Below are 125,510 nucleotides of genomic sequence, written 5' to 3' on the forward strand. Positions count from 1 at the left end.
GAAATTCTCTTTTAATAAAAAATTTAATATTAATATAACAATGTTTTTATCAATTTATCATTGGTATATAAAATGCTTAAATAAAACAATTAAACATACAATTCTAAGAATTGAACACGAGCCTAAAAAGATGCTTAATTATAGGCATTTTACAATTTCATCTATAATTTAATTATAAATGTAAATTTAATATTATCCTTTTCTGAGTAATTTTATTAAGGAAATATATTTTAAAAGTAAATAGTTACTAAAACATATTGTTTTTAAAATAGAAGTGATTGAACTCGTATTAAACGAACAAAATATTTTAGTACTAATCATGTATGGTCTATGATCAACTTCCAAAAAGAACAATTTGATTTTAATTTTACAATAGAACTTTTTAAAGTTACTAAAGTGACTTTTATGAAACAAAATACTAAAATGAAATATAACTTGAGTTGAGAGAATATTAAAATTCTAGGCTTTAATTGGTACAAGTGAAAGGTAAACTAAAATCCAAAATTTTAATATTGTGTAAAAATTGTCATTGATTTTATCCAAATTATCCTTTAAAAGAAAATTCCCTTGAACTTTCCATAGTATTCATACATAGAGAAAATAAAAGATCATGAAATAATTGCAATTGGACTGGACCAATCAAATTCAGCCACGGCACCAGATCCACGTTAATTCATCCTCAACCATATAAAAAAAGGACTAATAACATTTTGGGACTTGAACTTGACAAAATTTTCATAGTGGGTCTAATTTTTTTGTCCAATTTAGGTCTTGAACTTGATAAATATTCTTACATTGGGCTTGAAATTATTTTACCCAAGTTAGGCCTTGAATTTAGCAAATATCCCCACATTGAGGCTTGAAATTTTTTGGTCCAAGTTAGGCATTGAACTTAGCAAATATTATCACATTGAGGCTTCAACTTTTTTTTTATCTAAGTTAGTCCTTAAAAACCCTAAAGTTCAAGGCTGAATGTGGGAACAATTCCAAGTTCAGACTCTAATGTGGAAACAATAGCCAAGTTTAGGGCCTAAATTGGACCAAAAAAAATTCAGGCCTCAATGTGGAAAAAATTGCCAAATTAAGGACTGAACTTGAACAGAAAAAAGTTCAGATCCCAATATGAGAAAAATTATCAAGTTCAGGCCCTAAATAGTGATTTAGCCCAATAAAAAATGCTGAGTTGCCGACGCAAAAAAACGCACCGTTGCGGCGTTGACTCTCCTTAGTCCCCCACTCATCTCCCGAGGACAATTTCGGCATTGGCATCCCGTTCACGTTTCTCAAGAAAACACCCCAGCACACCCATCTTCTCTTGCACCCTCACACCACTAGATCCTACCCTTCACTACTCACCAAATCAAATTAAAAAAGAAAATAGAAAACCGGAAACAAAGAACAGGAGCAGTCAGTTCATTTGATCATCGAGCAAATCATGGATCGGATCTTCTTTCACGTCGACGCTCTCCTCTCCGATCTCTGATCCTCGAAGAGTCGCTCTCATTGCTTCAACTGAACTCTCAGATCGCTTTCTATCTTTTGAAAACTCAATTTCTTTAGGGTTTCGTGTCCTCTTTTTCTCCTTCTTATTCTACTTTGTAATGCTATTATGTTCGGACGCTGTTACATTTGCCGTTGCTTCGTATTCTTTTTCTGAATTGGATGATTTGATCGGATTTTCTACGGCTCCGTAGAATTACAATTTTGTCGCTAGAAAAAAAATGGCGGCTTCTCCTGTCAAGTTTCTCTTCGGATTCTTTATGATTTCCATCACATTGTGGATGGTTTTCATGTAAGTCCCCCTGCTTTTCACTTGTTGCGTTTTAAGTTGTTTATCTAATTGTCGGCACGCATGCTTTTATTAGTGTATTATCTGAATTTTGGAATGTTATTTCGATCAGCTTTTTGCTTATGCATTTGATTTTTTCTTCTTTTTAAATTGGTTTCCTTTTGTTAGCCTTTAGTGTTTCTTGATGTTATTTCTAGTTTCTAAGACGAAGCTGTCTCATACGTGGTTAGTTTGTTACAGACTTGTAATTGGCATTGTCAATGTATTTATCCTTCTCTTAAGCAGAATAATTCCAATGACATATTTATGTATCGGAACTGTTTTCATATTACCTTGCTTTTTTATTCCTCAATTTATTGCATCTTTTCTGTTCGAACTTTGGAGCTGATGATCCCCAAGGGATAGTTAAAGCTTCTGTCATATGTTTTATTCTCTTTGCAGATTTGCGTCAAGGTTGCTAGCTTGGATTCTAAGCAGGATAGTTGGAGCATCTGTTGGATTCCGTGTTGGTGGATGGAAATGTTTGAAGGATGTTGTTGTGAAGTTCAATAAGGTTTTTCCTGTACTTCAATTGGTTGTTTTCATATTCAATGTTCTGTTAAATTAGGGTCCATACATGTAATTTAGGTATTAAAGCCTCTGCTAGTCACTAATACGAGAGGAGTCATATTTTTGAACAACTTGACTTTCCTTCTGGTGTTTATCAAATTACTTGCGAGAAAGACAAGTAATTTCCTCCCTGGAAAGGAGAGAAAAGTGGATGCAAAGATAAAATATTTCTCATACTTGCTTGGTAGGATTGAATGACAAGGGGGGAAAAGTGAAAAGTTATTGCACTTACATGAGTTTTTCGTCAGTCCATAATCCAATGTTTTACCAAAACCATTCTATGTTCCTTTCAATCTAAGAGGGGGAAGGGAGATTAAGTACTTAGAATCCTGGCAATTCAGTTAAAATTGGATAGAAAAAACTGTTCATTCACAAATGCTTCCAGTAGATTACCTCTCCTATTTCTCAGAAGTGTCTTTACTTTTCTTGCCAGTTTTCTCTTGCACCTTTCTATCATTCCATTTCTTTTCCAATCAAGCACAAAGTAGATCTAGATTTGTTTAAGAGAATAATACGGAGTAATTTCACCTAAATAGTAGCATGGACCTTTATAAGTTGAAGTTTCCTCTCATTTTGTGTCTTTGGGTAAGTTCTTGGTATTTGTTTCTTATATGATGGGCCATACTAATTGGCAGATTACTGCAACTAAAGGTTTTTTTCTTGCTGTCAACTTTAAGCATTGACTTTGTCATGGATTTGGTTTGTGAGGTGACATTTTACCTCAGTAAAATCATTTTGTGTTTAGTTTGTGGAGAACCTTGCCATCCCAAGTCTTTTTATTTTGTTTTAAGTTGGGGTGAGTCGTGTTTCTTGGAACTAAATCTAAATGGATGTTCAGGAGGCACGTGCAAGAGATAAGTGTGCCATTAAGTTGAACTTCTTTGACTGGAATATTTATATATATAATATAGGGTTAAATAATGTGTAGGATGCTATAGTTATGGCCTGGTATGTAGTTTTACTCTGATTACTGACCTTTCTACTCTTAAGTGGATTAGGAGGTTTGTTTTTGAAGCCAGTCCAACACATTAGAAATAGTTTAAAATCCCCTTTGAAAATCATGAAGGCTATCTGAACAATCTGAATTTATTTCAGTATGTATTAATTTTTTTATAATTTATTGCTTTTTTGTTCCAGTTCCTATTTTGGTACCTATGTGCCTGTTCATGGTGTTGAACATATTTTGTTTCTTGGGAAAATTTTCAGGGTGCTATTGAATCCATATTAGTGGGTGAAATCAAGCTTAGTTTACGCCAATCCCTGGTTAAACTTGGGGCTGGCATTATTTCTAAGGATCCAAAGCTGCAGGTGTTAATATGTGACTTGGAAGTTGTACTAAGGCCTTCAAGTAAAAGTTCACAGAAATCTAGACCCCGGAAACCTCGCAGTTCAGGCAGGGGGAAGTGGATGGTTGTAGCTAACATTGCAAGATATTTTTCAGTGTCTGTCACAGATTTGGTTATGAAGGTAACTGATCTTTGGCCTTTTTTTCTCCTCCCTTTTAAACAGTGATCTGACTTTTGCATAATTCATTTTCAGCACATAATTTTTAAGGTTTGGGGGACATGTCTTTGTCATGTGTGCTCTGGAGTAATGTTGAATGGGGAGCTAAGGGAGTGGTGGGGGATGATGTATATTGTTAATGCTTTTTGATTGCTACCTTTCTTCTGATTGTAAGTTACTGAATAGGAAATCCAGTAATAACTTTTTGTTGGTTCCTATGCTGCTGCATGATTCACACACCTGCACGGTTTGGAAGTCAATTCATCTTAGAGTATGATTCTGATTGACATATTTGTTACTTCATTTGATCTTGTTCATACACCTAATATCATATGTGCCTTATCATCTAGTTAGGGTTCAACAATCTCTGAATGCCCTAGTTCACATAGATCCTAGACAAATGTATGCTTTTATTAATTATGTATTTTTCTGTTGCCCTTTTTCTTTTAAGTTCTTACGCTCAATTGTATCTTGTAACTATGCAGACGCCCAGAGCAACTGCTGAAGTTAAGGAACTCAAAGTAGACATATCTAAGGATGGTGGCTCCAAACACAATCTGTTTGTTAAGCTACACATATTACCCATTTCTGTCTATGCTATTCAGATGCTCTCTGGCTTTATGGAAAAGCCTTCTGCTTCTTTTAGCTGTGAAGAGTTCTCTCTCTCTTGTGAATTTGGCCATGATAGGTATTTCTTTTCTTTCTGGAATTTTCTTTACAGTGGCCAAAACCATTGCAACCCATTATATTTGACATAAGTTTGTTGGTCTGTTAATGATGGTAAGTTTTATGCTCCTTGGGTTGCATTTTTGTCTCATACACATATTATCTGCTTAATCATATATATATTGTTTTGGCTTTTACTTTATGCGCTAAAATGCTCCTCTATTTGTATCATCTTCGTTCAGGGAAGCCGGTGTAGTTGTTCGAAATGTGGACATTAACTGTGGAGAGATTGTTGTGAACCTCAATGAGGAGCTACTCTCAAAGAATAAAAAATTGCCAGATGTTTTTACTCAAACCGATAAAGTTACAGGGCCGACTGCTGATTTTGTAACCACTAAAAAGCCTCAGAAAAAACAATCTGCAATTTTAGCATTGGCAAAGTATACTTCTATGTTTCCAGAAAAGGTTTGTGCTTTTACTCATTGATAGAGATAAGCTTGCTATGTGTTTTCCTGTCTTCTAAGGTTGGTTGCCCTTATCTGTTTAAGTTACTATTGAATTCAAAGATTAGAAGCATCCACTGGCAACTTCATTATTAGTGTGTAAAATATTATTTTTGGGCTTGGTCGTGATTGTTTTACATCCTTAGCTATCATGAAAATTGTTATTTTTAATCTTCCACTGGATTGAGCAATTATAGATGTAATTCCAACCTGCTTGAAATGGCGCTTTTCATTTGTGCTGGCAAGCTTATGGACAGACTGCCAGCATCCTTAGGTAACAATGAAGCTAATGGAAGAAACTAAATAAGCAACAAATTCTGACAAAGAAGTGCATTATAGAGATTCTAAACCCTATAAAAGAGGATGAATGTTTATTTGATGAACCCATATTTTCTTGTGTTGATCAGTGAGAACTAATAATTGGATGTGTAGCTCAGAGACAATTCTCAAGTTATTAGAATGCATGATAATAGTTTGCTAAAATTTAAGAAGATAGGTGGTGGTCCAGTTATTTGCATGCATTGGTGGGAACTTTTATTTTATTTCATTCATTTGTTTTTTTTTTTTGAGACAGATTTGCTTCAACTTGCCAAAACTAGACGTGAAATTTATGCATCTGCAACATGATATTGTTGTTGAGAATAACATCATGGGCATTCAATTGAAATGCATCAAATCAAGATCAACTGAGGATTTGGGGGAGAGTGCGCGTCTTGATGTTCAGTTGGATTTCAGTGAGATACATGTATAGCCATTACTATTTATGTTGCAGCTCTCTGTTTTATAATGTGAATCATAATCTTGCAACTTGGCCTATTATTAACTTTTGTTTTTCTGTTTCAGCTTCTTAGAGAAGCTGGCTCTTCCGTATTGCAGATAATGAAAGTGGATGTTGTCTCTTTTGTCTACATTCCGATACAGGCAAGTCCTGTGCAATCATGGCAGGTTGGTGTCTTTGTCAGGTTGTTACCCTTTACTTTTTCAGTGTGGTACAACAGGTAAAATATGTTTTAATAGCAAATCATCAAGTCAGTGTTGTCATGGGTGCAAGGTGTGTTCTGGGCACTAGAACCCTTATATCGCCTCAGGTGCAAGGCGCAAAAAAAGCTCTATATATTTATATATGAGTTTTTATAGGTCTATGTGTATACTTATAAAGCTTAAGGTATATGATAAACTCTGAAGTGCGGTATAGCTTATCTACAAAGCATGCGGTTCTTTTATTGGTCAATATGCATGATTTTCTTATGGTCAATGTTTTGTGTCAAATGCTCAAATATTGCGAAGTATAGAGTTTGATATTTTCCCTTTCTTACTTGTAAAGGTATATCAAATGAAAAAAGTGAAAAATAAAAGAAATTAAATAGAAATTTAATTAGGCAGCTGTTTCTTTTTTATGCCTATTGCCTTACAGAAGAGTGTGCTTAGGCGCACCAGGCATGCACCTGATCAAATGGGCTTCGCCTGAAACGGTCTGAGATGTTTTTGTCGTATGCTAAGGTGCAAGGCACAGGCACTGGCAGGCGCACAGACATGCCTAGACAACACTGCATCAAGTTTTCATTTTATTCTGTATTACTTGGCTTCCTGCCTTTTACCAAGTGATCTCAGATGAGTATGAATTTAGAAACTATCATATTTATTGTCTATAAGAAATTCATGGATTTGTCCTGGGCCACCTGGCATCAGCATTTTATGTGGTCATATGTCTAGCATTGTAGACCGGTAGAAAATGAATAGTAGTTGATATAGTCTTGTTATGCTCTTTTTGGGTATTGGTGGTTGAATCATTTATATTAGGATGGCTAGGCCTTGTGTGGGTGATTTGGTGCATCTTCCAAAGTTTGTTTGGTTAACCTGAAGGTACTGAACCCAAATAGAAAATGCACAATTTACCTAAACCTGACCCAATTAACCCAACTGTGGTCTTTAGTCTTTACAATTTTTAGCATCTCTCTCATGCTCGCCGAGAAAAGATAAATTTAAATTTGACCCAACTTGACCTGCCTTTAAAAGGTAATGACTTCATAAAAAAAAATAAATAAAAAATAAAAAAACCATATAATTACCCTGCCAGGAAATGTTTTTTTGGAAGTAAAAAAAACTTATCAATTCCTAAATAGGGACTAGTTTTGATCATTTGAGGCCCAATACAGGACAAGGGAGACGAATTTCCTGGATAGCTGAATGGTTCCCCCTATTGAACTGGTTGGACTAACTGGTTTATGGTTCTTTTAGTGATTCCTGGCGATTGGAAAAGAAAATTTGCTAGTAGAGCTACCTTTACTGATTCCAACTTCTCTAGTTTTCTTATTCTATTCATTCCCATTATCTGATACCTTGCCTGGCACACAGACTAACTCTTACCACCACCTTGTTTGGGAAAGAGGAGTTTTGTTTTTTTCAATCTACTTCTAATACCAATTTATCTCACTTTTGTTTGGTGTCTGTATATTTTCGAAAATAGGTGGATTTGGTAAATATATTGTTAGTGTCGTGGTTATAGTTTATCGGGTTGCTTTATTGGCTTATTCTTTTTAGCGCTGTTGCTTTTCAGCCAATCTCACCTATTAGAGCTGAAGTTGATGTTAAACTTGGAGGGACTCAATTTAACATTATAATGAGTAGATTGAAGCCATGGTTGAGGTTGCAGTCCTCCAAAAAGAAGGGAATGGTTCTTCAAGAGGAAACTTCTACTCTGGAGAAGCCACAATCAACTGGATCCAAAGCTATCATGTGGACATGTACTGTCTCAGCCCCTGAGATGACGATTGTGCTTTATAGTATAAGTGGTGTGCCACTGTATCATGTAAGCAACATTCTGTGTCTCATTTATATTGGGTATCTAGGAAATGATTGAGCCTTCATCTTGCTGCTCATGCTGTGCTAGCACATGACTCTATATCTGAAGGTGCATAATTCGCTTGTAATATTTTTCTTCCAATATAGTTGGTATTGTAGTCTTTAGTTCTTTCTTATGATTTAATTTCAGCTCTTCACCAACAGAAAGTTTTTTGCCTGATGATCATGCCATTAGCACATTACTTCTAAAGCATTAGTCAAGTTCCTTTTTCTTCTGGGTGGTTGTGTTGTGGAGCCAATTTTTTGCTACCAGGTGGTGGGAACCATGGTGGCAGTCTATATAATGAACAATCTGTGTTCGCTTGAAATTAGGCCAACTAAAATCAGCATATTGCTAAAAGAAGAATCCCACTTAAACTGTTTATGAAACTCTTAATATGGACAGGTTGTTCTTTATGCTGGTTTTCAGACATAAGAAGTTCTTTATATATGTGGGTGTAGGACATTCTATGGTCACATCTATAATTTATTTGCTATTTTGAGTAGCATGATCTTCTGTTTGGACTATGTTCATTTGTTTCCTTGTTTTTTGTTGTTAATTTGTTTCCTTGTTTTTTGTTGTTATTCACTTAATATGCCTTTGTTGGTTTATGTTTTGACTTTTGGAACGAAGCAACCACTGAGACTCCAATTTTTGACTTTGATTTCTAAATGCAGGGATGCTCACAGTCATCACATCTGTTTGCTAACAACATTTCAAGTATAGGAACCACAGTACACATGGAACTTGGTGAGGTGAATTTGCATATGGCAGATGAATATCAAGAATGCTTGAATGAAAGCCTTTTCACTGTGGAATCCAATTCAGGTTCGTTACTGCATATAGCAAAGGTTAGTCTAGATTGGGGTAAAAAGGACATGGAATCATCTGAAGAAGATGGCCCTAGATGTAAATTAGCTCTTTCTGCTGATGTGACTGGAATGGGCATTTATTTAACCTTTAAGCGTGTTGAATCACTCATAGTAACAGCTTTGTCTTTTCAAGCACTCTTAAAAAATCTTTCTGCTGGTAAGAAAGCAACACAGAGCCGGACAGGACGTTCTTCAAAACCATCAGGGAAGGGCACTCGGCTTTTAAACTTTAATCTTGAACGTTGTTCAGTTAGTTTCTGTGGTGACACTTACTTGGAAAACTCTGTTGTTGCGGACCCCAAGCGTGTAAATTATGGGTCTCAGGGCGGTCGAGTTGTTATTAGTGTTTCAGCTGATGGTACACCACGTAATGCAAATATAATGTCCACAGTTTCTGATCAGAGCAAGAAATTGAGATACTCTGTTTTGCTTGACATCTTTCACTTCAGTTTGTGTGTGAACAAGGAGAAACAATCCACGCAGGTGGAACTTGAAAGGGCCAGATCTATTTATCAGGAACGTCTTGGAGAAGATAAACCAGAGACAAAAGTTTCGTTGTTTGACATGCAGAACGCAAAATTTGTACGACGTTCTGGTGGCCTTAAGGAGATAGCTGTTTGCTCTCTGTTCAGTGCTACTGATATCTCCGTCAGATGGGAGCCTGATGTGCATCTGTCTTTGTTTGAACTTGTTTTGCAACTGAAAGCACTAGTTCACAATCAGAAGCTCGAGGGACTTGGAAATGAACACATGGATAATATCTCTGGTATAAAAGATACTGAGCAGAAGAAAGAAGTCTCTGTGATTGAGGTGGGTAATCTTGATAAAACAAAGAAAAAAGAATCTATATTTGCTGTTGATGTAGAGATGCTGAGTATATCTGCTGAAGTTGGAGATGGAGTTGATGCACTTGTGCAGGTTCAGTCAATTTTCTCTGAGAATGCCCGTATAGGAGTACTTCTTGAAGGGCTGATGCTTAGTTTCAATGGGGCCCGGATACTCAGAAGCAGCCGAATGCAGATTTCTCGTATTCCCTCTACTTCCATCTCATCTGATGCAAAAGTATCAACGGCTGTTTTGTGGGATTGGGTGGTTCAAGCACTTGATGTTCATATTTGCATGCCTTTCAGGCTGGAGTTGCGTGCCATTGATGATGCTGTTGAGGAGATGTTGCGAGCTTTAAAGCTTATAACTAAAGCTAAAACTGAGCTAATTTTTTCCATGAGAAAGGAAAGCTCAAAACCTAAGAAGTCTAGTTCAACAAAATTTGGACGTGTAAAGTTCGGCATACGCAAGTTAACTGCTGATATTGAGGAAGAGCCAATCCAGGGTTGGCTTGATGAGCATTACCATTTAATGAAGAATGAGGCCTTTGAATTAGCTGTTCGGTTGAAATTTCTTGATGATTATGTCCTCGCCAACCCGTGTCCTAAAACAGCAGAAAGTAATGATTCTGCTTCTGAAAGAAGGATTCACCATAATGGAGCTGAAATTGATGTGCAAGATCCTTCAGCAATCCAAAAAATGCAAGAAGAGATCTATAAACAGTCTTTCCGATCCTATTACCTCGCATGTCAGAGGCTAAAACAATCAGAAGGCTCAGGTGCCTGCAGAGAAGGTTTTCAGGCTGGTTTTAAGCCAAGCACTGCAAGAACTTCTCTTCTTGCAGTTTCTGCTACAGAGTTAGATGTGACATTGACAAGGATTGATGGTGGAGATGACGGGATGATAGAGGTCCTAAAGCAGCTTGATCCGGTATGTCGTGAAAGCAATATACCCTTTTCACGTCTATATGGGAGTAATATTCTCTTAAATGCTGGCAGTCTTGTTGTTCAGTTAAGAGATTATACATTTCCTCTTTTTTCTGCAATTTCTGGTAGATGTGAAGGACGTGTTGTGCTAGCACAGCAGGTAAACTCATAAGCTTAATGCCTTCCCCCACAACCCAACCCAATTTTTTTTCTTTACTTGTCCCGTTAAATGCAAAGATAATCATATTTTGAATTTTATCTTTTATATGTCCTTTTTGGAGAAAAAAAAGGAAGGTGGAACGTTGCCGATCTTACTCTGATTGAAATTATTTTCTTTGAAAATTAGGCAACATGTTTTCAGCCCCAAATTTCCCATGATGTCTTCATTGGGAGATGGAGAAAGGTCCGCATGCTTCGTTCGGCTAGTGGTACAACTCCACCGATGAAAACATACTCTGATTTGCCCATACATTTTAAAAAAGCAGAAGTGTCGTTTGGGGTGGGATATGAACCAGTTTTTGCTGACATAAGCTATGCTTTCACCGTTGCACTTCGTAGGGCCAATTTAAGTAAAAGGAGTCCTGGTCTTCCGCAGGTTCCAAAAAAGGAGCGGAGCTTACCGTGGTGGGATGAAATGAGAAATTACATCCATGGAAATATCACCTTATTCTTTTCTGAAAGTAAATGGAACATTCTTGCGACTACTGATCCTTATGAAAAGCTTGACAAGCTTCAAATTGTTTCTGGTTCTATGGAGATCCAGCAATCAGATGGTCGTGTGTATGTTTCTGCTAAGGATTTTAAATTTTTCTTGAGTAGTTTGGAGAGTTTGGTAAATAGTCGAAGCTTAAAACTTCCCACCATTTCATCTGGTGCTTTCCTTGAAGCTCCAGTCTTCAGCCTTGAGGTTACAATGGATTGGGAATGTGAGTCTGGCAATCCCATGAATCATTATTTATATGCAGTTCCTATTGAAGGGAAGCCTAGGGAGAAAGTATTCGATCCTTTCAGATCTACTTCTCTTTCCCTCCGATGGAACTTTTCTCTTAAACCCCTTGTTGCCCCATTAGACAAACAATCCCCATCTGCCTCAGCCTCAGATTGCACTATTCTAGATGGAGCTGTAAATGGGGCACAGTGTAAGGCGGGGAATGTTTCGATTGCTTCACCAACATTCAATGTCGGTGCACATGATCTAGCTTGGATAATTAAGTTCTGGAATATGAACTATATTCCTCCTCATAAATTGCGTTCATTTTCTCGTTGGCCTCGTTTTGGAGTTCCAAGAGTTCCTAGATCAGGAAACTTGTCCTTAGATAGGGTGATGACAGAATTTATGCTCCGTTTAGATGCTACACCTACTTGCATAAAGCATATGACATTAGACGATGATGATCCAGCAAAAGGACTGACATTTAATATGACAAAGCTTAAATATGAAATCTGTTACAGTAGGGGTAAGCAAAAATATACTTTTGAGTGCAAGCGTGATCCTCTTGATCTTGTGTACCAGGGGCTTGACCTTCATGTGCCTAAGGTTTATTTAAACAAAGAAGACTGCACTAGTGTCACGAAAGTAGTTAAAATAATGAGGAAAACTTCTCAGTCTGCATCCATGGAACGAGTTCCTAGTGAAAAAAGTAAATATGTGAATGCTTGCACAGAGAAGCATCGTGATGAAGGATTTTTGTTGTCATCTGATTATTTTACTATCAGGAGGCAGGCCCCAAAGGCTGATCCTGCAAGGTTATTGGCATGGCAGGAGGCTGGAAGAAAAAATCTTGAAATGACATATGTCAGATCTGAATTTGAGAATGGGAGTGAGAGTGATGAGCATGCTCGGTCAGATCCTAGTGATGACGATGGTTACAATGTGGTTATAGCCGATAATTGTCAGCGAATTTTTGTTTACGGCCTAAAACTTTTGTGGACCATAGAAAATAGAGATGCTGTGTGGTCATTTGTTGGTGGAATATCAAAAGCATTTGAACCTCAAAAGCCTTCACCTTCTCGGCAGTATGCACAGAGGAAGTTAGTTGAGGAGAAACAGAAACTTGGTGAACCTGAAATGCCTCAAGAGGATGCTTCAAAGTCCCCTTCTACCAATCAAGGTGTTCCTTCTCAGCACATAGAGACTTCAGGATCACATTCATTTCTATCACATGCGGTTGGATTGGAAAGTTCATCTACTGCTGCAGTTGGTATGTCTCAAGCTTAGTATGAGATTTTGAGATTTTGTTTTTTCACATTAAGTTTGAGATGCTTGCATTCCATTTAATGCTATTGTGGCTTTTGCAATTACAAATTCATTCATCAACCGCCATAAATGTTAGCTGCATTAAAGACATTGTTATAATTATCATCATGTTGCTAAATTACAGTATGTTTTACTGTAGCACTAGCAAAATATGAGGTCAATGATTCGGAAGAGGAAGGGACTCGGCGTTTTATGGTGAATGTTATTGAACCTCAATTCAATCTTCACTCTGAAGAAGCCAATGTAAGTTGTGACATTTTTGCATCTTATAAGCTTGTTCATTCTTTTTGCAAACATTCAGAAGATTTCTTTTACTTATGAATCATTGCCTGAGTTCACTATGCATGATCTTATTTTTGCATCTCGTAGTGATTTGTTGGGGGTTGTCATCTTATGTTAGTCATGTTTTCAGTAAAGTTACTCCTTTCATGCCTATCAGGGGAGATTTCTTCTTGCTGCTGTTTGTGGTCGTGTTTTAGCTCGATCATTTCATTCAGTTCTTCATGTTGGCTCTGAGCTGATTGAGCAAGCACTTGGTACTGGAAATGTTCATATTCCCGAAGGTGGGCATGACATGACATTGAAGCTCATGGAGTTTTCTGTGATGCTGGAGCATGTACAGGCTCATGTTGCACCAACTGATGTGGATCCTGGGGCTGGACTACAGTGGCTTCCAAAAATTCGTAAAAGTTCCCCAAAGGTCAAACGTACTGGCGCTCTACTTGAAAGAGTGTTTATGCCTTGTGATATGTACTTCCGGTACACAAGACATAAAGGTGGAACCCCAGACTTGAAGGTATGTAATATTCTTGAGGTATTTGTTTCTGCAAGGATTTCTATGTCCATCTCCAAGTATTTGAACATAAGTAAAAAGAGATGTAATTTAATTGTGAAGCATTTAAACTAAACATTTCATGAAGAAAGGAAAATGTTGATTTTTAAAACAATACCAAAGATAACGAGGAGAAATAATGGGAGAGTACTGTTTATTTGATGCACAGCATAGAAGTTGCTGTCTTTTATAGTTAATCACTTTACTGGTTGGCAGTTTATTGAATTGTAGACTTCCATTAATTTTCCATGTCTTTCTTTTTAATTCTGTTGCAGGTGAAGCCATTAAAGGAACTGACCTTTAACTCTGACAACATAACAGCTAGCATGACATCTCGCCAGTTTCAGGTTATGCTGGATGTATTAACCAATCTTCTCTTTGCTCGACTTCCCAAGTGAGTACATTCCACAGTATTTTCCTTCTGTTTCTTTGATTTTTTTTTCAGAATAATGTATTTTTTTAATGAAATTAATTGTAGGAGTTTCCACATGTTCATCTGCTTTGGCCTGTTGAATCTATTTGTTGGCAGATACTAGTCTTTAAAAATTATATTTGTTTCTCCATTTTTATCTTTTGAAACAAGTAGTTTGATAAATGGGCATTATTATAATAGTGTTTCTGGATAGATAGCATTTTCTTTTCATTTGCAAATGTGGGGCCTACCTGTGTGCAAACGCCCTTGATGGATCCAAATCCAACAGTTGCATTTGGCTTGATAAGATCAATTTGACCATGGGTTGCCATCTTTTGCTTAAAAAGCATGTGTAAAGCAATTTTTCCTTGTTTAGACGAGCTACTCTACTTCCTTTCTTCTGGTGTTTGTTTTCATGTGCTTAGATAGTGAAATTTTCGTTTTATTTTCCATCTGCAGTTGGGTTTTATTAACCTTGATCATAGTGAAATTTTCTTTTTATTTTCCATCTGCAGTTGGGTTTTATTAACCTTACTGGGCCTCTTTTTCAAACCATATTAAAAGCTATAATTGTACTTATTGTTTTATTATTATTTATTAATATGTCACTCAAAGCTGCTTTACACCTATTACCTAACAGTCTTATATTGATCTTTTTTAAATGTAACCTATTCTTCAACATTCACCATATATTGTATGGAAGCAATGATCGCTTAGTTTATTAATGAAATCAGTTGTGTGATCTTTGCACTGCACCAAAGACTTTTTTGGTATTTAATACTGGTATATTCTTCTAAATTTAATGCAAGTAACATGTTTAATTCAGGCCTCGAAAAAGCAGTCTCTCTTGTCCTGGTGAAGATGATGAAGATGTAGGAGAGGAGGCAGATGAAGTGGTTCCTGATGGTGTTGAAGAGGTGGAACTTGCCAAAATTACCCTTGAACAGAAAGAGCGGGAGCAGAAATTGCTACTGAATGACATTAAGAAGCTGTCTCTTCATTGTGATACTTCAGGAGACCATCTGGAAAAGGAAGGTGATTGTTGGATGGTAAATGGCGAGAGATCTATATTGGTAAGAAAGAGAACCTTATCAACAATCTCTAAATATCAAGTTTCCATGGTTGTGGAGTTACTCTCATGTTGAATTTTTAAAAGATTAATGTTGTTAGTGGGCCTAAATTATAAGCAAATTCATATAAGAAAAGTGGAGAGCTGCAATTTTCTGTGCTTTACTTTATCAACAACATATTAATATGCAATGTGAAAAAAACTGGATTTGGAACTTATGGATCCCATAAATTTCTTTCTGCAGTAAATGCAGTGATTATTGGAAATTATTATCAGTAATACGCGGTTCAAAGAAGATGCACACTATCTTTCTGGTTTAAGACTGAATTTTAAGTTTCCTCTAACATCCCTTTCTTGCCAAATCCAATTTGTATGAAGTTCTCTCAGCTTGTTTATACCTATCACTCAAAGCATGTGTATCTGAAACTATAATGGTACGAACTGAGGATAATTTACTAGAAAGTGAAATTCAATGTGGGCAATCTATTGTCCTTTGGTGGGCTATTTTTTTGTCAGTATAACTTCACGAATGTAGGAAGATACTCCACCTACCCTTACTGTATCATCAAAACTAGAAAAGACCGATTTACATTTACTTAATTCTGTGATCTGGCATTTATTTCAAAAATGCTTTTTGGACATTAAAGAGTGCACTCTGATAAGGCATTTTACAGTAAATGCTGCAGGCTCTCTGTTTATGACTAAATCTCTTCTTATATGCTCCTTTTGTTACATCTTTTATTCATGGTTTCATATTACTCTCTGGGCATAGATTTTGTTTTTGTGTACTTGTCTTCTAAGATTCCATATGCCTATTTGTCTTCTAAGATACCATGTGGATTAGTTGTTATTCACTTGCGCGCAACAAATTTTAAGCAGCATGAACTTTATATGTATAGGTGCAAGGACTGAAGAGAGAACTTATTAATGCAAAAAAATCGAGGAAAGCTGCATCTCTATCCTTACGGGTTGCTTTGCAGAAAGCAGCTCAGCTACGGCTAATGGAGAAAGAAAACAACAAAAGTCCATCCTATGCAATGCGAATTTCTTTGCAAATTAACAAAGTTGTATGGAGTATGCTTGTGGATGGTAAATCATTTGCTGAGGCAGAGATAAATGACATGGTGAGTTCCTGAAGATTTGATATGCTAGTGAAGTATCAATTGATATCTGCTTTTATCTCTTGATGGAGGCCATATTCCCAAATACATTTGTTGCCCTGAACTGACAGTAATCAGGATTATTCAAGCCATGTGCTTAGGCACAAAGCAAACTCCCGCACTCCCAAATGTAATCTAGAGTAAATAAACAGCTCATTGCACCTCCTCCAGGTGCGGTGTCTTTACATAAGAAATGAAGAAATATTAGTTTTAACAAGGCATCAGGATAGAAAGCTGTAATCATAAAAATATGAAATACTAAATTCAAGAAATATATGATCAATTCATTTTGTTATAAAATTTTTCATTGGAAAGATATGCAGACCTCTTTGTATATATCATCTGCAAGAAAAGTTTTTAGAAACTCATTTACAATAGTGAATCAAATCAAGAAAGATTACTAAAACAAGCCAAAATAAATTTGTTTTATTTGAAATGTATACTTTCATTTTTATGCCTAGATGGAGATCTTGGAAGGCAAAAGGCATTGCTTAGAAATTCTGCCTCCTCTTTTTGAATTTTTGTTAGCTGTAATTTTATTTGATGGTGAGATAATACATGTATCGTTTATAGGAATAAGAAAAGGGTGAAATACTATAATTTTGTTGAAGATAGATGTGAAGGGAACTTAGAGCTTTTGATTTTGATGAGGACTCTTGATTAGGTCAGATAGTGCCTGTATTTAGAATTTCATTAGAAATTGATTGGAATCAACTTTTTAACTTGTATAACCAAACTTATATATTTGACATATTAAATATAAAGTTGTTGATTGATTTCTCATTTTAGAAATGCCTTGAATGCCTTGCTTGTCATAGGCATCTGCCTTTTCTGCAGCTTGCACTTTTGAGTGCTAGGAGTCAATATTGGTTTTTCTGTCCATTGCTTTTATTATCATTTTCAGATTTTTTCTTGTTATTTATTTGTTGAATCATGGTTTAATTGAGGTTTAAACTTTTAATTTCCATATGGGTTTGCACTTAAATATTGTTTACTTTTGAGGCTGGTATCTTATTACAGTTTATTTTTTCTCCTGTTCATGCAGATTTATGATTTTGAACGCGATTACAAAGATGTTGGTGTTGCTCAGTTTACAACAAAGTATTTTGTTGTGAGAAACTGCCTGCTCAATGACAAATCTGATATGCTTTTATCAGCATGGAATCCTCCTCCAGAATGGGGAAAGTACAAACTATTTGCTTGACTCTGTTGCTTTAGTTGTTTTATCTAATTATAGTTTTAGTTGCAACATGCCTCATTTCAACCTCCTCAAACCTAATTTGGTGGTTCTCTGCCAACAGAACCTAGTCACATATTCACTTCTATCTTATGGTTGATTGGTTTTGCCACCAATCTGTACTTTACCTTTCTGCTATCAGAAACTTGACTTTTTTTGTGAACATGGTTTCTTTATAAATAAATTTTATTTACTTCACCAATATTTCCTTGTGGTTTTTCATGTGGTTGTGTAATAGGGATTATGTCCTCCGATATATTTTCATTTGGACATTTCAGTGTGAAGAGTTTGGACTACATAGCTCAGCTTATGCTGTAATAATTCTCCACAAAATCTTGATATATCAACTTTCTGTGTTGCAGAAAAGTCATGCTTCGTGTGGATGCAAAGCAGGGTGCTCCGAAAGATGGAAACTCCTCTCTGGATCTTTTTCAGGTAAAGTTCAATTTTCTTATTTTCTTTTTGTCAGCCCTTGATTCCTTGAGCATATATTTCAAATGAGTTTGATTGTTTAATGATTGAGAATCTAGGGTGCGTATTTTTATATTAGATATTAGAAGCATTTGTGACTACTATTATTTATAAAAATTACGATGAGGTATTTCTTTACCCTGTAGGTAGAGATATACCCCCTTAAGATTCATTTGACAGAGACAATGTACAGAATGATGTGGGGGTATTTCTTCCCAGAAGAAGAACAAGATTCGCAAAGACGGCAGGTTAGTTTTGGGCTTCAGATCATCAAGTCCATAAGCAAATTTCTGGTACAATTAGCGAATGTCCTCATGCTTGAATTTTGGAGATGCAGGAAGTTTGGAAGGGCTCCACAACATCTGTTGCAAGACGTCTAAAGAAGGGTGCCTTAAACCATGATGCTTCTGCGTCAGGCATCCACTCAACAAAGGAGTCTGAGGTACCATCCAAGCCAAGTGTGTCTTGTACATCCATTACCAATCAGTCTGCTCCTGCTGGCTCTGCCCAAGTGAGGATCGTTTCCCTACCTTGTAGTATTTTGTCAACTTAGTGATTTATTTAAGTCATATTCTTATATTAAGCTTTGGATCATTATATTTCTCTGTTTTAATTTTCATTTTTGAACCCTGCATGCAGGCATCTAAGATACAAGACCCAAAATCACATGTTTCTGGTTCTGGCCCTGAGTTGAGGAGAACATCTTCTTTTGACAGAACATGGGAAGAGACTGTTGCAGAATCAGTGGCTGATGAACTTGTCCTACAGGCTCATTCTTCCAGCGTTTCTTCCACTAAAAGTGGGCCACTTGTTTCCACTGAGCAACAAGATGAATCCTCTAAAAATAAAATGAAAGACACAAAATCTGTTAAGTCTGGTCGATCATCTCAGGAAGAGAAGAAGGTTGGAAAATCCAATGAAGAGAAAAAATCTAGGCCTCGGAAAATGATGGAATTTCACAATATCAAGATAAGTCAGGTTGGTTTAGTTTTGGTTAATTTTAATTTGGACATCTCTTGTTCTGTATTTCCGTTCTTTGGTTTTTATTCCTGTATATTTCTGTTGTGCATTAGGTTGAACTGCTAGTTACATATGAAGGGTCCAGATTTGTTGTAAATGATCTCAAGTTGCTGATGGATACATTTCACCGTGTGGAGTTCACTGGGACTTGGAGAAGACTGTTCTCTCGAGTTAAGAAGCATATTATATGGGGAGTCCTAAAGTCTGTAACAGGAATGCAGGTAAGGAATATGGATGTGAACCTACCTGCAAATCTCCCTAATCATAAATTTCTCTTACTTTTACGGTAACTGGTCTCCATGTTCCCCCTCCTATTCCCTGGCTTATGACTTGGAAATTGTAATGCTTCATCTCACAATTAAAAGTATCATAATAATTGCAATAACATGGGATGGCAAACATTGTTAGTATCTAGAGTTTATAGTTCTTAACTGCATTTGCAAGTATGGTGAAGCTTAATTTGTTTGTTAAACCACTAGGCTGGCTGAATGCACATCTGCTGACTTCCCTATTAATTATTTGGTTTTTGGTAAGGGTAAAAAATTCAAAGACAAGGCACATACTCAACAGCCAAGTGGAACTGGTGTTCCTGATAGTGACCTCAATCTCAGTGACAATGACCAGGTTGAGAAACCTGGCCCGTACCCGATAACTTTTCTTAAGCGTCCAAGTGATGGAGCAGGTGATGGATTTGTTACTTCCATTAGGGGCCTCTTCAACACTCAACGGCGTAAAGCCAAACAATTCGTGCTACGAACTATGAGAGGTGAAGCGGAGAATGATTTCCATGGAGAGTGGAGTGAGAGTGAAGCTGAATTCTCTCCATTCACTAGGCAGTTGACCATAACCAAAGCTAAGAGACTTATTAGGCGGCACACAAAGAAGTTCCGTTCAAGGGGACAAAAAGGTTTAACTTCACCTTTCTTTTTGTTTTTTTATGGAAAAAAAAAGAAGAAAAAAAGTGGCATTTCCTCATTTTATAGTATTGTTCAAACACTTGAGTAATTTTGGAGGTTTTCCTTATCAGGCATTGAGGGATATAGTTTTAGACCAACTTGACTTTGTTCTGGTTCAGGTTCAGGTTCAGGTTCATCTTCTCAACAGAGAGAATCACTTCCATCATCACCGATGGAGTTGGAGATCACTTCATTTGAAACAGACTCTTCTAGTGGATCCTCACCATATGAGGATTTTCATGAATAGACTCGTCTCTCATCAAATGACAGTATTATTCTTAGGCCTTGAATGGAGCAAACAGTATGCAGTCCGCAAATATGTGCCCAATTACTTCAGAGCGTTGATGACAAGCAACCGCATTTTTTTGCTAAAATGTAACAGTGCTTGAAGACAGACTCGTTTCTGATCTTCAAAAAAAAAAAAGATGGTTGAAGAACACCCAGCTCCAGAAATATGAAGGTATGCCTGCTTGGTTATTGACTGTGCAGGTACTGGTTGATGATGTACCCTTGTATTCTATGGTGATTGATCTTTGAAAGCTGGGTTAGATCATGTTTGTTGTTTTATGACCATCTGCTTCATTTGACCGAGTGATTGAAGCAGGTTCAAATCCATAAATTTTGTAGGTTGGGTAGAAAATATTAACAGATTATACGAGCTACCAAGTACTATAATTTTGTACATACATTTAAATAATATATATTGGAATAGAAATAAATGTGAAAGTTACAATCCTTGTGATGCCATTTGAACATTAAAAATAATCTTAGGAATTGGATCGGATCCTATCTATTCTGCAGTTCACTTTGTTCAAGTAATCATAGGCATTGCTTCTTTTGTGGTGGCAAACATGGTTGTATCTGAATCACTTTTTTTTTTTGGTTCATTCTGGATTTGGCTTAATGCATCAATTTGTAACGTTCTTGTGGGTAGGATAATTGGATTAGATATGGTTAATATGAATAAAAAATGTACTATGTTTTATTTATTTATTTTAATTAGTTTGTTTTATCTCGTGCAACAGTTGATTGTATGTATTAATTAATGTATATTAAATTTATTTATATATATTTTAAAAATTAATACTTTTGACAAATAATATTAAATAATGTATTTTAAATACTATATAAAATATTGTAAAATATGCACTATTTAAATAATATTTTTTAGTACAGTAAAAATACTATATCACCTTGCTTCAGAATTTAATATTTCCAAAAAAACAAGAAATTCTTGTTTTATTATATATATAATATGATATTTATGAGGTTCAATATCTATTCTACTTATTAAAATTGGATTCTCAATTATGAATTCATATTAATTTTGTATTATAAAATTAATTACTTATTTGTCTAACATTAAGGTAGTATTATTTAAAATTTCATTATTTCATTTATTATATCTTATTCTTTTATTTTAGAAAATTCTTTTAATATGGTATTTCTTATTCTAAGGTAATTTTAAAAGATATATAGTATATTCTATAAATATTCTAGGATTATTTTTTATAATTTTATTTGAATATATTTGCATATTATTTTTGAAAATTAGGTCATACATTATTCTTAATTTTAAGTTATAAAGAAATATTAATATAGCAATTATAATAGAATAGTTTTTAAAAAAAACTGAGTAAAACTTAATTGCATTTTGGATATTAATTAAGTTTAAAATAATTTCCTTGTCCTTAGGTAAAGAATAATGAAAAAATGGAAACTTTATATGAAGGTAGATTTTAATGTAATTTTCTGGTGCCAAATGGCAACCATTAAATTATGACAACAAATACAAGTTACCAATTTTGTGTCTTTATAGTAATATATATATGTGTTAGATTAAATTATGGATTACTCAGTTTGATTTAACAAATAAAAAAGAAAACTGCAAAACCAAATAAATCCATTTAAATTACTAAGCAAAACAATTGTTTGATGAAAATAGTCAATACTAACTCGAATAAAACAAATAACATTGATTTTGTCCATTAATAAACCAATCAAAATGTGTGATCTTTATTATACTTTTTTACCGTCTTAATCGGCTTATAGTGGAGTAACATTTTCAGCTCAGGCTCTAATATCTCCATTATCATATATGCTCCTGTTTTTTTTATACAGGAGCATCTATACCAACAATCAATTGTCGTTAGTATGATTCCTTCAGATATTGTAGACAAATTAAAAGTTTCAACTTTGCATATGCTTTGTTTCTTATTTAGAATGTAGCATACTTACAAATAATATCAGTATTTATTTCTTAAGCTAGTAACTTAGGTCTTAAATGCTCTCATCACTGTCTCTAAAAGTATTCACTTCTTGTCGTATTTATACAACTCCTCTATTAGTGGCCTAGCGTCTTGAGCTCATTTCTATTAATTTCTTTTTATTTTTTTGGGTGGATGTGAATCATGATTTAATCTATTCTCGATAAATAAAGTCATTGTCAAAATTTAAAATCAAATTCAGTTTTTAAGGTATAAACCGTGTCATGCAAATATAATATCAAAATTATTTTACATAAATATTTATAAATTTTTTAAAATTTTGTCACTCTCAAGTGTACTTTCATAAATTTAAATTTACATTAAAATAAATACAATATGCAAAATGAATAATTGATATCTTCAAAAGTATCCAAAATTGACTAATGTAAATAATTATTGAAGTGTTTAAATGTAAAATCTCTCATATGAATGTCAATCCAGCTATTCAAAAATCCCAAAAAAATATTTGAAACATTTCTTCAAGAAAAAACATATGGAGAATAAACACTTTTTTGAAATGAATATATATATATTATCATAAGTTTTTCTGAATTTGGAAATAAATAGAGAATTAGAAATGCGAGACCAAGGAGACACTGCATTGATGAGGCCAAAATTTTATATGAACCGGTGTTAGGGCATTCATTCAACACATGTATATTACATAAATTCTACAAAAACAAATTATAATTTTTATAAAATAATTTTGGGATAATACAATATTTGCCCCCTGTACTTTGATAAACTGTTCAGTGTGGTACCTAAAGTTTCTATCTATCCAATGCTTCCTTCCTACTTTGCTTCTGTCTTCCAAAAAGGCCCCTGATTCTGAGGCCGTTAAAATGCGACGTGGCAATACACGTGGACCTATTAATTATAGACACGTGGCAATTTTTACAGTGGAAAAAAGTCTGGCATTAAAACCTAGGGGCTTGCTAACAATTTGACCTTATGAAGGCAAAAAAAGGGGCTGACAGCTCCTAGTTCTATTTACGAATATAGATATTTTCTTCTTTAAAACCCTAAATCAAATTCAATTTTTTCTCTGTTCTCTTCTTCTTCTTAAGAAAATTATACTTCTTTAAATTAGCCATTCTAAACCTAAAATCCTTTGTCAGCCCTTTTTCTGAGAAGGGCTATTTTAAAGAAGAAGTGTAATTTTTTTAAGAAGAAGAAGGGAACAGAGAAAAAATTGAATTTGATTTAGGCTTTTAAAGAAGAAAATATCTACATGCTAAATAGAACTAAGAGTTGTCAGCCTCTTTTTTTTTCTTTTTTTTTTTTTGCCTTCATTAATAAAATGGTCAAATTGTTAGCAAGCCTAATGCCAAACTTTTTTCCTGCGAAAATACCACGTGTCAATAATTAACAGGTCCACATGTACTGTGACGTTGCATTTTAACGGCTTCAGACTCAAGGGCCTTTTTGGAAGATGGAAGCAAAGTATAAAGGCCACATTGGACATTTAAAAATTTTAGTTACTACATTGAACATTTTGCCAAAGTACAGGGGCAAATATGCCATTATCCCAAAAATTTTTTGAATCAATTTTCTTTAATTACTTTATTAAAAAAAATCTTAATCCATTAGATTAGATTAGGTCACGTGAGTGTGCAAAGATGTCATGCATATCTTGTTGAGAAAAGGAAAACTTTACAGATTTCAAAAAATTGTTGTCCTCCACGAAAATGGTAGTATCAGTCCAACCTTTTCTTGCTTTAACAACTCAAAATATCAATCCAAATATAAAACGCTATTATATTATCATTAACAAATGTAAATTTATACTCAAACAATTATAACGTAAAATCAAATCAATAAAAATTGCATTTAATGAAAATCGAATAAAATTTATTTATTTCATAAGCACATATTGAGACTAAAGAATTACGCATCATAATTATATTTGATGAGATTCAAACTTAAATATTTAAAAATTAAAATCTCTACCTTAATCAACTCATTAACAATGCACACAAAATTTTAAATTCTAACTTAAAATGGATAAATTTCATATACTGCAATATTGATAAATACAATGATGTATGACACAATATCTAAATACAATGAATACGATCCACACTTTTAACGAACATATTATATTTACATGTGTGTAAGATTTTAACTAATAATTTGTATAGTGGTATACGGTTAATACAAAAGACGGCAAACAAAAATTTTGGCCACTTAAAAATTAAGAAATTACATTTTTACTTTTTTTTTCAATTAATACTTTAATTTAGATTGTTTTAATAGAAAATATTTTTAATCCTTTAAAAAAGTTATAATTTTACCTTTTATCTTCTAGCACAAATTTTTTGGCATAGTTTCATGTGATGATATTTATATATATAAAAACTGAATTAACTTGTAACTTTTTTTTTTGAGACTAATTTTTCTAACATTGACAAATTATATAAATTAGATTGTGTAACAACCCTTAGGTGGGCGAAAAAAAAGTCTTAAACAAAATATATATGATCAAATTTCTAAGAAAAACAATATTTTTAAAGATAATGTGATTTTAAAAAAATATTTTTTTTTTCTAAGACAGTTCTTGTAAGAGAGTCGATTATTTTTAGAAGAAATATAATATATAAAAATTTAAATGACATAATTATGTCCCACATATGTTTTATTTTGAATTATTTTTTAAAAGTTAAACTTGTTTTCATAAATTAAATAACTGAGTTGGTGTGATAAATTTGTGACATTAAATAAAAAAATTATATGTAATATAGATAAAATAATATGTGAAAAATTTTTGTTTGATCCATAATGCAAATTAGGGGAGGGGATGAGATAACAAATTTTAAACCTCCATATCTTTAGAGTGCTAACAAGGGGTTTACCCATTGCTATTTTCCAAGATAAAGTTAGGAAATTTAGATTGTGGATCAAATTTTGAAAAATTAAAATATTTATAAAAGTCATAAATGTATGCATAATATCAACTCATGATAAATAAAGCTAAATATGGTTAAATGTAAGACTATTATAAAATTGTTGAAGTTATTTATAAAGTTGTGATTGCAAGGTTGATAGTGTAGTTTTTGCAAATACGTTCTTATATTGTATCTATCATTTGAATGATAATTTATAATCTTAGTTCTCAGTGAATGATTGGCTAGAAGGTATTAAAACTAAACTCAATCTGACTCTTTTAGCTGTTTTTCGAATTGGTTTGTATCTCGCTTTGCCTATTCACTCTTTTTTCTTGTTATTCTTTTTTTACTTCACTATGAGACTTTCTTTTAAATTATTTTTCAAAAGGCAACATATAAATAGAAATTTTCATCCATCAAAAAAAAATTACTTTAGTGCTTTTTGAAGTAATAAGAAGGCAATATGTCAAACACAATATGAACACAAACACGATAATCACACTAGTGACAGCGATTTCTAAATAAAACTATTAAATTTTTATTCAATATTCAAGAATTCAAAATTATAAAGGCAATCCACATAATTTTTCAAGGATTTAAATTAATCAACCTCTAAAAATTATTACTCGTTAATATGTTGGAAATTAATCTCATACAAATCAATATTCTAAAACCATTCAATCAATAAAAAATTAAATCTTGGATACAAATTTCATCTATCACAAGAAATGCTATAATCTTAATTTTTTTTAGAAATTAATCAATAAAGCTTGAAAAAAATTGTTATCAAATTAGGGAGATCTACAAAAAAAAGTATTAAAAGATTGATCACTTATCTTGTAAAAATTCTAAAAATAAAACCACGAGGGTTAGGTGAGATAGTAAGGGTTTCTCTTACCTTAACCAATGGTCGAGGATTCGATCCTTTTCTTGGACATAGAACAGCTTTAAAACTTGTGGCCAATTTCTACCCTCTTAATAAGTCTACAGAACGCAAAGAATTAATTACTAGGATTGCTCAAGTGGATACATTAAGAAATAAAAAAAAATCTAGAAATAAAGTAATTTTTTTTTAAAAAATTTGATGATATAATTTTTAAATTTTTTATGAGCTCAATTTACCAATAATATAAATTAAAATATTTTTTATAAATAAATTTTTTCACGTTTTCTTTATGAGGTCAATCTTATACGTGACCCTGTCATTTTTTTTTTCTTTTGTGTTGCCAACATTTTTTCATAATTAAAAACATATTTAGCCAATAAGCTTAAGGAATTGAGACACCAAGTTTCAATCTCGTTATAAATAAAAACGATAATTTTGCTTAATATTTATACTGGTTAATTTATTTAACATTTAATTATATTGACTATATAATGAAAGAAATTGTTAAGAAAACTATATAAGCGATAATGTAAGTTGATGTAATGCTATCGCTTTACAATATCATCGAGGGATTTCTTTGGAGGAGTCATGACTTTAGTTTTACTATAAAAAATATTATTTTCCATTTATTGTAATTGCTTTTTTGTTTTGCCAACAATTTTTTAGTCCAATTATAAGAGTATTATGTTATAGGCATGAAAATTTAAAATTAATCTCAAGTAATCAAAATTACCTATTTATTCTTTTCTTATTCTATAAGAGTTAATATTTGGTAAGCAAAAATACAATAAAATAAATATAATATCATATTTAGTCTTTTACATTTATATTTTTTTGTTAATTTGGTCTCTCTTTTTTTTGAGTTAAATTTGACGCATAATCTTTTTAAAAAAGTCAAATTTGACCATTAACCTTTTGAAAAATAGTTTAAATGATGTTTTCTTAACAAGAAAGCTAACTAAAATGTTAAACTTTTAAACATGACAGCCTAACAGTTCACATGTATTTTATGCTATTTTTTTTTTAATTTCATGAACTTTTTATATATTTTAAATTTTAAATTTCATTTCTTTCATTTTTTGAATTATTTGTAGATGTGACATAAAAAAATGGTGTTATATTAACATGTTATGTATATTAATTGTCATGTGAGTTGCCACATAGTCAACATTAAAAAATGTTTTATTCATCATTTTTTATTTTAATTTTAAAATAAATTAACTCTTTTTAAAAAAATTACTGATTAAATTTAACTGATCAAATTTATAAAAAATATAAACGTAAAGATTAAAATTTTTTATTACGCAAAATAAAAATAAATTTTCGATGCATTTGCCCTTAAAATTATGAAATCTTAGACCATTGATGCATTGACATTATAAATCTCCATGTACTATAAATTTAGCTGACTTTTACTTATATTAGCTCACCGCTTCGCGCCTTGGCCGACAGACTAAATTTAGATCATTATTTTCCTTTATTGGCTACATCTTCTTTTTAGAAATTAAAGTGCTTCTTTTTTTAATAAAACCAATTTGAAACTTTGTGGTTCTTGTTATCTCATATATGCAAGTTGCATTAGAATAATTAATATGTTTGCGCATTATTCCATCACCTTTCAATCTTGTATTAATTAAGCAATATTTCAATATTAAGAACATGAATGATTGGACCTCACCCTCTCCAGCTAGCTACTCCCCCTATATTTTGGGAGCCATCACAACCAAATCTCTATTTGCCCCAATTTGACTTCCATGTCAGGTTGGCGAATAACCCATTTTGTCTGCTAGAAAAAAAAAAGAGAATTTAAAAAAATTAAAAATAAGTGACTTCAAAAAAATGAATTTGAATTATTTTTTTTTTAAAAATACAGTCAATTAAAACTAGGAAAAAAGGATTATTCATAAATAAATGCAAACCTTCCCCTTGCTAAAGGTTATTTTAATCATTTAATCGGTTTTTTTATTATCTTCTCTAGGGATATGTTAAATTTTTCATTTTTTAACATTCTTCAGAAAGTGATGTATATGCTTGATTATTGTCGATTTTGAAGACATTTACTCTAAAATTTGTATAACTTTAATGACATCTAAGTTGTTTGTTTGAATTAATAAATTAATATGATTATTTATTTGAAAGTAAGAAATTACCTTCAAATTATTATTATTATTTTGCATTGAACAATTAATGAAACCATATATTTTCAAAGCTTAATATGTTTGAGCATACAAAGAAACAATTTATATATCAGATAGTAGCGGTTTTTGGCCAAAAGCATGAGCGTAAAAACGTGAGCTTCTCTTCTGTCAAAAAAAAAAACGTGAGCTTCTCATATTATCTTTTTATACAACTTGTCCTTCAATTTATTTTTTAAAAACTTGACGGGACTATCAACTAATGGTACGTACAAATATTGGACCACAAAATCTTTATTTTCCCAAATTTCACCCAAATAATAATGAATATATGATAATATCCAGCAAAATGCACGCACGCAGGTAAGGAAAAAGGGAAGCAAGTCAAGTTGAGATTAATGGGATTTTTATTGAATGTAAGAAATCATAAGTAAAACAATTTTTATTCACGGGTAGTGTGGGAGTGAATCAACAAAATTTGGTTAGGACCGTCCTGCATTAATTTATCAACAAATTTTGGTTAGGTCAACCCGCATTAGACTACGTCGTTTTGTAACTCACCTTATATCCCTCTTTTCACCTGCTCAGTTGGAGGCCTAACATCTTTTTAAGAGATTAATATAATTAAATTAATACTAATTTTAATTTTTCTTACCAAATAAATATTAAAAAACAAGCAAATGGGATGGATAGGAAATAATGCCTATTTTTAAATAATGCCTAGTTTTTTAGTAGATTTGAGATAGATTTTTATTGAAAAATTAGAAAATGATTCCTATTTTTAAATTTAAAAGTCAACAAAAAATTGGATGTTTGTCTTTAAGATAAATATTTTGCTAAAAGGAACTAACTATGTGAATGAAGGGTTGTGCAAATTGTAGTTAATTTATTAAAATGCGAGGACACTTGTGAGGCTGGATATCTGCCACGTGGCTTGTACTCTGCCTTAGATTTCTTAGGTTAATTTCGAATATCTTAATTTAGTTAGGCTCAACAAGATATAACAAACAAAGGTACGTGATCTGGAAGGATAATTTAATAACTAATTTATTTATATGATATTTTGATATAAATAAAACAATTATTTTATAGAGAGTATCTTTCTTATTAAAAAATCATGTAGGTGTAGGCAAATAAAATTTATTTTTAAATATATATATAAGTATTTTAAAACCTAAGTTATAAAACTACGTGTCTATATGCTGTCACTTAAATAATCGTTTTTATTATGAATTTTCATGCTTTTTCCTTTTTCTTTAGGGTGGTGGATCCTGCCTGTTCTCTATTTCTATTACCATTTCTTTAAACGGAAAAACATATTGAATTTGGAACCAACTTTTAGACAGTAATGACACTTTGTTTTGTCTCCAAAAGAAAAGTCACTCAATTCATGTGCGACTTGATGGCCCTTTTCATTAAACTAGGATAAATCAAATCACTATCATATGTAAGTAGGGACGTCACTAGAACTATCCTGATTAACCATCAAATATATTTTTATATATAATCTTGTTTACTGTTTGAAATATTAATTTCATATTAACTTTGAATTTTTAGTAATTTCCCCATACACGCTAAATTATCACATTTCAAATATATATTTAAAGTTTTATTTTTTGTTTATCTTAAAAATGACTATAAGTGTTTATGAATAGTTGTTTACATTTAGTATTGTGCGTTTAGCTTTCTTTTCTTTCACATTACAATATCTAATTTCAATGTCATTATTATTTTTACACTAACAGTAAGTAAACGCACTGCCCATCTAAAGAGACTCTAAATCGTAACCAACATCTCTAAGTTATGGTTTTTAATCAATTTCTAAAATTTAAAATACTATACTTAAAATTTTAAAGTATTAATATTATTTTAATCAGGTCCTTTCATCTGTTTAGTAACCAATTAAGACATTAAATGTCAATATAAATATGATATAAAATATATTTAAAATATGTGAATCAGAATTTAAACAAGTACTGTTGATGCATCAACAATTAGGATACAACTTGTTCAAATTATAAAAGCTATTTTTTTACACGTTCGATCAAGTTGTCTATTCAATAGGTCTACACTCTTGATTAAAATTCGATATATATATATTCTCCCCATCATATTTAAGCTAGCATTTAACATGTAAGTCGACAAGTAGGTCGATAAAAGAACTTTATTATACTATATCAATATTTTGATAATTCAATTAAAACATTTTAAAGTGAAAATTATTTTATAATCTGAAGTATAGTTTAGGGATATTAGGTGCAATTAATCCTTTTAGTGCTAGATTTATTGTTAGATAGAGATTAAAAATCTCTATGCAAATTTAAAAAGCTGTCGTACTTCGTCTTTTAATTAATTTCTATTTTTACTATAGTTATCCTTTTAGTGATTACGTTTGTGGTCTTTAAACTTTATTATAAATATAGGATAGGATAACAATCCATATATATTAATATACTTTATAACAATACAATTATTTTACTCATTACTAGTACTAAAATATTCTAAATTACAGAAATCTAGAAAAGAAGTAATCTTCAGAGTGAACTATAACGTGCACTCTATTTTCTTGAAGTTCATGAAAGTCCATTTGCATTAAAAAAGATTTACTGTTATTATCTCTAAAATTGTACTGATATTATTATGAAAATGATCCTACTTAATATTCTCAAAGTTCTTTCGAAACTTTTTGAATGGAAATTCATTTGATGTTATATCTCACTTGTGATTAAAAAAAAATAGTAATTTGTTATTTTTTAGGATTAATGTAATTTTTTTTTTCAAATTTAGTAATTAGGTCGCTTTTAATATTTGTATTTGCCTGGTTGGTCCATGTTATACTTGAATTTGGCAGTTTTTTTATTTTGATTTTTGAACTTGAATTTCATAAAATTATGATAATGTGACACTTTGAGACTATATCATATCATTATCTAAAACTTAAAAATAATCTTTAAATTTTAAATTATATATTAATTTTTAGATTATGATATGCTATAATTTTAAAGTATCATGTCATCACACTTTTACGAGATCTAAGTTAATTACTAAAGTAAATTTATTTGCCAAATTTAGGGTAAAAATTACATTAACCTTCTTTTTTGTAATATGATTAAGTTAATTTTTTGAAAAAAAAATAGTTTTACATTCTTTCTTTTAAAATGGAATTTAGATGGATAAGAAATTAAGAAAAAATTTTTGTTTATATGACATTTACGCCTCATTGTAAATTTGTAATACGTCTTAAATAAGTTTTATGTTATGTTTAAATTTATAACACATGTATTGAATAAGTTTTATCTGATGTTTTGGTTACTATTGTAATAATATGAGGGAAAAAATTTATATAATACATGTTTAACATTGTTAGACATAAAATAAATAATAATTAATACAAATTTGAAAATAAAAGGATGAATAAAAATTCTTAAAAAAAATAAGCATCTTCAAAATAAACAAAAAATTTTCCTTCTCTTTGTCACAAACAAATTATGTGAGTTGTTAAAAATTATCAATTGTGATTAGTTTATAATTAGCTCCTGACTAAAACATGTAAAAAAAAAACTTCTACCAAACATAACATAAATATTAATATTATTATAATTTTTTTCTCCTACTATTATTACCAAACATAACATGAATAGTTAATTTGGAATTTGAAAATCTTTATATTTATCTTAAAATATTTTTAAAAAAATCAATAATTGGATGCTAAATCATCGTCAAATGTACATGTTGACATAATAAATTCAAATGAAATTGTTGTAATTATCGTTATTCGAAAAAGGCCATGAAATTTATTTCTTTTTATTCACAATAAAAGTTTTGTTCGAAGAAGAAAAACACATCAAGCAAGATTAGTATAAGATCTACACCTTGAAATAGACATAGACCGTGAATTTATCAGTTTGAGGGTGCTTTTAGAACAATAGTGGAGTGGGGTGCGGTACGGTGTATTTAGCTTACTTATTATCTCATGTTATAGTATAGTACAATATTTAATCTCACTGCTACTATTATTTTTACACTAACCACAAATAAATACACCATTCATCTAAGTCCACCATCGAAATCTACCTTGAGTTAAAGAATTTACATTAATAATTGGTGTCAGTTACCAACTTTTCCATTGGTCCAATAGTTATTAAACACCATAATCTAGATTCAAGTCTATAAACAATCCCTAATGGGCTAATCCCCCAAAAGGGAAAGCAACAACATATAAAAATCAAAATGATTAACCGTATTTTAATAGAAAAGCCAATAATTTAGTAGCAACGTGACCATTCAAGTAAGTAAAAAGAAATGTTAAAAAATCATATTCTTAATAAAATATTTCATGTTACTTTTGAGGGTATTTTTTATATATATAAAATATAAAAAACCAGACAGAGTAAGATTTTAACCCTAAATGTTACATCTTAAATATTACTTTATGATGAATTTCTATTTAATAAATTAATATTAAAAACTAAGATTGGATTAAAATGTTGTTAAGAAAAGTTGATCCCGTGATAAAAATATATAATATTAGTTAAGAACCATATAAAAATATATGAAATGTTATTTATAGCCTAATAAATTCAAAATATCAGTTAACCATTACTCAAAATAGCAAAACGATAAATAAAATAAGAGATCGTCAGCCCCTAGACAACAACAAATCAAATCCAACGGTCTAAATATGGAAGTCTTCATTAAAAAATATGAGAGAGATTCAAATAGGTAGTTTCACGTTTTGTAGTTTTTTATTAATTTAATATTTTAATAATTTAATCTTTAAATTTATTAAAATAATTATACTTGCTATGCTTATAAATTTTTATCTCAATCTTATATATATTTTTATCATATTGTATATATTAATATATATTTAACGGTTAAAAAATTTTCACTACAAATTTAATAGTTAAAAATTTTTAATTTATGTGATTAGAATTTCAATTATTAAAATAATAATAGTATAAAAAATTACAAAAGAGTACACTAATAATTTTTTTCCTAAAATATATATAATATAAAATTTTTAATTCTACATTTGATATTAAAAAATAATTATAATTTTAATCGCCCCTCCTTCGTATATGATGATTTTCTAGTGCTAATTGTTAAACTAAAAAACGATTCAGTATATCCAAAAGGAAAACATATTTCACGTGCTTCCGTTACTACCGAAAACCTGCCCAGTCCAATGCCGTCACGGTTCACTGAAAAACAAAAACCAAGGACATTTTCGTCATCTTGAGTTTTCGCATTTCCGATGCCGATATAATCATCCCATTCGGCCATTGCTCCTCCCTTCCCCCCCCCCCCCTCTCCTCTCTCTAAGAGCCAAAGTCAAGATTGTATAACGGAAGCTCCAGTTCCCAGTCAGTGTTTGTTTTTGTGATCACGAAAAACCGCGGCTTCCCCTATACGCCCATAACGCTCTTCTCTATCCTACGCTCAGGTGCGCACCACCTCCTCCTCGTCTCTACGTGTCGCCACCACCTTCCTTCTCCTTCTTACGTGTGACTCTTATAGGAAGCGCGTGCCTCTACGCACCCTTCCGTGCTCGTTAGCCTCAACCCCACTGGCTGTCTTCCTTCTTTTCATCATGTTATAATATTGATATTTCAGTTGTATTCTTTCTCCCTGCAGTCTGCAATCAAAATTACTGAAAACTACTGTCCCCTTCCATTCACTTCCAAAACCGTTTGTTCCCGCGGTTTTGCCTCGACTGAATCAATATATTTCGATACTAAAGCCAAAACGTTACGTTGCTTTCATGTCGATTCATTGATTTCTTCGTGTTTTTTTTCTTCTTTAGAGCTAGTTCTCGGGGTCCTTTGATTGGCAGGAGTTGTACGGAATGAGAAACTAGTTCGGTCCATAGGTACGAACGGGGAAGGAGGGAAGAACCGAGGAAGTAAAAGAGATAAAAAAAAAAGTGTGATATTGTGAGTCCCGTGTGGTGTGAAAATGCCTCATCGAGCGACTTACTTCTTCCCCAGGCAATTTCCCGATCGTGGGTTCGATGCGTCTACGAAGCAACTATTGGATCACGAGAAAAAGCTCGCTAAGGAAACATCAGCCACTACAACAGCAGATGTAACGAGCAACTTTGCTGAAAATGACTGCAATAACACGATCTCAAGGACAGCTCCCAAAGACTTTAAGCCGCCAGCTGTTGCTAAGACCAACGGCAAGGACGACTATTACTCCCCGCTTTCTGATCTTTTCACGGACGAAAAGCTGCACGCAAAAAAGCAGAAGCTCGCCGCTTTCCGCGATTGGTTCGTCGAGAAAAAAACGAGTACCGACCGACCACGTCACGTGAAACGGTCCTCTCGACGTGTCCCTTCGAGTACTACTGATCATGATGAAGATGAAGATCGCCGGTTGTTATTAGCTCCGGAACCAGCTCTGCCGTCGACGCCTTCCCCTCCTTCCCCCCTTCCGGCGCCTGCCACTGAAATCACACCCGTCGTTGACGACCGTAGTGTTGACCAAAACTTTGATCGGCAGGTATCGTTGCCAAGGTTCTCGAGTGGTAGTAGCTATGCTGGGAGTTTGTTTTCCGCTACGACATTGGATGGCAACTTGTCGAGTGATGTTAAAGATACATGGACTAAGGAGACATCATCGACCACCGTGCCGGAGACCGGGGAAGTCGAGGCACAGGAGGTGGAGGAAGCTAAAGATAACTTAGCGCTCAAGTCAAAGGAAAGTTATTATTTACAGGTTATGCTCGCTAGGAGGCTTACTTCTCAAGCAAGTCTACTCGGCGAACCTTTGCTTTTACAATGCAGTGGACCGGGTGTCGTCGATGCAGAAACTGTTTCTTATCGTCTTTGGGTATTCTTCTCGTCGTTTTTCGCTTGAAATATATTTTTGTTTCTCTTCCAAGTTCTTATCCATATTCAAACTTTACAAATCTCTAATGGATTTACATTTGATTTGCAGGTTAGTGGCTGTTTATCATACAACGATAAGATATCAGATGGCTTTTACAATATTCTTGGGATGAATCCATATCTATGGGTAATGTGTAATGAGTTGGAAGAAGGCAGACGCTTGCCACCTTTGATGTCTCTTAAAGAAATTGAACCAAGCGAGACGTCAATGGAGGTTGTACTTGTTGACAGACGCGGTGATTCGCGCCTCAAGGAGCTTGAAGATAAAGCACAGGAATTATATTGTGCTTCAGAAAATACCTTAATGTTGGTCGAGAAGCTTGGAAAGCTTGTTGCTATATACATGGGGTACAATTTATTATTTTATTTTTCAATCTATTTTCCCTGATGATTCATTTCTATCGAATTTTCACTGTGTGAATTGTTTTTTATATATAGAGGATCTTTTCCTGAAGAACAAGGGGATCTTCACAAACACTGGAAATTGGTTAGTAGGAGATTGAGGGATTTGCAGAAGTGTATTGTGCTCCCAATTGGTAGCCTATCAATGGGACTTTGCAGGCATCGTGCAATCCTCTTTAAGGTGCCAAAACATTGGCCTTTTACTTTATGTTCTCACCAACTTCGTTCTACTCTTAGGATCCATCCACTAGCACACACCAGGAAAAAAAATAAAACCGATAGACGTAGTTTAGGGATCTGCTCCTATTGGAACTTGAATGTTAAAATATACGCGACACGATGAAGGAAGGATTTTTTTTATGTGTTTGTTTCTTTATTCCATCTCTTGAGCCAGAAATACTTATATATGGAATGTAAGGCTTTCTGATATAAATATTATATTAATTTGTACATGATTTTGGATTGACATTTTTGTTTTCAGTTCGTTCCTAAGTGTTTCAAAAGTTATTTAAGGTGTAGGAAATGTCCCTCTTATATAAGTTCTTGGTAAAAAAGGACTGCGAGTTCGAAGTACAAGAATCTTTTAAAGCCATCATACAGTGTGATACTTGTATCCTGCAATGGTGAATTGACAGTTTTTTTTATTTTATTTTAAATATGGGATCTCCATGTTCCCCCCCTGAAATCGGTTGTTAAAATAATGAACTTCTAAAGCTTTTGAATATTTTCTCTGTTTCACAATTCAGAAGATGTAAAAGATGTTAATGAATAATGTTCTTGCCAAACATAGCTTATGCTGCTATACCAGCATATCATATGAAGATGAGCGTTTGAGACCACTGATTTCTCTGTAAAATGTTGATGTGTGAAATGTATTTGCATTCTTTAGGACAGATCAGCCTTTGAATTTAGATGTAATATATGATGATCTTACTGAACATAGTGTATTGTTTAAATACACAGAAATTGGCGGACTATATCGGTTTACCATGCAGGATTGCTCGAGGATGCAAATATTGTGCTGCCGATCATCGTTCTTCATGCCTCGTCAAAATCGAAGATGACCGGCAATCACCAAGGTAAGATCCACAACTTTTAGTTCATATATTTGCTAATGAAATGTTGAAAGTTGATAAAATAATTAGGAATAATTTTGTGCCATTGTTTAAAAAATTTCTTGCATTGAGAATATTCATTGTTTAAAAAATTTCTTGCATTGAGAATATTAGCTATTCTTTGATCTTCAAATTTTTCTAGTTCTGTTTTGATACGTTGTTGCTCAGAGACGAATCGGTTGTCTCGCAGGGAATATGTAGTTGATCTAGTTGGGGAGCCAGGAAATATTCACGGTCCGGATTCCTCCATCAATGGAGGATTCCTTTCTTCAATGCCTTCGCCATTTCAAATTTCTTATCTAAAAGAGTTCCAGCAACCTGACATGGATACTGCACCGTGTTGTCAGATAAAAGATTCGAAGAATTCACATTCTCTTTGTAAGAATCCTCTACTTTCCGGTACGTGGTACATTTTGGACACAAATTAGTCACAAAATTGTTAAACCAAATTGAAAACCGTGGAGATCAATCTCCTGCAGGTGGCATTGAGAAATCTCAACAGTTTAAGAGCAACGGCTTGCTTGAAAGTCAAAAGGCACCAATGTTTACACCAATTGATCAAGACTGTCTTGGAAAGTCATTGATGACTTTTGAAGCTACAGCCGTGACAACGGTGCATCAAAGTTCTAAACCCCGTGGAGACGAAGTCGCCGTAGAACAAACTCTTGGAAATGAGATTGTTATATCTGGTACCTCAGTGGTGAAAAGAGTGAAGCAATTGAAAGGTAACTTGCCTAGTCAGTCGGATCTCGAGGAGATCGGTGTTGAACTTGATAGCCGAGGTAGATTCTCTGCTGTGACCATTCCAAGATATGTAAATCTTGAACCTTCTCTTGCAATGGATTGGCTTGAGATTTCATGGGATGAATTGCATATTAAGGAACGCGTCGGTGCTGGTACTTCTCTTTGTTCTTCGTTATATGATATAACTCCTACATGTTTCCTTTTCTCTTTAAGCGTCTTAAATGTTAGATCTGTTAGTACTAACATTGTTTGCTTAAACTCTCCTTCTGCAGGTTCATTCGGAACAGTACATCGTGCTGAGTGGCATGGATCGGTTAGTAACTTTTCTCCCTTTGTGACTGAAAACCATTGGTTTTCTAATTTCTTGGATGATGAATGATTATGATATCAAGATTTGCCTTTAATTGATGAATCCGATATAGAATGTAGTACTCTTGTGCATGCTTTGCAATGTTTAGCAAGCTAAGCTTGATGAATATCTTGATCTCGTCTTATTCATCCTAAGGAATTTAGTTCACATCATGAATTTAAACTCTGTTAAATTGAAGGAGAGGGTGAGAAATATTTGTCTACATTTGATATTGGAATTGAATAATAAATGAACTTACGTGAATTGTACCGAAGGCATCATGTAGGATTCTTAGTTGATATATGACACACTGTTGCAATGGAGAGCAAATTGTTAATTGTAGCTTTGTTTGTTACATGATCAGTTTATTTTTTGGATTTTTTTTTGTCATAATATTTTATCGCCTAAAATAAACTATTGTTGTTCTTATGCAGGATGTTGCAGTCAAAGTTTTGACTGTCCAAGATTTTCATGATGATCAGTTGAAGGAGTTTCTCAGAGAGGTTTGTACTGGAATAAACCTGATAAAGTAGTTAATTGTTATCATCCGTATGTTGTTAACATTACATATTTCATTTGGCCGGTTCCACTTTCATGATGCATCCACCTACCATGTTCTGTAAATGGTTCAATATATGCATCCTATGGCCAAGTTATCGTGCATGTCGTTGATTGAGATGAATATAGTCATTTGATACGACTACAGCTCAAGTTACTGATGCATTTTGTTTAGGTTGCTATAATGAAACGTGTTCGACATCCAAATGTGGTCCTCTTCATGGGTGCTGTCACAAAGCGTCCTCATCTATCAATAGTGACAGAGTATCTGCCAAGGTAAAATCAACTTATTTCATATCATGATAGTGAACTGGTGTTTGCAATAAATGTATATCCTAAGGCTTGGTTTTTGCCAAATAGGGGTAGTTTATACCGCCTCATTCATAGGCCAACTGCTGGGGAAACACTGGATCAGAGGAGGCGATTACGGATGGCACTGGATGTGGTTCGTAACATTCTCTACACACTCATTTTTATCTATTAATGCTTCTTGATGTTGACACAATATTAAAGTTTTGCATTGGAAACAGGCCAAGGGGATCAACTATCTACATTGCCTTCGTCCTCCCATAGTTCACTGGGACCTTAAATCACCGAATCTGTTGGTTGATAAGAACTGGACAGTAAAGGTACTATAGAAAGAGTTTCTCATTTTGCCAATTCTGCACGTAAATGTATATTGTCATTTCAAAAGCGTGAATTTATCTTCTTATGCCATTCCTAGGTGTGTGATTTTGGACTGTCCAGATTCAAAGCGGGCACTTTTATATCATCAAAATCTGTTGCCGGAACAGTAAGTACTCCATTACCTCCTCTTGCATTGAAACAAACTAGCATATTCACACATCAGTAGGTGGTCAATTCCATTTAAGTTGTCAATCTGTTGTGGTTCAAGAATATGTCTTCCTCTTGCAACAACAGCACGTAAATAACTAGTTTGTTTTTTTCAGCCCGAGTGGATGGCTCCGGAATTCCTTCGTGGAGAGCCTTCAAATGAAAAATCCGATGTTTACAGTTTCGGAGTAATCTTATGGGAGCTTGTGACCATGCAACAACCTTGGAGTGGACTCAGTCCTGCTCAGGTGAATGAATAATATATATGCTTTTTTTTTCCTTATTCGCATACTAGTTCCTTCTTGTATGTTTTCTTACAATAGAATTCGGAGTTACAGCGTACAAAAAAGTTATTGTCAAACACAAATTGCTAATTGTGGTGCATGTATAAAATTATAGGTGGTTGGTGCTGTTGCTTTCCAAAACAGAAGGCTGGCCGTTCCTCCGAATACTTCTCCAAAGTTGGCTTCCCTCATGGAATCTTGTTGGGCCGAGTGAGTATGCTTTAGTCACTTTAGTCACTATGATTCATTTCGCTGCACTTAAATTCATATTATGTCCAAATTAGGCTACCATTTATTGTTGATGATGGTTGCTTTTGATTGATTGCAGCGATCCGGCTGAACGGCCGTCATTTGCTAACATAGTAGAAGCACTAAAGAAGTTTCTCAAGTCACCATTGCAGTTGGTGGAAATGGGAACTCAGTGACCGAGTGGCCCTTAAAGGCCATTCCTACTGTGAAATAGTTCGAATAAAGCCGATTCCAGGGATCTATTTTTTAACCTTGCAGCAAAGCAACTCTTGGACTTGGCTGTATAATGTTATTCCACTAACAGAGCTGCAACTGTAGATGCCTATCTTACTAACCCGTTTGGAAGGCAGTTAAAATCCCATCTTAAAAGACAAAAAACCTATAAATAAAAATCACAGCAAACTATTACCTGACTTTGCTGTGCTAAAACTAAAAACAGGTTTTGTTTTTGAAAACCATGGGGGATTGAATGCTTTCCAACATAAAATGGCTATATTCAATGTGTAAATCCGAAGGGGTTTAAAATTTCGGAAATTTACCTTTGATAATATAATAATTTTATTTTGTATTTTCCTTTGTAAAACCATGGGTTGTATTTGGGCTGTAATCAGTCAAAAGAACGAAATTTGAAGGTATGATATATATATGCTTTCTACCATATAGTTTTGTTTGATGAGCCTTGTGTAGGAGAGATGGTTTTGGACCTTATGTTGAAGGCTTTCAAGTTTTGGACCTTGGGTCTATTTTGACTCTTTTTATCTTATCTTTTTCTCCCTCTTGTTTTTTTGTTGAAGAAATTGATATTGATTTTCTTAATTGACTTATAATGAATATATTATGTCCCAAAAAAAATTTATTTAAGATTGATAATCCTTGAATATCTTTTTATAACTACAATTAATTTTTATATTTGTATTGTATATTTAATTTGGGATATTAAGTGTGAATGAGAAATTTGAGTGAGTTTATTAGTTTAGACAATTTGAGTTGAGCTAGTTATTAAGCAATTAAATTTAGTGTTTATAATTATTTGTTGCAATTGGAACAATTGTTATAGATAATTTAATTAATTTGAGTTGAATTAATTATTGAATTATTTAATTTAGTGCTTCTAATGATTGATTGTAATTAGAACTATTCATATAATTGTAATTTTAAAAATAAATAAATAAAACATGAAAATCGATATCTTATATTTTAATTTGATATAATATAAACAAGTATTTACATGAAAATAGAATACATTAGTTCAATAAATATTCTAAACAAGTAACAAATCTAAAATCGAATCATCTTTTATAATACGCTAGTCCAATAAATACGATTACTAATAAATTAACAAAAGAAATACATATTACATACAATTTTATCTTACTCTAGCATTTCACATTTGTTAAGTTATTCTCCCTAACACTAAGAATATACTCTTTGTTATCACCGGTTGGTCTTTAACCAAGTACAAAAAATAAATAGTAAATGCTATGTAACTCGTTTAAATTTAGTATAAATAATTTATAACATATACAATATAATTTAGTTAATTATTTTGTAGGTCAAAATATATAAGAAATTAATAAAATTTTAAATTATTTAAACTAGATCAATAAAATAATATACAATTATATTTAGAAATAAAATATTCTAAAATTAAAATACTAATATTTTATATAAAAATAATATTTATAACTTAAATCACTTACTAACATGTTTGAAAAGTAATAGAGTAATTAAATTTAAATATAATTATTTATAAAAATACCATAAATGTATAATTATAAATAAATACGCTTAAATATGTGACGTTTCAAACTCGTGGCATTCTAAATGCATATTAATACTGTTAGAAATTTATTTAAATTTTTTTCTTTCAAATAATTAGGTTTAAATTTAGCATGACAGTCAAGTTAAAAAAACGTATCAAAAGAAATTTCTTCTAAAATGAAATTTTAATTAACTAATTTAAAAATAATTTTTTATCTAAAAAGGATTCACAAATCATCCCTTCAAATTCAATCTATGGCGTGGACAAATTATTCATTAACCGAAAAAAAATAAAAGATCTGACTAAGAGAACAAACACAATCAAAAATCAAATACAAAAAATTCTAATTATAAAAGACAAGAAAAACGAATTTCTAACTCAAGATATAAATAGTAGTTCTAACAAAATAAGTTATCAGGATAAAATATTAGAATCATCAAAAAAATTTTGGCAAATAGTAAAAAGAAGAAATATTCGATTAATCCGGAAATTCTATTTTTTTATAAACTTTTTCATTGAAAAGATATACATGGATATTTTTCTATATATCATTAATATTCCAAGAACCAATACCCAACTTTTTCTTGAATCAACAAAAAAAATGATTGAGAACTTCATTCACAATAATGAAGCAAATCAAGAAAGAATTAATAAAACTAAAAATACAACTCATTTTATTTCAACTATAAAAACCTCACTTTCTTCGGTTAGGCTGGCTACGTGCTCTGTATTATCAACGATTTCCACAGAAGATGGTAAGATGATGTCTTGAGCAGTTACATATCCGGGACCCTTGGCACAAATAAAGGCGTTACGAGTTCCATACAAATTCCCTCTCAATACAATTTCTTTCAAATTCATTAAAATTTCATGGAGAATAAATTACTTTTAATATAAAAATTTAATCAACTCATTTATTTACTTTTTCTTTGTTTGAGCTCTAATTATATCCGAATGGAACTAAACTCTAATAGAAGGAAACAATCTTGAAACTATTTTTTTGTTTATAAAACTAGTATCCGAAAGTTCATAATGTATATTCAATAGAATCAATACCATTACAAGTAATTCTCTCAAAATTAAACCCCTACTAGAATCTGTTCATATATTTTTTATAGGTAAAATTTTGAAGATAGTACATATGTTTATTGATATTTGTGTGGATTTAATCCCTCTACTGTTATTTATTTAAAACTAATTCTTTTATTTTTCGAATTGTTAATTATCAATCCTTTCAATAACCTTTAGGTTACGTTTTTTGTTTTACATGTGATTATTAGAGTATAATGTGAGTTACATGTTGGATACCACATAATTTAATTAGATAAAAGGTAGAATTCTATTAAAAAATAATTAAAGCAAAGAAAGTTGAAAATGTTTTTGAGTAAACTTCTAGACCCTCCTTTGAAATCAATTGGAACTGCCTAAATTTTATTCGATCTAAAACTTAGAATTTTTTAATAGTTGTCAAGAATTAAATTCATGTAAAAAATCATTTTGAAAGAAAAAAATAATCACGTATATAATAACAATGATTATGTGTTATTATTTATTATCATAAAAGGTTAGCTTAAAAATTAAAAGTAATTTAATTTGATTAAGGTTGATTGAGTTTCAATTATTAAATAAAGTATGAATCAAATATGTGTAGATAATTTAGTAATTAATTTTTAATTTATGATGAGTTGATTAGAAATTAAAATTAATGTGCAACGTTATATATGTATTAAGGCCATGGTCTCCCGAATTACATAGCATCCCATCTTAATAAAAAAAGAGTCACCTTCTTTAAATTACTTGTGTTAATTTAAAAAATCAAAATTATAAATTAATTGTGTTAATTTAAAAAATCAAAATCATAAGCCTTACAATTTTTAAAATATCAATGAACTCAGGGACATTTTTTATTTAATTTTATTATTGATTTGTTCATAATCTTAATTTATTAATATTTATATATGATTTTACGGTTGTAATATGAGTTTCACACTATTGTTATTGAACAAATATTGTTTCCTGCGTATAACAAGAAATCTAGAAATGGAAGGCTCCTTTGATGCTCTGTGAGACAAGAGAAGCTTTTGAAAGTAGAAAGACAGAACTCCCTGTCGTCATTTCTAATTATGTATGTCACACAGTACTCTAATAATTAGATCTAAAAGTTAAAACAAAAAAAATTCGCATCATTATTTTAACAGAGTTAACGAAAAAGTTTATTAAAGATTGAAAAAAGAGCCATTCGAAAAGAGATTATTTTTTAGCAAATAAAAGAAAAGATTAAATTCGTATAAATTTATAAGTTTAGGGACTATCATTAGAATTTTACCATTTTAAATATTTCCATTCACAAATAAAATAACCCTCGATTGCTAGAAAACAGAATTTAAAAAAATTATTATTATTATTATTAAAAAACTTTCAATTTCAAAACCATATTGACGGCTAATTCACAACAATCATAACTGCAACCACCATAGTAGTCTTCTTGAGAAACCCTCCCTTTAATCCGTTCCTTTTTTTTTCCCTCCTCAAATTCTAAAGGGATTAAGTTAAAGATGTGGACGGATCTACTTTTGCAAGCCGCTATAATTCTCGTTACGATCTTTATGTTCCTTGCTATGCACGATATTCCCAAAAAGATCTTCACCAAAATCCGTTACCGGAATCGAGCCGACTTCCAGGCGAAGCGTCACTTCGTCCTCGGAGCCCAGCTCTTGGCTCAAGCCAGATCCTCCAAGTCTCGTTCATCCACCGCCTCTTTAGCCAAACAAGCCGAAGCCGAAGCCGACAAAGCCATTTCTCTAGACCGGAAAGACGCCGCCGCTTACATCCTCAAAGCCCTAGCCCTTGATCTCCAGGGCTTCAAGACCTCCGCTCTCGACTCCCTCGACGTCGCTCTCTCCCCTATTGCTGCCAAGTCGTTGACTGATAAAGAACGAGGCGACGCGCTGTTTAAACGGGCCGAGTTGAAGATGAGCATGAATCGGCGCGGCGGCCGCGTCGACTCAGCTATTGACGATTTGACCAAGGCTCTAGAATTGATCGGAGATAACGCCAAGGCTTTTTGCCTGTTGGGAGAATGTTATGAAATGAAGAAGATGAAATCGGAAGCTAAATCGGCATTCGAGAAAGCTCTTAAGGTCGAGCCTACCTCAATCGTCGCTTGCACCGCCATTGATCGACTCGGCTCGTAGTCAGGTCCTTTATTTTCTTCACCACCTTGTTCTCGACGCCGTCGTTTCAGATTTTCTTTTCCTGTATCATTTTGTTGTGTATTTCACTATTTCGATGTTTTTTAGAACATTCTCAATTCAATGAATTTGCCGCTATTTTAATAAAAATAAATCTGAAATTTATTGAGATTTATATTTCAATTTTGTTACAAGGAATATTTGATAAATTAGAGGAATTAAGGAAAAGTCGTATACGTTGTTGTACTATAGTACGGAGCAATGTATTATTTATTTTATTTTATTTATATAAAATACATTTAAAATCAAGTTTTTATAATACCCTTTTTTCGATATCTAAATTTCAATGTGACGAAAAAAGTAATAAATTTATGACATAAAATTAAAGTGACGAGTTTTTAAAAGTAGAATATAAAAATACATTACTTGCACATATCTTAATTCTAAGCAGAGGCGAAAGTCTACATAGGAATTAAGGTCTTCGTTTTTTCCCATGTTAGTATTGCCAGAAAAATAAGATTAGTTGACTTAAGCTTCGTTTGGGGCGACGGTGTGATGCATTGCGGTACGTTTAATTTATTTTTTGTTTTAGGTTATAGTATCGCTACAGTATTTAATCTTTACCGCTATTACTGTTTTTATACTAATCGCAGGTAAACGCACCGTCCATCCAAATTCACCTTTAGAAAACGGGTGGTGTGGAAATTGGCCAACTTTTCTACTTTGGTGAATGATAAAAGATAAATTTCTCCTCCTTTAATGCAATGAGAGCTTGGCTTGGTGCTTACTTAACTTCCCTTGCGAATCCATTTTAAAAAGAAGCCTGTAAACATAAAAATGGCATCAAAATTGAGAAGGTGGAGCAAGGATATTATATCTCTGCTCTGCTTGGAGTGCTTCTCTATGTTACTTTAACCACTTGTTTCCATGGATTACATAACTATTTGGAGGAACATGCCGAAGTCAACCTTGCCAACAACTCGGGTCAGTAATACAATTTATTAACCTTTTCTCTCAATAAACTCTTTTGAGCAAACGAGGGATGAAAAGAAAATTAATAACCGAGTTGGGTCTTAACACTGTCATTTTCTTTTTATAAACTACGGCAAAATTGATACTTCTTGTTTATTTGCAGTTAAAAGACAAGGCTTGGTGGTAAGAAGCGTAAGAGATGGGTTTACAGCATTGGCAATCCGGTTTCTTCATTTCTTGGTGGCGAAATTGTTACAGTTCGCATGTGCTGGTGCTGCACCAACCGGTTCCTTTCATGCCCATCACGTTTTGGCTAGCCTTTATGCTATCAATCTTCCATCAGTCTTTGTGATAAGAATTTCAAGACATGATTGTATTTTTGGAGAATGAAAATTAAACAAGTTTTTTTTTTTTTTTACAAGTCAACCAATGATTAATTAATTTTATTATACTCTTTCGAGATTGCCGAAACTCAAATATGAAACTAACCAACCAGTTATTTTATATATCAAATTACATAATTAATTATAAACAGTCGTGTTATAATTAATTAAAGGCATAAAAATAAAATTTAGTCTCTAATATTTACTCATTTTATTGCTTTGATGTTTTTTTAATCATTTTTTTATTTTTAATTTTCGAATTTTATTCAGATTATTTTCTTTTGGAAAAAAAACTAATTGAACTCTTTAAATTTTGATAACATTAATGTGTCACCAGCACAACAAGTTACATATATTTCATTATTAACATAGATGATTTTTTTTAAAAGTTTTAGGATTTTTTTAATTTATTAAATTTTCAAATATTTTTATTACTTTATTAATTTTTTATGAATTATACGTAGACGATCACATAAGTAACCATGTCAATGCAGTTAAAATTTTAAAAATCAATTAGTTTTCTCATTAAAAAAGTAATCTTACTAAAATTTAAAAATTAAGAGTTAAAATAATTCAAAAAAAACATAAAAGTCAAAATGGCAAAACAAAACAAAAAAAGCTAAAATTATGTAATAAAAAGTTTTTATAGTCTTTTGTTATATGACAAACCATAAGATGCAGTGGAAGTCAAGAAATATTAAATGAGCAATGAATATCTTTGTTTCTAATTTGGATGCGAATGTACGAATAAGATTAAATTCTTAATAATAAAAAAATCATGTTTTTTTTTCTTGGACAAAACACCTTTGGATGGTTTTGGTTTGACACAACCAAAATTTGCGAAGTAGATGGGAAATGAGGAGATTGAGGTCCAAGGAAATTTCAGATGATAAACGTATCCTGCAAAACAAAACGGAGTGGTTTGACTACGTGCTTTGCAAGTTTAGAATCAATAATTTTGTTTACTATATAACAAAAAAAAACATAATATAAAATTTGCATACTATTAATTATTAATGTATCAAATTTTATATTAATTGGTAACACCTTGAACACAACTAAAACATAATTATAATACCATGTTGACCCCCCATTAGTGTTGACCAAATAAGCTTTCCTACTACCATTTTTTATTTATTGAATGACATTTGTTAATAATAAATGGTTTCTTAAACAATGTATAAGAGGGCTGTGGGATCATGGTAAAGGCACAACTCTTTCCTGTTTCAGAATAAGCCAGAAAGTTAATACAGAAAAAAAAGGTTGAAGAGGGGAATTGAGGTTCTTAGTGTCTTATAATGGCGTCAAAGTTGAAAAGCATGAACCAAGATATAATTTGGGTAGCCTTACTCGGGCTGGTTCTTGGTGTCTTAGCTCGCTCATGTGTTGAGGGGCTGCAAAAGAGTATGGAGGAAGAGAATGTAAGACAACAATTTGGTGAGTTCTTTCTTTTGTAACGTTCATAGTTCCTAAACTAATTCACTCAACATTATTTTGTCTGAAAAATAGAGTCAATTTGGTTGATTTTGTACTAACATTTTTCGTTTTGGTAATTGGGATTTGCAGATAAAGTATGCAGTAGTGCGTTTAGAAGAATTGAGGATGGTTTTGTTACATTAACAGTTAAATTCCTCCATTTCTTCATTTCAAGGTGGTTAAAGTTGAGATATTTACCGGCATTGTTTCCGGCGCCTCAGACCATGTCTATGTTGTTTTGGGTAGTATTTACTCGATTGATCTCATCCATGCCGGATAACCCTCTGCAGTAAATTTTGTTTCATCTCCATTTTTCTCTGATAAAAGGATTAAGTTAGAGAGAGGACTAAGAAAGGAAGCAAAAAGTTGAAGGTTGGATTGGCATTGTGATGATGTGCATGAATTTGGGTTATAAACAAAATTACTGTAACACCATAGCCCCCACTCTCCCAAGTTTCTGAGAATGCAAAGCTAGGCAAAACTATTTCTCATGGTTAAATTTCAATGAAAATCAACAATGAGATCAGCCATTACTTGGTGAATTTTTATATTTTAGTTTCTCTTTTTTGACTTTTAGAAACCCAGTTTTAAAGCATACAACAGTGCAAAAACCTTTAAAGAGAGAGAGAGAGAGAGGGGATAAATAGACACTAACACTTAATGCAACAACATGAAGCTGATTTTCATTCTTTAAAATGTTCAAAACTCACAATACCAACATTCTGATCTGAACCCTGCTAAAAGTTTCCTACTTTACAATGAGTTATTTTAATAATGAAGACAAATTCTAATTTACTAATGGTGCAAAATTCTCAAGATGTCTGTAAAAAATAATAATAATAACTAGAAGAAAGATCTAGTAAGGGACCTGGTTCACCCTATTCCTTCCATTCTTTGTTTTCTCTAACAGCAAAATCAAATCCGGACGACAAAGATACCGCCTACTTTTTCTAGGACCTAGCCTTGGCCTGCGTATGCGCAGATCCTGTCCACTGCTTGGTTTAAACCAGGAATGGTTTTTGAAGCCTATGCCAGACCCAGAGAGGGATCATTAACCATTGAAGCCATCTCATCACCATCAGTCAATTTAACCAAATCAGTTAGATCATCATAAACAATGGAATGTTCCATGTATGGAAACTCGTGATTGCTATAAATAGAATTCAGAGAGGTTAAATGCTCATTTTTAGAATCAAGTCAGTCTCTATCTTTGTATCTTGGGGAGTCCCCATAACTTCAGTACCTAAAGTTTCTGAACTCAATATGTTAAAAGAATCAGTTTGAGCCCATTCTGATTTTAGCAGATCATCCGAACCAGTAACTGAAATACCATTTCTTTTGTCGTGAGAACGATCAGTATTTTTCCCAGAGAGTTTTCTTTTCAACATTTTCTTCTTGAACCGGGCTTTCTTTGCTTTGGGAACTTTCACAGTCTCGTCAGGACTCGTAGCCGTCTCTGATGCTCTCTTTCTGCAAGGAATAACCATAAGCCGAGAGTTGCCAAATGACTGATCAGGTAACTCAGATGCACTTGATTGAATAGCCAGTAAAGCAATTCTGGCAGCTTTGATCTCTGCTTCCTTTTTGGTTTTTGCCGCAGCTCCAATGTACCGAATGCCTCCAATCTCAACAGTACATGAATAGCTAGACAACCGCCCCAATGCTTCATCCTTCTGACACTGATATACTGGCATTGCATAATTCATCTTCTGCGCATACTCCTGTAGGAGATTCTTGCATAAGCCTGTCTCGTGCTGAAGCAGACATCCATAGAAGAAGGTCAACCATGAAAAATACTTTAATGATAAGCCAAAGTCACAAACTACATGAAAATAGTTATTTTACCACAAGAAGGTTTAGCAACTTCAAAACAAAGTTACAGAATTAATTATTACAAGCTACAACTCAATTTCTGAACCGTAAGTAATAGTTGAAAATGCCTAGCACTAAGTGAATATATAAACTAAACCATGGTAAAAACTTACAACGGGTTGAGAGACGCTTTCATTGATTTCACCAGTCTTGAACAACTCCATGAGAGCAACTTCAGCAGCCGAATGCTCTGCTGCCTTGCGATTAAAAAATCCAGGCAAAGAATCATATCTAACATTATTTACTATCACCGTCGATCTAAATGACGGTTCATGGGAAGGACCTTCCTTGATAGTCTCGTATACAGGTGTAGGAAGACCAGCTTTTTGCGCATATTCCTGCAATTGACTCTTGAAAACATAGCAATTGGAAACACCTGGAAGCAATATTGGAGTAAAAAGAAACAAAATGTAAGTTACAATCCCATGCAGTATGAAGAATTCTAAGGAACAATCCCTTAAAACAATCAATCAGAAAAACACAATCCCAGCTTTGAACCTATAATGCCATGCAAGGTCTCAAGCAATATGATCCTTGAAGATACTAAAATGGGTATGAAGAATTCCATGACTACCATAAAGGAACAATCCCTACTAAAACAATCAGCCATGAAAACACAATTCCAACACCGAACCCATATTCTAAAGCTTGAAAAAATAACCTAGAAAATCATCCAATATCAAGGAATGAAATCTTTGAAAATATTTGAACGAATACCAGGAATATAAGCTTCGCAATCCATCATAGCAATTAATCACTCGGATTACCAGAACAAAATCCCTTTTTCACAATCAAAATTCACTCTTTACCATCTCATCAATTATAAACTGAAGCAAATCCAAGCTCCGTTAAACAATGATTTTGATTCAAAAGAATGCTCATTTCATTAAATTTGGAAGATAGATCAACATCAGTGTTATTTAGCAAGGAATTTCCAGCAAGTAAATAAAATAATATATATTACCTGAGAAGTTTACATTGGTGGGCATGGCTTGAAGTGATTCGTGAGCTTTTTTTGCTTAACTGAAACTTTCAAGGAAAAAAAACACGATATGAATGTATTTAGGTGAGAAATTGAAACGAAAGGCGGTGAAACTTTCCTAGCAGTTTGCACTTTGCAGGACACTGGATGAAAGGGTTTATGGAAACTAGAGTCCATGAGAGTGTTAATGAAGGTGAGAGATCAACGCCATCCAACGTATGAGATTGGGGTTAATCGCACGGCTACTGAAAAGTTCTTCTTTTTCTTTAAAAAAGAGAAAAAAAAACAAATAAAATCATAAACTTTTTTTAAAGAAAAGCAAATTGATTAGGTTTAGATTTTTTATCATTCATAATTTATAAATATTAAGATTTAATGTTGTTATTAATTTTAAAAATTATCATTATTAATTTTTTGGTAAGAAAATAAACTTGAATAATTAACTGATCATTTTATATTTTTTTAATTTTTGAGTGATAAAAAAAAATTATCAATAGTTGAATGATTATTTTATAATATCTTTTAGTTGAATGAAAAAAATATACTAATAATTGATTGACTATTATTTTAATTTATCTTTAGTTTATTCGTTTCAACGAGAAATACAAATATAATAATAAGTTCAACCAATTAAATCTTAACTTAATTGATATAAATATTATTATTAATATAGAAATACATAAGTTCAGAAACACTAAAATGATGTTCCCTTCCTATTCAAGAATTGAGGAAAGTTATAACTAAATCTATGTGTTGTATCAAAAATAATAATAATGAGTTGAATATATTCCTTGACAAAATAATGGGTTAATATATGCTTTATCTTTCAACTTGATAACTTATCTAAAGTTTTATGTTTTTTTTTAACTATCCCCGACTTGAAATTTGTTGATTGAAGCGTTGTTTGTTATATTACATCAAATTAAATATAAAATATAATTAAATTGTTTAAAAATTTTAAAATTAAATTAATCTAATAAATTTTATATTACGTGATAAATAGCTTCTTATTTACGTATTGGTTTTTATATATTTTATAGAAAATTTTAATATATATTTATTAATATTAAACTTATTTAAAAAATTATATCACTAACAATTTATGTTGATTTAGTTTTTGATGGATTATTAATCAAAGCTAAGTTAATATTCTTTTGAGCAAGTGACTAATGTCGTTAACTTTTGTATTGATGGTCAACAATTAGTGATACATGTTCTAAAAATTAAAAATTCAATAAAAGAATTGAGTAACTTTTCGAAAATTACTCATAATTTGATTTAATTTAATATACATTATCTCATTTTTATAAAAACTTTTAAAATTCAAAACATCATTTTATAATATGTTATAATTTACATTATTAATATTATTTTTTATATATTTATAAAGAGTAATTATTTGATACATAAGCAATGAAAATTTTTAATTTTACAAGTGAGATTAAGATTTTACTAGTTACCATATGTCATATTTTTTTATTTTGATATTCTTTATATCTATTTTACGGTTTATATTCAAAATTTCGTAATTGTTTCTTCTAAAAATATTGTCTCCCCCACCAATGTACCAAATAGTTATTCATTTACAAAGAAAATGATATACATATTATATATTTTTACATTATTTACTTTTAATATCATTATTATTTTTTTATAATTATTTTTAACCGACTAAATTCAATTAATTTATTTTTTCTAAAAATATTATTTATTCAAACAAAATAATCATAAATACAAATATTTTTAATTTATGTATTTTGAAATAGCATTTTAAAATTTTCCAAAATTTAAAATTTATTATTTAAACCCAAATTATTTTTTAGATAAACTACACTCATGGTCATTAAATTATTAGTAAGTTTATATTTTAGTCGTTCAACTTAAAAAAGTTACAAAATAGTCACTAAACTATTCAAAAATTTTCATTTAAGTCACAAAATTATTTGAAAGTTCTTATTTAAGTTACTAGGTTGTTAGTTTTTATTTTAAGTCCGCTAGAGAGCTCAAAGTGACCATTTGACGATTGGTAGGGTGGATCAGTATCTATCGACCAGTAAAAGAAAATAATTTAGATCCAAGTTGATTTGGTAGTTAATGTCAAAGACCGAAGAAAAAATTTGTTTGGATTTCGATTCACAGATTTGTGATGTTCAAAATTGTTTCATAAAAAAAACTAGACTGTAAAATAGGGGGAATAAGAGCTTTCGATTAATATAGGTAATACGAATAAAGAATGCTATACAACAATAATTTAGCCAACTCAGTGACTTAAATAAAATTTTTTAAATAATAATGGCCATTTTATAACTTTTTAAAATTAAATAACTGACACATAAATTTACTAATTAAATTGATATCTAAATTATTTGTCATTCATCAATGTGGTATCTATGATTTTTCTTTTTCTCCCAATTTACTAATTTAGTACCCGTGGTATTATTTCGTTAACCACTTTATTTCTTTTTTATTTCCTTTCTAATCTCCACGTGGAAAAACGGTTCCCTTAAAAAAAAATATTCCCTTTGAATTTCTAATCCTCTTTCGCTTTCACACAAGATTCTTCTTTCTCTTTCACAGAAACTCCATTGGCGCTGGTTCATCTTGAAGCAAGGTAAGTTGGGTTCAAGGATCTGGCTTCCGTAAGTCGTCGATGCTCTTCGCGCAAGGTATTTTCTGTCGGCGCTTGCCTCGCCGTCAAGGAAACTGAGGATATCTTGAACAGGGCCTTTGCTTGCTGACCTGAAACGTTCTGGGTTGGTTTGGAACTCCAAGCCTTTGTAGCCATCCAGATCCGGGTCCTGACTTATTGTTTCTCGTTATAGATTCTCCATTTTTTAAGAGAAGGGAGATTGGGAGAGGCAACAGCGTTTTGGGTAAAGGTGAATATCCATAAATGGTGAGGAAAATTCAATAGAAAAATCAAAACTGAGTATTAAAAATGAAAAATCGCAATGCCGGAATTTGAGACTTGTTGCCGGAATCTAAAAAATTATGATTTTTTCGGCGAAAACATTAATTCTAATGAAGATAGTTATAGGTTTTCGATCTCTATTGCATTTTTCCCGTTTTATTATGAAAGAATGGAACAATTGGGGGGTTATATATATGACGATGGGTTGTCCAAGAAATTTTGTGCAAGAATGGAAACTATAAAATTGATGCTTGAGAAGTTTAAATTTTAGAATGAAAACTAGAAATTTAGGAGGAGTTTCGTAAATGTTTAAGAGAATATGAACAATTAAAAAGGAAATATAAAACAACTAAAGAAAAAATTGGAAAAAAATATATATAATACCACGTGTCAATCACTGATTTGCCTAATATTAACACGTCATTTTTCGTAACGAATAATATCACAGATACCAAATTAGGAGTAAAAAAACCATAAGTGCCAGATTGATGAATGAAGTATAGCTCAGCTACCAATTTGCATATTAACCCTAAAGGAAATTGGTTACAATAGGCCAGTGGGAGTTAGGCCTCTCCACCTAGTTTGTTCGGCTGGCAAGTTTCATGGCTTTTGCCACCCAACCAACAACAACATCGTAATTGCGTCTACAATGAACAAAAAACGTATCCATGCATAAAGATAAATCTGTCCAAATACTGTGGACGATGGAGACAATTTCCCATGGTATGCTAGTTGTGGCTTCTAATGCATTGATAAATAAACCCAATATCTTTAGAGTATGTTTGGTTGGGTGTATTGGCATAGCCAATACACCCCTAATCGGTGGGCCCACTTAATCCCATGTTTGGTTGGGTGTATTGCCCTAATACGGGCCTATTACGTTACGTACGCAATCCTCATTTTCTCTGCTTCAACGCTGATTTTCAATCCCTTCCAAAAGAAAGGATTAGCTAATCGGTGTCTGTTTTACCCTTCCCAGCAGAAATCGTTCTCTACCCCACCCTCTCCCTCTCCCTCTCCCTCCCAACATCAACAGAAGTTGCCACCGAACCAAACCTCCACCCGCTCAGATCTTTCGCCGACTTTCATCTTGGCATCTTTCACCAACATCAACAGAAGCGGCAAGTGCTTCTTCTCTTTTTTTACTTAATTTGGATTTTTAATTTTCTTCCTCATGATTGTTTTGTTGACAAAAAACAGATTTGTGTTCTTCAACTATGGTGGGTTTTGTCTGTTGAAATTAGGGTTTTTTTGGGGATAAATTATCAATTCTCCTGCATTATCATTCTATCTTGTATCCTTCAGTTGTCTGTTGAAATAAGTCTAGTTTGGAGTAGAAAGTTAAAAATGCGTGGATTAGGCTTCTGTTTTTTTTTCCCTTTATTTCGCCATTCAAACTTCATGTGTGGTGAAGCCGTTATATAATGATAAAGTATGATTGAGTTTATAATGTCGTAATTACATGGTGGATTTTAATTTCTAAGCAAGAAGTTCTGTGGCTGAACTTTCTGTTTTGTCGTGGCCAAGCAGGAGTTTTAATTGTGAAATGGTCTCTGAGGATACTGTCCATGCATTAAAAATGAACAACTGATTAATAATCTTGACAACTGCGGAGAACTTCTGATCTATTGCATTCTCATTTTTTGGAGTTTCTGTTTCATTAGATCAATTCATTTTATACAACTTTTCTTGCTTTTGTTTGAATATTTGTTTTATGCTGTTTCTCTTTTCTTGGATTTTAATTTTGATCTAAAGTCACTTGATTTTTGGATTTTAGTTTTGATCTGAAGTTACTTAAAAAGTAGCATCTATAATCTTCAAGATGTTCGATTTTCAGTATTTCTGGGTCTTATTATGGCTTGTTTGTCGAGAAATTCTAATGTGTGGTTTTGGATATAGGTTTAGTTGAGGCAAAAGTACCATGTAACCTTTTAGTTGAATGTTTTACATGTGGAGTAGTGTATAATCTATCATATGTTTTACACACTGCTGGGAGGTACTTAGTTAAGCGTTTTAGAAAGGCTCAGTGCCCTATTGTTGAGAGGCTTACAAACTCATTGATGATGCATGGCCGAAACAATGGAAAGAAACTTATGGCAGTCAGGATTGTGAAGCATGCTATGGAAATTATTTATCTCCTGACTGATCAGAACCCAATTCAAGTCATTGTTGATGCCATTATCAACAGGTGGCCTATATGACCTTTAAGAATTTCCTTTTTCAAATGTATCACTAGTTGACCTTAATCTTTAAAGTAGCAGATGATGTTAATTAAAACATCTTCCAATTCTGGGTTATCTTTGTTGGATCAATCTTTGATTATCCTTGTTGATTTTTGATTGATATAACAGTGGACCTCGTGAATATGCTACTCGTATTGGTTCTGCTGGTGTTGTGAGGCGTCAGGCTGTTGATATTTCTCCTCTTCGTCGAGTGAATCAAGCCATCTATCTCCTCACCACTGGTAATCGTGAGTCTGCATTCAGAAACATTAAAACTATCGCTGAATGTTTAGCTGATGAGCTTATTAACGCAGCAAAGGGATCATCTAACAGGTAAATAACAGCCTTTGAACTCCCGTGTTTGAACCTTATTTTGCTTTGAAACTAGGAACTGTCCTTGCAATCCCATTTATTTACCACAGCTTGCTTCATCATTCTCGTGTTGTTTGTGCAGCTATGCCATCAAGAAGAAGGACAAAATCGAGAGAGTTGCCAAGGCCAATCGTTGAGGAATTGGTAGGACTTTGCATAAACCATGGCAGTGGACACTTCTGTTTTTATTCAGTACTTTATAAGTTACCTATTTTGTGTTCCGAACATAATATGAATGTTCCGTTATTTAAGTTGAGATGTTATTGAAGAAAGCATATCCTGTTTTGGTTATATATGTTGTACTTATTTTGCCATGGTTTGAAGCTGTTGAGTTCATCTTTGCTGCAAACAAAGAGATGAGAGTGCTTGATGTGGTTGTTTTGACCACATTAAATCGCCCTGCCTGTTGCTGATAATTAGTACTTAAAAAAGAGACAATTAAAGGAAGAAATCAAATTGAGTTTTTCCAATTATTGAGCAGATGAAATTATACAAGTCTTTCAAAAATATTGTTTTGAATTTCTAACCCAGCCAATAGAAGCAAAGAAAAAAATATTAATTGGAGCAATTGTACAAACTTCTATTTGAAGTTAAATACAAAGGCCGTAACACTATTGAAATCAAGCCTTTCAACCTGCATTAACAATGGAAGAGACTGCAGTTCATCAACGTCAAATTTTATAGTTTATGAACATGATTCTCTCTATCTACAGATAAAGAAAATTTTTTTTAGAACTTTATACTACAAAAGTCGATTTAATAATCCCGTTCTAATACTGCTTATGTTGTTTGGCTTGTTTCAGTTGGAAATATAATTTATTAGTTATAATTATTTTAAATTTTATTAAATCATATATTTTAATTAAAATATATTTAATATTAATTATTTCAAATTTTCTTTTATAGTATCATATATTATGATTTGAGTAAATTCATATAAGAATATTAATTATTAAGAATTTTATTAAATTATATATTTTAATTATAATATATTTAATAATAATTATGTTACTTTATATTTTACAGTATCATATATTATGATTTGAGTAAATTCATATAAGAATATTAATTATTAAGAATTTTATTAAATTATATATTTTAATTATAATATATTTAATAATAATTATGTTTAAATATGATTAAATTATTTATTATTGATATTAATAATCTTATTAAAATTTAAATAACAATAACAATAATAATTTACCAAAACAAATTTCTGCTAATTATAAGAATTTTATTAAAATATATATTATTAATTAAAATATATTTAATAATAATTATGTTTAAATATGATTAAAATATTTATTACTGATAATAATAATCTTATTAAAATTTAAATAACAATAACAATAATCATTTACCAAAACAAATTTATGCTAAGGGTATTCTAGTCATTTTAGTTTTTTCCATTATGCTATTACATCTCTATTCCATTCAACCAAACACAAGATTACTATTACGCCTCTATTCCATTACATTCAACCAAACAGTTGATTTGCTATTACACCTCTATTCCAATACACCTCTAATCCATTACACCTCTAATCCAATACACCTTTAATCCAATACAGCGAACCAAACGTGCCCTTAGTTTTATAATTATGTTGGAGTTGGACCATCCATTTCTCTTAGCAAGTGCATCTTCATTGAGATTCGCAGCCAAGTGCTGGGCATAAAAATTTCCATGCTTTCACCATCAACGACTTGTCCTTTATGGTTTTGCACCACCGCAACAATTCTTATCTTTGCTATGGTTATTAAAAGTCGTTGGAAAATTCAGTTTAAAAATATTATTTTTAAATATAGTTAAAATTGACTCTTGTGATATTTATAATAATAAATTTTAAACTAAAATATTATATATGATTTATGTGAAGCGGTTCAATTCGTTTTTTAATCTTTTACTAAACGATTTTCTTCGTTATCTTTAAAATTCCCAAATTACATTGAGTTTCTATTAAATGATCTTCTTTACTATCTTTGAACCCTTCAAATTGCTTTGGGTGTGAGCTCAAAATGCACAAAATAAAAACTTTATTAAATTTAGTAGAAAAGTTAATTTCTCTACGTGGAAACGAAAAACTTTAGGTTTTTCAGAGAATAAAATTTATTATTGTAAGTAAATTACCACTATCTCCTTCCAGAGTAACAACCCTCAATAGTTTTTTGTAATTAGGAGATCTCATAATTTCTATTTATAGAAAAATAGTACAAGAGTTTAACTTTACTAAATAATAATATTTTAATAGAAAAATACAACCCTATTGTGCACTAGGGTTTGCCACCCCTCTCTTATGTAATGAGTTATCAGGCCTATTTCGTTTATTGGGTACAATTATATGTGTTATCTAAACTTTTAACTGACCGGCCCTAGCGTGTGCACCGAAGCTTGTAATTATGCAATTAAATATAAATCTTAAGCACAATATCTGCAAATATACTAGTCAAATTGTAATTTAGTAAAGCGTTACAACGAAACACTGAAAAGTATTCTAAGGATTGTACCCAATAAAGGTTTGCCTAAACTAAATTGCAAATTCATACACTACTAGGTTTAAATACTACTTACATACTAATAATATTACGGCAAAGCAAACAATAAAAAGAGAATTTATAAAATAACATAAAAATAAATACTAAAATAAAATAACTAAATTTCAATCAAATTAAGCAAACTGAAGATTAACACGTATCCGTGTTCGTGATTAACTTTAGGTTCAGGTTTTTACCAGATTAGTTAATAAATAACCTAATTAATACCTTTCGGCCTATAACCAGATTAATTGATCGATTTAATCTACTTATCTTTCGACCTGATAGCTTAAACCAAGCTAGATTAAGTTAGTGCTAACATTTCAGCCTCATCTACCTAAGTTACTTCTTAAGGTCGTCAATCCTATGGTTTAATCTCACATAATCTATTCAAACGAAATTGTGGTAAACCCTGAACCCTTAGTCAATCACTCCCACTTCCACTCGTTAATCTTCCTAGGGTTCTTAGTTCATGGCCACACTAGATGTAATTTTCCCTACTTGAACATTAAACGTTTAAATTAAACATAAAAACAAGAAAAATGAGAAAAGAAATCTAGATTTGAAAATATTTGTTGAAGCTTTAAATCTATGAACCCTTAGATAGATGTTAATCTTGATTCAAATGAAGCATAAACACAAATAAACAAAATGAAATTGCGAAAAAAACTGAAATTGAACTTTAATTGAAATCACAAAGTGTTTAAATGGAAAACTAAATTAAAACCCTAAATTTAAGAAGACAAAAAATTCAAATAATCAAAAGAAGATCCCTTAACAGGTTGTAAAAGCTAATTTTTAGAACATTGTTGTTAGATGACCAAATAAGGTCAATTACAAGCTGCTAAACACGTTAATTATCATTGTGCGGATGAAAAATGCTCTTGGCTGATAAATGGACCTCATCGAACTGGTGCCGCGACATCCCATGGCTATTGTCGCGACATTGAACATCAAATACCCCTTTTTTTGGTTTGAAGTTTGATGTTGCGACATTAAGTAGTTGTTATCATGACATTGAAGGTTGAATGTTCCCCTCTAGGTTTGAAATTCGTTGTCGCAACATTGGATGGCTGTTGTCATGACATTGAAGGCTGGATATTCCCCCTCTAGGTTTAAAATTCATTATCATGACATCCTTTTTTAATGTTGCTACATTCAGAACAATCCATTGACTCATAGGCTTAAATGTCATCCTACATACTTAATTAACATGTCAGTTTTCTCCTTAGGCTTAGATTGACCTAACAAGTCATAAAACAAATTAGAAAGCTCATTTTATTGAATTCAAAGGTAAAAACTACTAAGTCCATAAACTAAATAAAAAATACATCAAATTACTCGAATACAAGCACATTAAGTGTTGAAAAGAGCTTAATTTGCCACAACAAATTATGACAAATCATTAACCGACCTTATAATTTATTCAACCCAATAACTATTTTTCTATTTTCTAAAATATTAATTAATTACTAAAATACTAATTAATTTAATTCTCACTTCTAACTTGAATAAAAAATTTCTCACTTCAAACTTCAGTTATTTAATTACAATCAATTAAACAATAATTCCAAAAAAATTAACTTAATTATTAAGTCATTTTTTGTACTTTGCGAGATAATGTAATCACTCTAGATAATGATACATGTGATATGTTTCTATTAATTGTCGTTTTTATTCTTTTTAAATTATCGATTCTATCTGCAATCTATTTTGGATTTATATCTAGCTAACAGATGGACCAATTGAAATATATAATTAGGGCTAAAATAATTTGTAGTTAAGTTTTGACTCTTCATCTATTAATTATGACATTATTTAATCATGGATTCATTCTATTAAAGCACCACGATTGAGCTTTCCTTATTAAATACCATTATGAAATCAATTTAATAAGTGTTTTTCCAATGACCTTGTCATAAGTATGTTACTCTCGTATAATATCTGTTGAGGATCGACCCGATTAAGTAACAAGTAAAAAAAAAGCGGAATAAATTGAGAAATTGAACACACAAATTTAACATGGAAAAACTCCTCCAAAGAGGATAAAAAGCCACGGGCAAATATAATTTTACTATAATGGAAAAATATCGAAAAGTACAAAAAATGGAGATAAAAACTAAACCTCGAAAACCCGAAAACAAAGAACCCTCAAAACGTAAATACAAAATTCTCTAAATGTGTTATGAGTTCTAATATTTAATGAGTATTTTTTCTAAGGTTGTAAAAGAGCCTATTTATAGGCTAAATTCATAGTTCAAATAATAATAAAATAATATAAACTAATCAGTGTTTGATTGAAACAAGTAAACAGAGTTTAACTGAAAGATTATTTCTTAAATTTGACTAAAAATAGGAGTCATATTTAACAATATCCTTAATCGTTTTAGGTCAAATTTGTTCTATGTTCACCTAATATAATATTATTTTATCTCATGGTATTCATTACATCTTTCTTCATGAAAAAATCAATTACTATCTAATAGTAATTAAATTATTTGTCTTAGACAAATTACTCGTAGCTATGTTATTTTTTCATTTATCATGTAATGCCAATGAGAGGATATCACTTATCCTTTATTGGGCTATGAATTTTGATATAAACGTTTTTGTTTAGTTTTACACCCTTTTGTGATTCAAATTAGCTAAACGTGCCATGGGAAACCTAACAATGTGATTGAGTTGGGGTAGGGAGATGATAAGGGCTCAAACTCAATGAAAACACATTCAGAATGAGTATGCGACACCAATGCCAGGAAGTCTTGATGTCACTGAAGGTGTTGAAGTGAAGAAATTGAGTCATTTTCCAGTGGTATAGCAACACCAAGATCCCAAGACCCTAATTTTGCTGTTGTTTTGGGTATCACGACACCCACCGAAGCTTGGGGTTCGTGATACCGTTACTTGACAGGGAGAAAATTTATTGTAAGGGTAGTTTTTTTCAAACACCAATACCAATCAAAATATAACGTCTAGAGGCATTTTGGTCCAAATTTTGGGTTGTAATAAGATGTTAAAATTCACTTTTGGCCGAGAGAAAAAAAGAAGGTTGTTTACTTTACTTTCTTTTTATCTTTTTAGCTTTCTAGTTAACTTCTTCTTCCTTTCTAGGTTTAAGTTCTAAGTTTTTTCTGGTTTTAATGTTAGTTAGTTTTCACTATAGCTTGGTTTTATTTTCACTTTAGTACTACAACTCTCTTTGTATTTTCAGTTTGATCTATAGTCATTAATATAGCTCAACCCATTTTCTTTTCTTAGATAAAAATCTGAACTTTAGTGTTATTTTTAATCACCATTGTTGTCAAATTCATCTTCTTCAAGCAACTATCAAGAAAACTCTAAGATTTTTTCAACTCTCTTTTTGTGCTTATTTTAATGTATGATTTTAATGTATGTTGGGTTATTGGTTGTATGGAAATGATGATGAGTAGCTAAATTTATGGTGGTTGTTTGATGGAAATGTTGTTTGGTTAGTTTTTGGTACAATGATTAAATTGTAAAAATTGGGCTAAATTGAATAAACTTCAAAACTTATAATTGATGCCTATAAAGGAACACATAAATAGGTGAGACCAAGATGAGATCCTATTGAGCATCAATTCGTTTATCCTGGGTTAGTTTAGGCTTTTCAGATCCCTAATCTAAAGACTAATCATCAACATAACAGTCAACCAACCATTGTCGTTTATTGAATTGTTAATCTCGTAGTTTTATAGGTTTACAATTTGGTCATTGTTAGTGTTAGGTAGTTGCTTAGCTTAATTAACCCCGATCATGAATTATCGTAACATAGAACTTAACAAGTAGTTAGCTAGACTTATTTTTTGCATGCTTGTCAATTAGGAATCACTTACTACCTGAACTTTATTGGGTTCGATCATTGGAATATTCGAGTGGTTTATTGTAATATTAAAAATATTACAACTCGACTTGTCACACTTATAGTACACCACTAGATTATTGATTGTTTTTGTATTGATTCTTAGCCCCAATGTATGTACGTCGAGGTGCAGTCAAATTCCAATATTGTAAATGAAGTTATGCCATGCAGAAGTTGTATACCTAACGTACTAGCTTTAATCTCTTTAGTTATTTGAACTCAAGCTTTTAATACATCAAAGTAAACGAGTCACGCACACATAGTCAGTCACTTATTAGGATTGATGTAAGCCACACTATGAACGTCATACGTGAATTAGTCCATTAATGAATCTAAGATTAATTTAACTTGGGTTTTTATTTTTATTTTTTTATGTATTATCAATCCAGACAACTACACTTATGTCTCTATCTTATGGGAGTAAACCACTTCAATACCTAAGATAATGTATCTCCATATTTGGACTTGATAGACGACGTAATAATCCTATAACTGATTTGCTAAATATGATTTATCAGAATATGAACATTTTATATTACCTATTAATACAATTTGTCTTCTTGCGTTACGATCTAACTACGTAATGCAACTTAGTATTTGTTAAACATTAGGTAATCAATGAGCCTATATTTGCTTACATTATGCTTTGTGTGCAAAACCATTGATAACATATACAAATGATATTAATGTGAATAATGAAATTTTATTTAAATCAATTTGTTCAAAAATTCACAAGTATGAATGACAAATAAACTACATTTAGGGCACTAGATCCTAATAAATATTACATCACAGTTGAATTTCAAAGTGGATGTGGTGGGTTCCAAGATTCAAGAGTGTTGGTTTTGTCTAGATTGCGTTGTGAAGGAGAGTGTTAGATTTTATATTCACAAAATCCTTTTCTTACTTTGAGTCATACCTAAAATGGAACAATCTTACAACCTTTACAACCTTTCTTTGTAGGTTTTCCATGTTTCCTAACATAGAAAGATGATGAAAGCTAGATCATCGAGTTGATTTTGATGAGTATGTGGATGATGCACGTTCAATAGTTAAAGCAAAAGCTAAAGCATAGTGAGGATGGCATGTAACCACACCTAAAGTAACTTCACACAGTTTTAGCAAAATGGCATAGAAACAGATGTGTTCAGTAGATTCCACTACATTATCACATTTGTGTCATTTGTCGTGGAATTGTCATTTCATAAGGTTATCTTTATGTTCAATAACATTCTTCCAACTCCTCCATATAAACACTTGCATTTTCAATGGACAATTGAGTTTCTAGATGGTTGTCCACATGGTTGTTTCAATGGGACTGATTGATTGGACCAGGAATTGGCTGAGAATTGGTCCAAGGAAATGAATCAGATCAATTCATTCATAAATTGATATGAACCAGTCGAATCAAGTTAAAAATCTATTAGACTAATGGTTAAACTGTAACGCCCCATACCCAAGTTTATTAGCGGATTAGTTGGTTGGGAAAGGAAGAACTTAAAACCCTAGAATTGATGACCCTAGACAGTCATGAGGTAGGAATGAGCCCAAAATTGGTATTGCCTGTCGTGAAAACCTTACATTGACTTGGTCTGACTTGTGACATCAAGAAATAAGTAGTTATTACCAACTCATTAGGTTAGTTGGACGCCAAGAGGTGCAACTAGGCTGATGACCAACTGGTTGAATAGAGCCCTACATCAATAATTAATTAGGAAAAGCAATTGGATTTAGGCTAAAGGAACTTGCGTAGTCAAAACAAGGAATAGGAAAAGTTGGTGTATTAACCTAGGATTAGATTTAGACTTAGTTCAATTTAATTAGTTATTATTATCATCTTGCTTCCAGATTAACCTTATTAATTTGTGACTCAAGTAGATTAGCAATTATTTTCAGTAATTGGCTTAATAGTAGTTTTCCTCAAATTGCAATCCTTTAGGTACAACCCTCAGAATACTCTTAGTACTTCGTTTTACTAACAAACTATATTACAATTTGACCGTATACTTGTGAAAACCACCTAATTTCCTATCTTTTGTAGTAATATTCTCACTTCTGATGTTAGTATGTTGGGAGGCAGACAATACCTTATTCGGGGTTTATACAAGCTTACGAAAACTTGTTTATCCTTATCTCTTTTTAAAGCTAATGGAAAGTTGTTTTGTGAATGGCTTTACTCACGTTAAAGGATAATGATACTTTTTTCTAAGGTGATAATCACGTTGAAGGAGAACCTATAAATATGCTGTTAATCAACTTTCTTCTTCAGTAATTTGGGATGGTAAATTGGATTACAATAGAGGTGATTCAGGTAATTGTTGAATAAAATTATTGTCTAAGCAATGTTTCACAGACATAGGATTGGTGAATTCGAACTTCATTAATGAACATCATGTGTTGATTCTATCTTTATTTATTTTTTTAACTCACAATTTTGATTTTGAATTTATTATGCAACCTCTCTAAATTCCATCTTAAATTTTGTTCCAATAGAAGATAGAACAAAACTGATTTCTTAAATGGCTATAAATCAAAATTTGTTGTTTCACAAATAGTTGGAATAAACAAAATGTAGATGGAGACCTTTATATCATTTATCTAGTGATTGAAGCTAGTAACGAGTTGGATCTCAATGTTACAATCCCCTCTTCTTTTTTTGGGATCCAACAATGTAGAAATCCCCCCACACTATCCTAAAGTTTAAGAGGAAATTTTTTTTTTTGAATAGGTAAGATTCAAACAGTTAAATACACGTATTGGAATACGAGGTATATTAAATTGTACTTTAATTAACCCAAAACAGAAACATTAAAACTAAACGGATGATTAACACAATGAAAAAACACTAAAAACGAAAAAGAAAAAGAAAAGAAAAGAAAAGAACAGAAAAAGACAGCCTATTATTTTTGTCCTTTTGGTTTGGGCTGTGTCAACAATTCCGCTGAAATAATTAATTGCAAGAACACGGAAACGAAAAAATAAACTTTCTCACAAGTTTTCCTTTTTTTATCCTTTACCATAAAAAGTGCATCTCCAAAAGGTAAAACAAAAAAATAAAAATAAAAACCCGGACGGACCCCCTTCATTTGCCCTGCCCCTAAATTTTCTGGTCAAGCTCAAGCCTTTCTCTTGGGTCCCTCCCCCAAAACAAACACTCTTTTCAACTCCACCACCATCTTTAACCCTGACCAACCTCATCCCCAAATCTTCCCATTTTTTGTTCCCTATAAAATTTTGATCACTTAAATTGTTTTTTTTCCAAATTTTGGGGGGTTAAAGATGAGTTCGAGTTCCGATTTGGTGGGTTTTGTTGAATCGGTATTGGGAGTGTCGTTAGAGGGTTTGGTAACGGATTCTATGATAGTGATCGCGACGACGTCGTTAGCGGTGATTCTGGGGCTTTTGTTGTTTTTCTGGAAGAAATCGGGTTCCGAACGGAGCCGTGATGTCAAACCGTTGGTGGCACCTAAGCCTGTTTCACTCAAGGACGAGGAAGACGACGACGACGTTATCGCTTCCGGCAAAACTAAAGTTACCATTTTCTACGGCACACAGACGGGAACGGCCGAGGGATTTGCTAAGGTGGATAAAAATAAACTGATTTTTGAAGTTCTGATTTTTTATTACTGAGCGTGGTGATTTGACTAATTTGTTGACTATGTTGGGCTTTGACCTTTTGACTGGTTGAGTGAAATGAAAACGTTTTTGTTGATTGAAAATCGGAAGATAACTGATGTCTGTATTGTTGATAAGCTTATTATTCTAATCGCTGATTCGTTGTGGAAAATTAGGCTGCTGGTATAACTAATTACATGTTCAGATCTGGATTAAGAATTAGCCAAGAGATTAGGGGAATGGTTTCTTTTATAGTTATTTTTATGAAGAAATTTAGGGTTAAAGGCAATATTAGATGTTTGCTGCACCTTTCATTCAATTTCCCTAGAATTCTGGAACTTAATTGTATGTTTAGTTATGGTCGATTTCTAATTTGCTGGCGATTTAGGCAGCATGGAATTGCTAAGTTTTTGTGTCTGTTGATTTTGTCGTCACCCCAAGCTCAAAGAGATTGAGACATGACAATTGATAGAAACGTGGCATCAATAATTTTTGGGCAGTGTCCTTTTTTATCCTGTTACTCTCTGTTACATTGGGCTAAACATTGATGTGTGCTTGGGACGTTGCCCCGCATGATTGAAAGAGATTTCTATTTGTATTTAAATGTTAGATTTTCATGCGAGAATTTCGTATTGCAGGCTTTAGCCGAAGAGATCAAGGCAAGATATGAGAAAGCTGCTGTCAAAGTTGTTGACCTGGTAATTTATAGGGAACTATTTTGTTACTTTGTTTTCTTACTTGAGAATATGTTCTAGTATTTACAAATAGGTCCGCTAAATTGTGTATGTTCTATGTTAGGATGATTATGCCATGGATGATGAACAATACGAAGAGAAGTTCAAAAAGGAGACTTTAGCTTTTTTCATGGTGGCCACGTAAGATAAATTCTTGCTTCTAATGGCGCTAATATTGGTTGTGTATTTGTTCTGGAGTTACATAAAGAATAGGGTTAATATGGTTGAGCATGACATTGCAGTTATGGAGATGGGGAGCCAACCGATAACGCTGCTAGGTTTTACAAATGGTTTACTGAGGTTGGTTGCTACGTCAAAAGAAGATTCAAATTTAGACTTTGAATTATGCTTGCATTTGCCCTTTTTTAAAATTGACACTCATAATTACTCTTTATTCTACTTTAGGGAAATGAAAGGCAGCCGTGGCTTCAACAACTCACATATGGTGTATTTGGTCTGGGTAACCGTCAATACGAACATTTTAATAAGGTAAAATTGACAAACAGACGCTATACCTGTCCACTGAATAAGGCACTTTAAGATTACGCAATTTTGCAAAGCTGCTTACTTGTTTTCCCTCTTTTACAACTGTTAATCTGGTTTGCTGATCTTTTTTGGAAATAGATAGCAAAGGTGCTTGATGAGCAACTTTCCGAACAAGGTACTTTTCCTTCTTGTTTTAAATTCCACCCTTCTGATCTAATTTATGGCATTTTCTTACTAATGACTGTGGTGTCAAAATTTCAAATTCAGGTATGAATTGGAAGTTCAGGATGAAAGCTAATGCTCAAGGGCTTGGGCACTGTACATATAAAACATATTCCTTGCATACTTTCATGAATGTCTTTTAAAGTTGCCTAAAAAATAAGAGTTAGAAAAATATATTTATAACCGATTCATATCCTTTCATTAAAAAGCTTGTCCCATGCTTTTCTTTGAATCTAGCTTTGGCGTTGAGAAATTGGAAGGAATGATTAATAACTGTACTGCTTTTTCTTGTGTGAACAGGTGCTAAACATCTTATTGAAGTTGGTCTTGGAGATGATGATCAATGCATTGAAGATGATTTTACTGCATGGTATGTAATCTACTTGAAGCGGTTCCCTATAGCCATATTAACGATGTGATGATGGAGATTTCTTGGGACTGTGTTTCAATCTTGTGCTCTGTTAGCTTTATTGTAATTCTTTTCTAATTTTACATTTTTATTCCTCCCTTAGGAGAGAACTGCTCTGGCCAGAGTTAGATCAACTGCTTAGAGATGAAGATGATGAAAATGCTACCTCTACCCCGTATACAGCAGCTATTCCTGAATATAGAGTAGTGGTTCATGATCCTGCTGTGATGCACGTAGAGGAGAATTACTCAAATAAGGCAAATGGGAATGCTACATATGACCTCCACCATCCATGCAGGTAATAGGCGCATTATGATGGTTTTCAAACCCCTTCCTTCCTGCTTCTATTTCCCTTTCTGAGGTAACTTTTACATGATTTGCACACAGAGTTAATGTTGCCGTTCAGAGAGAGCTCCACAAGCCTGAATCTGATCGCTCCTGTATACATTTGGAGTTTGACATATCAGGGACTGGTATCACGTAAGTTCATACTTTGTAATGTTTATTACTATAAATTTATAATTGATTTTCTGAGTCAATCTCTGTGACATTAGTGTTAATATTTTGCTGTGTTTAAGTTCTTTTGGCCCCGTGGATTTTGTTTTGCAAAAATAGATAAAATTGGCTTATGATTTATGACCTTGTGCAATAATAAGTTCCACTGTCCCAGATATGAAACCGGAGATCATGTTGGTGTCTATGCGGATAATTGTGTTGAGACTGTTGAGGAAGCTGCAAGATTGTTGGGTCAACCTCTGGATTTGCTATTTTCTATACACACTGACAACGAGGACGGCACATCTGCTGGAAGCTCATTGCCACCTCCTTTTGCCAGTCCATGTACACTGCGAATGGCATTGGCACGATATGCAGATCTTTTAAACCCTCCACGGAAGGTAAAACCACATCTCCCAGCTATTTTCTTTTTCTTGAAAAGGAGGAGAAAGTTTCCATCTGATTTCTGCCATATCTTCTGTTTGCTTCCGTTGCTTAAGTAATTTTTTTCTTTGTTTCAAAACTGTTTTTGTGGTCAGGCTGCTTTGATTGCCATGGCTGCTCATGCCACTGAACCCAGTGAAGCAGAAAAGCTTAAGTTCTTATCGTCACCACAGGGGAAGGTTGATAAGTGCTGCTGTTGTTTTTCTCCTTTTTTCTCTGCTTATGTTTGATATTCTTGTTTTTTATATTCCTCATTGTTTATTTTCTCTTGTTCCTTTTAAATATGTTTTCCTTTTTCCAGGATGAGTACTCACAATGGGTTGTTGCAAGTCAGAGAAGTCTTCTTGAGGTTATGGCTGAGTTCCCATCAGCAAAACCTCCTCTTGGTGTATTTTTTGCTGCAGTAGCTCCTCGTTTACAGCCTCGTTATTATTCTATCTCATCCTCCCCTAGGTTATTGATTTTATCCTAGCTATATTACCCGTATGCAGCATTACCTTATACATGAGATTTGTAAGAAGGTTGGTTACTTTTGAGCAGGTTTGTACCTGCCAGGGTTCATGTAACCTGCGCTTTAGTTTATGGTCCAACTCCAACTGGAAGAATTCACCGGGGTGTGTGCTCAACATGGATGAAGGTAGTGATTGCAATCTTTTCAGTTACTCCATATTTTTCTACTTCATTCTTGTTGGCATTTATGCAAAGCCTGCTGATATCTGTGATGTGCTAGACATTTCTTAGGCTTTAGTGACATCTAACTCCCTACTCTAATGAAAAAATTCAGAATGCAGTTCCTTTAGAGAAAAGCAATGATTGTAGCTGGGCTCCTATTTTTATTCGGCAATCCAATTTTAAGCTACCAGCAGATCCTTCAGTTCCAATCATCATGGTTGGACCTGGGACTGGATTGGCACCTTTCAGAGGTTTTCTACAGGTCTGTTACTTTATGTTTATACACGTTTCTTTTATTTTGCAAAAAGGAAGAAAGTAATTTAAAGTAATAGCTGTTTACAGGAAAGATTGGTCCTCAAAGAAGATGGTGCAGAACTTGGCTCTTCTCTACTCTTTTTTGGATGTAGGAATCGGCGAATGGTTAGGATCTGGTTCTGATGCTAATGATCTTATAATCTTGTATCAGCAATATTGCATGTCTTACTGTAATTAGCTGCCAATGTTGATATTTATATTTAGGATTTCATCTATGGCAACTTTTTGTAGGATTTCATTTATGAGGATGAGCTCAATAACTTTGTGGAACAAGGTGCCCTTTCTGTGCTTGTTCTTGCATTTTCACGAGAAGGTCCGCAGAAGGAATATGTTCAACACAAAATGATGGATAAAGTAAGTAGTAGCATTAGGAAGAACATGGACTGTAGTCAATGATATAAAAGTGCCTCCTTATAACATCCATTGCTTTCGGCTTACAGGCTGCAGATATATGGAACCTAATTTCTAAGGGTGGATATCTTTACGTTTGCGGTGATGCCAAGGGTATGGCAAGAGATGTTCATCGCACTTTGCACACTATTATTCAGGAGCAGGTATTGATCATTGTCTCTTTTGGTTTCCTTCTCTCTCAACTTTAATTGTAATCAACATTTTAACTCAAATCACAACACCCTGAGAGCACTTCTTGATTCGTAGTAACATAAATTTCCAAAAAACTTGTGTACAAAATTCAGGAAAATGTGGATTCATCAAAGGCGGAGTCTATGGTGAAGAAACTCCAGATGGACGGACGATACCTCAGAGATGTGTGGTGATGGGTATAATTTCTTGTAGCGTTCTTTCACCAGTTCATCTCAGAGAAAAAACGGTTGGGTTTGATAGTGATGGCAGAAAGCTAAACTGGTTTTTCATATTGGGAGAAGATCTGCTAGATGTTAGATCTTTTTTTTTTCTATTTAAATTTTCTAAATCTTGAAATAATACTCTAAATAGAAGGATCAATTGTTTTTGGACTTTGCCCCGCCATTGGAAGTTGTAATAAGGAACAGTGTGATATAGCTAGTTTACAAGCATGTGAAAAACATATTTAAAAAACTTCTTGTAGGTTATAATATTTTGGATTGTCAGCATCATTCCACTCTTTGTACTGACATAAATAAATAAATTTGTACAATAAAACTGGATTTAAGTCACTTTTCGAGTCGAAGAGAAAAACTAAAGCAGACCATTTTTGTACTATGAAAACTATGTCGTTTTTGTTTAAACCCTAATATGTTTGTTTCTAAAACATCTACGAATGATCTGTAACACACCCTAATCTTAAATCGTCACTGGAATAGGGTTACAAGACATTACCGAACAATTAGACAATTTACGAATAATATTCAAATAATTATTGAACATATTATAATATGATTATAAATTCATATAATTTTTTACTAATTATCTCTTTTTTTTTCTTTTTTTTTTATAAAAAATTTAATATAACCTCTTTTATAAATATCTAACCTTCCTTGCAATTTCAAATCGGAACCAATCCAAAATCAATATTTCAACCAATGCAATTTCATGTTTAATCGTATTAAAATCATACCTATAACAATAATTTGATAATTTACTCTATGAACATTTATGTTACCATTAAAAATTGAATTAGAATTTCATTCATCCATTCTAAATTTAGCATCAATTATACTATGCATATCATGTAAATTTTCATACTATTTCATTAGTTTAAACACTAAAATACCAAATACCATTCTTTACAATAAAAATTATATAACATTTTAAAGTGACTAAATTAACACCTATGTACATGCCACTTTTACCAAAAGAAGAATATATCACCGAGTTTTGCACTAGAGTCGGGACTGCCTGGATGCTGAACCGAGACTCTGAATACCTACTAACCTGCGCACAGAAACAACCGTACGCTGAGTATTTTATACTCAGTGGTATTACCATAATTCAAATTATAAGCATAATAATCATGTAAATTAAATCATCTAACTTTAATACTTACTAAACCAATTCAAACATAAATTTGCCATTCTCAATATATTCATACAATTTTAATTTAGCTATTTGTCAATTAAAATCATAAACATTCATGTTGAGGCATTGTCTAATTCATGAACCATTAATTCATGCTTTCCATTCTCATACTTACATTTAAAATCATATTTTCAATTCATGTTCCATTTTTACATTTCTTTGAGTGGCTCAACCAATTCATTTTATTCAACTTAACTATTCTTTTAATTACCCCTATTAACAGACTCGTACTTTGACGAATACACGGATCCAACCAAACACACCAATTTGGCACCCAGTGCCTAATCGGATAGTTCGAAGCAAAGTTGACACCCAGTGTCTCATCGGCCTAGCCGAAGTAAAGTGGTATCCAGTAGCTCATCCAATCTATCTGAAGTAACAGTATGACACTCAGTGTCTCATCGACTTGAGGTCGAAGTATCCCTGAACACTTCCAATCCTATGGCATGCCAACTATATCCGACTCAGCCCGACTAGTTAATAGGATTTCCGAATCACATATAAATCTCAATTCAATTCAATCGCAATTTCTCACATTTTCAATTTAATCATTTTCCACTTTTCAATCAATTTTCAATTCACATATTCATAATTTAATACACTTTCTCAATTCAATATGCAATTCAGTTATTCACATATAATCACAATTCAATTTAATTTTATACAATTTAATACTAATACTTACCATGCATATTAATTTAAAATTCAACAATTAATAATAATTAAATTCGAATTATAGTAATACTAACACGTATTTCTCGTTCAATTCAATTTTCTAAATTCAATTCAATAAAATTACTTACCTCAATATTTACTTACTGTAAAATAAATAAATTTAAAATTAATACTTAATAATAAATAACTTGAATTATAGTAATACAAACCCGAATTTCGCGATTACTCCTCGATAACTTTCTCCTTTCCTTTTTGTGCCATTGCCTCGGGTTCTTTGTTAGCTACGAAAATAATAATAATTTACACTATTAATTACAACATTAATTAATAATAATAACTGAATTTATATCAAATTTATACCATAATTCCAATTTAATCCTAATTAACTCATTTACTTTTCTAACTCAATTCATATTTTATTTCTATTCAATTTCCTTCCATATTCTACTTAACTATCTAATGTTCATAATAAAACCCTAATTTAAAACTTCTTTCAATTTATTCCCTACAACACAAAACTTATAGCCTAATTTACAATTTAATCATTTAATCAATTCTAACTTAAAATTCATTCAATTAAATCCCTAATTCATTATTTTGTTCAACATGAGCTATGTTCAAAAACCTAAGAACTTTCAAAACTTCAACTTAATTTCAACAAAACTTTGTTCTAAAGCTTCTAAAACATCAAAATCAAGAGAAAATGACTTAATTAACTTACCTTTTAAAGCTTCAAACCTTAAAACCCTAGTTTGTTCTTTTTCTTTCTTTCCTTCCCCTGTTCGAATGTTCTTTTGTTTCTTTTTTGTTTCTTTTACTTTGTTTCTTTTTATTTTACTTTTTTTATTATTTTATTATATTAACTTAATAAATATTATTATTTCTTAAATAATAAGTAAATAAATAAATATATTACAATTGTATGTATATGATTTATTACACTTGTATTTTACTATCACCTTACATTTTTCAATTTATTAATTTATTCATTAATATAATATAGTATCAATTAATTAAATAATAAATATATTAAATATCTATTTAATACACAAATACATATATTATAAACGTACACTTATAAATATTGTTACATTTGTATATTATCATGACCATCCATTTGTCTTTCTTTTATTTATTTATCATACAAAAATCTTATAATATAATTAATATAAATTATAATTTATTTTAATAACAAGTATAAATACTAAAATTGTACACATATATTTTTGTACATTTTTACAATATCAATACCATACAATTGTCATACTTTCAATTTATTTACTGATAAAAATCTCCTAATATAATTATTTAATTAGTAATTATCTAATTTTCAAGTAAATAAATAAATATAATACAAATGTATATATTCACATTATTACAAATGTCACTATCTAACTTGTTCATTACACAAAAAAAATCTCACAACTTAATTATTTTATCTAATAAATATCTTTTACTAATTAAATAAAATATCACAAATATATATTTTTATTAATACACTTGTATTAAATCATTACCATACATTTGTCTTTATTTAACTTATTTCATAATATAATAATAATTATTATTATTATTTAATATTAAACCTTAATAATTTTTAATTAAATATTATGTAATATCTTCAATTCAATAAACTTATGCCGCCTCATATTTAAGAATTGGCTTAATTCCCATTTTGGCCCTTTATACTTTCTTTTAATCTATAATTAATTTTTATCTCTTATTCATTTAATCCTTTTTATTATTTTCTCTAAATTGAGCTAATTTGACTTAATTAAAGCCTAACTAAACACATTACTAAACTCAAAATTATTTTTAATAATTATTTTCGAACTTATTTCACTAAGACAAAGGCCCTATAACTCACTTTTAATTGTCATTGTCATGGTCTGTTTAGCTTATTGAGAAAATTTAGAGAGAAAAAAGCAATGCTATAAACTTGGACAATTCACCTATTTTATTTTATTGTCATGTTCTGGATGGGGGAGGGATGGTGGTGGGGGGGAGGGGAGTGGGGACGGTGATGTGGGGGGATTTTTATTTTATTTAATATTAATATATTAATATAAAATTTAAATTTATTACTATATTTTTAAAAATCATTTATTTGCATATATAATTTTTAATTTTTTTAGAATTAAGATTAAATTAAGAACATCTGTAATTTTGAGAGTTAATTTTTTAAAATTATGACTAAATCGATATAATATATAAAAATTTGAGGACTAAATTTGTCATTATAAATTTTTTTGAATGTCACACCAGCTTGCTGTTTGTGATTTTAAAGGCAGTAATCAAAATGATCAATTATGTGACGTGGGTACTTAAATTGTAAATTTTTTATTTTAAGTGCCTAAAATGAAAATTTATGAAAATTTAGTGACTATACGTATAATTTACCCTATCCGAGAAGAAGAAATCAATGCGGCCGGTATTTGCTGGCTGTCCAATAGCAACTGTGATGAGTAAATGAGTAGTTAAAAAATATGAATTAAAGTGATGCACAAAGAATATTATAATTAATTTATATTTAAAATGATAAAATAGATAAATCATTATCCCAATAAAAAATGAAGATATTGACCTTGAAAACAAATGTTGATGTAGAGTTGGATGTCGTGCTAAAAATGGAAAAGGAATGGAGGAAAATCGAGCTGAATGATGAAACCTCAGATAACTTTGAGTAGTTTCTTTATTTTACTTTTATTTTAATATGTCAGGAATTTTTACTGTATTTCAAATATATCAAGAATTCTATCTATCAGGAATTTTTACTGTTTTTAAAATTGTAATATGTAATGCTCCAGAGGAAGTTTGTAAATGAAGGGCAGAACAAGTTTGAGAACAAAATATCCAATGTGTTTCTCTCAAGCATGTGAATCTCTAATGAGCTTTGAGTATGCTCTGTGTTTACTATATTCTCATGGATCCTGCACAATAAAACTTAGACCATGAACTTTAGGATTTATAAACTTATGATTAAATTGTTGTAGCTATAAGGTAGTGTCTACTCAGTAGCCTGGCATAACATGCTACAGTAGTTTCAATCCTTATCCTTCAATTTGGTATGGAGCTTTGAACTGAACTTATGATAATCTAACAAATATATTTGTTGAAGTTTTACATAAAAATCAATTGATGTTTTGATATAATGAAAAAGTTAATTGTTTACCATGACGAAGTTTTAAGTTTAAATTTTAATTGATTTATTATATAAGAAGACAAAAGAACATAAAAATATAACTTCATTTACAGAATATTTTAATAATTTTATAATTAAATTAGTATCTAATTGACTCACGACATCAAACACTTAAATAGATTAGATTATGGTGGTATACTAATTATATAAGTGAAAAATCATATAAAAATTTATAATAACTGTTATAGCCAATTTTGGCCTGACCAACAAAATAATAAAACCCAAATTAAAAGTCTAAAATAAATGGCTCATTATAGATTAAAACCAAAAACAAATCAAAACCCTATTAGCCTATTACCTAAACTAACCCTAATAGCCCCCTACCTTTATTTTTTCAGCAGCCACGCGTGCTGCCGAACCCTTGGCCTCCCCTCGAGCCAACCACCAACCTTCCACGCTCTGACACCTGCAGAGGGAAATTAACACAAAGCAATAGTGAAGTAAATAGCAAAAAAAACAAAAGAACAGAAACGAAAAGGTTGATTTTCGGCTATAAGAACGTTTTCGGATCTCTTTGTATTTTTTGGACACACATTAAGCAATAAAAAAGCAGAATAGAAGCAAAGGCAAAGGTGGATTTGATTTCTTTTTTTCTTTTCTTTTTTTCACCTTTCGATTTCCTGTTCCTTCTTTTATTTTTATTTTTATTTTTTTCTGTTTGTAAAAATCTATTTTAAATAACAAATAGTAAAAGGAAAGAGCTTACCGGAGACCTTCGCAGCCGCGTCGTCGGAGCCCTCCTCTCCGTCGCCGTCGCTGAAATCGGGTCCAAGAGGGGCTGAAAATCTCCTCTCTTTCGGCATCTTTTGAGTTTTGGTTTCATGGCTTTCAAGGATGCTCCAAACGGGGGCTAGAAAAGGGCCCCTTTCGACACCTTGCCGGCCGCCAGATGTGGTGGTGGTATGGCAGTCAGATGGCTTTTGATTTTGTAAAAAAAATTGGCTAAAGTGAAGTAAAAAAGAGGTTTTGTTTTTTTTTTAAAAAATCAAATGAAAAAGAACGTGTTTGGTGGGATGTGGACCTCTGCATCCTCAATTATTGGGATATCTGCACATGAAGTCCCTCCATCTGTTAGCGTCCTTCGCTCAAGCCCTATTTTAGCTTCTCTTTTTCTCTTAATTTGGCCATCAGATATTGCTTTTTTTTTTTAAATCAGTCCTCTGTTCTGTGGGGCTTAAAGTGCACATTTGGGCTTGGGATATTGTCCCATTTTGGCCTCACAAATTTAGGCGTGTTTATTTGAGGTCCTTGGCAGCTTTATGTTATGTATGATCTATACCTCAAATTTTGATTTGTTTTCAATCACATCCTAAATTTATTTAAATCATCTACTAATCACTTCTTTTTTAAAAAAAATGTTTTATTATATGGTTTTTAAATATCTTATAGGTTACTTATTTTACATCAACTTTAACTTATTTTAATGTGCTGTTTATTCAAATGTTTATTATCTATTTTATTTTGCTTTATGTGTATATTTTATCCTAATCTATTTTACATGTATTGTTTATTTTATACGCCTTGCCCATTATATGTATATATACCATTTATTTCAAGTTTTTTATATATTTGCTATTCTTTAGAAAAACTGTTGTTGCCTTTTATTTATTTCAAATTATATTGTTTATTTCTTAGTTATTACATGTTACATATTTCAAATAATTCTTTATACATTATATTTAAATCATCATCACAAAAATATATTTACATGGTCAATTTTTAATGCTGTACATATTATACATTTTGAACTTATTAAATATTATTCTAAATTGATTTATACATTACTCATTTTAAAATCATTTTATATACTTATCTCAAACCTTGTTCATTTATTGTAAAATTTTTTTCCTTTCGTTATTACTCATATTAAGTTTGTTATTTATCTTACTATTTTGTAAATTATTTAATTAAATTTTATAGGTATATTATTTCCATTTTTAAATTACTTTATATTTGTTGATTTCGATTTTTTTTTTTGCATCATTCGTTTTCAACTAAGTTGCCATCATTTTTTATAGTCATATTCACTTCAATTGGTTTCATAATATTTTTTAGCTTGCTATATATGATGTTCGTTTCATTGCTTTTAATTATTAATGTTAATATTTAATTGTTAGCGTTAATATTTATACATTGTGTGACTATTGCCATTGTATGTATTTTAATTCATTTATCTCGCATTTTTGCATTATTATTTATTCGTGTAATGTTGTATCCATGTATATTCGTCTCATGCTCATTGTATTTTATTTCATATCATTGCTTCAAATTAGACCCCAATACATTTATCCAACAAATCTTTTGATTTTAACCTAAATAAATAACACTTGTTGTTTTAAATATTACATTCGTTACTATTTAAAAACAAAATTTTCCAAATAAGGCAATGTTATGCATTTTGAAACATCGAGGAATTGTGTTCTAACTTACGGGGTTTCGATTTTTTCGTTATTTCTAAATAGCTAAATATCATTTTCGAGTTTTAAAACACACGAAACTCTCATTTAAATTAAAAGACGACCTTGTGCTCGAGAATTCATGGTATTGTGTCCTAACTTATGGGATGTGATATTCCGATATCTCGAGATAAGGAAATCTTTAAACAAATTGTTTTAAGCTAATTCAAGAATTTTAAAATCAATATTAATAGAAAAGATCGTATTTTAAATCCATTCTTGATTTTTTTTGTTTTCGACATTAAGACACTAACTAATTAATTCGGTACCAATTTTTGGACGTGTCGAGGGTGCTAATCCTTCCTTGCACGTAACCGACTCCCGAACCCATTCTCTCAAGTTTCGTAGACCAAAAATGTCGTTTTAGTGAACTAAAATATTTTATTAAAACAAAGGTGATCCGATCACACCTAATAAAGATCGGTGGCGATTCCCGTTTTAATTTCTATTTTCAAACAAAGTCGATTTTTTTGTTTTAAAAAAAATGGTTTTGACAATAACAATTAAAGATGAGTTAAATTGAAATGATTAATTTGTTATACTGATAGTTTGTATTCAAGTTCATGATTCTCACATTAATTTCAAAATAATATTTATTCATTTTATAAAAGAACTTTTGATAATTTCACAATTAAATTAAAATTCAAGTGGAATATTTTTTATTTAGCATAATATTTAATATAGATACAAGCTGATATTAATACACTAAATCAAATTTGTTAAATGAATGTAGTTGTAAAATTAAAATAACATTAAATTTTAATTAAATAGTTAAATCAGATCTGAAGATTTACATAAAAAAAGGTTTTAACTTTTCGTGCACACAAAGTACGTTTTTTCGCAATCAAGATTTTAACTCATCAGCAATTTCATCTGTCTTTTTTAACTGTGAACAACGTCAAATTAATCAACACATTTCAAGGATTCCAACTTTACACGTTGGATCCTTTCTTGTACACGGACCATAAGAATTGAACCCCAAAATAATAAAAAATTCCAACAAGAAACAAAATAAATGCATTTTCATGGAAATGATATGCATCGCAAATTCACAAAGCCGGTTAATGACAGTGTAGTGGTGAATGCTTTTTTAACGGCGGCAGTTCTCTTTCTCTTCCGAGGTTCTTGTTGGTCTAACAGGACTGGTAGGAACAAGGGCAGGTGGTCCCTTGGTGGTGTTGGTGGATTCATCCTCAGCATTTCTTTCTCTCAGTAATTTGCTGCCATTTGATCGCATTGCTCTTGGTAACTTCAATGGAATGGTATCTGATTCACTTGGACACGAATTGTCTGGTTTTTTGGGAGGTTCAATTTTTTCTGGATTATCAGCTGCTGCAGCATTCTCTGGCTCTGAAGCTGGTGGAGCAACAGGAACCAGCTGAATCATTGATTTCCCCCATTTTTTCCTCCGATTAGGCTTCGGTACATCGGGTTTAGGCTGTCGAGAAAATAAGCAACTAACTAAAATGAGATAATTATACAAAAACAACTATGTTACTTAAGACTCAGGTGTGTTGAGACACTGGTATGTTATGTTCAAGGGTGTTGGATCTGAATACATTTAAGAAATGAAAAATCGAAGTAACATAGCTAAACGATGATGCGTATGTTTTTATCATAGAAGACTAGAAATGATACCATTGTGTTTCCAATATCAGAAAGTGCTTTCCGCTTTGTAGTGAAGTCATCATTTGTTTCATCTGGTTTCTCACTCCCGAATGCATTCTGGAGCAGCATAGCGCCTTGAGAAACGAGGTTGTTCGTTTCGTTAGTTCCAGCATCATTTGCACTGTTTGCTTCTGCTTCTCTATTGGAACATTTGATTGATGTACAACCGCATGACTGTCCACAAGAACTTCCATTTGCTCTACATTGGCATTTCGATGTTTTGCATGAAGACTTGTGGCTGCAAGTGCAGCATATCCCATCAATTTTCCCAGTAACCTCATCAGTACATCCCTTACTGTTTTCTGAGCCATTGGTATTTGGTTGATGAACTCCCAAACTTGAAGTCCTAGATTTAGAAGCTCGTCTCCTTATTTGCTTTTTGTCCGACTGCACCCAGTCGTCATCGTCGTCATCATCAAGTGCATCTATATCTGAATGTTCAGAATCAGATATATCCATGTCCTCTGTGAAGATCATAGAGCTTCGATATTCCTGTAACAATAGTTCTACAGTAAGTATCAAGCAAATGGCAATAGAAAGTTGTAAAGGAGTGGCACCCACCGGCTTACGCAACTCATACTTATGTCTTCCGCCATTGAAGTCAGGGATGCCAGAATAATCCATGCTTACTTTCATGGAATGCTTAGCGGTTACATTCTGCTGCAAGATCACACAAAATAAGAATCAAGATCATAGAAAAGGGAATCGATAATATAAACAAACATGTATCAAATGATACATTCCCCTTGAAGATATAGCTTGAACTCCGATAATAAATTACTAACCATCACTTTCAGTTGATGAACAAGATCGGCTTTTTGTACCTCCAGTTGTCTAGCCAAACTACTAAGTTTCACCACCTTTTCCTTTAGATCTCTTATTTCAGCGTCCTTTTCTCTGCAATTAACTTCCTTATCTCGTAATGAGCACCTTGAAAGAAAGAACATCAAAACCCATGTTAACAATCGTGATAACAAAAGCAAAAAGTTGCAGCAAAATAATTAGTTGAAGAAATGGAAAGATTAGCATGCAAGTGTTCTACTTGGAAAGATGCATTACCTTGAGGTTGATGCTAAATTGAATAGATAATTCATAATATTTTTTGCATCAGCAAGAGAGCGGACATGATTCCAACGCCCTCTTCCACTAAAAACACGTTCACGCTCTTCAGCTTCGGATAGTTGTGAGGCCATAGAGACCAAAGTGCTAGACGTAGCAGCAAGCATGTTTTCTAGAGCGAAAATCCTGGAGTTTCTTGCACCAGGAGACATTGTCTCGGGATGATCTCTGCATTTGGTAGCATAAAGTCAGTATTTGACCATTGGTTTACTTGTATGGAGAAAAACAAGAAAACTATCCAAATTATGAAGAGCATATACTAAAGCAAAAGTTCTAACCTTAAATCACCACGCTTAAGTATCTCAGCTTCTTCCTTCAGTCTTGCAACCTCCTTGGCCATCTTCCCCCTCCTATAGTACATACAAAACATTATTTTAATAGATTTAACAACATTCTAATAAGAGTACCAAAAGAAAGATTCCACTTCCTAGTTGGAATCTTATGTTACAGAAATTAATAGATACCAAACCCGAAAGCCTTTTTCTAAACAAACTGTCCCAGTCATCAAGAGAACTCACTCTTCCATTTGTCTTTCATACTCGGAACGTACTTCATGTACACGCACTGTCACCTCAAGTTCATGCTCAATTGTCTGCATTATTGCCTATAAAAGAAGAAAAGCTTATTATATAAAAAAGAGAGCCATTTCCAGTTATAAATACAATCGAAGAAAATGCAAAAATAATTGAATCTGTTCCAGTTATATACCTGAATTCCAGGACCATTGCCATTTCCAGCACCTGCATGTGAAACATTTATTGTCATTGAGTTGTACTCACAAAAATAAACTGCAAAGACATAAAAAAGATCCTAACTGGAAGCTTCACGTGAGGAAGTCTTTCGAGATTCTAGAAGCTCCTTTAGCCTTTTTGTAGCCATAGCAGCTTCTTCACTCTTTCTTTGCAAAACCTAACACCATATATGCAAAGTGTGAGATAAGTTCACTAGAATTAGAATGATCAAAAGACTTTCCATGTGGAAAATAAATCTTACCATCTTTTGCCTCTGGTTCAAAGCTAAGAGCTTGTGCATCTCATACTCATTTCTCCTTCCCTCCTTCTTAAGCTAGTTATTAAGAAAAAGAGAAAACTTATAGTTAAAATATTTTTAAAAAACTGTAGCTATAATTATCTAAATTATAGAACTCCCTAAATTTCAAAAAGAGAGAGTAATAACACTAAATTTCTACTTAGTGATAGCCGTAAGCCTTAGGAACAAGTAGCAACCACATTCCCTTTAGCATTTGAAAGCAGCTCCTATTATATGTATATTTTTATATTATATTATGGTGCAAGAGGAGCACTGCGGTTCAAACGTAAGATCTATTCAAATTAGAAACGTCTATCACATAACATAACCATAAATTAAATATGCATTATATCATATCTGCAAGTACCTGAAGAACCTCTTTCTCTCGTGATTGCTTCCATAACCTGAACTGCTCAGATTCTTGCTTGATCTTATGTTGTAATTGAACCTAAAAATGGACATTTGCATGGGTATTGGTTGCAAGAATCTTTTCCCTATTTTGCAGAAACAATTTGAGTTTTTAAGATTAAAATTGGAGAGCATGGGGATTGGGATTTACCTTCTGAGATTTGATTCTGTGAATCTCATCTTGAAGTCTCCTTGCTGCTTCATCACTTTTTTGTTTCTGTCTTAAAAGTTGAGCTTGTGCATCTTGCTTCCTCTTCAACTCGGCAACCTGCAAAGCAGAACATTAATCTAGAAACTGACAGCCGCTGCTAACAGGGAGAAATAAATCCAAAACTCACCTGTGCCTCAAGGGCAGTCAACTTCTGTAGGTATTCTTCCTTTAACTTTTGAGCACCATCATCAGAAGTAGAAGAAATATCAGAAAGATTGTGCCTGAGGTCCTCAATTTCTCTCTGTCGATTGACAAATAGAAACAAAAGGAATTGATATTATAGGATGACCCTAATCAAAAAGTAACACAATAACTTTCAGTAGGGGACTAACCTGCAAAGCCCTTTTCTCTTGTTCCAACTCATTAACTTTCTTCTCATAATGTTGTTTAAGAACTGAGGTGTCAGAATTTGCAAAACGCTTCATTTCAGCCTTGAAGAAATAGAAAGATGTTAGGGAAATACTGATGGTTTTGAGGAAGCCAAAAAAAAAAAAAAAAAAGAAAGAAATGTATTGACTGATATTCTTGAATATTTACGACTACTAGTACCAAATCTTTGGTTAATAATCCAAGCCACGCGTACCTCTTTCTGTTCAAGTCTTTTGTCCAACTCCTTAAGTTCTTTGTCCAATTTTTCTTGGAGGGAAGTATGTTCAAGTTCCGCTTGATTATCCTCAATCTCATCTGCACAGGAAGAAAGAATTATTCTTATCTGCATTAGAGCCGTGGTATGCTCATCGTCAGAAGTTGGAAATAGATTGGAAGAGCAACAGGGATGAACTTATATGATATAAAATGCTTAAATGATATGTCTCGTAGAAGAGATTACATTCTCCAAATAAATATGTGCCCAATAACCATTAGAATATCAATATGACAAGATGCGCATTGATGCTTCAGAATCATCAAGGTCAATCCTTACTGAGGCTTCTTATAGTAATCAGTTATGTAAATGGACAAAACCATTAAATTCAAGGGATAAGACAAACGTGTTTTAAGTGAAATTCAATTAGAACTTCCATATGAGATTTAGACGTGAGAAAAGAAAATGACAAGGAAGAAAGAAAAACTTTGGAGGGGGACTATACTATTTATTTGCTTTTCAAAAATGTAATAACACTTGGAACATCTTGTAACGAACAGGTAGAAAATTTTTAACAAACAAATGAAGTGAGCATCAACTGAAATAATGAATAGTTAGCAGCAAGGTCGCTACTTTGCTAATATACCTGAAGATAAATAACCATTTTCAGAAGAAAATAATGAATTTTTTGAGGTTCCATCATCATCGGAATCAACACAGTCCGAAAACCGGCTACGCTTTGAGCTATTTACGCTTTTCAAACGTATCAGTTCTCCTTCTAACTCTTGAATTTTCAACACATAAGTTTTCATTAAATTAAGATCCTGCAATAATGCAAATACACATGTCAACCAAGATTATGTTCCTCAACTGCTAGATTTAATAGCTAAGCAAAGACGTTACCTGATTCTGATTAGAGTCAACCTCCTCCCACGATTTACCATTACGAACAGATTCAATTTGCATTACTAGTTTGTCTTTCTCAACCTGAAATATTAAATATGCATGATATTTAATAGTGCATTTGACCAGTATACATTTGAAAACAAAAAAGAAAACAGAAAGACACCTGAGCATCAAGTGCACGCTGGGCTAATTGTTCACTAGTGAGCATACGTTCTTGAAGCTCTCGTTGTAGTTCTGAATTGCTAGCTTCAAGTAAAGATACCTTGTGCTTGAGAATCTAGAAACCAAGAAACTTACTTTAAGCATCTAGGTTAAGAAAGTCAATAGAAGTATTTTCAATTTCTATATGATATAACCTGAAGTTCATCAAATGGTGCTTGGCCATCACCACGATAAAACAAAAGCTCAGCTTGCAATTGCTCAATTTGGCTCCGCATTCTTTGCAACTGAGCTGCCATTGGATCACGGTTTATCTGATCAAGTAAAGTGATGAGATAGTCAGAATGAGACTTATAAAACCAATAAAACAGGTTTTCTTCTGGAAAGCAGGTAAACACTAGTACTTACAACTGCCTTATTCTGAATGTTTCGAGCACGATTGGCATACTTCAAAGTGTTTAGGGTTTCTTCAGCATTGGTATCAGCCGGACTAACACAAGCTGCAATCACATGTAGAAAGAAACAATACTTAAACGAAGTAAAGAAATTCAAAGCAAAAATCTGGTACTAGCATATAACAATAATGCCAACTATTTAACGCTCTAAAATATTTAACTGCATACCAATCATCACCGTTTTGCTGTTTCCACCAAGTGAATCCTGTGAATTTAAATTTCCATCAGCAAATGTAAAATTTCTTTCTGGAGTAGGTAGTTTCAGTTAAGGACATCTATAATACACAGAGAGAGAGAGAGAGAGAGAGAATTTGGTTAAAAAAAAAAAGGAGAATTATAGCCATACAACGCAAGACTAATCACATTCCAGATCCAAGGAAACACAAAAATCACGACATCCAAGTGGTAGTCTTATAGAAGAAAACTGAATGTGTTCGTCTTTTGCTTGACATACAAATACCAATTTTCTAGTCATCAATGTTGTCAGTTGTTAATGTATAAAATGTACTATAAGTAGAATGAGCTCACTTCCCAATTGTTTGTTGCTTAACAAAAGTCTAAGCGTTACAGATTTATTGAACATTTCAATGCATTAAACCTAAAGACTAATTGAATTGACTGATAACAAATTGATTTATGTTGTCCAATTTTTCTGAAAAGACAGTCTACTTCAAAAAAGTGAAACGATCCAATTAAAACAACTAGTTTGAATGATTATACACAAACAACCAGATATATCACCATTTGAAACAAATTGCTGAAATTAGAATAACAAATGGACATGCCTGCAACAAGCGTGTCAACTTGCTATCACGATATGGGACATGTCCCCCTTCTTTCCTCTTCTTCTCATCACCCAAGGCACTAATGACATTCCCTAGAGCTAGTAAACCTTTATTGATATGAATGCCTGAAAAAACAAAATGTCAAAGTTTTAGATAACAAGCACAAAGTTCATGCCAATACTTACTGATAGAACCTAAATACATGAAGCTTTGGAAAATGGAAAATCAGAGATACCTTCTTTAAAGCGCATGCCATCAGCACCTGTTCTTTTTGCACGTTCTGAGCCAGCAAGGTCCACTAAATGAAGCTTTGCACATAAGATGTCATCACTAATATCATCATTTACCCCATTTGGGCAACTAGCAATCTTTTTTTGCTCCAGGGTTATTGTAAAGATGGCATGTGAGCGACTAGAAACAATATAATGAACAATGAACTTGACATGAGAACAAATTTACAAAATATAATGGAATTAAATTGATGTATGATTATGTAAAACAAGTATACAAAATAATCATTCTATCCTTATCTAAGAATTAAGTAAAGCAAGATAAAAAGCCAATTGCAGAACTTCATACCTTTCATTATTTCATAAAGAAAAACGATATATGATTATGTAAAACATGTAAATAAAATAATCATTCCATCCTTATCAAAAAACAATTTTAGAACATGTTCATATATTTTGTTATTTAAAAAAGAAAAAAAATGCTAATTTGCAAAGAAGCAAATTATTTTAAATCAAACAGAAAACTATTCCTGATAAGAAAAAAGAAGGGTAAAGGCTGCTGAAAGATTTAGCGTTATGACGTTCACCTTGACTGACTATTCATGTTGGTACTTCCTGTTGCACGAGATAAAGAACCTCGTGACAAGTATGATGCCATCTCTTCTTTTGTCCGAACTTCTGCCTCAGTCACTCCAGCAAGTGTTATTCCTCCGTTCACTGTTTCTCTAATTTGTATCGGAAGTCTTCCAGGAGCTGTAGGCTTGGAAAAGGGCGCCCCTTCAGCTTTAGACAAAGTAGCTGAATTTGAGTCAAGTAAATCGAACACTTCTTCTTTAAATATCTGTCAAATTCAAATATCACAGATAAGCAAATTAACAAATCACTAAGAAAAAACAAGTAGAAGAATTATTTTATCCAATTACCTCAATAAATGATACTCTAATCAAAATTTCCGTGGAGTGCTTGGTTGCCTCGACTCTTTTAAACATAGTTTCCATTACTTTGGGTATAATCCCACCATTACTTCCTTCTCCAGCGTAGTTGGTTCCCATAGTATAAGTTTTACCAGAACCCGTCTAAAAACCCCCCGAAATACAACACTATTGTCAGTCAATTATAAAATGTGATGGAGAAAAGAAAACTAATAGTAATAATAAAGCACCGACTGTAACAAGATGAAACTAACCTGACCATATGCAAGTACAGTAGCATTATAACCATGAAAAAGTGCATCAACCAATGGAGCAACGCAATCATCAAAAATAGCTGAAGAAGGCGATCCCGCTCCACCATAAACATAATCATAGGTAAAAGCATGTGATCCAATGTGAACCTATAAGTGTTTGGATAAAAAAGAATTAAAAACAAATCTTCATCAAGATAAGACTCCAAACATCCATTTTCATTTCAAATTCACGAGATAAATGTTACAGATTAATAATACCTGAGGTTCGCCGGGAACGACAGTGATGCAATCCGTACATCCATTGAGAAGCTCTGTGGTAATCAACGGCCGAATATTAACGGCGACTCTCACGGATTCCGAGTTATCCATCTCTTAATGTAATGCGATCCAAATCTGAAAACAGTGCCACGAAAACCTTTAAGAATAAACTATCAAATCATCTTTTGAATCACTCAAAATCAACACATCAGATCTGATAGGAGATTATACGAAGAATATAAGAGATACGAACAGAAAAGATTAATTTGATAGGAGAATGGAATTACCTGAAGGAGATTTGAGATATTTCCTTTTTTTTTTTTTGGTTTGATTTCTGAGACGTTGAAATTTGAATTTGGAAGGGACAAAAAAGGGGGCAGGGGATTTGAACGATCGAGGCAAATGGGGAAACTTTTTAAGCATTTGAAAAAATAAACTGGATTTGAGAAAAGGCGCTCAGGTCCGAATTCAAATTTGTTCGATGAGAGAGAGGGGGGTTGAGTCACGTGAAATTCACGTGATTATTTTTTATTAAATAAATAATAACGTCTTTAAGTCTGAACGTAGGGTCCATCAATGCAAACTGGGCTTGGCTTTAAAATTGGGGGTCGTTCGTTGAGGAGCTTTATATATTTGAGCAATTTCTTACACTATAAATATAGTGCCAACGATTTTTATCCTTTTTGTTTTACACTCCTTCTGTTTTTTTATTCTTGTTTGGTGAATTTTGATTACATGTTTTGGTTTCTTTTCCTGTAAATAGAAGGCTATATTTGAAGAAAACTGAAAAAGAACAAATATTTTAAATTCTATCATTTGTAATCTGGTTTTCATTTATTAGTGAAGCCAAACACATTAATATGATACAATCTAATGGGTGAAAAGAATAAAGAAATATTTAAGCAATGTTTTTTTTTTTAAATAGTAATCATTAATAAAGTCATAAATATGTAAATAATTTTATTAATTAAATTTCCATTATGCTCTCAATGTTAAAATAAAAGAAACCTTGTACAATCAAGTTAAAATTTTTAGGAGAGTTATTTTAAAATAAATTAAATTATTTATATAACATGACTTATATTTTAAAATCTAAACATTTACGTATTAACTCAATTAAAAATTTAAATAATAGTACAAATATCATTACCTTTCAAAAATAAATAACAAATTACCCCATACTCTCGTGGATATTTAAGAATTATATAAGAAAAATTTACATAAAATACTAATATTGAGTTGGTGTCACGTATTAACGAGACACCAACTTAATTGAAAATTAAAAAATATATATTTAAAAAAATATATATGTAAATGTTATTAATAACGCTAAATATATTACAAGTATTTAAATAATAAAACAATTCACCTATAACTTTCCATTGTTCCTCAATTCTAGTTCCATAGAAATTTTAATATTCTATCCTTTTAAATAAAATTTCCGGTTTCAATTTCTCACCCACGTTATCTTATTAGTATTTTATTTTTTTAAAAAAAACACTATTTATCTGTCGCTCACGTAATTTTTTATTACTATTTTATTCACTCATAGATTATATTTGCCTTAATCTACAGAATAAACTCTTAAAACTTCACCACTTTTCTCACTTGAACACTATACTAAAACTATTAATCTCATCTCATTTGCCTTGATATTTTCATTGATTGGTATCAAGTATTGAAATAAAATGAGACAAAATTAATTAATAACAAACCCTTAAAAGTGAAAAAAAGCAATAGAGTTTGGAACGCCAATTTTGCATTTAAGCTTCTAATATAATATGAATAAAATGTAATTACTATTGACCCAATACTTTTCTAAGCCATTTTATTGAAACCCAAGTGGCAGCTGAATCAAACACAACGGTTAATAGCTTTTCCCCAAGTCAGCCTTCCTTTTTCTTGCTAACACTATCATAGCGAATCAAATGTGATCGAACGTTAAGGGTAAAGTAGATAAGATGAAAATTTGAAGTTAAGACTGACCAAAGAAAAAAAAACAGTGAATAAATAACTGCTAACTGAAAATTATTAAATAAATAAAAGAATAAAGGTTGGTTTTCCTTCTGTTTCAACAGAATCCTCGAATAATTCAGAATATTATCACTTCCTCGACCTATACTCTCAGCAAATGTGCAATACAGAGTATAAAAAATACATGATCATTTGATTTTAATGCCATAAAAACTCATCTGGGTTAAAAAAAGCACGATGAAAAATATCAGAAAATATTGGCAAACAGAAAAGACACATAAAATAGCTTCATACCATAATGTTTACGAAGTTTAAGCTCTACACATGCAATCTGGGGCTGGATATGTATATATAGATTGCTTCTCCTTTCTTAACCTCGTTTGGCCTTGCCTATTTTTATGTCCATTAATAACCGCATGCTGAAACTCAGACCACTCTATGGTTTTGTTCAGGAATAGTGGGCCCAGCAGTAACATGTTCGGTCGAATGGTTTTCAAGTTCAAGTAAGCTCGATGTCCAAGCTGAAAACAGATATATACGAGCTCTCATTTATGAAATTTGTCCTATGTAGGACACTCAAATACAATAAAAAAGCAGAAATTTGTAAGGGAACCTTAAAAGGAGATTCTTACCAGAGCATTGTGCATGTTTCCAGGAGAAGCAGAGATGAAGATGTCACTTTTAAGGCTCACGTAATAATCAACAGCAGCCATCAAAGAAGCCTTACCTTCAACCTCAGCGAGCTCATTCGCTGAAGCAAGGCTCTTCTTATCTTCCATGAGGGGAAACATTGTACGCAATGTTGAGATCCTTGCCTCTCCTCCATAAACCTGAAAAAAAGAAAGGGGGGGGGTGGAATGCTCCTTTTAAACTATAGTCCCACTGAAAACAAAAGCTTTCAAATGTAACCTAGAGAACATGACAGATCAAACGGACTAAGAAAGAAGGAAGAAAGCGGACTTTGTGTGAAGCAAGATAGAGGTGAGTATTATTGTTGAAGCCCAAAGCAGTTAGCAGCAATCCAATTTCCTCCGGAGTCAATGGGCACCGCCCTTGATTTCTCAGCTCATGATCAGTGAATTGAGAGTTTAAAACCCTTCCCTGCCATAAAACTTGGCGATATTTAGCTAGGGCCAGTTTCTCAGCTTTGCCTCCACCAAAATCGCAAGCTGAATGAGCAGCCATGTCCTGCACAAAGTCTAATTAGAAAGGTAATTACAATTGCTACAACATATATATATCCTGATAAAAAGCAATAATAACCCATAGATTCAACACTCATCAAACCATATGGTGTAATAAATCACCTACCCAGAAACTACCATAAAAGAGCACTCGATATATACAAGTAAATATGCTTTTGATATTATTTATATCCTACCAACTGCAACGTCATGTAGGGCACCAATGAACAATCCCGAGAAATTATTTAATCAGAGTGCATTCTTTTCAGTTATAAAAGGACTAAGCAACATCTACTTTTAGCCTAAGAGGCTCTAGGAACACTACAAATTAGATTATAAATCGGTTTACTAATTATTTAAAAGAGTTGGGGTTCATACTTTGTCAAAGCGAAGATGTAATACAACAAACTTTCCAGCTCTCTCTTTCTCTGTATCATCTGTTCTCTCTCGTAGAACCTCAGTGCCTGATGCTTGAAGCTTCCCAGAAGGATCACGGAGTCGATTAACAAGGGTCTCTCCAATTAATCTTATCCGAGGAACAAAAGCTAAAGCTTCGAAGTTTACTTTACAACGTAAATGTTGGATTTCCACAGGCAACTTGTCAAACGCTAGCCGATGGGAGAATGGCGATATAGCAGCAATCCCATAACTGCATCCATAAAGATTTGTCAACTATCATAAACAATATTGTTTTTTTTGAAGTAGCTGAACTGCACACACAAGTGCAGAGATTTCCAGGACTATTAGTCACCAAGTGGATATGTCACATAAGGGCTGAAAATATTACTAATTTACCAAAGAAAATGGTATTTGGTGCTCAAAGCTTTACCTTCGCATAACAGGCAACACATTTTCCAGATACCAGTCAGCTGAAGCATGAATAGGTGCTGTTTTGATTCTAGTAGCTCTTATACCTGTAGCATAATATTCCCGTGAGCTCCAAGAATATTCTCTAGGCAACTCTTTAACTATAGAAACTTCATCTTGAAGGACATTGATAAAGTGATCCACATCAAATATATTTGTGAATGAACTGCAAAAGCAAACCACCAAATCTCATCAGATTAAAAGATAAGATCATAATAATTAAAAAAAACCTATAAGAGGCAGAATATCTTGCTCATGAAATACCTTGAATCTTGCCAAACAGGATTGACTTCAAGGTGCGGTATCACCAGTGTCGCATTCAATATTTTAGCGACAGCAACTGCATCACATATCTTGGTAACAATAAATAAATAAGTAAAAAAAATTAAAGCATTAAAATTAAACAGAAAAAGACATGCATTAGCATTAGCTATTCATGAACTCACCCCCATTCTTTGCTGGTTCAATCCTCCATCAAGAAATACCTGAATATACCCCTGAGATCTCTCTGGCAGTGCTTCAAGAAGTGGAAACAAGCTTATTATTAGTTTTTTTTTTTAAATTCCCATCTCATTCATTTTTGAGGTCCAATTAATGATCAAATCCAAGAATCTCATAATATAAACTTCAAACACTTACATGGGGTATCGGCAGAGTCGATGCAAGGTTTCCATCCTTGATTTGGCAAGGGAGACCAGAGATCGAACTGTTGTTTAATCGGCTGAAAGTACAGAACATTAAGAAACATAGTATTGAAATTCGAAGACTTTTAACCAGTAAATAAACAAATTCATTGAACTAAAAACAAACTAGAAAGGATACTAACAGTTTTCCAATGTAAAGCGACCTCAAGTAAAGACAAGTGCCTTGGTTTCGGAGCATTCCATTCCTGGAAAGAAACAGTTCTTTCAATTAATTATTTAATTCTTAAACAAATCATGGTAAAAGAAAAAAAGAAAACAGTAATCGTAAAATGAAGAATTACGGAGAACAAAGAGGGAGAAGCGCGTCCCAGAGGGGCGAAGAGATTTGGGAAAAAAATTGGCAAGAGAACAAGGAAAAGCGCGGCAAATGCACTTCTTTGAGATTGATGAACCTGGTGATTGTAGTTATAGGGCTGCCTCATTCTTTCCCTTTTTCTTAGTGTGCGCGCAAAATGCTAAAACCCTAACCCTAATCATGAAAATCAGAACCTTTGGGATGGGGTTTCTAGTGAAATCAGAAATGGCGATGATTCAGAGGAAAACGACAGTGTGCTGAGACTGAGAACGGTCTGTTGATCGTAAAAATTGTTTTATTTTTTGCACATAATAAGAGCCATGTTCTATTGCGGGCGCCTTGTTACTGAGGGCTCATAATGCATTTGCGATCGTCAAAGTAGTACAATCCAACGCCTCGAATTATTTTTTTTGTTTTTTCACGCAAATAATTGGGGGAAAAAAAGAGAAGTAGAATCCATAGGACACTTCACATCTTATTCACTGAATTATATAAGCTTTCAGACTTTGAAGTATTTTAAATGATAACACAGTGTAAAATTAAATTTACTTGATTTTTTAAAGAAAATTTGAGACAAATTTTAAATTCAATTAACAAAACACAAAACGCTTATTGCTTATAGACCAAATCTTTTGCAAAATCTGCAGCAGCTCCATGCAAGAGAAATATATCATTTCCAATCTAAATTTTCTGAATTTAATATTATATAATTTGGTAGTAAGGGAATTTCGTTAGTTCTTGTATGATTTAGCTATGAAGCAACAAATGTATCCAAAACTACTCAACTGCTGTCTCACCTTCATAGCTCAAATTACAAACAAATACTATTTCACTTAGATTTGGGTTCCTAGCATCATAAGGTGTAGGAAAAATTCATCCTGTCCTACTTCTACTTGCATAAACAAAATGCCCTCTTTGACAGGCTGCCTAGGAGTCCACTTTCTCCTCAAGGGATGGCGTAAGCCGCATCCTCTTTGCTGCTGGTTGCTGGGATAACTCTCCCAGAGAATCATTGACAATGACGGCCTCCTTGTTTTCAGCCACTTCAGAATCTTGATTCAATTGTTGCATCCTCTTTGCTGCCGGTTGCTCAGATAATTCTGTAAGAGAATCATTGACAATAGCCTCCTTGTTTTCAGCCACTTCAGAATCTTGATTCAATGGTACAGCCACCATACTAGGATTTTGATCTGATAATAACATTGAGTTATCTTTAGACGGTAGGTCGTCAATAATTGTTTGCACTTCATCACAACTAGCCTCATTCTCAATCATGTCGGAATCCCGATCCAACTGGTTCAGCACCGTACCGAGAGTTTGATCTGATGACACAGTTTTATTATCTTGAGACTCCATGTTCTCAACCATTTTGGAATCCACATCTAACTCGTTCACTGCTGCACCAGGATTTTGATGCAACACAACAGACGAGTGAGTTTTGGAAGGAAGATCCGCATCTTCAGTTTTATCATGAATCTTGTCAGTGTCCTCAGAAGCTCCAGGGACATCAGTGATGGAAGTCTCCAGCACCTCAATGGAGGCGGGCATGAAACCTTTCTTCAGACACTCAACATTTTTTACCGATTGAGATTGTTCCTGATCTGTATCCCGTTTTTCAATCAGAACTACACTATTCTCAATCGGGTTATTTTCAATAATCCCAATATCATCGTCATCATCAGAGGTACAAGATGTTTCATGCGATGTGTCAACTTTGTTCTCTCCTATCAAGGAAATTCCAGGATTCCATGAACTGCCCATGACAAAACCACTCGATGAATATGGAACTTCACACGCTTGAGACGTGATTCCAGTGAATTGCGGAAAACTGGTTTCTCCAGAAGCTAAATATACAAACTGTTGACCAGTTTGCACGTCTTCTTGCTGAAAATAAAACAGCTCTCTCTTATTTGAATTTAGAAATAGAAGATTCACTGACATAATACTAAATTACCAAGCCAACTTAGAACACTGAATATGATACAAAGGGAGAAGCCCCTCCTCTATTCCCCAATTTCTCACTGTAATAGAAGCATTTCCCCTTTTTATCTTGTGCATAAGAATGTCTAAATATATAGAGCAAGAAGGTAGCAAGGAAGAAATTAAGTAGATATAAATATAATGCAGCAAATGCATTTAGACCTAATTGGACCAAACAAATGATTATAAAAAACATGATGATTCAATACCTCTCTAGGTGATACAGCTCCATTCATATTGTAATATGACTGCTGCTGGTCAAAAGATTGAAATTGTCCAAGCAAAGATCCTGCGGTAACTCCAGGCTCAAAGAACTCCCTAAGAACCAAGCCAGAATCATTAACAGTCTCCACATTTCTCATAGAAGATGATGCTAACAGAGTCATTTCAATCCCTTGGCTCGCTTGGGAATTTAAATTCCCATGACAAGCCACTTCTGGGCTGACACTCTTTGGAACAAACTCCACACCTCCATTTTCAATCTCTTCTGGAAATCTAGAGGAATGAGGTTCATCACTGCAATCAGATGAACTCATTTCCCGAGAACGGATCTCTAGGAGTTCAAAGATTAACTTCTGGATGAGAGTGCGCTTTAGAGATGCTTCAGTAGGTGGGAACCAATCCAAATTAAGCTGGGAATGAAAACAAAGACAAAACAAAATTACAAAACTAAGGCTGATTACACAAAGCATATAACAATACTAGATTGATAACAGATAGTCACAATGTTATTACCAGCTTATCTTAAAGAAACATCTTAACTTATTTCCTGGTCCTAACTCCTAAGAACAAACTCGGAAACATTTTCATATTAAACCATTTACACTTCAATAGAAAACCTTAGATCACTTAAATAGCAAACTGGAAAGATATGGAGCACAATATAAAAAGGTACAAATTTAACAAAATTACAAAATAAATATAAAAAAGGATGGAGCTTGGATAACAATTACAAACTTGAGCATCAATTGAGCTATGCATCAATTGAGCTATGCATCAAAATAACTGCGCAGACCACTTACAAAGTTGGAGAACTTGGTTATTTTGAATGGATTGAAGTTAGAAGGAGCTTCAGCTAAAAAGAGCTCCAGATAGTGGAGTAAGAACAGACCACAATCAAATGAATTCTCCTGCTGTGGCAGCTAATAATAAATGAACAAAATGTCAGATAAAAGGATTACGTAATATGCCATCAGCCTAGTGAAATGAAGCTTTGTTCTTCATAAGCTGGCATATTTAGTGTAAAAATAATTGTATTGCAAATAAATACATAGCATTCATCATGACATAGAGTGACTTGAGGCAGCACTACTGAAGTATTTTCACTCTGTACGCTAGACAAAAGAGCAAATAAAAAATAGTGGCAACCCCAGGAGCTCCCCTAAAACAAGATTATCAGATAAATTTCAATGCAAATAATCAAATGGGACAAGATATCATGGTATTTAAAGCAGTTCTGACTGGTTCTTAAACCCCCCACGCGGGTGCAACAAGTTAAGGAAATTCTTATTCCAAGACTGTACCTTAAAATAGCTGCTATTAAAACTGAGATTAACAATACCTCAAGTGAGACAAACCGCAGATTCAAGAATTTTGAAGAAAGATCTTCAGATGTCTCCTTGTGCCTCTCTTTCCATTCTTCCCAAAGGTAACTATCATTTTAAGGGACAAAAGCAATGCCAAGAACTTGCAAGATTTAGTATTCAAAAATGCATACCAGCTAAAGGAGGACATAAAACAAAGTTAAAAGATTCACAAAAGTGAACAAGCATGAAATTAAAGATGTAAACAAAAAGATTCATCATGAAGGATTAGAATAAATCTATAAATTCTTCAATTAATTTGTATATGACCAAAATGGAGAAAAGCAAAATAAAAGATACGACAAGACCAGTAAATACAAATAAGGTTTGAACCACTTTCGTTTAAAGGCTACTATTTGCTGCAATTTAAAGCATGTTAGTCACTTCTGATGTATTCTCCTCCTATTTCTTTTTTGCTACTTTATAAAGTCAAATTTCAACATGATACTTTTACTGTCTTTTTTTCTATTTGGTATTAGCAATAAGAAATTACAAATTCATGCAACTTCAATAGAGGATTTCGAAGCTATAGTGTTTCACTATAAGGAAGGGAAGAAAAGAACTTGGTCAGCATATCTAAAGCCAACTCCACAAACTCAGACTAGGAGTGGTATTTCTAATGGCAACGAAGCTGAACAGGATTTTGATTACACAACTTACATCTTGTGCAAAATACTGCTGAATGTTATGCAAAATAGAAAAAAAGAAACTCGAGTACCTAAAGCTCAATAGTAGGCAGTGTGCATTCCTCCATTTTCCTGGTCAGTGGAAGGACCAGAAAAAAACACAATATGCAGTGCTTTCCATATAGATTACATATGCATGAGCAAAAGTACAACCCATACAAAAGAAAACTGAAAATGGGTTCAAATAAAGTTCTGCCTCTGAAGGTTATGTTTTCTAGAATCTTGGTGAAGAAACTTTCTCAAGCTCTAATTCATGTTTAACACAACAAAGGAAAGTTCAATCATTTCACCAATGAATGGTTAATGATGACTCGTCTTATCACAGATGGGCATATATTACAACAAACTCAATGGAAAGAACAACAATCACAGACTAACCCGGATGTCTAAAATCAGGTAGAGTACGAACTATTCAGTGAATGAAAAATTAGTTGCCTTATTAATACTACTACTCTTGCTATTGCACATTTGACTAGAGGCACACTAATCCTTCAATCACAAAAACACAATCCAACTTTAAAAGTTAATGTTCAATGGCAAACTCACAAGGACCGTTCTGCAGAATGCTAAAGTTCCAACATAAGCCTAGAAATATTATATGAAACTAGATTTGCAGAATACTGAAGTTCCAACAACTTGCACATGTTGCTCAAAATAAACATCCTAACCAAGCTAAGATATAACATGATAGTTTCAGAGATCAAAAGCCAAAGATCTTACATTTAATCTAGAAATATTATTAAGTAATAACAGTGAAAAATTAAGTCAAATATATGAATGGTAGAAACTTTAGGATACCTTTGGACAAGATTTTCCACTCACTGAATAGCTCTAGAAATATTATATGAAACTAAATTTGCAGAACTGAAGTTCCAACAACTAGAAAATGTTGCTCAAAATAAACATCCTCAAAAGCGAAAGTTCTTATATGTAATCTAGAAAAACTTTCAGTGCTTCCCACTTAGAGACCCAACCGTGAATCAGGAAAATCAGTGAAAAAGTAAGGGAATTTTGCAGGGGCGCACATTTATTAAGTTGAATAAATCAATTGTAAAAGCTTTAGGATACCTTTGGACAAGATTTTTAAGACCTGCATGATTTCCTTTGATAGAGTCCATATGCAATATGCATGGTACTTTGGATGACTTGTCCAAGTCTTCATCTGAAACATGACAAAAATGCATGAATGAAAGGTAGAACTCCCGGATGAAATTCAACAGTGACATGAATGTACCTTCAAAACCAGCTACTTCACCAGAATGGCATATGACTATCAAACTCCAATGAAGACTGTTAGCAATATGCATATATACTTTATCTTAGCTCACAAATTCTCAAATGTTATATCTTCAAAGAAATAAATAATTGTGTTTGACAAAAATATTACCTGAAATTTACAGGAATAAAGATGTAATCTTTTCCAAACATATCCAATTTCCTTGTCCATTTACGAACGCGAAGGAAAGCAGCCCTGCCATCCGATATACTGGATGGATCTTTGTCAAGGTCAGCAAGTTTCCGAAAGAAAAAACTGTTAAAAAAGTGAAATCTCAGCCTTTCCTCAGGTTGAATCTGATTCTTCAGATACCTATCAAACAAACCTCGTTAAAGCTTCTCTACAAAGAACTACATATGTAAGCCATAAACCCTAGATTTTATGTTCCAATTTTGACTCTGCAGCATTCCTTGAAAATAAAGACATGCAATGAGAAAAAACTACATGCATCTTACTTGATGTAGAAGTCAATGATAGTATCATTGACAAATGTCTCTGGTAGTAACAGATCAACATCTCTCTTGCTAATGGAAACTGCATCAATATCACCTTTTGGATATATAACCTCCTCAAAAGGCTCGTCAAAACTGCAAAATATGTGTTTTGAGTAAAACTAGAGTACGTGATGTCCAACAAGAACATGAATTAAGAGAAGATTGAGGAAACATTAAAGACGACCACACTTTTATTCCCTTTTCTTTGGTCATGTGATTGTTCCGTAACTTACTTGGGAAAATAGGACCTTTGTACAAGTGAATCATCTCCATCCATTTCTGCAAGTGGACTGTAACCATATGCAATATAAAGAAGAAAAAAAGAATATTTTAGCCTGCTCTAGATTTAACAACATAATATCATTACAGGCATGTAAGAGCCTTTTAAAAGATAAATAAATAAATAGATAGCAACATAAAATTTCAAAAAGTAAATGAACAGGCTGACAATTAGGATTGAAGATAGTTTTAAAAAGAAACATTGATTTAGAAGCTTACTCTGGCATAATATTCCATAAGGCCTGGTATTGAAAATTTAATGAGATGATTGCTGCATGTTTCTCGGACCATCTGGGGTCAATAACCGTAAATTTCAACTCCTCATCGGCTGGAAGAAATATACATGAGCAGATAAAGTCAGATAAAAAGGAAAAAAAGAAACTGTTAGCCGACGGCTAACTTCCATATGGTGGTCAAAGTAACTTTAAACAAAGAAAAATGATTGAACTAGGTTCAAATCAAATCCTATAAACCTTCACCCCTCTACAAAGGTAGGAAACAAATTTACAACAAATAAGCAAGTTAAGCATATTCATTATGTCCAATAAGAAATGATTACTTGTGTTCAAATTTTCTAGGTGAAAAAACGACAAAATTTTGAATAACAAAACAACATTCTTTTTCCAGTACAATGCATCATATACATAACAGATTATGAAAAATTAGTTCTAGCTGCACCAAGTTCATATCACATTATGGAGTTCTCCAAGTTCTTCCATTCCTCTCCTTTGAAGGAAACAAAAAATATACATCATTTGCTCAGATCGGCACAGGCAATATAAGCCATATAAGGCCACTGACCTGAAGTGTCACATGCATTCTCAGCCTCTATTGCAACCTTGGATAGGACTTTCATCTTTAATGTCATATATCCAACCTAATATACAGTCCATACAGAAAAATTTTTATTGTTAATACCAAGAAAGCATACAAAAGTGCTAACTTCAAATATTCCAATTTAGGACTCACCCTTTGAAACCACCGACAATTGATACTAATAATATCATCAATTCTGCTTTCAAAACTAAAGGTTCTTTGGTGTTCACTCACAGTTGATCCCTCAATTTTGACACCACTAGGAGAAAAAATGACTGACACACCTGTATGATAATCATTTTGATATAGAACATAATCCGGACAGATAACAACTGTCCTCTCTAAGTTATCCTGCAATTTCACAAGAAGGACAACCAAAACAAATGTGAAAAGCTTACAGAACAAATAGCAGGCAGTAATTAATTTGTATCTTATTGGAAAATAATTTTCCTGGAAACTGTTTTTACAATTTAATTGACAAAGTCCCCCAGATATCTAGTTAAAGGTATCTTTTTTCCACATAAAGATGGATGTGGAAGCTCATCGAGCCTTTAGGTTGCACAAAGAAAGCATTTCTCTCTTCATAAACTCACCACCCACCACAAGTTTCGAACTCAACCTCCAAGTTGAATTCACAAATCCAAACCATAGAAACCTACAGCTCATTGTGAGCATGGTAAATATTCCATTACAATTAGAGGTAAAGCATTCTTAGACCAAGCAACAGCAAATGAAAGTAGGGGCAAATAACAATTGGAGTTTCAATGCTAAAAAAGCAACATTGTTTCAGGAATGAAGGAAACATTGCTTTATAAGTAAACGGAGACTGTGTGTCAACCAAAGTGTACCCTAAAATTACTTGTAGACAGGGAATATTCAGAGAATCAATAACCAGAGAGATTATATAAATTGGTTAATGAACACTGGGCATATGATGAAACTCCTTAAAGATGAAATACACTCTACAGCATCTCCAAGCTAGTTACCATTAATTAATAATTAATATATTTATATGAAAAGGAAATTACCATAGGGATATGGCCAAAGCAATGGTCTGACATGTCGCCATTCAAAGAAACTGAAATTATGCAGATAATTATGTTTAGAACATACAAACCATTGATAAAAATGAACATAAAATTTCAAAACTGAAAGAATACCATCATCCTCTGCTACATCTGAAGAAGGACTAGTTGGAGATCTTTCAGCCATGCTTTCATTAGCATCTGAAGCCATATCAACTGGCTTATTCTGCAATGTTAAAACAATCTAAGCCCAAGCCAAATTATAAAATATTGTATTCAAAATGTAGTTCAGGAAAAACTTGAAAAGTACAATTAATGGAGAATTAGAAAGGGCACAGTTTAATTGTCTTTTTCCAGGTGAAGGTACTTCAGGACATGAATCTCTTGGCTCCATATCAGAAAAGGTACATCTAGGCTCATGGCTATCTTTTACTAAGTCTGCCTGTTGTTCAGAAAGCGTAGACTTCGACTCTGGGGAAACATTCAGTTTGGGATTCCCTTCCTTTAAGATGCAATCCTTTTCATCACTACCCAGCGAGGCAACAGGGGTAGTAACATCACAACTACAATCACCGTCAATTGCATCAACATCTAAACAAGGAATGTTGTCCATTTCCTTTCTTAGAACAGCAGCACCATGGCCAACTTGAAACAAATGTAAAAGAACTGCTATCAGAACAGCAGAGTTATATATAAATATGGAGCATCCACAGTCCACGCATCTTATGATTATCCTATAATACAAATTTGCGGATGAATGTTGCACGTAACATTACCTTAAAGAGAATATGATGTACACTATCTAACCCCCATTACCACCTGAATGCATGAAGTAGAAGAAAAAACAACAAGATCCATTGCAAATTGCATGTTGATTATTAAGCTACCAGTGTAAGGAAACAGTAAACCCAAACACAAGCAACCCGAACAGAATTACACGTTATCATGCTAGTGAGAAATAAAAGGAGCATCGACGTGTTGGATACAACTAAAACTTATCAAGCATGTTTGATCAAATCATCCATAAAACTAGTAGTTCACAATATTTCCACAAGTTGATAACATGGAAACATTCGAGCTACCTCAAATGTGAACAAAGAGCTTCAACATTTACTGATTATGAAAATCAATAAAAGAAATAAAGTGAAGCAAAATGTTTCCCATAACCTCGTTGATAAACCACCGGGAAACAACTGAGACCTTAATATAGATCCAAATCATACAATTAATCGCTAAGATTTAATAATTTCCATCAGATCGCCTTAAACTTACCGAAAAGGAAAGGATTCTGATCATTTAAAATCAGACAGAAAAAAATGATAATAAAGTAGCGGCTTTTTCAGCTACTAATCAAACTTATTTCGAAAAAAATAATAATAAATATAAAGTTAAACTTCCATTCTTTTCTTTTAGAAGCGTACCGTATTCAAGAATTTTGTATCTCAGAGTTGCAGGGTTTTCCAAATTAGGGTTTTAACTTCGCTCGAGTACTTATCAGCTGCCAATTCCAAAATCCAGTCGTCCTCCTTCAAGTCGAACACCTCGAGACCGTTCTTCACCGGAGCGTGAGACGATTCAAGGTAAGACCGGAGGAGGAGTTGGCAACTCGGTGAGTTGGAAATGAGAACTCAAATGAGTTGAACGTCGAGGAGAATTACCCGCGATCTTCCTAGAAACAATGCCCTAATTTCTTTGAGTAAATGAGCCAATTAGAGGGAAACAAGGCAGCTCGAGGGAGGAAAAATATGGGAAAACGTGATGGCTTTGGGATTAATCAATAACGCGCAAGTTTGGAGATTGCTTAACACGATTCGGTCAGTTGAGAGAACAAGTTAACGAACGCTTTTCTTTGCGCGTCGGGTTTGCACAATAGGAACTTAATCTGACAAATAAAAGGGATTTATATGAAACTGATCGCTCCTAATTTTTTTAAACTTTATATGATTAACTACCATTAGTAACATTATTTATCTTAGCAAAAAAAATTCAAGGCGAAGTTTGAAAATTGAAGCTCAATTATCAAACCTTGTTCATGTTTAATAACAATATTTTAAATAAATAACACGAAGTTAGTCACTAATTTTGATTTTTTTTTACATACTTCGAATACTTAATCCTTATCCTCACAATGTTCCACATTTCTTCAAGTATTGTTTGATCATTTGTTATTAAAATTTATATTAACATCATATAAAATTCATATCCGCATCCATTCAAAATTAAATTTTTTTATTGACACTTAAAATGTATTGCAGATATTAGCAGAATCCAATTTCATTCTGTAATTTAACAATTCTTCAAATTACATCTTAACTGAATGCTGTTGAGAATATTTTTAATATGAACTTGAGTTTTAATGATCATAATTATATTTTCTGTTAAAATTAAAAGAGGGAAAAGAAATTTATTAAAAATAGTTAAATGAAATAATTGAATTAACAATATTTAAACTTATAAATGTGTTAATAATTTATTGGATGAATATAATCAATGTTTTATAAATATATATATATATGTAAACAATAATATTATAATTTCTTTTATCTAAATTAAAACATTAAAATATATTGATAGAACTGGAAAAATATTTATTACATACAAATCATTAAATATGAAATAACTATATTTATTTTACTACAATAATCTTTTAATAATTTAATCAATAAAGTAACTTTAGTTCTTAATTAGTTACTCAAAATAAAAAGTATTAATTTATTTTTAATTGTGAAAGTTATAATAATATAATATCACAATATTATTATTGATTGAAAAACATATATTATTATGGAAGTCAAGCTTATAAATTTTCAATATGCTTCTTTATAAGGTGATGGGAGTCGTTCGACAAAATAAAACTAATAATACTTTTAAACAATTAATTTGATATAATTTTATTTACTTTTCATAAAAAATATATATATTATTAAGTACATTTTTTTTAGAAACAATGTTGTTAAATTATAAATAATTATATTTCTATACATAATTTATAAAATATAATATATAATGTTATTTATTTAAAATACTAATAAGAAAATACATACGGTCAATTAAAATGCCAATAAATCAGCTATAATGGGTATTTGTTTAAATCCTAACAAATTAATCAATAAAATCATTATTATGCCAACAATGACCGTATCTTAATAATTTAATTGTGACTTGTGATCCAATGAAGTATGCCAATAAAGTTAAAAATCAGGCTATGGATCATATATAAATATATATATTAATTATTAAATTGCACCTTAAATTACATCTCTTTATTTAATTTGGTACTTAAATTATATCTCTTCATTACTTAAATCATCTCAAAATCTCAATATCGTTTAAAAAAAACCATCGACCAATTATATCGCACCATATCATCAATAATTCTAATTTTATAATCGTATATTAATATCTATAAGTATTGTCCAATTCCAGTTGTTTTAGTTATGTTTAAGTAGTAAACTTTTAAAGCTTTTATTTTAATAATGTATTTTTATCAAATGAGATACTGAAAAAGTTAAATTTTATTCTTATAGGTGACTAACAGAACATTGAAAAAGTGGAGAAAATAATATGGTGAAACTCGACATCTAAAACCTTAATGCTATAGCAAAATCGCAGCATCTAGCTTGACAGGAACATATTGGAAATCTCATAATTAAAGAACATCAACTTTGGGTTTAACTCATCTCTTAATCAAGTGTTGATGATGACTTATAATCAAAATGTATAAAGCTCTGCAAAATTTTAAAGGTCTAAAAACTCCCAAAAAGGCAAAAGAAAATAATAGAAAAAGGGAGTTGAACTAACAAGTGTTTTTCATGTTTAATACTTGCTATTGCTTTATCAACACTAGTGGGCAACTGAGTTAATTGTTGATTCTAAAAATGTTGTGATTAGTGGATGTAAAACTCGAATGATGCATGTTTAATTTATTTGATTTTAAAAGTGTAATGATATAGACATATATTGTTACTGTACATAACCACGTATGAATGATGTTTGCAATAGTATTATTGACATTAAATTGACATAGACATATGTTAAATTAGTTAAATGATTGAATATAGTGACTCAAAGATAAATTAATAAACTGCTATAATGCCACAATATTGTTACCAGTAGTTGCATATTAGGGGGAAATAATTATTCTGTCTCTTCATTTCTTTGCCATTAATTTGTGTTACTGTTTTTAAATTGTTTTACATATTTTATTTTCATTCAACCATAATTTACTTTACTTTTCAAGTGGTCATTTGTTAATTATGCAATTTATGTTTTTAAATCAACCCCTATGGAGATGATAACTCTGGTATTTACTACTATGTTTTTTGTTAACAATTGTGTGCACTTGCATATCATAAGAAAATTCGTGACAATTGTATTTATGGTTATTCTTAAAAAAGACTTATTGTAAATATTCGTGTAAATGTGGTTTCATCTTTTTCTTTTTTTTATTTTTTATACACTCAACACCCTCTGGTACATTGAGTTTCATCTTTTTTCCTCTTAAAAATAGAGATAAATAGATTTCAGTGTGCTCAAATCATATTTATTGAGTATTGACATTTTCAATAGATAATAAAAAGTTTAAAATTAACTTATACAAATATTTATACATTTTCAATTTAAAATTTATAAAAATTAAGTCAAAATATGCTATAAGTTCATGTACATTTCAAAAATTTAGAATTTAATTTTGTCTAAGAATTTTAGTCATTCTATTATTCAAATTTCAAAAGGTAGGTTAAACTATTAATTTTGTTAATTTTTCGTTAAATTTAATTTTACTACAATATTATTGTTTAAACTACATAGATACTAATTGAGTATTTTTTTTATTTCAAAATATTATACCAATAAATTTAACTAAAATTTTTTTAATAATGTTAACAGATAGATCTAAATTTTGAAATTTAAAAAGTAAAAAAAAATCTTAAAAATCAAAATATAGAAATTAAATTCTAAATTTTAAAAAGTATAAACTCATGACATATTTTTAATCTAATTTTTATTAATTACCCTATTTTAATTAAAAACTTGTAAATAAAAAATTCAGATTTTTTTTAATAACGGATTCACATAAAAGTGATGCTTTTAAAAAAAAAGGATCTAACTTTATTTTATTGACGAAAGAGGTAACATTTTTAACTTTCTAATTTATATTCAACGAGTGAAAAAGGAAAAAGAAATCCAAATAACCCTGAAACATTTATTTTTCTTTTATAAAATGGAAAAATGATTTTTTAAAAATAATAATGTTTTCATTTTATCCTATTTGTAAGAGCTAAAATCTTTGTCTTAAATTAACACAAGAATCCGTTTCACTTCGCCAAAATCACAAAAACAGAAAGTTAAATCCTAAAAGGCAGAACAAGCAGTATTGTATTATCGCCAGAAAATCCATGATTCATGACCAAAACACCAAAAACACCCTTCTCTTCTAGGATTAATTTCGTCCATCTGGCTTTCAAATTTCCTACATAAACAAAAATTTAAATTTCGTATTTTACCCTACAAAATCGAAGATCCAATCATTTTCTCGCCCTCCAAACAGACCCCCTTACCCTCCCCCTTTTGGAAAATGGAGGAAAACGGTAACAGAGCCGAAGCCGTTCGTCTTCTAGGAATTGCCGAGAAGCTTCTCCAGAATCGTGATTTCAACGGTTCAAGAGACTTCGCAATCTTAGCCCAAGAGACCGAACCGCTGTTGGACGGGTCGGATCAGATCCTAGCCGTCGCCGACGTTATCCTCGCAGGCGAGAAGAGAATAAACAACCACCAAGATTGGTACTCCATCTTACAAATCGACGGCCGATCAGAAGACAACGATCTCATAAAGAAACAGTATCGTCGCCTAGCTCTCCTCCTTCACCCAGACAAAAACAAGTTCCCGTTCGCCGATCACGCGTTCCAGCTTGTGGCCGATGCGTGGGCTGTTTTATCTAACAGCTCGAAGAAATCTCTTTACGACAAAGAATTGAGCTTGTTTACGAGAATTGATTTAAGCAGCGGCGGCGGGGACCGTTCGAATCAAGCTGGAAAATTACCCGTAACGAGAAAAGGACAAAGCCGGACGCCGAATCCAAAGACCCTAAATGAGAACCAAAGGTCGAGAATGGCGACATTTTGGACAGCTTGCCCGTACTGTTATAGATTGTTTGAGTACCCGAGGGCTTACGAAAGTTGTTGTTTAAGGTGCCAGAATTGTGAGAAAGCTTTTCACGCGGTCGATATTCCGACATTGCCGCCGTTGGTTCCGGGAAAAGAAGCTTATTATTGTTGCTGGGCGTTTTTTCCGTTAGGGTTTGTGTCTGGCAGTCCGGAAAGTGAAGGAAAAGCCCCCACCGGCTTTCCCAATTGGATGCAACCTACGTTTCCAGCAGTGCCGCGGCATGAGAGTGAAAGAAATGGAGGCATTGAGCAAGCTACACCGCCTGCCCCCATGCCGGCACCAGTGTCAGCGGCAGCACCAGTACCAACGCCGCCTTCATTTATTCCTTCGACCACCGCAACGAAGGTGGTAGAAAATATGAATAACGTGGCAGTGGTTTCAGGTCGGAATGTGTCGAAATCGGGCTCAAGGAAAAGAGGGAGGCCGAGGAAGAATCCTCTGTGAGGTTTGATCGGTAATGAAATTCGGTACTTTTTTGTAGCTTTTTGGTTTAGAATGAACCTGATCGTAATGCGGGAACTTTCGAGGTTGTAACAGAGGGTACCAGAGGATTTCGATGAACCGAGAAAGAAGAATAAGGCCGAAGCTGAAACACTGCAACGGTTGGGGGTTAAATTTGTAGGTATTGTTGTAGTTGTTAATTATTTTGTTTGTAGATTGTTTTCTATGTACTGACTAGCACATAGGCTATCATTGTAACATTATGATATATTCAGCAATGTCAAGTCAGCAAGTTCTTTCACCATTGATTTTGAGCGGTTTTGCTACTCGGCATCTGATCAAATCGGTGCATTTTTCCTTGGACTAAAGTTTTAGTGATGCTGATACAAATTTCTTCTTGCAATTGAGAAATATGACAAGTTTTAGAACTTTACCATAATTGTTGTGTGTTCATTCCATATTTCATAGGTTGTTTTGTTAGTGTTCGATTGGTGAATCTTCGTTTTAGCCAATCCAATTGCATTTTCTTTATATTTTGGCCTTTGTTAGTTATCGAAGCACTTCGTAATGCCTTGGCCTAGCAATGCGAGATTGATCCCAAGCCAGTCTTTTTGTTCGTTCGATCAGGTATGTTTGCCTCACTTGGTGATCATGCACTTTTGAACTTTGAGCTAAAACTCTGAATTTTATAGAAGCATATGGCTTCTAGGTCGATGGTTGAGCTAGAAATATTTCTCTAATAAGACAAAATTAGGTGAGAAATTAAGCAAGAAGTTAGGAAAAGATACATGAGACTTAACTACATTTGCAATAGCTCTTTAATCTTCTATTACATTGTTATTACCCTGAAAAATGTGATTCAAAATAAGTAGAGCATACGATGATCAATAATTATCGACTGGCTGAGGGTTTTAGAGACCAGTCACAAGTCCTTCAATTGGCTGTGCACTAGAGTTGGTCTTAGGACACAAATGTTCATATATTGAAATGACTTGCATGCAAAACTGGAAGGTTCAATGGGCCGAAGTGCTGAGTTTGTAAGTTGGTGTGAACTATGACACAAAAGGGAAGTGAGACTAGTCAATTCGTCTTTCCGGAAAGAGTCATCTTTCTCAGGATGACACGGAGAGGAGGATGATAAAAGACTCTAGTGTCATGGGTTGCGCATGGGAGCCCGCAACCATGACACATCTGTGCGAACCATCAAGAAGGAAGGAGGTCATTTGGCTCAATCGGACCGGCCCGTTACTTAAAGAGATTGAAGGCCCATCTACAAGTTAGACCAATATAAGATATTATTTTATAAGATTACATATATTAGATAAGATATGTAATCTTAGAAGATATGATTTTATATTCTTAAAGATTTGGTGGTAGGTGCCCTTTAATCATAGCCGTTGATGTACTTAATTTTGTACCGTTGGATTTGGGGAGGCTCAACTATAAATAAGAGACCTCTTCCCTCATTGTAAATCACTTGAGTTTTGAGTAAGAAGAATCCTTGAGAGCATTCACTCAAACTTTTCTCTCTTGTGTTCTTATTTTCCCTGGCTTGTTCTTGTCTCATTCTTCTTTCATCTTGTTGGCTTTGAGTTGCTTTCGCTTGAGTTGTGTTTTTGGGAGGAATTCTGTTGAATCCTTCTTTTGTGGAAGTTAGGCTGACTTAGGCTTTTTTGGAGTAAGAAACTGCCTAAGGCCGCACGGATTCTGAGGCAAAAATTTTAAGTCCGTGACATTGGTATCAGAGCCAGTTTGAAAGCACTTTTGAGATATGTCGAAAGAAGTTGTTGATCAGAATGAGCCAATGGAGACCCGTGGGAGGGCTAGAAAGGCTAGTCGATCGAGGGATATGCTGTCGAGCTTGGAAATTCGAGTGGTTAATCTCGAGGAGTCCGTTGGTGACATGAAGGAGACACTCGAAGTGGTCCTAACCCGTATGGATGAACTGAGGGAAGATAGCAAGGAGTTTGTGTTGGACTCCCTCAGATCCACTTCGGACAAACTGATAGGGAGGGACGAAGCTCTTGAGGCCCTACTGACTGCCATGAAGGAAGAGATTGCTGAGCTTAAGGGGGAGCTCAGAATCTGTAAGGCTGCTTTGGGAAGTGGGATGTTGGCTTCGGGACCGAAGCAACGTCATGTGGATGTTCCAAAACCCGAGAAGTTCAAGGGGATTAGGTCCGTAAGAGAAGTGGACAACTTCCTGTGGGAATTGGAGCAATATTTTCGAGCAATTGGCATTGAGGATGATGCCACCAAGGTAAACACCGCTTCAAATTACTTTTCTGACGTTGCTCTCTTGTGGTGGAGACGTAGGTCCACGGATGAGAAACGTAGAGGAACGACCATTGGAACTTGGGAGGAGTTCCAAAGAGAGTTGAAGAAGCAGTTTTATCCACAACATGCCGAAAAGGAGGCTCGTGCTAAGTTGCGTCGGCTTACGCAACAAGGCACTGTTCGAGATTATGTTCGGGAATTCAGCGAGTTGATGCTTCAGATCTCAGACTTGAATGAAAAAGAAGCATTCTATTGGTTCGAGGATGGTTTAAAAATGTGGGCCAAGCAAGAGTTGCGTCGCCTAGATATCACTGAATTGACCCAAGCTATGGCCAAGGCAGAAAATTTCTATGGTGTTGGGGGAAGAAAGTTTGATAATAATGATTTTTACAAACCCAAGTCGAGACCCAAAGACAATGGTGGGGGAAACAAAGATCAAAGGGAAAAGAACGACGAAGGCCCAAAGTCTAGTCAAGGTAAGCCTTGGGATAGAAAAGGACCAATGAAGTGCTTTCTTTGCCAAGGCTCACATAGAATGAGTCTGTCCAAAAAAAGTCGCTTTTCATGCCATGGAGGCACGCGAAGAAGCCGAAGATGACACCAAAAGCCTCAATTCGATATTAGGAGGTGTTGAAGAGAAGTTAAGCAATGGGTTGATGTTTGTGGACATCATCGTAGCTGGCAGAAGATTGAATGCACTTGTTAATACTGGTGCATCTGATTTATTCATGTCTAAAGAAATGGCAAAGGAACTTGGCCTTAGAATCGAGAAAGATTCGGGACGAATCAAAACGGTGAATTCAGAAAGCATTCCCATAACGGGTGTGGCAAAAGGGGTGGAACTCAAACTTGGTGAGTGGACAGGCAAAGCGACCATTAAGGTAATCCCACTTGATGATTACGATTTTGTAGTTGGATTAAGTTTACTTGACAGGCTTAATGCGGATATTCACCCTTCCGAGAACTACATGACCATCTCCGATGCAAATCAACGATATATGGTGAGAATGAAAAGGAAAGGAAGCATGGAGGGAAAAACCTTGTCGGCAATTCAATTTGCCAAAGGAGTCCGTCGAAATGAAGTCTCCTACCTAGCTACCTTGAGAGATAATATGGATGATAAATTCGAGGTGGAAATTCCAAAGGAAGTGGAACGGTTGCTAAAGTCATTTCAAGATGTAATGCCCGTAAAGTTGCCCAAAAGATTGCCACCTAAGAGGGAGGTGGACCACAAGATTGAGCTGTTGCCCAATGCTGAACCACCAGCAAGGGCACCATATCGGATGGCTCCACCGGAACTAGAGGAATTGCGGAAGCAGTTGATAGAGCTTTTAGATGCCGGGTTCATTAGACCATCTAAAGCCCCATTCGGCGCACTTGTGTTATTTCAAAAGAAGCATGATGGATCTTTGAGAATGTGCATCGACTACAGGGCCTTAAACAAAATCACTATAAAAAACAGGTATCCCATTCCTCTTATTGCAGATTTGTTCGATCAACTTGGTAGCGCGAGATGCTTTACTAAGTTGGATTTGCGATCGGGGTACCACCAAGTGAGAATAGCCGAAGGGGATGAACCCAAGACAGCCTTTGTAACTAGGTATGGGTCCTTTGAGTTCTTGGTGATGCCATTCGGGTTGACAAATGCTCCGGCCACATTTTGTACCCTAATGAATAAGGTATTACAACCTTTATTGGATCGTTTTGTGGTTGTTTATCTTGACGATATTGTGGTATATAGTAAGACGCTCGAAGAGCATGTGGGACACTTGGGGGAGGTGTTCCAAACTCTACGAGAAAATGAGCTATATGTCATAAAGAAGAAATGCTCATTTGCCCAACGAGAAGTGCCATTTCTAGGCCATATTGTGGGAGGGGGCACGATTCGAATGGATGAAAGAAAAATTCAAGCAATTGCCGATTGGGAGTCACCAACCAAGGTGACGGAGTTGCGGTCTTTCCTTGGATTAGCAAATTACTACCGTCGCTTCATTGAGGGCTATTCCAAGATCACTGCACCCTTGACGGACCTGTTGAAAAAGCGCAAAGTGTGGGATTGGGACCTTCGGTGTGAGAAAGCCTTCAACCAAGTGAAGCAAGCGATGACGAGTGAGCTTGTACTCGCATTGCCCAATTTTTCAAAAGCGTATGAGGTACGCACATATGCTTCGGAGTAAGCGATTGGAAGGGTGTTGATGCAAGATGGGCATCCGATTACTTTCGAGAGTCGAAAGCTTAACGAGACAGAACGGAGATACACGGTCCAAGAAAAAGAGATGACGACAGTGGTGCATTGTTTGCGCACATGGAGACACTACTTGCTGGGTTCCAGGTTTGTGGTATTCACTGATAATGTTGCAAATAGCTATTTCTTAACCCAGAAAAAGTTGTCCCCCAAGCAGGCTCGTTGGCAGGTTTTCCTAGCAGAGTTTGATTTTAGCATGGAATACAAGCCGGGGAGTGCCAACATTGTGGCCGATGCACTTAGCCGAAAAATGGAATTCGCAACGATAAGCCAACCTGAGAGTCCCTTATTAGAGCGCATTCAAGAAGGACTGTCCCTTGATCCCACGGCTAAAAATCTAATGGAGCTTGCTAGAGATGGAAAGACGAGGCGATTTTGGCTCGAGGGAGAATTGCTATACACTAATGGGCAACGTCTATATGTGCCTCAACATAAGAATTTACGAAGGGAAGTCGTGAAGGAATGTCATGATTCAAAATGGGCTGGCCATCTAGGAATACACCGCACCTTGGCTCTATTGGAGGATCGATTTTATTGGCCTCACATGGGTGATGATGTGGAGACCTATGTGAAAACTTGTTTAATATGCCAACAAGATAAGGTTGAGTTGAAAGCCCCTGCTGGTTTGTTACAACCATTGCCCATTCCGGAGCGCCCATGGGAGAGCTTGTCCATGGACTTTATCACAGGCTTGCCTAAATCTGATGGATTTGCGAGTATTTTTGTTGTGGTGGACAGGTTTTCGAAGTATGCAACTTTCATCCCCGCAACCAAAGAGTGTCCTGTTGAGGAGGCAGCTCGCTTATTCCTTAAACATGTGGTGAAGTATTGGGGAGTACCACAGTCTATCATCAGTGATCGAGATGGGCGATTCACGGGTCGGTTTTGGACAGAGTTGTTCAAGTTAATGGGCTCAGACTTAAACTTTTCCACTAGCATGCATCCTCAAACTGATGGGTAAACCGAACGAGTGAATGCATTGTTGGAGACGTATCTTCGACACTATGTAAGTGCAACACAAAATGATTGGCCAAAGTTATTGGATGTGGCCCAGTTTTCGTACAACTTACAACGAAGTGGGGCAACGAACCAGAGTCCATTTGAGATAGTGACGGGGCAATAGCCGCTTACACCCAATGCAGTTGCAACTCGTTATACGGGACCGAATCCAGCAGCTTATCGATTTGCGAGGGATTGGCAAGAGCAAAACGATCTAGCTAGAGCTTGTCTACATAAGGCAAGTAAGCGCAACAAGAAATGGGCGGATCGAAATCGAAGAGACGTACAATTTCAGGTAGGTGAACCAGTTCTTACCAAACTACACCTGATTTTGCGACATGATGGGTTACACAAAGGACTCGTTCGGCGGTATGAGGGGCCATTTCGAATTGTGAAGAAGGTAGGAAAGGTGGCCTACAAGCTCGAGTTGCCTGAAAAGCTTAAAGTTCATCTAGTATTCCATGTGAGTATGCTTAAGCCATTCCATGAAGATGAAGAAGACCCAAATCGAAGCAAGTCTGAACGAGCACCAATGGGGGTAAAAGTCGCCTATGATCGAGAGGTCGAGAACATCGAAGCGGATCGTATGGTCAGACATAAGTACTACCGACCGCGGCGCGAATACTTAGTCCGATGGAAGGGATTCCCGGATAGTGAGATGAGTTGGGAACCTGCTGAAGCCTTGTGGCAATTCCAAGACAAGATAGATCGATACCATGCAGAGGACGCGACGAGGGCGTCGCTAGGTTTGGTGGGGGAGAATGTCATGGGTTGCGCATGGGAGCCCGCAACCATGACACATCTGTGTGAACCATCATCCGCAACCATGACACATCTGTGTGAACCATCAAGAAGGAAGGAGGTCATTTGGCCCAATCGGACCGGCCCGTTGCTTGAAGAGATTGAAGGCCCATCTACAAGTTAGACAAATATAAGATATTATTTTATAAGATTACATATCTTAGATAAGATATGTAATCTTAGAAGATATGATTTTATATTCTTAAAGATTTGGTGGTAGGTGCCCTTTAATCATAGCCGTTGATGTACTTAATTTTGTACCGTTAGATTTGGGGAGGCTCAACTATAAATAAGAGACCTCTTCCCTCATTGTAAATCACTTGAGTTTTGAGTAAGAAGAATCCTTGAGAGCATTCACTCAAACTTTTCTCTCTTGTGTTCTTATTTTCCCTGGCTTGTTCTTGTCTCATTCTTCTTTCATCTTGTTGGCTTTGAGTTGCTTTCGCTTGAGTTGTGTTTTTGGGAGGAATTCTGTTGAATCCTTCTTTTGTGGAAGTTAGGCTGACTTAGGCGTTTTTGGAGTAAGAAACTGCCTAAGGCCGCACGGATTCTGAGGCAAGAATCTTAAGTCCGTGACACTAGAAGGGGGTTACAAGTAATCGCTGCTTTCTCCAACACAACAGCTGGCATATATGCGTGATATATAAATGTAGGTTTCCTACAGCGCAATTAACTTCGAATTTTGATATGTGGTTCCATCTTTGGCTCATACTTTCTCTAAAGCAAATCGGATACTTTTTATTTAGACCATAACGGACCCAACGGAGTGGATATTGTTTTTATAAATAAATAATTGCATCTGAAAGTTATGTTTAAAATCTATACTAATGTTCGAACTTCAAAATGTTTTATTTATCTCTTTTAAGGTATGAATGTGGCGTGAATTAGATACTTATGTCTGCTATAATATGGGTGTTAAATGTCGATTCAATATATTTTAAGACAATTTAAAATTTTTTTTTAAATAGCACTTATAAATTTTATTGACTTATCTTCTATTTAACACATCAATTCTGAACTTTTTATATCATAGTTATATAGCATTCATGGTTTGGTTCTTGTTATTTTATGTTTTATGTCATATTTAAATTGACATATTAGACCTAAATTAGTATAATATATTGAGAACTTACTTAAGCTTTTAAAATTTAAGATAGATTCATAATTTGGGCAATGATTTTAGTACGTCATAATTTATTAAACTTGGAGAGTTTTGTAATTTTCACTCATTGAATTTAGAGTCAACAAACCTTGTAACACACATGATATTGTTTACGCGTTAATTTGGAAAGGAAAATTGTTACACTATCGCTAAACAGTACAAATTTTTTCCTCTTGAATCATATGTAGCGTAGCAAGGAATTTGTCAGTTGACGTTTATTTCGAATTTGATCATGGACGACTTTTATTTTTGATTTTTGAAGTAGAGTGATTGGTTGAATTAAAAATTAATCGAGTATTAATTTGAAATAAAAGGTTAAATTGTTTAACTCATAAATTGATTGAACTAATTAAATTTATTTAATTAAAGATTAAATTAATTTTTTTAATTTTTAACTTTTATAATTTATTCAATCAGATAAATCGACCAAAGAACTTAGATTTAACAACATCACTCAACCTTCCAGTTTAAAAAACATTCTCTTTCCCTATAAAACATTTGAGAATAGAGATACCCTTGACACTATTTTTGTTCCACTCAACCTAACCCAAGTAAAAATATGACCTATTCGGCTTTTGATTATTTGTAAAAAGTATAAAGAGTTTATTAAATGAAAATAATAGCAAGTAGGTATAGAATAGATATATATATATTAAGATTATTGTATAAATTTTTGTTATTTGCTGTTGAAATTAATTTTAAACACACGATGCTTCAAATTCCAATTATGCAACAGTAATAATATGAATTTAAAACAATAAAAAGTTATTAATTGTTGTATTTAATTATACTACTATTATTTAGTAATACAGAGTGGAATGAAGAACAAAAAGGAAAAATACAAAATTAAGTGAATAATACTTGAGGGAAATAATAATAACTCTGTAAATTACAATTTGGAAATAACTTAGTTTCTTAATGAAAGGTCTCTTACTCTGAAAAGTAAAGTCTCATCATCATTATCATCACGCATAAACTAAAAACAAGATGAACCAAACATCATTAAACACAAATTCAAGCTCTGTCCGAAACTATTTTTGCAACCAATTTTTTTTTTTGTTTTTAAAAAAGAGTTGTCTGAAAGTGAAAATTTAAAAAAAAATAATAATTAGAGGTTTAATGGGGTATTTAAAAAAGGCGATTATGGAATTACTGTAGGGTCATCAAGTCACTGTATCGACGCAGTACCCCAAAGGAAAATTTATTTGGGTTTTTATTTTTCGAGAACTTTCTTTGGTTTCTCCATTAAAAATTGTTCATCTTCTCCTTCTTTCTTTTTTTACCCTTTTCACTTGCATCGAATCCATTTGTCTTTCATCATGCACCTATTTTCCATCTTAGCTAAGACGGTAAGGTCTTATACATTTGATCTTTCTTTTTCCTCATTTGGATTTTGGTTAAATGGGAAGTGTAGGAAAAAGTAGCTGAAAGTTTTGGGTTTTGCTTGGTTGATTTTCTTTTTGTTTCACATTTTCCTACTGACCAAACAAAGGGTAAAGATAGAATCTTATTTTCCAGTATCTATGAGGTTTGCATATACAATTTACTTAATTATTAGGGTTTATGACATTCATCGGTAACCCCTTTTTTATTTTTTGAAGTGACGCTTTCTTTAAGGATCAGCATTTCAGTGAACTCTGTTGGACTTGAATTTGAGATGTGTAAACTGTTTGAGTATTTGGAAAGACAGCAACATGCACTGAAGTTTTTACTCTTTATTTATTGTTTTTAATAAAATCCCATTAGATGATCTGTTAAAATATACTATACTATTGGATTTGGGATATCTACTTTAAGGCTGATGTTTCTTTTTGATCCTGGTGTGTTCATGTATATGTCTTCAAACATACTGGCTTTTGAAAGTAGATTGTGTCTGAGTCACAAAAAAGACTACCTGCAGAAGATAAAAGTGGTGCTGGTATCAGAATTCATGATAACAATGGAGGAGAGGAATCTGCGGCTGTGCGATTTGAAGGGGAAGTGTCACTGGGAGATTTAATATGGCTCAAACTCCTTGGGAAGACATGGTGGCCTGCAGTGGTATGCCTATTGCAGTGGTTGTTTGATCTTGCAACTAGTTATTTTTTCCGGCCTTCTGAAGATTAATTAGCATTTGGAGCAGAAAGTTCTGTGGATTTTATTTGTCGATATTGTTTCAGGTTGTTGATGAGAGAAGTGTTAGTAAGAGCAGTAAACCTGGAAAAAAATCAAAGGGGGAGGTGCTCGTGCGTCTATACGGGAGCCATGAGTAGTTAGTTCTCTATTTCCTTACTTGAAGATTGTAGTTCTTAGAGGAAAGAAAGATTGAAAAAGCTGTTTGATATTTGTTCAATTTTGACAACTAAAAAAAATGTAAGGATTTAAACCTGTCAATTTGTCCCCTCTGCAGCTCATATGCAGACCCTATGAAATATCGTTCCGAGTTTAAAACGGTAAGTACCCATCTTGTACTTCCGTCTTTTGTTGATTCAAGCGTTTATGTTAATTAAATTGCATGGTTATTGTAATAAACTTTTTTAATGATTATCTTCATATGATGTTTCTACATTGACAGATTCTAGAGCAGAATAACGGTAGTTATTATGACATTCTTGAAAAAGGTTTGGAGCAGGTAATAGATTTCTTCTTGTCTCATCCATGTTGTTTTTTCTCAACAATCCGAAGCCTGTCATACTTAGCAAATTGTTCCTCATGTTCGTAATATATGGTTCTCACATCATTTTGGATATGGCTGCAGTTCCGCTCTCGCCTGAAATCTAGTAAACCAAAGGGCCAAGGATCTAAGGCTACAGGTTTGGCTTCTTTAGTTTGCTTATCTCTTTTCCTAATCAGATTATTGTGTACTGTGCTGCAGTTCTACGATATGTTAGTATAGCTTTATTGCAATAAAGTTAGTATAGCTTTATTGCAATAAATACCTTGACTGTCAATATATTCTGTATAATATTCGAAGTGATACTGTGGCTTGGTTATCCTGAGAGAATCTTATAGAAGCTAAGAACCAAGCATTACAGACATTGCTTTTACTTTTTTCACCGAAACAGAAATCAGCTTCACTTTCCGGTTTTGATATAATCAGCTTTCACAAATTCCCTCGGTATGATAATGTTGCAAATGAAACCTGCTGTGGACTTCAATAAGTACCGTTGCTGCAGTTCCATGGAACTTGGCTATTGGTTCTTCACATGGTCATTAACAACTGTTTAGGAACTTTGGACTTCAGAGAACCGATATCTTTCTCTTTTGTTTCCCAAATATTTAAATAAAGAAAAGTTGATACCTTCCTAATATGCCTTCTTTTTTACTATAAAATCTTCATAAAGCCATCACTCTCTAGACTTTAGACTCATGAGTAAATCAGCATGTTATGACGATATGCTCACTGAGTTGTGTTTCTAAGATGTTTCATAATATTCAAAGGTTCGCCATATTCGAAACAGATTTCGATGTTCACATCTCATGTTTATTGAATTAACATTTTGGATTAAACTTGCTGGAAGTTTACATTCATTAGCTCCAAGTATACATTTGATATTATGAAGATTTATATTGTGGTTTAGCAAACACAAGAGCTGAAGAGAAAGAGACCGCAAAAAAGAAAAATCACCAGCGAAAAGGATCGAATGTCGAGGAGAAAGCTAGTAAGAAGCTCAAGCGAAAGAGCCCTAATACCAATAAACAGGGTAAGAAAAAAGCTGATGAGCAAGAGAGGCCCCCAAAGAAACAAAAGAAAAATAACCAAACTGTGGAGCCAAATAGTCGAAGTGCCAAGGCAAAGCCTAAAAGTTCAACTTCCAAGGAACAGAAAAAGAGCAAAGCTTCGAAGCAAGGCAAGGAACAGAAAAAGCCGAAGCGAAATAAGCCGAACTCCATTGACTCAAAGAGCAGAACATCCAAAGAGAAAAAGCTATTAGAGGAGACTGATGACCAAAGCTCTGTGAGTATACAGTTGGTTTTCCCCAAAAAATTTCCGTACAAGTTTTTACTTTGTTCTTAATACTAAATTGTATCTCTCAGGAAGGATCTTCACCCGGAGAATCTCCCAAGTCTGGCGCTCGAAGAACTAGAGTGATGCAAGGTTTGGGTTTGATCGCACCTCCCGGTTCACCATTCCATAAGAATGGACTCATATAAGCCAAGTTTGTCATAACAAGTTTTGCCAAAACTTGCTCCATGGCATGATATTATTCCAGTCAATTTGTGATGTGGCTTAAATGAAATTAGCTACAAAATTAAGTTCATCCATGAACAAAGACAGATTTGCAATAGTAGCAGCTAATCCACACTTTCCAAAAATCTTTTGTAGCAATTATTGCAAAGTAGCTGAAAGTTATTCAACTGTGCTCTCAAATCTCATTGAAAGTTTTTTACTATGGATAACATAGGGTTGGGCATTGGCATTGCTTGTATTAATAATTACAGAAAAGGGTTTGGGGGGGGGGCAGCTTTAAAGGAACATCCGTAAGAGAGAACAGTGGTTGAAGATGTTCCCTTTGCCTTAAAAAGGACCTTCCAAAATGGTGTCTGAAAGAAGCCAAATGTCCCATCTTTTTACCGTCATATCGTTTCCATTGCTTTCCTTAACTTTGCAACATCATCAGCTTTTGGTTTGGTTTTTCACAATAAGAGAGGGGAGAGTAAATTTTGTGTTTCAAGTACGAATTGCAAAGTGTCGTTTTCGGAAGTTGGTCCCTCACACACACAGCCTTGCGTTTTAGGCAGTGGAATATGGGAAGGACGTCATCAGAGCTTTGTCTCCCTGCCTGCTATCACTCAGATCTTCTCTTGTTTTTACCTTCTAGGTTAAGTTACTTTCATTAATAACTTGATTTCTAAATTTCTTAACCCTATCGTATGTTACAATTTATTTTTATTTCGAATTTATCTTCTGGTGTTAAATTATTTGTCCGCTTCAATAAGTCTGATTTGTCATGAGCTAACTTTGGAGTTAATGATTTTGGTCCACACAATTTAAATTTTGGGCATTGATACCCTCGCGGTTGATTTGGTATTTTGTTTTTTGGTAGTATTACTGCTATTTTCTTACTTATAATTTATAATTTTATTTCAACATAATTTTAAAAATTAATTTAACATTTTTTATAAAACTCTAAAACACTTAAATCCTAGATTTTAAGGTAGTGTTTGAAAAGTCAACTAGTAATCAGATTTGAGTGTAATTGCTTGTAATTACACAAGGATAACATGTTTGGATAACTATTGTAATTGATGAATCTCACCGAATTAGTGTTCCAATTTTTAGGAGGGAAGGTGAGAATCGGAGTAATTACATAGTAAGTCACACCCAAATTCAAATTTAAATAATTACTTTTATACAACTTATAAAAATTATATTATAAGCATGAATATGTATGAGTATTTGGGATGATTATGACAAAAAATTCCCTGTATTATAAATCCTAAAAAATTATATTATAAAATTTTTTTGTGTATTTTATAAAGTTATAACAAAAAAATTATATTATTTAAATCATAATTTTTTTATTTAGCCAAAAAGTTTTATTATAAAAAATAATTATATGTTATAAAAATGTTATAATATATTTATTTATAAAAAGTTATGGCCAAAGTATGAGTTTTTATTTGTGCTCATGCAATATATTATAAAAATAATATACCTATTTATAAAAACTGTTATAGTTTTTTTTTATTATAACTTCTTTATGAAAAATAATTTTATAAAGTTATGTCAAAAAATTATATTATAAATTTTATATTACTTTTTACTTAATTTACGTATTATGAAAAAGGATAATTTTTTCTCTAAATTAAGTTTATATAATGTTTTATAATGAAAGCAGTATTTGGAATGTGAACTCAAATACTATAAGGCTGATGTTAATCATGCATAGAAAAGATATTTTTTTGCACCATATCGTGGGGTATAATGCCATTTGAGATAATGGTGCCAGACACAAGCACTATAAACAAGTCACAAAGTCTTTAATTTGAGACATTTAAAGCCTCAAAATGTGATTAAAAATACATTTATTATTCTTAAAAAATATTTCTCATATCAACAACATATGTAACAGTCCGTTTTTAGTCAAATCAGAACAGTAGTTTTGGGACCACAAATTCAGGGTCAAAATATTTATTTTATTATTATTTTGAGGTCTACAGTATGATAAAATGATTGTGTGAAAATTTTGTTAAAGAAATTTTACTATTTGAGTATTTAATTTGATAAAAAAGACTAAATCGCGTAAAGTGTAAAAGTGATGTTCTAATAGTTTAAAGTATTAAATGGCTATGAAATTAAATAGTAAAGGTCCTTATGTTGTAATTAGACCATAAATAGTATGAGGGGACATATTTGGACACATTATTAAGTGTTTTTAAGTTTAATTAAAAAGGTTATTAAAGTAATTTGATAAATAATTGAAAATGTAAAAGAATTAAAAGATGAAAAGGTTGTCATCTTTCTTGTTTCCTTCAACCATGGCCGAAAGACACCATTAAAGGGGAAGATAAGTTCAGTCAAGCTCCTTCTTTTCAGTCAAGCTACTTCTTTGCATTTCAAGAAAAGCAAAATACGGATTTAGATCGGGGAAAGAACAAGGTTTCAGACTAGTCGACTTATTTCACCGTTTTTGCATTCGAGGTAAGTTTGTATGTTAATAAACATTACTATTATTGTGTTTTAAATGCTTTAATATTGAATGAATTGCGAATACAACCTTGCGAATATGTTCGACAACGATTCGGCAAGTGTGAAATCCTAGTTGAACCTTAGGAATAGATTAGGATACAAATAACATGTCATTAGGGATTATGTGATTTGGGTGCTGGCCCGTACGTCCTATCGGTGGCTGCGTTATCCGGCATATGTTGCTGATACTCATCAGCTTGTGTGAGCAGCACCGTGTAGCTTTGTCATGACTGTCAGCTTGTGTGAGCAGACCCGTTGATAGCTCAAGAGCGAGTATTATATGTGATACGAGATTCAGATAGCTTCGGCTATGTATGTGGCACTTAGGGTGTGAGATTCCCGAGTATCCGATAGTATTCTGAATGGTTCAACGGGTATATCGAAGTTATGAAACGGTGAGAAATAGATACGTATTAGTACAAGTATGTACGAAAACTATATAAGCATCGAATATATAAAAGTTGTGAGTTCATGGTTAAAATTATATAATTGAATATATGTTAACATTGTGGTTGAATGTTTTGTAGTATATTATGTTCATATTTTGAATGATAATTGAATGTGAGCTTTGATTATTATTTTCATACGAGCTTACTAAGCTTTATAGCTTACATTGTTTATTTTTTAGTGTTTTATAGTGAAATTAAAGGTAGCTCAGATTCGAGAATCCTCGGAGACCTCATCACACTATCAAGCTATTATTTTGGTACTTTTGAATCTATGTATTTTGGTTATATGACATGAATAAGAGTTATGGTCATTTTGGTAATGGATTTTTCCATTTGAGTTGGCTTGTAATTGATGAACGGTGTGTTATGTATTTAGCCATGTGATTTGGCTTATATTTGGCATGTTTTGCTCATGTATATCTATGTGCATATGGCTTAGTAATGTGTTTGATGATGGATATGTAATACTTGTTGATAATTGGTAATTAGGGATACTAAATGGTTGAGATTTGAATTTGGTATGTTTGTGAATTTAGGTCAAATAGTGCATTATTGAAAATGATCATTTAGGTGATATGAAAATATTGAATTTGGCATGAATGGAATAGGTTATTTTGATATTTGTGTGTATTGTGGATGATGGTATATAATTTGCATGATTTAAGCTTGATTGAGATTGTTTTAAATGCCTAATTATGCCATTTTTTGTGCCATTTGGGTTTTGTGTAGGTGTTTGAAAATTTAGGTGGCAAGATGGCTTGGTAAATAGCCTATTTTTGTCCACACGGGCATAGACACGAGCGTGTGTCTCAGCCGTGTGTGACACACGGTCAGGTTACACGGCCGTGTGTCCCCTGTGATTAATTAAAAATCAAGTCAATATGCTACATATGGCCTAGCACATAGGCGTGTGACTTGGCCGTGTGGTATAAGTCAGTATACCTTACAGGTTTGGCACGGCCTAGCACACGGCCTGGCACACGGGCTTGTGAAGCCATTTCAAAGGGCACACGGGCTGGTCACACGGGCATGTGGTTGGCCGTGTGACCCAAATCAGAGAGTTACATGGTGTAGGACACGGGCTGAGAAACAACCATGTGATCCCATTTCGAATGTCTACACGGCCTGTGACACGAGCGTGCCTTTGGCCGTGTAAGACACATAGACATGCCACACGGGCGTGTGTCCCCTATATTTTTGTAAAAATTTTCCTGAGTTATCGGTTTAGTCCCGAACCACCCCAAATGCATGTTTTGGGCCTCGTAGGCTCATATTAGGGACAATGTAATTGTTTGTGAATGACATTTGTATGGAAATGGAAAATGTATATGAAATGTATGTTTAATTGTACAATAAGTTCGGTGAAGCTCCATAACCCTATTTCGGCATTGAATACGAGTGAGAGGTAACATAACCTTAGTATAACATAAAAAAAACAATGTTGAATATAACAGTATGTTGCATATTTCATAACTTTAATAATAGGTGGATTTGAGATAATCCATACTTCGAATAATACATGAAAGAGATGATGATGATGAACTCAGTTAAGGACCAAGAGATGATAATAAGTAGCATATGTTAAATATAAAAAAGGGAATAACCCAATATATATGAACTGGAGTAATTACATAAAATTGATTATGTTGTTTATTTTTCTTGCTATTTTTTAGTAATCGTATTATCAACTACTTTTTTTAGATTAACATAATATATATAACAACCTAATTTTATTTTTTGTTACTTGTTTAAAAATTATGTAAGTGTGTAACTACAATTTGTACTACTGATATGACATAAGGAATTACGATGTAATTACACTCTATTAACCAAACACGTCTAAAAAATTAAAATTATATGTAATTACAAAAGAATATACTCACAACGCTAATAATTACACTTTCATTAAATTATTTTGTGTTTTTCAAATATACCCTTAATCTCAAATTGATATTTTAAATCCTAACCCTGCATTTATAAGAAAACTAGCTAAACAAAGCTCTGGAATGTCAACTTCCAATAACAATGAGGACCAATGGGCTTTTTTGACGGGTGGTCATAATATCAAAAAATTTTTATCTAAAGAAAAAAAAAGAGAATAGCACCAAAATTGATAGTAGATCCGGCTCCGGTATCGACACAAATTGTATATTGGAAGGATTTGCTCCTGGGGAATTTTGTCAAAGCTATGGAAGGAACTGGGAGAGACAGTAAGGCAAATTTTGATTTTGAAGAAGGAGATTTCACTAGGACCATAGTTAACAGAATACCCCGCGATCGATTTTTCCAAGCAGGTATAGGAATACCTATTAAAGGGCACGGAGACCATCGTTGTGGTTAAACTTTTAAGGTAGAGCATTAGATACACTACTCTTTAGAATAGGTTTCAAGTTTATGGTGGCCGTCTAAGTCATTTCAATTTATGGATGTAGAGAATGGCTATTTTTTCGTCCAATTTCAAAGTAAAGAGAAATATGAGAAAGTGTTTACTCAAGGTTCTTGGACCGTCTTTAGTCAATACCTCATGGTTCAACCGTGGTCACTGGATTTTAATCCACTCCAACCTTTCCTAATGGTCGTTGTGACTTGGATCCGACTGCTAGGACTACTTGGTTATCTGTACAACAAAAAAATTCTGGAGGAGATAGGAAGAATGATAGAGAGGGTAGTGAAGCTTGATTTTAGTACTAATAAGAGGTTGAGGGGATGATTTTCCTGATTGGCAATATTCTTTAATGTAAATAAGCCTCTAATTTCACAGATATTGGTAAACAAAAAACCTTAAAGAGTTAAGTACGGGTCCTTATTGCCATCTATTTTTCATGCGGGCATTATAGCCATGTTACGGATTTATGCTATTTTTCGACCGATTCTGAAGGGAACGCCGGAGAAACTGAGGGCTTGGTTGAGGTTGAACCTATGGTTAGAGGTTCGGTGAAGGAGGCGATGAAGTTTGGCCCTTAGATGATCGTGGAGAGATGATCCCGCTGGAACCTTAGAGATTCGCATAAATTGACGGCCAAAATTTTGGGTAGTGATGAAAATGGCTCCATATTTAGGGCGTTAGTTTTGGTAGATAACCAATTTAGGGAAAAAAGATACCATGGCTGATTTATCGAGGTTCAATTTTAAGAAGGGGGATTTTATTAAGTTGATTAAACATGCTGAAATTGGAAAATAGGATAAGGTTGTTGGGTCAGTCATTAAAGAAAGGGGTTTCGTTAAGGCAAGCCATAGATGCATTTCTAGACTTGGGGGTCATCCTAAAATGTGGATGTTGACTATTTGGCAGTTGAGCCGAATGGGTAGCTAAAGTTAATAGGGCCTTAGCTATTGTTAGGGTTGTTAAGGTTGGGAAAAAGGATGTTTTTATCAAGCTAGGTTTAGAAGCTTATGGCCAAGTTGATGGCAACCTCAAATTGGTCAATGACTCGTCAGACACAACTAGTAAGTCTCATTCAATTCACAAAATTAATTTGGCTAATGAAAATGTTGGTTGTTCGTAAAATATAGTTGATTGCGTAGAAAATATCAAGAAAGGGTCCAATTTCACTGGAGGCTTTCAATTAAATGCTACCTCGCATTTTAATCCTACTTTTGAGGGTCCAGTTGAAACGAGGGAAATTTTAAATTTGAACTTGTTAGATCTTGGGAAACACTTGATAGTTGTTTTTAAAGAAAATCTTGGACCAAATGTCGTTAGTCTTTTAGAGGACGGAAACTTAGTTAATTCTATTTTCGGTCTATCATATTCAAAAGTGTGTGGTTCAATAGGTAAAGGTACTTCAGTTCAGAAAGATAGGGTCTTAAATAAAATTATAATGAACAGTGGAAAGCGATTTAAGGCTGCTAAAAATACCAAAGTTTCATTTTCAGATTTGATAATTTTTGTGGTAGAACTCATTAATACTCTGATTGAAACCGGTCTAATAAGCTAATGACGGTCCTAGTATGTAATAAATAGGGTGTTGGGACTAACTCATGTCAGTAGAGGTTGGTTAATTCATTTGGGGTTCGTCGAGAGGGAAAAAAAAAGATGTCGCTTGTTATTTGAGAGACTGTTTGTCAACCACGGTCCTGTGGTGGTATTTGTTTTAGGCGTTTGAAAGATCATAATATGTTATTTCTGATGAAGCTTGGATTTAATATTATGTCCAACTCCAACACTTTATGGGTTTGAGTCCTAAAGTTGAAGTACGGGGTTCCAAATGGATTGTCAGACTCCTTAAACTGGTGGCTATGCTTTTTTCTTTGGAGAAGTTTTTCTAAAGTCTGGCAACTGGTACAG

At 33.1% G+C, this 125,510-nt stretch overlaps 12 protein-coding genes across 28 annotated transcripts; 7 read left to right on the top strand and 5 right to left on the bottom strand.

The window, feature by feature from the left end:
• Positions 1 to 1,376: 1,376 nt before the first annotated feature.
• On the top strand, positions 1,377 to 20,680 carry LOC107957830 (protein SABRE). 3 transcript variants are annotated; one of them, XM_041113953.1, is made up of 23 exons: positions 1,377 to 1,792; positions 2,231 to 2,342; positions 3,605 to 3,865; positions 4,387 to 4,589; positions 4,810 to 5,032; positions 5,645 to 5,815; positions 5,914 to 6,015; positions 7,628 to 7,879; positions 8,590 to 10,695; positions 10,882 to 12,736; positions 12,932 to 13,035; positions 13,232 to 13,588; positions 13,900 to 14,018; positions 14,863 to 15,109; positions 16,005 to 16,229; positions 17,311 to 17,450; positions 17,865 to 17,937; positions 18,120 to 18,221; positions 18,311 to 18,484; positions 18,613 to 18,951; positions 19,047 to 19,214; positions 19,528 to 19,900; positions 20,063 to 20,680. In XM_041113953.1, exons 1-23 carry the CDS (start codon positions 1,722 to 1,724, stop codon positions 20,194 to 20,196), a joined length of 7,911 nt encoding a protein of 2,636 aa, XP_040969887.1. In that variant the 5' UTR covers positions 1,377 to 1,721; the 3' UTR covers positions 20,197 to 20,680. The 3 variants fall into 3 exon arrangements, with proteins under 3 accessions (XP_040969887.1, XP_016748907.2, XP_040969888.1); XM_016893418.2 differs by having other exon boundaries at positions 20,081 to 20,680; XM_041113954.1 differs by having other exon boundaries at positions 1,378 to 1,792; positions 20,069 to 20,680.
• A 12,602-nt stretch (positions 20,681 to 33,282) lies between these two features.
• Positions 33,283 to 40,208, top strand: LOC107957829 (serine/threonine-protein kinase CTR1). Of its 4 annotated transcripts, XM_041113956.1 has the most exons (16): positions 33,424 to 33,568; positions 33,929 to 34,956; positions 35,065 to 35,363; positions 35,454 to 35,598; positions 36,381 to 36,496; positions 36,723 to 36,931; positions 37,012 to 37,428; positions 37,549 to 37,589; positions 38,060 to 38,128; positions 38,359 to 38,459; positions 38,544 to 38,628; positions 38,714 to 38,812; positions 38,908 to 38,976; positions 39,134 to 39,265; positions 39,417 to 39,511; positions 39,630 to 40,208. In XM_041113956.1, the coding sequence occupies exons 2-16, from the start codon at positions 34,081 to 34,083 to the stop codon at positions 39,724 to 39,726; spliced, it is 2,850 nt and encodes a 949-aa protein (XP_040969890.1). In that variant the 5' UTR covers positions 33,424 to 33,568; positions 33,929 to 34,080; the 3' UTR covers positions 39,727 to 40,208. The 4 variants fall into 4 exon arrangements, with proteins under 4 accessions (XP_016748904.2, XP_016748905.2, XP_016748906.2 ...); XM_016893415.2 differs by having other exon boundaries at positions 33,283 to 34,956; XM_016893416.2 differs by having other exon boundaries at positions 33,417 to 34,956; positions 36,723 to 36,910; positions 36,997 to 37,428.
• A 3,484-nt stretch (positions 40,209 to 43,692) lies between these two features.
• Positions 43,693 to 44,672, top strand: LOC107957828 (uncharacterized). Its single transcript, XM_016893414.2, has one exon. It carries the CDS (start codon positions 43,868 to 43,870, stop codon positions 44,504 to 44,506), a length of 639 nt encoding a protein of 212 aa, XP_016748903.1. The 5' UTR covers positions 43,693 to 43,867; the 3' UTR covers positions 44,507 to 44,672.
• Positions 44,673 to 47,991: 3,319 nt separating this feature from the next.
• On the bottom strand, positions 47,992 to 50,437 carry LOC107957827 (double-stranded RNA-binding protein 1). The gene is made up of 3 exons (XM_016893413.2): positions 50,171 to 50,437; positions 49,320 to 49,582; positions 47,992 to 49,088 (listed from the first exon to the last, which is right to left on the bottom strand). Exons 1-3 carry the CDS (start codon positions 50,193 to 50,195, stop codon positions 48,507 to 48,509), a joined length of 870 nt encoding a protein of 289 aa, XP_016748902.1. The 5' UTR covers positions 50,196 to 50,437; the 3' UTR covers positions 47,992 to 48,506.
• Positions 50,438 to 54,823: 4,386 nt separating this feature from the next.
• LOC107960676 (40S ribosomal protein S5) lies at positions 54,824 to 55,984 on the top strand. The gene is made up of 3 exons (XM_016896978.2): positions 54,824 to 55,287; positions 55,451 to 55,654; positions 55,776 to 55,984. The coding sequence occupies exons 1-3, from the start codon at positions 55,160 to 55,162 to the stop codon at positions 55,828 to 55,830; spliced, it is 387 nt and encodes a 128-aa protein (XP_016752467.2). The 5' UTR covers positions 54,824 to 55,159; the 3' UTR covers positions 55,831 to 55,984.
• Positions 55,985 to 65,085: 9,101 nt separating this feature from the next.
• On the top strand, positions 65,086 to 70,594 carry LOC107957826 (NADPH--cytochrome P450 reductase). Of its 2 annotated transcripts, XM_016893411.2 has the most exons (19): positions 65,086 to 65,690; positions 66,362 to 66,421; positions 66,522 to 66,598; positions 66,700 to 66,757; positions 66,863 to 66,946; positions 67,082 to 67,118; positions 67,211 to 67,261; positions 67,466 to 67,535; positions 67,678 to 67,872; positions 67,962 to 68,054; positions 68,245 to 68,470; positions 68,609 to 68,692; positions 68,815 to 68,966; positions 69,054 to 69,150; positions 69,298 to 69,447; positions 69,528 to 69,605; positions 69,732 to 69,854; positions 69,941 to 70,054; positions 70,196 to 70,594. In XM_016893411.2, the coding sequence occupies exons 1-19, from the start codon at positions 65,388 to 65,390 to the stop codon at positions 70,274 to 70,276; spliced, it is 2,133 nt and encodes a 710-aa protein (XP_016748900.2). In that variant the 5' UTR covers positions 65,086 to 65,387; the 3' UTR covers positions 70,277 to 70,594. The 2 variants fall into 2 exon arrangements, with proteins under 2 accessions (XP_016748900.2, XP_016748901.2); XM_016893412.2 differs by lacking the exon at positions 67,211 to 67,261.
• A 571-nt stretch (positions 70,595 to 71,165) lies between these two features.
• On the bottom strand, positions 71,166 to 77,092 carry LOC121229481 (uncharacterized). 6 transcript variants are annotated; one of them, XR_005927251.1, is made up of 5 exons: positions 76,100 to 76,508; positions 75,718 to 75,799; positions 74,592 to 74,647; positions 72,401 to 72,472; positions 71,166 to 71,372 (listed from the first exon to the last, which is right to left on the bottom strand). XR_005927251.1 is itself a non-coding variant. In XM_041113959.1 (5 exons), exons 1-4 carry the CDS (start codon positions 76,214 to 76,216, stop codon positions 72,469 to 72,471), a joined length of 252 nt encoding a protein of 83 aa, XP_040969893.1. In that variant the 5' UTR covers positions 76,217 to 76,529; the 3' UTR covers positions 71,166 to 71,372; positions 72,401 to 72,468. The 6 variants fall into 6 exon arrangements, 2 of the variants coding, with proteins under 2 accessions (XP_040969893.1, XP_040969892.1); XM_041113959.1 differs by having other exon boundaries at positions 76,107 to 76,529; XR_005927253.1 differs by lacking the exon at positions 74,592 to 74,647 and having other exon boundaries at positions 76,100 to 76,509.
• Positions 77,093 to 78,796: 1,704 nt separating this feature from the next.
• On the bottom strand, positions 78,797 to 87,288 carry LOC107957825 (kinesin-like protein KIN-4C). 2 transcript variants are annotated; one of them, XM_041113961.1, is made up of 28 exons: positions 87,134 to 87,288; positions 86,847 to 86,981; positions 86,589 to 86,735; positions 86,326 to 86,478; positions 85,990 to 86,243; positions 85,408 to 85,583; positions 85,173 to 85,297; positions 84,556 to 84,592; positions 84,341 to 84,432; positions 84,130 to 84,246; positions 83,937 to 84,050; positions 83,771 to 83,854; positions 83,514 to 83,691; positions 82,868 to 82,968; positions 82,617 to 82,715; positions 82,412 to 82,525; positions 82,225 to 82,341; positions 82,033 to 82,113; positions 81,630 to 81,701; positions 81,452 to 81,545; positions 81,345 to 81,376; positions 81,155 to 81,240; positions 80,915 to 80,986; positions 80,577 to 80,804; positions 80,303 to 80,447; positions 80,079 to 80,174; positions 79,488 to 80,009; positions 78,797 to 79,287 (listed from the first exon to the last, which is right to left on the bottom strand). In XM_041113961.1, the coding sequence occupies exons 2-28, from the start codon at positions 86,955 to 86,957 to the stop codon at positions 78,940 to 78,942; spliced, it is 3,795 nt and encodes a 1,264-aa protein (XP_040969895.1). In that variant the 5' UTR covers positions 86,958 to 86,981; positions 87,134 to 87,288; the 3' UTR covers positions 78,797 to 78,939. The 2 variants fall into 2 exon arrangements, with proteins under 2 accessions (XP_040969895.1, XP_040969894.1); XM_041113960.1 differs by having other exon boundaries at positions 80,079 to 80,177.
• A 1,569-nt stretch (positions 87,289 to 88,857) lies between these two features.
• On the bottom strand, positions 88,858 to 92,325 carry LOC107957824 (O-fucosyltransferase 31). 2 transcript variants are annotated; one of them, XM_041113962.1, is made up of 10 exons: positions 91,968 to 92,325; positions 91,698 to 91,760; positions 91,511 to 91,592; positions 91,318 to 91,388; positions 91,136 to 91,224; positions 90,834 to 91,037; positions 90,383 to 90,653; positions 89,781 to 90,008; positions 89,453 to 89,650; positions 88,858 to 89,341 (listed from the first exon to the last, which is right to left on the bottom strand). In XM_041113962.1, the coding sequence occupies exons 1-10, from the start codon at positions 91,995 to 91,997 to the stop codon at positions 89,132 to 89,134; spliced, it is 1,446 nt and encodes a 481-aa protein (XP_040969896.1). In that variant the 5' UTR covers positions 91,998 to 92,325; the 3' UTR covers positions 88,858 to 89,131. The 2 variants fall into 2 exon arrangements, with proteins under 2 accessions (XP_040969896.1, XP_016748899.1); XM_016893410.2 differs by having other exon boundaries at positions 91,857 to 92,254.
• A 213-nt stretch (positions 92,326 to 92,538) lies between these two features.
• On the bottom strand, positions 92,539 to 101,877 carry LOC107957823 (probable ubiquitin-like-specific protease 2B). 4 transcript variants are annotated; one of them, XM_016893406.2, is made up of 16 exons: positions 101,431 to 101,877; positions 100,320 to 100,675; positions 100,145 to 100,235; positions 100,013 to 100,062; positions 99,138 to 99,335; positions 98,970 to 99,045; positions 98,388 to 98,496; positions 98,123 to 98,179; positions 97,851 to 97,982; positions 97,507 to 97,707; positions 97,354 to 97,409; positions 97,188 to 97,281; positions 95,412 to 95,502; positions 94,873 to 94,992; positions 94,060 to 94,482; positions 92,539 to 93,754 (listed from the first exon to the last, which is right to left on the bottom strand). In XM_016893406.2, exons 2-16 carry the CDS (start codon positions 100,620 to 100,622, stop codon positions 92,798 to 92,800), a joined length of 2,958 nt encoding a protein of 985 aa, XP_016748895.1. In that variant the 5' UTR covers positions 100,623 to 100,675; positions 101,431 to 101,877; the 3' UTR covers positions 92,539 to 92,797. The 4 variants fall into 4 exon arrangements, with proteins under 4 accessions (XP_016748895.1, XP_016748896.1, XP_016748894.1 ...); XM_016893407.2 differs by having other exon boundaries at positions 97,507 to 97,650; positions 100,320 to 100,654; positions 101,431 to 101,853; XM_016893405.2 differs by having other exon boundaries at positions 100,320 to 100,654; positions 101,431 to 101,852.
• Positions 101,878 to 105,313: 3,436 nt separating this feature from the next.
• On the top strand, positions 105,314 to 106,917 carry LOC107957822 (J protein JJJ2). The gene is made up of 2 exons (XM_041113964.1): positions 105,314 to 106,629; positions 106,713 to 106,917. The coding sequence occupies exon 1, from the start codon at positions 105,585 to 105,587 to the stop codon at positions 106,617 to 106,619; it is 1,035 nt and encodes a 344-aa protein (XP_040969898.1). The 5' UTR covers positions 105,314 to 105,584; the 3' UTR covers positions 106,620 to 106,629; positions 106,713 to 106,917.
• Positions 106,918 to 115,094: 8,177 nt separating this feature from the next.
• Positions 115,095 to 118,438, top strand: LOC107957821 (DNA (cytosine-5)-methyltransferase 3B). The gene is made up of 8 exons (XM_016893402.2): positions 115,095 to 115,449; positions 115,967 to 116,140; positions 116,260 to 116,351; positions 116,490 to 116,532; positions 116,655 to 116,711; positions 116,838 to 116,892; positions 117,661 to 118,037; positions 118,118 to 118,438. The coding sequence occupies exons 1-8, from the start codon at positions 115,420 to 115,422 to the stop codon at positions 118,232 to 118,234; spliced, it is 945 nt and encodes a 314-aa protein (XP_016748891.1). The 5' UTR covers positions 115,095 to 115,419; the 3' UTR covers positions 118,235 to 118,438.
• The last annotated feature ends 7,072 nt before the right edge of the window (positions 118,439 to 125,510 follow it).

Source organism: Gossypium hirsutum, chromosome A05 (assembly GCF_007990345.1).
Source record: "Gossypium hirsutum isolate 1008001.06 chromosome A05, Gossypium_hirsutum_v2.1, whole genome shotgun sequence".
In the NCBI taxonomy this organism is placed as follows: domain Eukaryota; kingdom Viridiplantae; phylum Streptophyta; class Magnoliopsida; order Malvales; family Malvaceae; genus Gossypium; species Gossypium hirsutum.

Coding starts and splice junctions, on each gene's coding strand:
- LOC107957830 (XM_041113953.1), top strand. CDS start 1,722: ATGGCGGCTTCTCCTGTCAAGTTTCTCTTCGGATTCTTTATGATTTCC. Junction 13,589..13,899: donor GTGGAACCCCAGACTTGAAG/GTATGTAATATT, acceptor ATTCTGTTGCAG/GTGAAGCCATTAAAGGAACT. Junction 16,230..17,310: donor AGGCAGAGATAAATGACATG/GTGAGTTCCTGA, acceptor CTGTTCATGCAG/ATTTATGATTTTGAACGCGA.
- LOC107957829 (XM_016893415.2), top strand. CDS start 34,081: ATGCCTCATCGAGCGACTTACTTCTTCCCCAGGCAATTTCCCGATCGT. Junction 35,364..35,453: donor CTTGTTGCTATATACATGGG/GTACAATTTATT, acceptor TTTTATATATAG/AGGATCTTTTCCTGAAGAAC. Junction 38,977..39,133: donor CAAAATCTGTTGCCGGAACA/GTAAGTACTCCA, acceptor TGTTTTTTTCAG/CCCGAGTGGATGGCTCCGGA.
- LOC107957828 (XM_016893414.2), top strand. CDS start 43,868: ATGTGGACGGATCTACTTTTGCAAGCCGCTATAATTCTCGTTACGATC.
- LOC107957827 (XM_016893413.2), bottom strand. CDS start 50,195: ATGCCCACCAATGTAAACTTCTCAG. Junction 49,583..50,170: donor CACCAATGTAAACTTCTCAG/GTAATATATATT, acceptor TATTGCTTCCAG/GTGTTTCCAATTGCTATGTT. Junction 49,089..49,319: donor AAAGCGTCTCTCAACCCGTT/GTAAGTTTTTAC, acceptor TGTCTGCTTCAG/CACGAGACAGGCTTATGCAA.
- LOC107960676 (XM_016896978.2), top strand. CDS start 55,160: ATGATGCATGGCCGAAACAATGGAAAGAAACTTATGGCAGTCAGGATT. Junction 55,288..55,450: donor GTTGATGCCATTATCAACAG/GTGGCCTATATG, acceptor TTGATATAACAG/TGGACCTCGTGAATATGCTA. Junction 55,655..55,775: donor GCAAAGGGATCATCTAACAG/GTAAATAACAGC, acceptor TTGTTTGTGCAG/CTATGCCATCAAGAAGAAGG.
- LOC107957826 (XM_016893411.2), top strand. CDS start 65,388: ATGAGTTCGAGTTCCGATTTGGTGGGTTTTGTTGAATCGGTATTGGGA. Junction 69,448..69,527: donor CTTTCAGAGGTTTTCTACAG/GTCTGTTACTTT, acceptor AGCTGTTTACAG/GAAAGATTGGTCCTCAAAGA. Junction 69,855..69,940: donor AACACAAAATGATGGATAAA/GTAAGTAGTAGC, acceptor TTCGGCTTACAG/GCTGCAGATATATGGAACCT.
- LOC121229481 (XM_041113958.1), bottom strand. CDS start 76,216: ATGAAACCAAAACTCAAAAGATGCCGAAAGAGAGGAGATTTTCAGCCC. Junction 75,800..76,106: donor CCGACGACGCGGCTGCGAAG/GTCTCCGGTAAG, acceptor TTCCCTCTGCAG/GTGTCAGAGCGTGGAAGGTT. Junction 71,373..72,400: donor GGAGTAATCGCGAAATTCGG/GTTTGTATTACT, acceptor TTCTGTGCGCAG/GTTAGTAGGTATTCAGAGTC.
- LOC107957825 (XM_041113960.1), bottom strand. CDS start 86,957: ATGGATAACTCGGAATCCGTGAGAGTCGCCGTTAATATTCGGCCGTTG. Junction 82,526..82,616: donor AAGAGAAAAGGGCTTTGCAG/GTTAGTCCCCTA, acceptor GTCAATCGACAG/AGAGAAATTGAGGACCTCAG. Junction 80,987..81,154: donor TATGAAAGACAAATGGAAGA/GTGAGTTCTCTT, acceptor TATGTACTATAG/GAGGGGGAAGATGGCCAAGG.
- LOC107957824 (XM_016893410.2), bottom strand. CDS start 91,997: ATGAGGCAGCCCTATAACTACAATCACCAGGTTCATCAATCTCAAAGA. Junction 91,761..91,856: donor CTTCTCCCTCTTTGTTCTCC/GTAATTCTTCAT, acceptor GTTTCTTTCCAG/GAATGGAATGCTCCGAAACC. Junction 91,225..91,317: donor TGAACCAGCAAAGAATGGGG/GTGAGTTCATGA, acceptor ATTGTTACCAAG/ATATGTGATGCAGTTGCTGT.
- LOC107957823 (XM_016893406.2), bottom strand. CDS start 100,622: ATGGACAACATTCCTTGTTTAGATGTTGATGCAATTGACGGTGATTGT. Junction 99,046..99,137: donor ATTGTCGGTGGTTTCAAAGG/GTGAGTCCTAAA, acceptor ACTGTATATTAG/GTTGGATATATGACATTAAA. Junction 97,708..97,850: donor ATCATTGACTTCTACATCAA/GTAAGATGCATG, acceptor TTTGTTTGATAG/GTATCTGAAGAATCAGATTC.
- LOC107957822 (XM_041113964.1), top strand. CDS start 105,585: ATGGAGGAAAACGGTAACAGAGCCGAAGCCGTTCGTCTTCTAGGAATT.
- LOC107957821 (XM_016893402.2), top strand. CDS start 115,420: ATGCACCTATTTTCCATCTTAGCTAAGACG. Junction 116,141..116,259: donor AGACATGGTGGCCTGCAGTG/GTATGCCTATTG, acceptor ATATTGTTTCAG/GTTGTTGATGAGAGAAGTGT. Junction 118,038..118,117: donor AGACTGATGACCAAAGCTCT/GTGAGTATACAG, acceptor TGTATCTCTCAG/GAAGGATCTTCACCCGGAGA.